The sequence below is a fragment of the Nycticebus coucang genome, chromosome 15 (genome assembly GCF_027406575.1).
Source record: "Nycticebus coucang isolate mNycCou1 chromosome 15, mNycCou1.pri, whole genome shotgun sequence".
Lineage (NCBI taxonomy): Eukaryota > Metazoa > Chordata > Mammalia > Primates > Lorisidae > Nycticebus > Nycticebus coucang.
In genome coordinates, this window is record NC_069794.1 from 30,652,032 (window position 1) to 30,796,210 (window position 144,179).

Below are 144,179 nucleotides of genomic sequence, written 5' to 3' on the forward strand. Positions count from 1 at the left end.
ACTATCTAGAAACTCCCTACATTCTGTCCTTTAGCATTTTTATGAAGGTTTCATTACACAGGCATGATGGAATCACACGCAACCATGTCAAAATGTGATTGGACCAAAAGGATACACGCGAAACCCAGCAAGGCCCGTCTTTCCAGATTCCTCTTGGCTTCCTGAGCAGCATTCCTTCCTGCAGGCTATGGGCTGGGCCCTCTGTAGCAGGCAAAAGGAGGGTAAGAGAAGGTTGGAGAGAGAGAGTTCGTTTACGTAACAAGGGCTATGGGAGCTACGAGCCAGGAACCAGTAGATGAAAACCAGTATATGCTTATCCTGATAGCATAGGACTAAAGAAAATTTTGCCATTATTTTTGATATTTCATTTGAAAATAAGTATGGCTATAAAATTGTAAGACATCTTACTTTAACTTGCCATAAATGAGTGAAATGGTACATTTATTAATGATACATCAGTGAACAGCAAACTTATTCACGAACACTCTGATCTGTCTTTATTTGAAAGTTTTCTTTTGATATATTTTCAGGGTCCTTAGTTAAAGCTAATCACACTAATTGAAATGTTTCTGAAACATGTTTCCAGGGGGACTTTATCCAATGAACACTTCAAAGGCCCAGTTTGATTTGGCCAATGTGCCCTGCCTGTACGGACACAGATCAGAACATCAAGGACACCGTGGACAACTCCCACAACCTCAGCTCTTTTGTTGAAGAAACAGCTACAGTTCCTGCCCATCACAAGGAGCTGAATTTCTGATCTATACTGGATTAGCCCACACAGGTCGCCAGCATCTAGAGTTTCAAAGTGGTTTAATCTAATCTCTCCTCACTAGGTCTTTACCTTTTGGATTATTTTCTCCTATTCTGGCTTCCAGAGCCAGGTGACCCAAGTCCACTCAGCACATTAATCCTTCCTTATAGCAAAATCTGATGGGAAAGAATGGCGTCTGCAGTTTGTCAATTCATCTCTGCTTGCAGCATTGCCAAATTTGGAGGCTGCTTCACTTTTATTTTGTTCTAAACATCAACAAACAGTTGGGCTAGCCCTGGGCCTTGTGTTCTCCTTCATCTTCTCTTTTCACATTCTGTCTGTCAAGGGAGGTTGTTTACTAAGAGACATAACACACGAGACAGTGCTGAAAGATGCCCCAACGTACTATGAAACTCAGTTCTACTAGAAGAGCCCCCAGAGCTCACAAGAGACCCAGGATCAGAATCTTCATTCTTTTAGTTACTATTGAAAACACTAATGTCATAGTCCATCCACCTGATAGGCCATGACTTACCACTGCTGGACGATGACTGTAATCATATTTCATTTTCATATATAAGACCACCATGAACATCTTTATTAGAGCATTTTTTCTTTTTTTGAATTTTTCCATCTGTTAAATTCCCATAAATCAGACTATTAAAACTATTACAAATGACAATTATAACAATTGTATAAAAATAAAATTTAGAATAAAGCATCATTAAGAAAAAATAGAATGCAAGTTTGCCTGAATAATAATAATAATGGTGCGTGTGGTCCAGACCTGGAAGGAATATGCCAAAATGAAAATTGCATCACGATAGTGGGATTACAGATGATTTCTTTTTTCTTTTGAAAGTTTATAAAATATTAAATTTTGCTGGAATTTTTAAAAGAAACACTGAGCTTTTCTAATTACAGGAACACATTAGTGTGCATTGAAATTACTATTCTTCATAGAATATGTGAAAAAAGTAGGACTTTTCTTTAGAGCATTATAGCTTTTTAATAAATTTTACTTGCATAAGTTGGAGGGTTCAGTATTTGAAAAGCATATGAAGGACAAGAACAAGAATAAGAAACTGTACCTGGTTTCTACTGCAAGATCTTTCCTCATTAATATGCATATTTGGTGTTTGTAATAATGGCTGATCTACTAATTAAATTTAGATTAATTGTAATCTTTTCATACTTCAGTCTTCATTCATTCATATTTTAATTTAATCTTGTCTATAAGTTCCAGAGGATGACAAAATAAACAATGAGAAAGAAATAAAATTAAGGTTTAGTGGCTTTACTTTATGTGGACAAGGGAACAAGATATTTTCTCTGCTTTAAGGGTAAAATTACCCTTAATGCAGAGTTTTGCAAATAGGAGTTTTGCAAATAGGTCACTCTTTAAGATGGCTAAGAACCATTAATGCATTCTAATTGCTTAATTTAATCAAAATATTATAGACCTCCACTCTTTCCTTTGTTTCCAAGCATCATTATGTGTCACTTTATTGTTACTTCAATAATTAGGTAGGCTCTAGCATTCAATAAAGAGCTTTTATTTTACATCAAAAAATTCCCACATAGGCAGTTACTATTAATATAAAACAAAATCGGTATGCCTCATTCATGTCACTCTGAAATAGTAGTACAAAAATGCTGTAGACTGCTGCTGTGAGTGCTGTATCTTACTTTTCATTTTACTTTTTTGAAGTTCTTTTGACCAATAAGCTTGTGTGTATATGTGTGTGAATGAGATTCTCTCTTTGGTTAAGATTCAGCAGGAGAAAATCCAAGGAAAGGGAGGTTACGAGAAAAAAGGCATTGACGTTCTCTATCAACTTGTATTTGCCTATCTGGAAGGGAGTTTTGCAAATAAGTCACTCATTAAAAGTTTATACGATGAATTCAGGAAGTCAGGAAGGCTGATCCTGAAGAGAACAACAGTGAAGGTTTTATAGCACATTCTGGGTGGGCATAAGCATCGGGCAAAACCCAACACCTATATAAACCACTTCTCTTTCAGATACTCATCTAGCCACTCCGTAAGCATTCAGTTATTACTTACCCTTAAGTAAACACATCTCATCTCCTTTTCTTCTCAGGAATCAAGAGAAGAAAAACTTGGTGACACAATTAAACAGGTCATTCATCCCCCAAGTCCCTGTTAAACACATGTGATTGCTGATGAATGCCAGATCTAGGGAATGTGGGCGTAAAATAAATTATTTAAGGAATTAGCACCACTATTTTTTTTCTTTCCTTAAGAATGCCATCCTTTTTAATTAATTTTTTTCAAAATCCACCCCCCAAAACCTGTGAAACAATTAGCCACAATATACAGTAGAGACAAAAATGTTTAAGATTTTTTTTTTTTTTTGTAGAGACAGAGTCTCACTTTATGGCCCTCAGTAGAGTGCCGTGGCCTCACACAGCTCACAGCAACCTCCAACTCCTGGGCTTAAGCGATTCTCTTGCCTCAGCCTCCTGAGTAGCTGGGACTACAGGCGCCCGCCACAACGCCCGGCTATTTTTTGGTTGCAGTTTGGCCGGGGCAGGGTTCGAACCCGCCACCCTCGGTATATGGGGCCGGCGCCTTACAGACTGAGCCACAGGCACCACCCAAAATGTTTAAGATTTTTAAAAGCATGTTTAGTTTTTACTAACATAGGCAACAGATAATATCTACTTTGAAAAAACATAAAAAAATCTTTTCCAGTAAAAGCTAAAAAAACACTCCTACCTCCAAGATTCTTGCTAGCTTGGTTTTGTAGCTATTTCTAGAAAACGTTCCAAGTATACAGCTCCCATGTTTGTCTGCAGGCTTCAGTCTCAGGATTCAAGACCACTGCTTCATGGTTCTCGGGGTGACCTTGCTGCCTTCCTTTCATTCTCCTTCCTAGCTCTCATCACAGGGCCCCCCTCGATGTGTTCAGCATAGCATCAAGTTCAGGGTGTAGTGAACATAGGGCCTTACCTGCTTCTGTCTAGTCACACTCTTAAAGACACTGAGATAAATAACTCACAAATGACCAGTAGTATTTTTTCTCTGATCTAAGTCACTTAGAAGATCAGTCTAATCTTGATTTTTCTTGATTTTTTTTCCTGGTTTAGATTTTTAATAACTGCACAAATTGAAATCCTTGCTGTGATGAGTGATTTTTGAATGAAACCTGATCATTCTGTGCTCTGTTGTTGCTATTTAGCCGTTCTGTTTCAGCTGGCTTTCTGCAGCACCAGAAGCAAGTTGCTGCTTCACTTACTACCAAGTGGAAGGAGAAGCGCCAGCTCCCACCCCCGCCTGCATGGAGGCTCCTTCTTCCTTCCTCGGGGAGGAGGGAATGGCATTCCAACTCCCTGCCTGGTTTCCATTGGCACTGAGGAAGGAGTGGTCTTGCTGGCAGGGGTGAAAGTCCTGCCTCCCCACGGGGACTCTGTGATTCCCAAGTGCAGCCTCCCCACTTGGCCTTCTCACCCCAGTGGGGGGAGTGTGGTGCCCGTGACAGCCTGGCAGTTGTAGATGTCAGTGGAGATGGGTGTGGGCCCACAGGTAGGGGTGGGGCCACAGTTTTCCCTGTGCTGTTTGGCTACAGACAAGTGATTGATTATCTTGCTAGTCTGCCCCTCTCCTCAACCTTCTGGTAGAAAGGTCAGAGTTTTGCTGGGGGGGGTTTCTGTCTGTACCCCTTTGGTGTTTCTGGACTGCTGGCTTTGTTGGTTTCGTATCTGGGATATATAAAGGCAAAAAGAAGCTCAGGGAACACATCTCCACATTATTCCTCAGAGCCCAAGATCCCCAGCCAGGACACTGCCTTTTCTCTACTTTTTGGTGTCTTCCTATGTTCACTTTTTACAGAATGTCCTGGGTTTTTAGTTATACATAGTGGGAAGTAGGAAAGGTACATCTACTTCACCTTCCTGTAAGCAGAAATTCTCAGTCAAAATCTTCTAACCTGTCTTTATTTTACCTAGAACAAAATCTGAAGAAACTGCATTATGAGAGGACCATCCTGTACTCCTAAACTCCATTGAACTTTAAGCCCAAATATTTTGCTTTTAAATCAGTTTTAATCAAATATGTGAAAGCCCATCCTAAGAGGGGTGGATCCTCCAGTTTGGCCGAATTTCCAAGGCACACAGTTTAGGAAAGATAGCAATGATTTCCTTCCCATTTCTACACAAGAATCTGCTCCTACCATGGCTCCAAATAAAAGTAGATAAAGGCCAAGCATAGTGTCTCATGCCTGTAATCCTAGCATTCTGGAGGCCAAGGTGGAAGGATTACTTGAGCTCAGAGGTTCAAGACGAGCCTGAGCAACAGCAAGACCCTGTCTCTACTAAAAATAGCTGGGCGTGCGTGGTGATGTACACCTATAGTTCCAGTTACTCAGGAGGCTGAGGCAGGAGGATGACTTGAGCCCAGAAGTGTGAGGTTGCAGCAGTGACCTATGATGACATGGCTGTACTATAGCCCAGGTGACAAAATGCTACTCTGTTTCAAAATAAATAAATACATAAATAAAGTAGCCTTTTGCCCAGCGCCAGCCGGCATTATGGAGGGATATAACTGACACACGGAGTTAGGCAGAGAGTGCCTGGGACAGGGGCACATCAGATTCTGTCTCCTGTGGATTTGAGTTTGGGACTCAGAGACCTTGTGAACTTGCTTCCATCCAGTTCACACGGCTCAAAGAAAGGGTTGAAATGGGCCTTTGTAAACAGTTATGAGCCAGGCACAGGGGGATAAGCTGAAGAAACCAATTTGCAGAAGGAAAAAAGATAAAACTGTCACCAGAGGGCAGCAGAGACAAGACACCCTGGAGCTCCAAAGGGGCGTGTATGTCTGTGACTTGGCCTCTGACCGCTGCTCAGCTGCTAATTCCAGGTCTCTGTACAGACAAGCTACAGGCCCTGCCTTCGGGTTTCACAGGGTATATCCTTCTGAGAACTTGCCTGATCTTTGCAAAGGCCTCCTAATCTCTTCATGGAGGGTCTCTCTGCACGGACCTGGTGTTCCCGCCACTGCACTCCTGAGCGCACATTATGTTTCTCATGGACACTGCCAGAAAGTCCTCCACAGCCTGAATTACTGGCTCAGTACGCCTTCCTTCCACACACGTGCTTTCTTTCCTTTCATTATCCCTCCGAGCTTTCCTTCTATCTTTTTTGCGTACTTCCATTGTTCAACACAGTTACTGAATTTTGATAAATATTACATAGTTTATGGGAATACAAAAAACAAAAGGACACATAACTAGATGAGAATTGCCAAAGGCTACCAAAGAAGATAAACGCAAAGCAGAAATAACCATGACAGATGGTGGAGAGCAAAGTTTCTTATAAAAGAAGATCCAATATGCAGGTATGGAAGTTCAGAGGAAAGAGACACTAGCTCAGACCTCCTCCTACTTCATCAGGCTAGGAGCCATGGTGCTGCCAGCAACAGGGACCCGTTAGTCCTTGTCTGGCATGGATAATGACAAGCCTGTAAACAGACACTGCGGAATATACTCGCTATTGGGCATCCCAAATCCAAACAACTGTGCAGGAATTATACAACCAAAAAACTGTATTGGTTCAACTGGTTTAATTATTGGAGGGGTATTTTTGAGAAAGTAACTTCTTGATATCTTCTGAGCCTTCTCCTTGTAAGCCAAGTGGTGTCTGATGATCTTGCAACAGAAAAAACTGTCCTCTAGGAGGCTAATGGAACATTTCACCAAGAGCGGATCTAATAGGTGTGTGAGTCGCTGAGGACCCCAGTGCAGCACTTTCCCACCTGGGACATGCAGACATTTCAGAAACAGAAAATGAAGCAAAGCAGTGGCACATGGAGAATCGTGATATGAACTCCTTTACTAATTAAACTAGATGAGAAGAATTAGCTCAGCTAAATGAACTCCAGAGCCAGGCACCCTGGTCCCCTGCCCGGGCAGTGTGGAGTGCTGACCAGCTTCCCAGGGAAGGAGTAGAGTGAGCAACTGAAACTCCTGTGACCTGTCAGCTCCCCGGAGGAAAAAGAGACACTGAGCAGAGCACACCCACATATTTACATTTCAGATCTACCCATCAAGTAAATGACTCCCCTGGGGAAGAGCTAAAAAGGAGGTAGAGGAAGGCCAGGAGTTACAGTCACTGCATTCCCTCCACATGGAAGAGACATCGAAAGTGGGGGAGGGACAAGACCCTCCTGGTCATCCAAAAGTACATTCAATCTTAAAACAAACAAACAAACAAAAGTCTCCCATTCACAGACACATACGTTATCAGCATAAGGAGAAACATTTCCTAGAGTTTGAGAACCCAGACATTTGCCAATGCATATGAATGGCTGAAGTTAATGCACTCTTAAGGAATTTCTCTTCCAATTCTCTTCCAGATTTTTTAATATTTAGGCATTACTTCCCGACTTCTGACAATGATAATTAGGTTTACATTAGCAAGAAAATGGTGAGAAGAGGGAGGAGAAGAAAAAGAAGAAAAAACAAGAAGTAAGGGACATAGGAACAAAGAAAAGGAAAGGGAAGAGCTCTAATGACTGTTAACAGCAGGTGTGCAAAGACATCTGTACCAGAATGTTTATTGCAGCCCAATTCATAATTGCCAAGTCATGGCAGAAGCCCAAGTGCCCATCGACCCACGAGTAGATTAATAAATTGTGGTACATGTATACCATGAAATATTATGCAGCCTTAAAGAAAGATAGAGACTTTACCTCTTTCATGTTTACATGGATGGAGCTGGAACATATTCTTCTTAGCAAAGTATCTCAAGAATGGAAGAAAAATCATCCAATGTACTCAGCCCTACGATGAAGCTAATTTATAGCTTTCCTATGAAGGCTATAACCCATCTATAGCACAAGAATATGGGGAAAGGGCCAAGGGAGGGGAGGGGAGGGGGGAGGTTAGGGTAGAGGGAGGGCAATGGGTGGGGCCACAACTATGGTGCATCTTAGAATGGGTACAGGTGAAACTTACTAAATGCAAAATACAAATGTCTTCATACAATAACTAAGAAAATGCCATGAAGGCTATGTTAAACAGTTTGATGAAAATATTTCAGATTGTATATGAAACCAGCAGATTGTACCCCTTGACTGCACCAATGTACACAGCTATGATTTAATAGTAATTAAAAAAAAAAAAAAAAAACAAGCAGGTGTGAACAGTCCCAGACTTTTCTTGTACGAGTCCCCTGCATTCTCCACAGAGTTGAGAGAATGGTTAATTCCAGGATCTGGGCTCTTAACAAGAGAGAGGTATATATCTTTGTAGGACTTTATTACATTTTCTTTCTTTAACTCTTTTGTGCAAATATTATTTTTGGGGAAATGGGGAAATGAAGATTGGGGTAAGAAAATATTTATTTCTAGCTAAGATTAAGAGGGGGGTGAAGCAACACACAAAGCCAAGGCAATCACTGCTAACACATTACAGAGAAGTACCTGAGCAAGGCTTTTCTGGGGTGACAACCTGTGATTGTGAGGCTCATTTATCCTGCATTAGACCAGATGACACAACTCTGGGCAAGTGGGAGTGGTGACTGGGGCTGGAGAAGGCACTCGGTATGTGTGTGGTGGGCTATCTTTGAACCTACATGACCAGCAAAGTCTTTACCCAGAACATCTCCTTGGCAGAAAAGAAGAGTATGACTTAGCTCTATTTCTAAAAATAAAAACCAGGATTACACATTTAGGAGCTGGATTACCATGGTAGGGAGTGCCTATTTCACCCAGCCATTCTCATTTGTTGTCTGCCAAGCAGAGATTTGAAAATGGCACCTGCTTCCCTTGGCAAAATTTTGTTGTAGTCAATGTGGGCAACATTGAATGACCTTTGAGATAGCTGTTGAAATCGTGGCTGCTGACCTAAGCCTGTCTCAAAAGACAAGGGGAAAGCAGTGGTTCTCAGTGAAAACACAACTGGAGAATAGAGAATGAAGGGGTGAGAGTTGAGCAGGTATAAACCCACTATTTACACACTGCCACCGTACAAGTGCGAGCAGTCTGGTGGGAGGAATTTGGATGGTCAGTAATCCCTGTGGGAAAGTAAGACTTGCAAATTTTTTCCCATTGGTGGCTTCTCATAGCCTGAGACGCTCACCTGTCAATTCTAGGGAAAGAGGGTTACAGTAAGCACCATTAAAAAATAAAGTAAAACAAACAAATAAATAAATAATAAAGTCCAAGATTTTGCATGTCACTGAAGCTATGACCCCTTCCAGGCATATTAAACGCAATGCAAACTGTGAATTGGGACATAGTACACAGAACCCAAACTGTGTATCTGGGTCCTACTTCAGCCCCAGATGAAGGATGTGGAGAAAGGAAAGAAGGGTGTAGTGGTTAATTCCACCTGTCAACTTCACTAAAGTAAGAGATGCCCAGATTGCTGGCAAAACATTATTTCTGAAAGTGGCCCTGAGGGTATTTCCAGAAGAGATTAGCATTTGAATCAGTAGAACAGGTAAACATCTGTCCACACCAATGTGGGTGGGCACCCCCCTACCCACTGAGGGCCCCTGGCCCCAATGTAACAAAAATGTGAAAGGCAAATTCTCTCTCTTTCCTTGAGATAAGACATCTATTTTCTCTTGACCCCAGGAATTGGAGCTCCTGGTTCTTGGGCCTTTGGACTCCAGGACTCCCATTTCCCCATCCCAACCGTGAGTCATACCATGGCTTCCCTAGTTTTCAGACCTTTAGACTCACTGAGTTACACCACCAGCCCATCATCCATCCTGGTTCTCCAGCCTTCACACTGAAGGTGGTAGGACTTCTCAGTGCCCATAATCATGTGAGCCAATTCCCATAATGAATCTCCAGATTAGACAGACACATATATACACATAAAAATACATGCATAGAGCCTGTTGGTTCTTTGGAAAACCCCAATACAGAGGGGTTATAAATGTCTGTAGGTTCAGCCAGAGAGTGGTGGGATACAACTTTGTCCTAAAACAAGGAAAATTCATTTTAAGCCCAGAATCATTTTGGTCTTCTCTCAGACTACCCAGCCTGGATTTTCTTGTCAACCCTGACCCTTTTCCTCCTAATGTCCCAGTTCCAGAACTTCTCATCAGATGAAGTTATAAAAAGTTCATAAAGTAGGATATTTATATGCTGCAAATATCAGGTCCTAGAGTATCAGTTCACTCTTCATCTAGCTCAGTGATTTTCAACTGGTATGCCATGAGAGGATCTTAGGTGTGCCTCAGAAATTTTTGAAGATCATTAATTATTTTCAAAAGAAGTTCAAAGCATAGAAAGCATATTCTTTTTTTTTTAATCAACCATAATTTAAGTGTGCTAAAGTTTAACTACAGGTTCAAGTGTTTCATGAGATTTTAAAAAGTTGAAAAGTCCTGATCGAGTGACTAAAGACCTAAGAAAATCAACCTTGGTTTCTTAACAGAAATAAACTATGTTTACTGAAAGAACAGTACCATCCCTTGAGAACTATTTCCTGTAATACATAGAAAATGGTACACTTTTATAGACATTGTACCTGGGATCCCCTCACTTCTATATGAAATCAGAAGTTATGCTGACATCACAGACCACAAGATCATCTTAATGAAAAATATATGTGGAAAAGGCTCTAAGAATGTATAATAAATTGTTAACAGTGGTACTTCTGGAGAGGGAGATGGAGCTGGGAGATAGATGAAAAGGCTGCTCTCAGACTCTCCTATATATACCTCTTGTTCCAGTGGAGAAGAGGAGCCTCTGTCTGAAGTCTGTAGTAATATTTTCAGCGGCAAAGTGAGGGGCCCACAATGACCCGGGGGAAATTTTGAACTTTTAAAAATGTTTACTGTGTGGTAAGTACATCAGAGGCTGTGACATTACACCAGACATGAATCCTGACCTATAGCAGAAATAATGAGACATGAATGCAAATTATGTGATACACAGTAGAAATTGGTTCAATAAGGGCTAATGTTGTGAGTGTTAGAAAGAGAATTAATTCTTTCTGAGAAGAATCAAGGAAGGCAGAGCATCATGGAAGATGATGCACACTTTAATTTATGATCTAGTTCCATTGTCACCTCTGTAGCGAAGGGTGCCCTCTTTTTCACAGAGTTGAACTGCTCAGACCTACGAACTTTGTTTCTGTATCAACAATACCACGTTTTCAGGTTTATAAACCTTCTTCCATTGACTAAGTCAAAGGCCAGAAAACATTTTATGTATTCCAGTACACACACAGCCTTGCACTAGCATCCTTCCCATCCACCCATTCACTGAATTTATTGAGCTTTGCACTAGGTGTAGAGGGGCATGCAAAATTGAGTAAGATGTAATATTGAACACAGTAACACAGAAGTCAACAATGACAGCACAGTGTCGTAAGTTCCTTGACAGGAGTAATGTATAAGGCTCTGGGAACCATGAGGACCAAAATCAGAGTAATAGAATGATGAGGAAGCTCCCCAAAGGAGATGGTCTTTAAGTTGTTTTTGAAGAAGTTGGAAAGAGGAATAGAATACAAGATAGATTTTGTGTGGAGGTTATGACATCATCCATTTAAGAGCTATAAATAGGCACTTGGAAAATATTTAAATAACCCAAATTACAATCGGTACTGTTGAGTACCTAGGTTTCAGTCTAGGGGACTTAATTCCCATATAAGTATTTCCCTTTTGAAGTAACAGACATCTTTTTTTTTTTTTTTTGGTAGAGACAGAGTCTCACTTTACCACCCTTGGTAGAGTGCCATGACGTCACAGGACTCACAGCAACCTCTAGCTCTTGGGCTTACGTGATTCTCTTGCCTCAGCCTCCCAAGCAGCTGGGACTACAGTCACCCGCCACAGTGCCCGGCTATTTTTTGGTTGCAGTTTGGCCGGGGCTGGGTTTGAACCTGCCACCCTTGGTATATGGGGCCGGCACCCTACTCACTGAGCCACAGGCACCACCCGAAGTAACAGACATCTTTGAAGATAAACCAAATGTTGGCTCATGATTATAGGAGAAAGCTGGTGAAGCATTATCTTCTAGAATCAGAAAAAACCTCCCCACCAACTCATTATCTGATCACTCCCCACAAGAATTTCAGTGCACTAGCTCCTTCAGCAAAAGAAATGAGTCACTAGTCATAAAGTAATACCATCAAATCAATTCAGAGTGAAAATTGGAAGGACTGGCCTCTGGACTCCTTCCCAAGCTTCTGGCTAGAGACATCTGCACAAACTTCCTCTCTCCCCACCAGTGAGAATGATTTACGGCCTGGTAAAAACAACTCCCTTCCCCTCATTGCTTAATTTCATCCCTTAAAATAAAATGTCATCTAGGCAACTTTTACTTTAATTCCACTTGCAGCAGAGAAGATTCAAGGAGAAAATACAAGGTTAATAAGATCCTATTCTAATCACCCATTTTTCAAAAGGGCTGGCAGGTTCAATGCCCACATCAGGCAAGGACTTATTTTAAGTCCCGGAGGCATCTGCTAAGACTTAACAGGCAGCCCAGTCAGGAAACACAAGCAAAGATGTAATAACCACAGCTACCTTTTTCTCTCTAATCCTTAGGTACATATTGGGCTTCCCAATAAATAGGTGAGAGAACTGACGGTTCACACAGGCAGACTGCCCAAGCTTGTACGACAGCTGATATTTGAGTCCAGAGTTAATCTGGCTCCCAAACCCATTCTTCTTGTTACACAAAGCTGTCTCTCTCAATAATCCGTAGGCCCCCTCACAGATGGGAGAAAGGAAGTTTCTAGAGGAAAGAAATCCTTTTCCTTGAGGCCAGAAAAAAAATGAATATATTCTATTCTATATGATAGAATAATCTAACTCTGCTTGCTTTACAGTATTATGGAGAAAATAACTGCCGTCTCAGCACAGTCAGCTCCACTGTGACACAAGGCTCGCACACTGCCCGGGTGATAAAGCCCTGCAGTGCCACATTGTGTGTATCCGGGCATTAAAACTAGAAGGGCCTTCATCCAGGGGTCAGGAGGCAGGAAGAGCTCCAGAAATGCTCATTAACCCTGTAAGATCTGATTTTATATGCCTCTTCCTCTCCCTGGAAGAAGCCATCCTGGTAACACTGGTCCTACCCTGTTTCCCCAAAAATAAGACATCCTCCGAAAATAAGACCTACTTACAGGAAAGGTAAGACGTCCCCTGAAAATAAGACCTAGCGCATCTTTGGGAGCACACCTTAAAATAAGACACTGTCTTATTTTCAGGAAAACGGTATTATGTTTAAACATTATACATATCTGCATATCATATATATAAGAATCTGGCTTCTTATATATAACATACATATGGTTATATGTATGAATAACATATATATGTGTATATAACGTGTTATATGTACGTATAACGTATTTATATGTATATGTAACATACATACAGAGAGGGCACAAAGATGAGAAAAGAATCAACAGTACCACTAACCCAAAATCCCAGGACTTCATCATGGGGTAAATTTATTGCATTGGAACTTCTGAAACTTGACAATGAAACATTAGTTCTAAAAACTTCTAGTTGATTACGATGCATCATGCTAACAATCATTGTTCTGAAGAGAGGTCCTATAGGAGGGATTACATCAAAAATTCATGCTTGGAGATTTATGGGATTAGGGATCTATAAGACACAGGTGTCTTTTAAAAACTCAACAATATTAATGAACTAATGCTACATATTCCCTGTGGTCTGTTTATCATTTTAAAAAGTCTAGCTTTGGGAAGTGATGCTTCACACTTTATCACACCTATTATCTTAGTCAGAGTGGTCACCAGGGCTCACCTGAGCAAGTAAGAGTCGTTAGGTCATCTCGCTGAATGAGATGGAAATTAAAATTTCACAGCTCAAGTCACATAGATTGTATAGCCAAATCAAATTACTATCTGAGCAAATGGCTGAAAAACTAAATAAAATGGAAAAGAAATAATTATTTCCACACAAGGAATTTATATACCATTCTTGTCCCTCTGAAGAGTTCCTACTTTCCAGTAAGGTTATGTGCTATGCTCCATACTCTAAAGGCACTGGCTATCTTCCAGATTTCTTCTCAGCTTTGGGCAAACTCTTATTTTACTGTTGATCTTGCTATACTTCTGGTAACACTAAGAGAAGAAACTATACTCAAGGAAAGACAGCCCATGATGGTAAATTGTTGATTTAATTGAAATGAACACACACAAAAGAAGTGGGAGAGTAATAAAGTGGTTCTTTCCAAGTATGAAAAGATAGAAAAACCACCCCTATGATTCTGTGAACTGGAAGTGTGTTTTTGGTTTGGTATAACCTCAGCTCTTAAAAAGGTAAGAGCCCAGCTCTTCTCTAGTTATTTATTTAAAAGAAACAGTTTTCCTTAAAATCAGGTGAGTTTTTTACAAGTGGGTAACTCACCCTCTCAAAACAAAGACAAAAAACAACAAAAAAGAAATCTAAGCTGAAAACATCAAGAAAGTGAAACAAGCAAATATGCGCAGCTCAAAACAAACATTTCTTTTTAATTTTTAAAAAATATGAGATGAGTTTTTTTTGTTTTTCTTAATAATTTGAAGGAAATTTTTGTACCTTAAGTCTTACAAGTAAAAAAACAAAAGCCCATCAGCGGGTCTGGCCTATAGTGACCCTGGTTATTTTACAAAGCAGAAATGAACATAAATTATTTTCAAAAACCTGGGTTTTTTGCAATTATATGAGGGACTCTACCTAACATTGTAACCTATTTCTTCGTACTCTCAAATTACCCTCAAATAAAAGAAAAAAAATCAGACTGCCATCTGTCTTCTAACCTACAATAACCAACAAGATAAATGATACTAGAACGCCAACCTAATTCCATGGCAGAGTTGTTTTCATCTCAAATCTTGTGAAGTCTGCCATATAAACGTTTTAGTGAGGCCAAGGTGGTGATAATATCTTATGAATCTTAAACTGGTTTACAAAAGGATACATCACAAGTTCACATTTCCACATCCATAGGACTTCATTAATGTTAAAATATATGCCAGCATGTTTTATATATGGCAAGGATATTTCTGTGATAATGAATGGTATGTTATTATCTAACATTTGGAACTTTATTCAGAATGAAGTTTTTAAAAATAATAATAATATACTAAGATTTCATATGACTGAATAAAAAATTAAAATAATATTTAACAGCACTTAAAAATTTTAAGTCGTTCATTGTTTACTATTTACTATAAGGTAGAATCATTAAGATATAACTTCTATTTTTGAAAAAAGATACTAATACTATGCCTCTTTTATAGGCCAAACACTTGTAAAGTGGCTGGAAAGGACTGTGACAACAGGAATTAGCTCCTTCCCTTACCCCAGTTCCATCTCTCAAAGGACAGTGGGACTAAAGTAGTGCCTTCTTAGCAAACTGTGCAATTATACACAAGGTGATCATCTAACTTATCCCTCAAATTAGGACACTTTAAAGAAAGGAAGCACTATTTAATTAAGCAAATTCAAGATATATGTCACTTTAGTTAAGTACAGTATGATCAGTACTTTTGAACTTTTTGAAAACAGTACATATAGGTGAAAAAAATTCTGTCAAATTAAGGAATCAGAATTTTTCTATAATTGGATATTCTAGACTCCACTTTTGCTATTATGATAAGTTTTTCTGGAAATATTATTGTTTAACAGGTGAAAATCTATGAACAACTTCAATAGCACGTCTAAAATGGGATATATCTTATACACTCAATAGGTTCAAGATTAGTATTTTTTTTTTAAGCTTTCAATGTCAGCTTTACTTTTTTTTCCCACTTCAGGCAAGATTACAAATAAATTGCATCCTGAGGCCAGTTGCTGTGGCTCATACTTATATCCCAGCACTCTGGGAGACCAAGGCAGGTGTATTGCTTGGGCTCAGGAGTTTGAGACCAGCCTGAGCAAGAGTGAGACCCTGTGTCTACTAAAAATGAAAAAACTGAGGCAAGAGGATCATTTGAGCCCAAGAGTTTGAGGTTGCTGTGAGCTACGATGCAACCGCACTCTACTGAAGGCATCAAAGTGAGACTCTTGTCTCAAAAAAATTTTTAAAAAATTAAAATAAACTGCATCCTGAAAGAATACATGAATGATTACAAAGAAAAGGAAAAGTGGGGGTTGGTTGGTTTGTTTTTGAGACAGAGTCTTACTCTGTTGCTGTGAGTAGAGTGCCATGGTGTCACAGCTCACAGTAATCTCAAACTCCTGGGCTTGAGCCATTTTCTTAACTTAACCTCCCAAGTAGCTGAGACTACAAGCACCCACCACAATATCTGGCTTTTTTTTTTTTAATGTTCAGTAGGGTGCCCAGGATGTCTCACTCTTGTTCAGGCTGGTCTGGAACTCCTGAGCTCAGGTGATCATTTGCTTCAAGATTAGTATTTTGAATTAAGCAGAGATTTTCATTTTAACTGAGTGTAATGGGATTTGTATTATAATTTTAAATTTCTAAAATCTTGAATATGCTATATGGAAAAATGTACTTTTTCCTTAAGATTCAGTTTATTGAATAAATACATAAAAGTGGATTATCCTGGCTATAACTAGCTTATTCAAATATAACAGAAATAACTTAAGAAATTTTTACATTAACTTCCAAGCCCCAGTTTATGTTTATTCAAAAATGTTTAGATACCCTAACAAGCGTTTCAGTTTTCAGTCAAAGGCAAGAGTGCAAAGCTCATCAAGTGTCCTCAAAACACAACAACAGCAGCTGTTCACGCTCACAGAAAATGGACGGAAGTATGCAGAATTTAAAAAATCCAGAAAAGAATGTTTAATTTGTGAAAATTAACATTTTGATTCCCCTACTTAGATAATGATATTTAAGGCTACCATTAAATTATACCAATTATAGAAGATTAAGTAACAGGTATACTTCAACCTTGAAGATTTGGGGGGAAAAAAATAAAAACAAAATGTGAAGTTTTGATGTTGGATGAAAAGTTATATATTCGTATTCAGAAACCACGTATAAAGAGCACAAAAAACAAAAATAAAATTTTAGTAAATTGATGTTTGAAAGCTGTGCTCCCTAGTAACTTAGAATTATCATGCACCCAAGCTTAATTTCATTTAAAAATTATTAAAAGAACAAAGTATGGGTCTATAGAAAATTATCCAGCATAAATTTGGGTTTGCATATGTTATCAGTGCACTCTAACTTTAATTAATTTACAAATCAGGCAACTAAATTAAATACTTTGTTTCTTTACCCCATACTATTGTTTTACTTCAAGGGGTGTAACACAGGTTTTTAATTGACAACAAAAATTCTACATAAAGGAATAAATTAAAAGAGGGAAAACAAAAAATAGGAGGCTTAATTAGCAAAACAAAACTGCATGTTTTATTTATCAAAGACAACAAAGAATTAGAAAATACAGAGAAATACAAAAGAATTTGTAAAGCATAATAAATTTTATTTTTTCAGCAATGGTAAAATGTCCCTGAATAATTAGATGTACCTTTAGTAGTAGTGTCTAATAATAAATAAGCAATCAACTTTATATATTCTATATAGCTGTATTAAATAATTTTTAGGTTTAAAAGTTGATATACCATAATTTTTAATGTTGGCACTCAAAAGCAAAGATGTAACAGAAAAGAAAAACAGATGGGACACAAAATGACTTGCAAGATGCAAAATACAACAGTTTATGAATGTAGATTAGAGTCCAGTTGTAATAATGGTGACACACTCTCACCACACACACACACTCTCCCCTAAATCCCACAGGCCCATTTCCATAACTTGAAAATGGATATTTTGCGTATCTGAACTTAGAATATGTTTTTGACACATTAATCTATAATCATACAACAGGAAGCTATTAATAGCACAAAAGTTTATTTGCTAAGCTTAACAAATTAAACATCTAAACAAAAAATTATTACAATGATATTTATAGATACTTTTATTGGATTTTTTAGAAGACAAATGTAAATGAGAATATTTGGAAAATTAATTTTCAAAATTATCTTCAATGAAATAAATACAATATCTAATACAACCTCTTCCTGCAAGAATCTGTAAGATAGGCAATTCTAAAAACCAGGCTTCTTATTGGAAAATCCCTATGTCCCTTAAAAGATTTTTTTTCTCATAAAGGACATTTGGTACACTCACATTTTCTTAATACTTGTCTTAAAAACAAATTCTATCTTTAACACTCAAATTTTCTCTCTCTATATATATTTAGTTCACTTAATTTAAAATTAATTAAAAGATATGTAGACACAATTTATAAGATAACAATGCAAAAAGTACTTTTATCCATGGTTATTTACAGGAAGAGTTTTCCTAAATAACAATGTTGTATCATGTTAAAAAATCTGACAAATCCTTTCCAATAATCAGCACTGCAGGTTTTAATAAACTTCATATAGAACAAAGGATGTTGCATGTGTAGAATAATGAATTGAAGAGCCAGAAACTAAAGCATTTGACATGGTCAATAATTTCATTTTTATTACACTAAATGTCAAGTCAGAAGTCAATGGCATTTACATGCTGGAAGACTCTTTACCACTCAACTCTTTCAATTATATCAAACACTGATTAACCAAATGTGACTGGACTTTACTACTACAACTTTATGGTTTCTTTCAAGTGTATGCAAATCTTTCAAATGCAGAAATGTGCATATGTGCAAAACAAATGAAACAGAAATGAACTTAAGTATAAACCACCCTGCTATTCAATTTTGAAGCTTATCTTTTCTTCACTAATTTGTCTTCTATTATTAGTAGTCTTCTATCCTATTAAAGTTGTAGGTTTATAGATGATTTGAAAATTTCACATTGGCATAAGAAAGGAATGTCGGGTTGATGCAGTCTAGGGACAAAGAAATAATTAGTCTTAAAATGTATTAAGTTGTATTTATCTAAATTATAATACAATAAAAAAACTATCTTATAATCGTATGGCATAAATTAATAACGTTCTTCTGATAAAGATAACATACAGCAGTATATAAAAGTCTGAGATGCAGGGATATACAACCTTTTTTTTTCCCTCTGCTGAACACTGGAAGAATAAGAATTGTCTTGGGGATGAGTGAGGTGGTTCACACCTATAATCCTAACTCAGGGAGGCTGAGGAGGAGGATCACTTGAGCTCAGTAGTTTAAGAACAACCTGAGCAAGAGCGAGACCCCATCTCTACCAAAAAACAGAAAAATTACGTGGGCATTGTGGCAGGCAGCTGTAGCCCTAGCTACTCAGGAGGCTTCACTGAACTCAGGAGTTAGAGGTTGCTGTGAGCTAGGCTTATAAGGCCATGGCACTCCAGCCTGGGTGACAGAGCAAGACTCTGTTTCCAAAACAAACAAAAAAAGAGTTGTCTTGGGCCACATGTTAACTACACAAACACTAGCAAAAAGTCCATGCATACTTTTCATGATATCTGACACAGATAAGCAAAAAAAGTCTCCACAAAATAAGCATGGGGCCTGAGGGACCCAGATTGGATACTCCTGAAATTTTTCAGAGCATATTTACATTATATTTTAGACTTTTCAAAATGCATACAAGATATTCACACTATTCATAGCATACCATTCTAATTATTTGGTCTTTTTACCTTATTTTTAATGGTGACAAACTCTTAATGCCACTGTTTGCAGACACTTTACTTGTTGAGATGTGACATCCTTAAGGGAGGTATCTTAATGGAACACCTAAAATGGTATTTTAATGTAATCCAAAAATACAACTATATTCATTGTACTCTTCAATGGAAATAAGTAAATAATATAGCTTATGTAAAATGCATATGAATTTATAAATAAAACTTAATCAAATCATAAACCATACAATTTATTTATAAAAAAGGATAGTAACCCTAAACTTCAGCTTTGTCCTGAAGTTCTACATTCAGAAGTGTTTTAGTAGACATTTTGCTTATGGAGTTCAAATACTTTTAAAGTTTAAATTATTTATAGATATGAAGTATATGGAGTTGTTTTAAAAAACAATAGGAAAATAAAAATAAAATACAAGATAGGGTTTAAAGATATCAGGTCTCTTTATGTACAACTACTCCTGGCTGCACGACAGATAAATGTTATTGCTCTATATAATGCCTCCAGAAACTTTCAGCTAGTAAGACAACCCCCGCTCATTTCTTTATATTCCTTTTATTCAAGTTGTAGCTTTCCCTGCTGATGCACACTGACACATTAAGAAAACAGCAACAGAGCTCCTATTTTCTTCACACAATTTTTATTCCTTGATCCAGATTGTTAAAATGACTGCATGGCAAATTGTTTTTCAATCAGAGATTTGCTTTTTGTTTTGTTTTGTTTTTTTTCATCAGATGTCTATGTGAATTTCACATTGTTTTATGCAAAATTCCCATCCCTTCTGTGTAAAGTACTTTGTCATATTTTGTTTGTTTTTCAAGCCTTCAAATTTTGCGCTGGTGGTTACTTCATACATCTCCTGTGGTCAATCTTTAAAAAGAAATGTAAAAAGTCTGATTTAAAGTTACAGTGTATTTATTAAGTATTAAAAAAATTAAAATTTATGAAATTCAATTTGAAAAATCTCAAAGTTTTCTAAAAAGGTCTACAACTTATTACATTTCAATAAGCTGTTAAAAGTATAAAAACATTGGGTGGCGCCTGTAGCTCAAAGGAGTAGGGCGCTAGCCCCATATGCCAGAGGCGGCGGGTTCAAACCTAGCCCCGGCCAGAAACTGCAAAATAAAAAAAATAAATAAAAAAAGTATAAAAACATTAAATATATTGTCTTTGAGTAAAAATCATGAGTAAAGCTTACATATTTAGTATGTTTCTGGTACATTTTAATATATAAGGGGAATAAACAGTTAATATATTAATATTCCTTACCTCTATAATAAGAAGAAATATCTTGTTCTATGAGCAGCCGCCATACTTTCAGACATATTTCTGACTTTTAGATAATTAACAAATCCTCTAAAGAAAAGGAGCAGGCCTGAGAAGGTTGAAATAATATAGGTATATTATGTTCTTATATAGAAATGGGTCATGATAAATTAAAAACAGACAGACAATTGTAAATAAGATCCTCTTGGCTTAAGAAAAGGAATTTAATCTGCAGGATTTCATTCATTTCATAATATATTTTACACTATAATGATAACTCCATCATGAAGAAGTAAAATAAAGTTTTATTGCCATCCACATTCTTTTAATTTGTTAGTCCTAGATGTACCAAAAATTAAAGGAAATCTAGCCACGAATATACAAAATTATATAAAAACCTATCTTTATTAAGTTTGTTTCTTTAAATAGGAAAGTTACTTGGTGCATTGAAACTGATTTAACGCAAAGAAATCATTATAGTGAAATTATTTTAGTGTTGTGACTTTATTGGGAAGTCAGACTCCTTAAGGGGGTTAAAAGCCAATTCTGTATTAAGAATTCTGTTCTGACTGTCTGTATTCTGTGTTCTTTATTGAGTTTCTTATCTAAAACTGAAGAAAAATTTATAAGGTTTATCAAGTATTTAAGCATATCAAATAAGTATGTGTGTGTATACATACACACACACACACATATATATATAATTTAGAATTTGGAGGACTCTGTGGGGCAGAGTAGAATGCAAAGGACAACCCCAGTTCCACATTAAGAGCCATAGGCTCGCATTTTCTCAGGGGAATATGAAAAATTAGTCAGTGATAAAAATGTTGCTCTCACATATACGAAAACTTTCTGATTACTATAGCCACTAAGCAAACTAAGACATATATTTACATAAATTAAATAGATAATATACTCATGTAGTTGCTAAATTATGGGGAAAAAATAAAAAGCTTTATGTAGCAGCATCAAGTACCTGTCATCTACAAAATCTGTATTTGATATGTGCATTATGTACGTATTTTTAATCATGAGTTCTTATTTTCAAATATTAATAAAAGATTACATAAAAATTAAGATAAAAAAAGACAGCAAAGATGACTTGGGAAGGCACGTCATTCTAGCAGTTTCTTGGATTACTTGGAACACATATTATATCTGAGTTTTCCCCTCTGTGACACAGTATTTTGAAATAGTAACAACAGATTTTTTAATAATTAAAAAAGCAATTGCCTGTGAAATGCTTAACAATTCAGATGAAAAATATTAAATAAGTATAAAAGCATTACCATTATTAGCATAAACCTTTGAAATATTTAAGCATATAATTCTTAGGGAAGTATTTATTAGCTCCAGTAAATTTTTAACCAGGAAAAGAGAGGGGTACAAAAACACAAACAGAAAATATGTACTGTATCTGTGTAATTTTGCTCACCAGAAAGAAAATTGTCTGTGAATTTAAAATAAAAAGTCCCAACTAAATTTGTATTCCAACTCCAAGACAGTATTCGAAACACTAAAAAAAGAAGCATGCTCATACTAAATTGAAGAAGAAAGAAGAGATAGACAAATGATGATTTAAACAAGTGGCATAAATTTCAGCTAAATCTAATCTCATCTGCTTCTCACATCCTATGTAATTCCCTCCAACGGGACTCCTCTCTCTGAATTCCACCCTCATGCCCTTACACCAGATGCTGTTCAAGATAATGAATCACTATCTAAATATAAAAAATTACTGAAAAATGCAAACCCAAATTATTTGTGGGATCCCTTCTTTTGTCAAGGAAGCTTATATTTCTAAGATACATTCTGTTCCTACTCAGGCATTTTCTAAAACAAGCCGTTTCATATCTAAAAACTAATCACTCAGTGGCTTTTGTTTCTGAGCATTCTATAAAGTGCTTGATATTCTTTATAGTATATGTGAGAGCAACATTTTGATCACTGATTAATTTTTCACATTCTCCTAAGAAAATACTAGGCCATGGCCTAGTATTGGGAATTGGGATTGTCCTCTGCATTCTACTCTGCCCCATAGTTATCTTCCTAAGAGTTGTCCAAGTTCTAAATATATATAAAAACATACTTATTTGACATGTGTAAATAATTGATAGACTTCATTGTTTTTTTCAGTTTTATGTAAGAAACTCAATAAAGAACACAGAATACAGGTGGTCAGAACAGAATTCACAATGTAGAACTGGCTTAACCTTTTAAGGTCTGACTCCCCAACAAAAGTCATAACACTAAAATAATTCCACTATAATTATTTTAGTAATTATTAAATACTAATTACTTCTAGTAATTCGTACTACTAATTACTAGAAAAAGAATTTAGTGACCTTAACTGACCACTGAGAATTTTTTTCCCAAAAGATCCTAAGGATCTAGTAGCACGACTAGATAAAAACTCAAAGAGAAGACTGCCACCTACTGAAATGCTACGATTTTCTGGTGCAATTCTTACAGAAATGTGGGCATTTAAACCTAAGTCAAAACAAAATGTATTCTTTATGTCAGTAAATTTATTTAAAGTGTGGATGAAAGGTACAACGTGATTTTAAGATTAACGTAATTATCACTGATCTAAAGCGAAACACACAAGGGAACAAAAATTGAAAATTGATAAAATTCTATCAATATTAATAAAAAGACATATCTCATAAGAAGACAACTCAACAAAAGTACTGTGATCATTAGGCATGAAGCCTTTCCTTATGCCTGGCTGATTAATGACTAATGCAGGAGACATTTCAAAAGCATAAAGAATGTTTCCATGATCCAAAAATAAAGGGTAGAACAACCAAATTAAATTACCCTGCCCTCAAACTTCCTAAGATCATTAAAAGAAATTATGCATGTATATTTCTAAAATGAATACTAAAGGTAATTTTTTGTTAATCATGTTGGGATTTTAAAATTTTGTACTATTTAATTATTACTCAGTTCGGCAACTGATTCCTTACATTGATAGCCTTTAAGATTTTAAATCTAAAAAATCTGGAGTGCTATATGGAATATCTGAAAAGCTGAAATGATATAAATGTTATGGATATGAGAATTTTACAGTAAAAAATTTATTTCCATGTAAGTTGTGACATAATTTTACATCATACAATTTTAAGAAATCTCAAAGTTAAGCTTATTAAACTGAAATGCGTTAGGAGAAACTTACCAAGTACAAGAAATATCCACCAAAGCCAATACTGTCCATTGAAATATCCAGTAAAATAATCAGAAAACTATGAAGTGAACATAAATATATTAACTGCATTTATATACCAAAATTTGAAAATCACAGATTATCTTTAGTTTTAAATCTCAAATAATCTTTAACACTTAAAAATAGCACAAAAGGAAAAAAAAAATACTTGGTGACATAACATTAACAACTTACGTATATAGAATTATTTGAGAAAAAATCTCTTATGCAATAAGAGATTGCAATAGCAAACAAAGTTACGCAAAAATATTTTAGCAAGAAAAAAACAATGTAAAACTGCTTGCAAGAAAGAAAAGTAAATGCTATATATCTGAGTTATCAGAATCACACATTTTTTTCATTAAAGAGTTCACATGTCAGCCCTTTCTTCAGACTCTCTTAAAGCCACAACCACCATCCCAAACACACTATGGCAACCCGCTGCTTTAGATATTAACACCAAAAGCCACATTAGTTTAATCTTATCAAATGGGGATGTTATGCTGACCTCTAAAAAGAAGAGCTTTTGACCTTCAGTACATCCCCTACTGTTAATCACTGCCAAAAATACTAGGCGCATAAAGACCCCCAACTCATTAGAATCTTTTTACTTTTAAACTAGATGCCCTAGCATTCAGTTCCCAACGGTGAACTGAGAACAGCTAAATGAACCTTGAAGTGGCATTTCACCAGTTCCTATTAGTGACTGCTGTAGACAATTTTATATTCTCTGTGATGTGAGAATATGAACAGGCAGATCGAAGGCAGGGTTGGAGGATACTGAACATAGGTTATTTTTTCCTCTAGACATGAAACTTCATTAATCTAAAAAGGTTTTAAAAAAATTGACCTAATTCAGTTACTTCAGATAATTCTTCTCTATTATCCTTTAATAATTAAACAATGCCCCAAATAATTTTTTTAAAGTGTTTAATAATATAACCTACTCTAAAAGTATTAAAAATTAGCTTGAGTTTACCTACCCTGTTTCCACTGGTCTGCAAACTAAATCTGATTTAATAAAAAATGATTGTATTAAATGCAGATTTGGTCTCAACTCTAAAATTAATTAAAAGCATCTTTAACATTATTGATAATCATTTCCAACTATTTACTGTAATTTCCACAAAAGCTTAAAAATCCTATAGATAACAAAATTTTTTCCCTATAATTTTTTGATAACAAAAATGCTTACAATTGTAAATAATGTCACCATTTAGTAAGCATATAAACTAAAAAAATCTGTTCTTAAAGCCCTTTGAGTATTTTCTCAGAAAATGTTTTTAATTAATAAAGACAAACATGATCTCAATCAGCCTTAAGAGTTTTAGAAATTTCAAAGATTAAAAATTTCAAAGTAATACAGAAGAAGAAAATCCCACATACTCCTATACTTTTAAAATATGTATAAAAGTAGGATTTGAAGATTGGAAAAATACAGCTTATAAGGTAGGAATGTACTATACTACTTTTAAATCAAGAGATTATTTGAAATAAAAGGGTTTCATATGGGAGGTTTCATATGGGAGACTATCAGGACAAAAACAATAAATTGCCAAAACAATACATTTTTAAGTTTCTGTACCTGATACCCAGTAAGAGGAAACTAGAAAATGAAGAGAAGTCATTCTTCACCAAAAAATATTTGCATAAATCTATTTCTAGCCAAGTGAAGAAAATAATTACCTCACCCTGAAGTCAAACAGAAAGATTTACTATGTAAAATGGATAATGAAATATGCTTTTAGACTCATTACAGTGCTATCAAAACTGTTCTTAGAACACGAAAATCACAAAACTGAGCCACACTGCTTTTTCAAAGAAGTAAACCAATCGTGTTGATTGGCCAATGACAGGCTGCTGAAATCAAATTTTGAAAAATATATTGACTAACATTAAACATTTATCTGATTTGATTTTATTAACATAACACCAATATCATTTACAACCTACTTAAAAAAAAAACTTGTTACTTTTTAATAAAACATGGAATTTTGAACAAACAAAAATACAGAAATCCTTAGAATTAATAACAGAAGTCTAGGCTAAAGATATTCATACAAAAACGGAGGTTCATGGTAGTTCAGAAACAAAAAAGCAGCAGTATGATTTATAAATTACTTATTGTCTAATGAAAGGAAACACCAGGCTTTTAGGAGAAAACCTTTCTCCCAGCACTAACCTGTAAGAGGAATTTACTGCTTGGCGCGTTATAGCACAAGTCAAAGTAGAGTGTAACGGAGGCAGCACAAAATCAGAAGAGGCTGGGACAGAGCCATGCCAGATTCTAATCTACATAAAATCTGTGGAACCTTACTCTATTTATTCTTAGTTTCAACACCAGCAACATGGCTAGATCATCACCAACATCAGAAATACAGATATGGTTTAAAAATGTGTTTGTAACAAATTACGCCTAGAAAACACTGGGTGCTTGATGAAGGGCAGCTATTATTACTTTTTACAAAAGATTTTTAAAAATTCCTTTTCTTACATCAATTCTCAACATATTCACTGAAGGTATAACATTATCCTTAACTCGGTAAAGGTATTTTAAAGGGACACTAAACAGTCCTGGTGGTCAAACTAGATGCTGGTCTATACCTTACAAAACTGTGAGAATCTGCCTTCTTTGAATTTAAGTTCTCCATCTTACCACATTAACTCTTTCTCAACCTAGGGTTCTAGAAAGGAATAGGCTCTAATACCCCCAAAGCATAGGTTTCATATAATGCCTTAGCATCTTTCTTAAGGATCTAGTGATATCAGTAATTTACCAACTTCAGGAGAATTATAAAAAAAAAGTTCTCAAATTATTTTCTGTGTTCTGTGATTTAGATGAGAAATCCCATTTGAATAGTAGTACTTAAGTCTATTACTATCATAACCAAGGTTGGACATATCCAGCACCAAAATTGACATATCCAGTGCCAATTATTTTCTAGTAATAACTTCTGCAAGTGTGGAGATTATGTCTTTGGATTTGTATGTTCCCTAATGGTTAATGCATTTACGCTCATGGTAGAAACCCACTGTATACCTTTTGAAATAAAATTTAAATGGCTTAGATTTTAACCACCTTAAGAGAAACCAGTCCACAGGTCCCAACCAAGAACCAACTAATTAGTAATCAAAACCAAAATCTGGTCTGAACCAAGACAGGGTCTGTCTGTCAAGATTACTGAAACCCTGAGAAGCTATAAAATAAGTACAGTACAAAAATAATGAAGAGGGTCAGGCACAGTGGCTCACACCTGTAATCCTAGCACTTTGGGAGGTTAGGGCAGGAGGATAGCTTGAGGCCAGGAGTTTGAGACAAGCCTGGGCAATAGAGAGTGACCTCATCTCTGCAAAAAGTAAAAAAAAAAAAAGAAGAAAAAAAAAAGGTATTCATCTCCCAAGCCTTATCCTAAAAAGACTAAGAAGGAATATTTGTAAAAAGAAGCCAAAAGGGGCCTTTGAGAGGCAAAGGTAGAGAGCTGGGGCATGACTATGCTAACCATACTAATGCCTATGCAATCTTTACAGAAAATTACTTTGAGTCTAGAAAAGTCATTGAGATGGGGAAAAGAAAAGGGTTTCCCTTTGTCTCCCTACACACCACCTTGTTAATAAGAAGTAGGCAGAGGGTGACTCTAGAGGACAACAGGAAAATGGGAAGGAAGGCTAAAAGAAGCAGAAGTGGAAACAGTTCTGATAGCTACTTTCACAGGTTTCCACTTCACTTGTGAGCTCTCAGCATGACCCCGTCCCCCCCAAAAAAGTGAAAAGATATTTAATTTCATAATTTTGTTAAAAAATAGAAATGTTTATGTACTGACTGATTTTAGGCATACTGCACTGTATCACAATAGTAGTACCATAATTTACTAATAAGCACATATATTTGGGCAGAAATTGGGTAAAATACTTTAATCATATTATTTCCATACCTAATAAAAATCCTGCAAGGCAGCTGTTAATTATTAGGCCATTATGAAGAAACTAATGCTCAGAACCAATAAATTGCTTAAAGTTAGAATACAGACATTAAAAATACGAGATTCAAACTTAGATTTTTCTTCATTTCAAAGTTCTTTCCACTACACTAAAAACCTCTCATATAATAAAATCATAAAATGTTCATACCGTAGAGATTACTACAAAGGAAATTTTATAACTTTTCATTTTAGAAATAAAAGAGCTGAAGGTTTTTAAGACACTCACCCTGACGATTAGGATCCATTTGATCAATGAAAGGCCAAATCCACAGATAGCACCATACCTTCCAGCTATGGTGTTGGTGATACAGAAGGATAAACAAAATCCAAGCCAGTTGAAAATAAAGGCCACTAGAAGAAATAGAAACAGTTCCTTTAAAGACCACAATTTGGAAACAAATTTAATACAGATATAATGTTAACAATATTTCATCACTCAATGGGAATAGCAGCTCCCTTCTTTAAACTCTATGCTTACCTTTTGCAAATGTATGATTTATTTATTATACTGTACATCAACAAATGGGTAAATTTGATTTTTTGTCAGTTTGGTGAACAGAAATCAAATCCCAGTGAAACTCTATTTTTAAACCAGCTAAAAATCAAATCACAATATAGCTCTCATGTGGTCCCACCCAAGAAGGCCAGCCTAAGCCATCAACCAACAAAATCAGCTTTTTAAAAAAGATAAAACAACCGATCTAATATTCACAAATATTGTATGGTTTTCTTAAGGTATACTTACAAATCTTACATATTCCTTTTCTGATTTAACTTATAAAATAAAATACTATCTAAAAGCTATATAAACATAGCTTTCCGTGTACAGAATAAGTCATCAATGTGTTCTTTAATACGTGTAGTATCCACATAACCCCTTTAAGAATCTTAACTTTTTAAACTTGCATATGACAGGTGCTCAAAAGAATTTACTGAATAAAGATGCTCAACATCATTAATTGTTAGAGAGAGGCAAATTAAAATACAATGAGATACCACCAAACATCTGTTAGAACGTCTAAAATTTTACAGAAATCACAACTGTTGATACCAAATGCTGGCAATGAGGCAGAGCAACAGGAACTCTTATTCACTGCCGGGGAGAATACAAATGGTACAGCCACTCTGGAAGACAGTTGGCATTTTCTTACTAATCAAAATTCAAAACACTCTTTGGATTCTTTTTAAAGTTACAAAGAATTTAATTTTATTTTTATGTTCCTTCAAGTCTAAAATGGGAATTAATTTTGATTAATTATTACTATAGCATGTTGATGTTAAGGTTCACAAATGGCTAAACCTTAGAAAAAAAGTTTTCTGAACAACCATATACAACCCATCACATTTTAAAGCACTAGAGGTGCAAGGTCATTTCCACAGACTGTCAGTTATCCAATGATCCCTACCTTAATTTCTAGTGTTTAATTGATAAATGAATTCTATTCCATTTTCTTAAAAGAATTCATAAAAACAAGATCAGAGCGGTTAGGCATATGTATGAGACATTTTGCAGTAATACCTTAAAGGATTGCCAGAAGCAAAAACATTATCAGGGGATAGATACATTTATTCTTTTACATTTTCTGAACAAGAACATGCAATTATCTTATCAAATGTTAAGTGTAAACATTTATGAGGATTGAGTTAGGTAAGGTGTTGAAAGCAACGGTGGAAAGAATTAAACCAAACAAAAAGGTTTTAATTGAAATATTCTTACTGATATCCACTGTAGTTTTATTTGCACAAGTTATATAATTTGAAATGCTTAAGTTATAAACTACATTAAAGAAGATCTACTTTTTTACCATCAGTAGCTACAAGCAGCATGGAAAACACAATAAGTTGCAATTTGAAGAACAGCCACTAGATGGTGGTAGTTACAAATAAATCTATGTTTATCAATACAAATAAGCTCTAGGCCTACTAGAAAAAATGCATCAGGAAATGAAGGTAAAAAATAGAAATTTACTCTTATAATATTGGTATTATATTTATAGAGCAGGAAGAATAAAATATAATGTGTGGAAATTTAATTTAGTAAAATTTTAGTAAAAGATAATTTATATTAAATACTAATATTTATGTTAACTAATACAATCACTGGCTACAGATAAAGTCATCCAGTATGTCTAAATTACCATGAATTTACAACACATTAGTGAAATGTTTTCAAATCTAAAAAATTAAAAATAAAAAGATACTGGGGTTAAGCAAAATATAAAAATGGAAAAATAAGAACTCTGAATGACATTAATGATATCAAGTAATATGTTTTTAATCCTAAGAAACAGGTATTTATACTACAAATAGTACAATAAATTTAGATTATTTCTTTTCTATTTAAAATTTCATTAAAAAAAATAACCAGAAAAAGCTACTCTTTTCATAAACAAAGTATGTGGGAATTGTTAATTAATATAAAGAATTACAAGTTGAACCAAAATTAAGATAAAAACCAAAGTCCACTAGATTAACAGTACCAAATAGTATTACTTTGTAACAAAAGAATTCATTTCCTTTCATCGTACCTAACATATCTAACTAGATATTGTAACTAAAATCAACTTAAAATTTAAATGTTACACATACGTAAACTAACAACCTGAATATGATTTAGTACATGTGAAGAGAAAAATATAGCTGCCTGCCCTCCTGCCACCTCTGTTCTTCAGCAGATGAAATAAAAGAAAGGAAGCAAAATACCATTTCCAAAAGTTAAATGAACTTTCAGATTCAAAAGCAACAACTCATGAAGTACGTATTTTCTGTTTTTTGAAGTTGAACTTTAAATAATTATTTCTTTTATCTCTGAAATTTAAAATTAAAATAGTACTCTATCCAAGAATGAAAAGCATAATCACTGAACCAGGTTGAGGACAAAATTAATCATACAATAGACTAATAAATGACTTACGTGAATATTGGGTTTCTACTACTGGTTTTACCGATTTAAACAGTTAATATTAAGTGTCTTAATATTATTTAATGGAGGTAATGAAATGATGAAGACTATGATAGTCTCCTCTCAAGGAGCTTAAATCTATAAGCCAAATATTAAATTAAGATTTTCTAAGATGTTCAAAAATATTAGGTTTCTGATCTTCTACTACTCAGCATTCCCCCAAATAAAACTCATACCTTTCTGTCTCAAGTAACAAAGTTTTAGTTGAATGTCCCTTCTTTTCTAACCCTTTTTCTGGCCCAAAGATACTCAAATGGAAGTCTTCTGCCCCAAAAGCAGAATTTAGTTTGATTCTATTATGTCCCTACAGCAGTGAACGGACACCAGTACTGCATTACTTCTCTTACAAAATCCTAATTAGCTTAAATATGTTCATATACTTTTATACTATCAATATAGCATAATGGTTACAATGCATAATTATTCAATTACGTATTTAATAAATTTTGGGGTTTGTATTGTAACATGTGATCAGGGTAGTCATTAGTTCAGTATCAGGAACAATCTATACTTTTAAAAAGGTAAATACATTCTAACAAAATTTGCTTTTCTTTTTACTTTAATACACCTACAGCCAATATATAAAGAAAAATAGTTTGGGAAGATCACTTACTGAAAAATGCCAGCATGAAAATGCCATCATTACCCACTCTGAGCTGGTCTGCATCACTGAAGTCATCTCTTGGTGGACATTCTTCCTCCTGAATCTGTAAAACATAAAACATTAAAATAGTTCACTAAAATAATTACAACTTTATTATCTTAAATGTAAGGGGAAAAAAACTTCAACCAAATCCAATGCTCTCAATTTGCTGTGTAGACAAAATGAGATAATGAGTACAATGTCTGGCACAAAGTAATCAATAAACATTAGCAACTATCACTTTTCTACTGGTGCCCTTGAAGAGTTACTTTTAAGGTAAACACAAAACAGACAATGTCGAAGAACATTAAATGCATGAAAACAGTCTCAAGGAGACGGATGTAATGCTGCTGCATTTTTAATATCAAACTTTCATAATCAATGGTGGAGTATAAACTGGTACAACTCTATGGCCGGCTATTTGGTGATTTTATCCAACTATCATAATTAAATGTACAAGGGTATATGTGAAACTTGGTAAACGGTCTGTGAAGCTAGTGAATGATGCCCCATGAATATATCAATGTACACAGCTACGATTTAAAAATAATAATAATAATTAAATGTACATACCTCTGATCAAACAATAGCAGTTTTTACCACATATTGTAGAAATACATACATGTATCCTCGCTTACAGGAAATGATGTATTAAAAATATCTCATCACAGCAATGCTACTAAGAGCAGATCAGACACGATCTAAATGCCCATCAATAGTGGACTACGTTAGGAGATAATTCTCCACAGTTCTATCACGTTTCTACATGTTTTCCAGGGAGAGGCACTGGGGCAGGAGAGTTAGGAGATACAGTGTTATTACACAGTGGAGAGCTTTGAGAGATAGTGTCTTCTCTCAGAGTAGAGGTGTGGGCATTTCTATTGACCATTAGAAAAGAACTGGGTTCCCTATGCGCAGGGTTCCCCTCCCACAACACAACCCACTGAGTGTGGAGGTTATCATTTAGCCCTCTTTGTGTTACCCTATGGGAAATGGAGGTCAGGGAACTGGCACAGAAAATGCTAACACTCGGAGTACACTACTGCTGTGAATAAAGAAGTCTTTTTCTCTGACCCAGCATTCTCCAGTCTTCCGCCAACATCCTAGAAACTGGGACAACCCAGTCTGTTAGCTTGAAAGTCCAGTAAAATCTCACTGTTCACACAGTTCTTGACAGATAGGTAAAACAGTATCTACCCAATAAAATTCAAAAAACTGTCTCAAAATTTAAAAGTAAATTAAAAAAAACAAAAGTTTTTCTTTTCCTTTCTTTTTTTTTTTTTTGAGATAGGGTCTCATTCTAACACCCTGGCTAGAGTTCCGTTGCATCATCATAGATCAATCCAACATCAAACTCCTGGATTTTACTGAGTAAAACAGAATTTGATCAGACAAGTGATGTGATTTGATTTATATATGCACCATCTCCATCTCCAGATTGTATATATATAATCTCAGCTGAGTGTTAATGATTTAATTTTGTGAGGAAATTGAATCATTTCAGGGGGAAAACTTAGAGCCCTGCCCAAGACCACATAATTAGGTGAACACAAATCCAGGACACTGAAGTTCTTTCTACCCAATAACGGTAGTCTAAGTACACTGCTCTCCCAAAAGAAAGAAACTTTCAAAACCATGTTATGTTGTTCGTTATTTGGGCACAAAGATCCTTTAAACTCTGCAATCACATCATAGGCAAACTTTAACAACTAGAGATGACTGAATGCATGTTAGTAATTTTTTATCATTTCAGATTAATTGAAGAAATAAACACCAAAGCATAATATGAACTGCCACCTCCCCAAAAACCTGTCAATATAATGGCAAAAATGTAATTATTTCATAAGTAGTACTATGTATTTTAAAACACTACTCCAGAGATTTTATCAAAGGATATCATCTTTTATTTTATTTTATTTTATTTATTTATTTGAGACAAAGTCTCACTCAAAGTCTCACTCTGTTTCCCTGGGGTAGAGCACTGTGGCATCATCAAAGTTCACAACAACCTCAAGCTCTTGGGTTCAACTGATTCTGCTGCCTCAGCCTCCCAAGTAGCTGACTATAGGCACCCACCACCATGCCTGGCTAGTTTTTCTACTTTTAGTAGAGGTCTCACTCTTGCTGAGACTGGTCTCAAACTCCTGGCTTCAAGCAATCTACCCACCTCGGCCTCTCAGAATGCTAGATTTATGGGTATGAGCCACCACACCTGGCCAGTACATAATTTCTTAAAAGATAGAAGACAAAATGTGCAAATATTTCTTTTATAATACTAAGACCTGAAAAAAAGGCACAAACACAAACATTTGATGAAAATAATCATATCACTAGAGAGGAATGGTCACTAAATTATAATAGTAAATTGAGTCCATGGAATTTCACTCAACTATTAAAAACAGAAAAATACTTATATAGAACATTTAAAAAATAAAAGATCATATCAATGTAATAATTTCAACTATATTAAACATTAATTTATAAATCTTAAAACTGGTAAAAGACATCCAAGTATTTTAAAATGAAGAGATGTAAGAGAACACCTGTGGTGTTTTCTTATTTCTAATTCCCCACATTAGCCAATTTAAAAAAAGAAAAAAGAAAAAAGTGCTCATTAACTTAACAAACTATCATTTACTAAACAAATATGCACCAGATAATAGGTGCTAGAAATGTAAATGCAAGGTCCTTATCCCAGAGTTGCTCACAAATTATCGAGTTCTAGTTCTTACAACAAAAGTCAAGCTACTGAATCAATTTTAAACAAGTTACAAAAAAGTGAGCTCTATCAACTACTGTAAGATCAAAAGATGAGCCTACCTGATGAACAGGAATGCTCTAAAAGTTTTATAAAATTAATGATTTAGAATTCAAGTATTTTTCATAGAAATATTCAAACTGGATAATTCATTTCTATAAAATACAAACAACTCTAAACATTAAAATAAGAACTAGGCTCGGTGCCTGTAGCTCAGTGGCTAGGGCACTGGCCACATACACCAGGGCCAGTGGGTTGGAACCCAGCCGGGGCCTGCCAAACAGCAATGACAACTACAACAACAAAAAATGGCTAGGCGTTGTGGCGGGTGTCTGTGGTCCCAGCTATTCGGGAGGCTGAGGAAAGAGAATCACTTAAGCCTAGGAGTTTGAGGTTGCTGTGAGCTGGGACACCACGGTACTCTACCCAGGGTGACAGCTTGAGACTGTCTTAAAAAAATAAATAAATAAAAAATAAGAACTAGAAAACAGTACTGTTAGAAAGTCTCTTGGCTACCTACATTCTCCCAATGACAGTCCATTTAAGAAATAAACTTTCAGCTCATCGAGGTGAGACTCATTTACAACTGAATGTATTCAAATGCTAATCAGACCAAGAGTTTTTTTCAATTTTTTAATTTTTAATAGCGAAAAACGGCACTATTTATGGTGTACAACATGATGTTTTTAAATACAAATACACTGTAGAATGGCTAAATGGAGCTATTAGCATACGCACTGCTCACACACTTAGCTTTTCTTGTGGAGAAAACAATTTAAAAACTACTCTCAGCAATTTCCAAGAATACACCAGCTAATTTTTTATCTAAATCAGAAGATACAGAGACTTGTACACATACACTCCTACTTTGCAGTAAGAGAATGTTGGAGCACTAGCTTAGGAAACACTGATAAATTTAAAACTTTTTACAAGGACCTCCCTTAGTCTCTTGCATATAATTCTACTTTCTTTTCTGGGAAATTTTCCACATGTCCAAAGCACTGAATATGATAGTGAAAGGAAAGAATAGTAACATTTCAGAGTTTTCTCTCCAAAAAGGGTAAAATAAAAGTCACCTTTATGCTTTTCTCAAAACACAAGCACACACAGTAAGAACTAATGCTTCCTGCTTTGTCTTTAGAATTCTACCCTATTGTATGGAAGTTAGGGCAGTAAAGGATCCATAGTTCCATGATACTGTTTAAAGGCCTCTGGCGCTGTCAAGGTCTCTAGGGAGATGCCTCCTGAAAGAGGAGCTACCATCAATTGACTTCACTGAGAAATGTGCATGTGCCTTTACAAACTACAAGTTCTAAGCAATCTAGGTTCATTTTGAAAGAAACTGCCTCTTTTACACATCTATCCTTCTTCTCTATGATTCTCTCAGAGCATCAAAAATCCTTATTGAGTAATATTTATGTCACCATCCTAAGAGACTTATCTCCACCCCACACCCCTTCCCGCCAAAAGAGGAAAGGCATTAAAAAAGTGTCTTTACCAAACATCCTAATTGTATCCAAAGCTGTTCATATTGATGTTTAACCCTGTGTGTTGGAGAAAGAGAGTGGGAGCAGGTATGGAAAGTGTTGTAGCTAAGGAAAGAAACACACCCAGGACACACACGCTCACCTCTCAGAGGATCTGCTCTTTGGGCTCTGACCTCAGAGTAACAAGAGCATGCCACACAGGGAAGCTCATCTCTCTCCCTTGGCTCCTCACCTACGTCTAGTTTTCCTGGATGAAGTGATTTTTTGTGTGTGTGTTTTTCCTCAACAAAATGAGATGAATACAGGGATCAGAAATGACAACTCAAGTCTGAAGCGAGAAAAAAAGGCAATGAATTCTAGCCCTGCTTGTAGCCACACTAAGAGGTAAATAATTTCTGCCTCTTACTTGGCTGCAGAACAGCACTCATGTATCTGACTGACTTCATCACTGAGACGCCCCTTCTTTTACCAGAACAAAGAATAACACCACCACATGTATCTCCTTGACTCTATTACTAAGATAGGAAGATGAGGGCAAAAGGGGAAGTAGAATTCTTCATTACTCCAAAATTCTAAGATATGTTCAAAGGGATGAGCGGATTAGGTCACAAAAATAATTTGAACCCCGGTAACTTATATCTGTATGCTTGTTTAGCCTCCCTTGAGTTCTTTCACAGAGTCACTGAACTGGCAATGCTAATATATAAAACATGAATAGGAAAAAAGGTTAAGTCATGATTATAATGAAAGACCACAGAATCCAAACTATAAGGAGGGAAATAAGTACGTGAACAATAAAGAGATCAATGGACAGGAGGTCCAAGTGAAAGAGAACTGCTGAGTCATGGTAACCAGAGGGAGCGAGTTAGAATGATGGGAGGTGAAGGTTAGCATGACGTGCATGAAATCAAAATTTCGGAAGTAATAAATGTATTTGTAAAGATAGGATGATCCACAAGCTGAGATGGGGTGGAGAGGAAGAGTAAGAGATAAGAAAGTCAAGTAATGAAGGTGAGTTTAACTAGGAGAGTGCCAATTTCACCAAAAATGACAACACACACAGCAGTAGTAGAGAAAATATAGCTGATCCTTGAACAACTGTAGAGACACAGACCCCCACACAGTCAAAAATCTGTATATAACTTATGATTCCCCAAAAACTTAACTACTAATAGCCGGCTGTTCACTGGGAAGACCTACTGATAACATAAACAGTCAACTAACACAAAAATAAGACTAGTTATCTATATATATTTTATATATTCAAGACATGCCTAACTTTTTATTTATTTTTTATATTTCTAGGTTATGCAATTTGTTCACAGTTTTTTTCAAATTGTTGCAAATCTCTAAAATTTTTTTAATAGAGTCACTGACAACAATCTGCAGATAAGTGGACCCATGCAGTTCAAACCCAGATTGTTCAAGTCAACCGTACTAAAAAAAAAAATCTTGACACATAAACACTCTGATACATAAAAAACTACTTTTGATATTACCAAGTGCACATATTGATTAACAAAAATAATATTACCAAAAGAAAGAATGAAATTTTCTTACTCTCTGAGATGTTTCTGCTGCTGCAGCTGCCATGGCAGCAGCTTTGGCCTTCTCTGCTTCATCGTATGTAGGGAGGGAGGTAGCAACACTGTAAGGAGGTGGCACAGGAAAAAATTCCCCATAAACTTCTGTATCTGAGGAAAGAGGATTTAAAAGGATAACCATTAGAAAAAAACTAATATAAATGTTATGCCACAATTTAATAATTTACAATAGGTCACTGAAGACTACTACTGCTATGGTGGCCCTATGTTATCAGCTCTACAACAGGCATATTACTGTTACTACCATAAATCTTATCCGCATTTATCTTGAAGAGAAAGAACTGATAAATACCATCTAAAAGCTAATAAATAAAACAACCTCAAAATGAGATTTTGAAAAGGAGTACCAGACAAGAGGTAAAACCTCACAATAAATAAGCATCCTCATGTAGCATGCACAAGCACTTAGTCTACTTGCCCATTATCTCACAGCCAAGGCTGTTCAAAAAAATCCAGGAATCACAACATTTATATAGTACTGACCATTTCACACACAACCTCTATATGCATTAATCTTGGCAACTCTGAAGCTCAGAAAAGGTAAATGATGTCCAACACCATCAAGTGGCAGACCCAGGGGGTTCATGACCCCAAATACTTTGATGACATGCACACATGTTGATTTCAGTAACTGTCCTGATCTTTCAGGCAATCTCAAAATTTTTCTTTGCTAAAAGATTACAGAATATTTTACTTTTTTTTTTATTCTTGTCCCTTTCTCCTCTCATTTTTCACTTATCTCCCTAGTTCTTTAGATTTTCCTTTTCTTTCTCTAATTTTAAACTATTTTTAAATGTAATCTTCAGAAACATATTACAATATGTAGTAAGTACAGACCGCTAATTTTAAAAATGAAACTGCACCACTTATTTCCAACATATGTAGTGTAAGTAAAATGATACAGGCCAATCAAACGATTAGCTTCATGTTAGAACCATGGACATGGCAACAAAGGCAAACCCTAAAAGGAATATATACCACTGTGTTTGGCAACACTTTTGTAATTTCCTCCATTATAACTACAGTGTCTTTATGTAGGCATCCTGGTCTCATGATGCTTTGCTTCATGGATACTGCATTTCTTACTAACTGAAGGTCTATGGCAATTCTGCATTGACCAGTCTATCAGCACCATTTCTCCAACAGTACGTGCTCACTTTTGTCTCTGTGTAACATTTGGTAATTCTCAAATTTTTTTCAGTATTACTATTGTTATGTCATTTATGGAGATCTGTGATCAGTGGTCTTTGATGTAATTATTTGGGCACAGAAGGCATATTTAGATAGTAAACTTAATTGACAAATGTTGCATTTGTTCCAACTGTTCCGCCAACAGCTGTTCCCCAACTCTCTCCCACTCCTGGGGTCTTCTTTTTTTTTGCAGCTTTGGCCGGGGCCACGCTCAAACCCACCACCCCTGATATATGGGGCTGGCACCCTACTCCTTGAGCCACAAGTGCCGCCTCTGACTCCTGGGGTCTTCTTTACTCCCTGAGATACTGCAATATGGAACTTAGGCCACTTAATAACCTTGTATTAACCCCTTACTGTTCAAGTGAAAGGAAGAGTCACATGTCTCTGTTTAATTCAAAAGCTAGAAGTGATTAAGATTAGTGAGGAAAGCTCCTCAAAACCCAAGACAGATCAAGATAAACTAAAAATTAAATAAATAAACAAAATAAAAAATTAAATAAAAGCTAGGCTTCTTGCAAGCAATTTGTGAATTGAAAGGAAAAGTTGTTGAAGGAAATTAAAAGTGCTACTCCAGGCTGGGCCCAGCGGCTCACACCTGTTATCCCAGCACTTTGGGAGGTCAGGGCAGGAAGACTGCCTGAGGTCAGGAGTTCAAGACCAGCTGGGCAACATAATGAGATTGCTAGCTCTAAAAAAACAACAAACAAACAAACAAACAAAAACTGGCCATACCTGTAGTCCTGAAAGGCTGGGCCAGCAAGATCATCTGAGCCCGAGTGTTGAAGATGGCAGTGAGCAGTAAATTTGTCACTACTCTCTGGTCTTGGTGACAGAGCAAGACTGTGTCTCAATAAAAGGGGTGTGGGAGAGCTGGTAGCCACTCAACTGAACACACAAATGACAGGAAGGTAAAATAGCTTTATTGATGATATGGAGAAAGTTTTAGGGTCTGGATATCAAAAAAAAAAAAAAAAAAAAATCAAAACAGCTACAATATTCCCCTAAGCCAAAATCTAATCTACAGCAAAGCTATAACTCTTCGATTCTATGAAGGTTGACAGAAAGGAGGAAACTGCAGAAGTCTGAAGCTAGCAGAGGTTGGTTCATGAGGTTTAAGGCAAGAGGCCATCTCCGTAACATAGAAGTGAATGGTGAAGTAGCAAGAGCTGATAGAGAAAATGCAACAGGTTATCCAAAAGATACAGCAAAGATAATTGATGAAGGTGGCTACACCAAACAACAGATTTTCAGTACAGACAATATAGCCTTTTAGCAGAAGATCCCGCCTAGGACTTTCACAGCTAGAGGAGAAGTCAATGCCTGGCTCAAAGTTTCAAAGGACAGGCTGGCTCTCCTGTTAGCACAGTGGTGCTCAACCTGCCTAATGCCGCAACACTTTAATACAGTTCCTCATGTTGTTGTGACCCTCAACCATAAAATTATTTTCATTGCTACTTCATAACTGTAATTTTGCTACATGGAATGTATTTTCATTGTTACAAAGGGGTCGTGACCCACAGGTTAAGAACTGCTGTGTTAGTGGCTCATGTAGCTAGCAACTTTAAGTTGAAACCAACACTCTACCATTCCAAAATTCTTAGGGCCTTTAAGAAAGGTGGCGCCTGTGGCTCAGTGAATAGGGCACCGGCCCCATATACCGAGGGTGGAGGGTTCAAACCCAGCCCCAGCTGAACTGCAACCAAAAAATAGCCAGGCGTTGTGGCGGGCGCCTGTAGTCCCAGCTGCTCGGGAGGCTGAGGCAGGAGAATCGCGGAAGCCCAAGAGCTAGAGGTTGCTGTGAGTCCTGTGACATCATGGCACTCTACCAAAGGCGGTAAAGTGAGACTATGTCTCTACAAAAAAAAACAAAAAAAAAGTATGCTAAGTTTCTCTGCCTATGCTCTATAAATAAACAACAAAGTATGGATGACAGCACATCTGTTTATAATACAGTTTCCTGAATACTTTAAACCTATTGTTGAGACCTACTGCTAAGGAAAAAAAAAAGTTTTTCAAAATATTACTGTTCACTGACAATGTACCTGCATTGCGCCCAAGCACTGTGCTGGAGATGTATAAGGACATGGATACTGTTTTCATGCTTGCTAACACAACATCCATTTTGTAGCCCATGGATGAAGGAGTCATTTTGATTCTCAGCCTTATTATTTAAGAAATACACTTCACTCTAGCCAGGGTGACACAGTGAGAATCCATTTCAAAAAAAAAAAAAAAAGATTGATGGGAGGAGGTCAAAATATTAATTCTAACAGGAATTTAGAAGAAGTTAATTCCAACTGTCATGAATGACTTAGAGAAGCTAAAGTCTTCAGTCGGGAAAGTAATTATAGATGTAGAAGAAACACAGAAGAACTAGAAGTAGAACCTAGATGTGACTGAATTGCTGCAAGTTCATGATAAACTTGAATGAAAGAGGAGCTGCTGCTTCTGGATGAGCAAAGGAAGTGGTTTCCTGAGATGGAATCTATTCCTGATGAACATGCTGTGAGCACTGTTGAAATGAAGACAAAGAATTTAGAAAATTAAATTTAGGAATTTAGCTGATAAAGCAGCAGCAGGGTTTTCAGGAGATCAACTCCAATTTCAAAAGAAATTCTACTGGGTGGGTAGTGCCTGTGGCTCAAAGGAGTAAGGCACGCTGGCCCCATATGCTGGAGGTGGCCGGTTCAAGCCCAGCCCCGGCCAAAAACTGCAAAAAAAAAAAAAAAAAGTTCTACTAGGGGTAAAGTGCCATGAAATAACATCATATGGCACGGAGAAGTATTTTGGGAAAGGAAAAGTCAAACGATATGGCAAAAGTTCCCTGTTTGTTACCTTATTTTAAGAAACTGCCATCTCAACCCTGAGCAATCACCACTCTGATCAGTCAGCAACCATTAAAATGGAGGCAAGAGCCTCTCTTCTGCCAGCAAAAAGACAGCAAGTTGCGGAAGCCTCAGGTGATCGTTAGCACTGTTCAGCCTGAAGGTATTTATATAAAGTATGTATTTTTAAAAACATAAAGCTATTACAAACTTAATAGACTACAGTATAGGGTGAAGATAACTTTTGTGTGCATAAACAAAAAGACTTCTATGACTTACTTCATCATAATATTCGCTTCACTGTGTTGGTCTGAAACTGATGCAGAAGTATCCCTGAGGTATGCCTGTATTTTTACATTTGTTTGTAATTGTCTCTATCTTTATCAGAATTTCTTGGACTTCCAACATGAAAACACATTTTATTTTACCAGTACTTATCCCTTGTATTTTCAAGTATATAGACTTTAGCACAACAATTTTTTAATGCTATCAATAACAGCTTAGTATTTCAATGTTAGGTCATGTCTAATCTAGTGACAGGAAGTGGTACTAGCAATATAATACTGAATGTTACTCATCAGAGGAGAAAGAGCAATAAATTCCTAGGGAACATTTCTTTTCAGGGTGTAAAAACATCAGATGCAGTCAAGTAAATAGATTTCTTTAGTTCTGAGATCAGAGTAGAAGTAAAATCTATTTGTAAACAGTGATTAAAAATTTAGGACAATGACATTCAAACTGTACATTTTAAGAAACTGGAACAATGACACACATTATCCAAGGAGAAGATGTAATCTTTTATATTAACACGTTTGTAAATTTTTGAAAAGTTTTAACACTCAAGACAGGAAAAAAAATACCCACCACTAATAGATGACAGTTGGGTAGAAGCACTAAACTGCTGTTGCTTTACTTTTTACTTTTTCTTCTACCCTTTACAGTAGTGGTCTTCAACCACAGGACTGGGGAGAGTCTGGGGAGAGCCAGTTCTAAACCCTCTTCTTAGAAGTTCTGTGACCTCAAGGAAAACATTTAGCTACTATGAAGCTCACTTTTTCTTCCATAAAACTGACACAGAGGGACTGTTACTTGCTACTATAGGAAAATAGAGAAGAGCATTCAAGAAGACTCTGTAAAGTGTGAAGCATTGACACAAAAGCCACGTATTGTTATTAATGTTGCTCAGATCTATAAAAACTAGCCCAAAAATGACCTCATGAGAAATACATCTCCACAGAAAACTAGCATGGACTGTGTTTAAAATACAATCACATGTCACTTGACAACAGGGGAATGTACTGAGGAAAGTGTTAGGATGAGTTAGCCATTGTGGAACATCACAGGATGGACTTACACAAACCGAGATGGGATAGCCTACTCACACCTAGGGTAGATGGTATATAGACCATTTCTCCTAGGCTCCATTGTGACTGTACTGAACGGAAACTGTAATACAGTGGTATGTATTTGTGTTATTGGAATGTATCTAACCATAGAAAAGGTAGGGTAAAAATACGGTATAAAATATAAAAACTGGTACACCTGTCTGGCGTACTTACTATGAATGGAGCTTGTAGGACTGGAAGGTGCTATGGGTGAGAGAGTGGTGAGTGAATGTGAAGGCCATGACATTACCACACATGACTGCAGACTCGTAAACACTGTACACTGGGCTACAATAGACCTATTAAAAAGTATTCTTCTTTCTTCAACAGTAAACTAACCTTACTTTACTGTAATTTTTTATTTCACATTATTTAACTTTTTGACTCCTTTGTAATAACACTTAATTTAAAATACAAATACACTGTACTGCTGTACAAAAATATTTTTTCTTTAAATCCTTATTTTATAAGCATTTTTCTATTTTTTTTTTTTTTTTTAACCTGCTAAGTGTTGACTTCACCCGTGCCTGCGCTACTGAGTTCCCTGATGCCAGATTCCCCTTCTATTCCAGGCCAATCAGAATTGCCCTCCCTGTGTTGCTGGGTCGGATTCCCCAGCATGGATGGATGCTGGATGCTCAGATTCCCCTTCTTTTTTTTTTTTTTTTTTTTTTATTGTTGGGGATTCATTGAGGGTACAATAAGCCAGTTACACTGATTGCAATTGTTAGGTAAAATCCCTCTTGCAATCATGTGCATTTTTCTATTTTTAAATTTGTATTTTTTTTCCTATTTAAAGATTTTTGTTAAAAAATAATACAGAAACACACGTTAGTCTAGGTCTACACAAAGTCAGGATCATCAATGTCACTGCCTTCCACTTCCACATCTTGTCCTGCTGGAAGGTCTTTAAGGGCAGTAACACCACACGTGGAGCTGTCACCTCCTACAATAACAGGGCCTTCTTTTGGAATACCTCCTGAAGGACCTGTCTGAGGCTGTTTTACAGTTAACTTTTTAAAAACTGAGTTAAAGGAATGCATTCTAAAATAACAATAAAGTACAACATTGTAAACACATAAACCAGTAGCACAGTCCTTTATTATCATTACCAAGGATTACGTACCGTACATAATGTACACACGACATAGTGTTACAGGACTAGCAGCACAGTGTAGGTTTATGTACACCAGCATCACCACAAACACACTGTGACACAACAGCACAATGGCACGACAGCTACCACATCACAAAAAGATAACAATTTTTCAGCTTTACTATAACTTATGGGACCATCATCACTTAAGTGGTCTGTCATTGACTGAGATGTTATGTAGCATGTAATTGTCCATGTTTTAAAAAATTAAAACAACCCTACATTATACCATCCAGAGTAAGTTATTAGTTTTATTAGAAATGTCCTTCACATGGAAACGTTCATGCATTTTTTTAGAAACCGGATCACATACGTTACTTCATATTCTACTTCTTCAATTTGATACTTTCAAAGTATGTGATATCAGTAAACATTCTTCAAAAATCCTAATTTTAATGGCTGCGCATTATTAAAGCATACTGTCATTTCAAAATGTACTGAATGACTCCCTTATTTTGAGCATTTGTGGTTTCCATTGATTAGTTATTGAAATCAGTTGCCGTCTTCACTGTCTCCCTGTTTGTGCTTTTCTTAGCCCATTATGCTGGCCTTCTGTTTGTAACACTCTGAAGAAAATATTATAGCAAAAGTCACCAATGATCTAATAGCCAAATCACAGGATTGCAACTATAAACAGTGACTGCAAACTTTAAAATTAGATTCATCTGGATTCAAATTCTGTCTTTACCACTTAGAAGCTATGCGATCATGAGCAGGTTATTTAATTTTCCACCATTTTTCTTCTTTATCTGTAAAATGGAGCTCATTTTTACATTACCTTTCCTTAATAACGGCCCCTAAATGCAAAAGGAGTGATGCTGACAATTCAGATATGCCAAAGAGAAGTCATAAAGTTCTCCCTTTACGTGAAAAAGTGAACATTCTCAACTTAATAATGGGGGAAAAACTGTGAGCTGAGGTAAAGATTTATAGTAAGAACAAACCTGTGGAATTGCCAAGAAGGAAAGAGAAGTTTTTGCTAGTTTTGCTCTTGCACTTCAAATTACAGAAGCCCTGGGCATAGTGCATGATAAGTACCTAGTTAACATAAAAAAGGCATTAAATTTGTGGGCGGAAGACATGAACAGAAATTTGTTCCAACTGATAGCAACATGTTATACCAGAAAGCACTGAGTCTACATTAAGACTTTGGCGAGGGAGCCCCTGAAACGACTGACACCAAGATATTGACTGCAAGTAAAAGATGATTATACAGATTCAGGATTAGATTTGGAATGAAAAATGTAAAAATTACTGGAGAGGTTGCATCTGCCAATGAAGAAGTAGTTGCTTAAAGAGAAAGGATATTATCCAAACCAGGCTTCAACTGTGATGAAAGCAGTTTCTTCTAGATCTTGAAGATGCCCAACAGAACCTGAATTCATTAATGTGCAAAGGAGGCATCAAGGCGTAAGACATGGAAGGGCAGATTGACTTTGGTACTATGTAGAAACACGGTAGGGCATAGTGAAGACCCTACGCATTTCAAAAACGAAATCAAAAATTATTTCCCCATGTTCTGGCAACATAATCAGAAAGCGTGGGTGACAGCCATCTTGTTTATGGAATGGTTCCACCAATGATTCATCCCAGAATGAAAAATACTTGGAAGAAGAAAGGCTGAAATTTAAAGTCATATTAAGAATAGACATTGCACCTGGCTATCCTGAATCTGTCTGCTATGAAAGTAAAAATGTCAAGGTTGTATTTTTAACTCCATACCGCTTTTAACCATACCACTTCAGCCACTTGCCCAGGGCATCATTCAAGTTATCAAGACAACCAATACCCCGCTGGTATTTGATTACATTCAAACAGCAATTGAGGCAGACCTTAATTTGGACATGATCATTCACTACTGCTAATGCAATAAAATTAAGCAAAACTGCAATGAATGAATTAAAACCAGAAACTGCAAATGCCTGCTTGAGGAACTTATGGAATGAAGTAGCAAATGATTTTAAAGGCTTCCTGAAGATCAATATAGAATTTAATAAAATCATTCATGCAGCAAGACAAGTTGGTGGAGAAGCATTTTCCAACATGCTTGATGAAGAAGTTAAAGAACATATTGAAGAACACTGAGAAGTGTTAATAAATGAGGAACTGGAAGAACTTGCTGAGCCGTCTGCAGAGGAGGAGGAAGATGAAGTAGAATCAGCAATGTGGCCAATACTAAAATTTGCCAAAGTGTTGTGAACTGCACAGACATTAAAGGACAACACTAAGAAATGTGATCTGTGGATGGAACACAGTATTCAAGTCACCCACCTGATCACTAAAGGTTACAACCTCAATAACAGTATTTTGATAAATTAAAAAGAAAGAGACAACTTCATATTACAATGTTCTTCCAAACAATTTCAACCCAAAACTCCTTTCAACTATGAAGGATCCATAACCATTGACATCATCATCTGCTCCTCTCATGGAACCATCAACATCTTCATGGCCGGGATCACCTGAAGTAGATGCTGCTCTTTCTGATGTACGTGTCAGAAAGTCAACAGCAGCCCAACCCTATGGCACAATGCCTACCTTATTCACCTCACTTCATCTTATCGTGTAGGTTTATCATCTCACATCAGCACAAAAAGTACGGTGAGCACGATACAAGAAGATATTTGCTGGGGGAGGGGACCACATTCACATTACTTCTATTATATGTAATATTACAATTGTTCCATTTTATTATTATTGTTTATCTCTCACTATGACTAGTTCATAAATTAAACTTTATCATAGATATTGATGTACAGGAAAAGACCTACAATATGAAAGATTCAGTACTACCCATGTTTTCAGACACTCACTGTGTATCTGGGAACATCTCAGATGTGGGGATTACTGTAATTTTGTAACTAGGTAACAAAAAGATGACCTTAAGGTTTCTACCTGTGGAAGCTACTTACTGAAATAGGGAACACTGTAGAAGTGAAAGGTTTGGTGGAAGGAAAGAGAAAGTAAGCAGTTATAGTAGTTTTAAAAGTCAATTTACAAGTTCTCTGAAAGTCTTCTCACAAAGAAGTAGAAACTAATTCCTTACCTCTTGAACAAGGACTAAACTTAATAACCCACTTCCAACAAACCAAAGACAGCAGAAGCATGACCATATTGACTTCAGGGGCAGTATTAAGACAAGTAATATAATGTCTACCTGGCTTTTTCTCACAATGCTTGTTCTTGAAAGCCAGTCACCATTCAGTGAAAATGCCTAGGCCACAATAAGAAGCCACATATAGGTGTCCTGGCCAACAGCCCAAGCTGAGGGCTAGCTATGTGGCCAACTAACTAGTTCCTAGCAAAGCCAGCATCAAACATAAAACATGTCACAAACAGGAAGCCTTTGAGATGATTCCAGCCCCAGGCATCATCAGACAATAATTACATGGAAACTCAGGGAGAGAACAGCATAGCTCAGCCCAGTCCACTCCCAGAACCCTAAGAATTAACAGTACTAAATTGACTGCTATTCTACCCTATTGAATTTAAAGGTATTTGTCACACAGCAATAGCAATGGCAGCCACAACAAAGCCTCACAATTTCACTCTTAAAATTACCACTTCCATTACTCAGACATACACCTCATCAGACATACACCTCATCAGACATACAACTCATTTTCTCTTTTCAAAGTTACCATCAAATTGATTTTTAAAAAAGAAAATAGGGTAGCAAGTGTGGAGGAAAATTTAGCCAATGTTTTCATAAGCAGCAAACCAACTATTAAATCTTACAGCCAAAGACAAAAAAAATTGAGAAATATCAATATATAAACTGTGTATAAAACTGAGCACTGAACAAGTAAATCAATCAAAGAAACATTAGATACAAATAAAAAGAGTAAGCACTTATTAACTGAAGTAGTGGGAATATTTTCATGAAAATGATTTTCATTAAATGAAAAAAGTAAATGAATTTGGTGGAAAAAATACTGGCTCTATTTACACATTCCAAACGCAAAATAATAACCAGCGAAAGGTGGCAGGAGTGTGAGAAAAACAGATATTTATTTCAGAATAAGACATAAGAAACACAAAATATTCTAGTGAAAGGTTTTTTTTCCTGTTAAAATGTTTTTCAATAACTGATTTTCAAAACAAATATTTCATAATGAATTTATAAAATATTTAGAGAAGTTGTTTACAACTTATCTTCAAGTTCTTAAAATACCTAGAGAATTTATAATAGTATATAAAATCAAACAATCACACAAATCAAATAACATATAAAAATCATAATATTATAAAAAAGTCATCAAAATGACTAACTTAGCATTGCTGGGGAAATAAAAATTGTGCCAGAGAAAGAGATCAATTCTTTAGAATGCCTTGAATCAGATGAACAGTAGCAAACAGTATCACTGCTTTGTAGTCAAGAATCATTACCATGTGTCTGGGGGAACACTACATACCCACTTCGCCTCCAGTCGCACATACTCACCACGTTCCCATCACTCATCAGTAACATCTTATTTTATGACTATGTAAGTAGGCACATAGATACACATTTCTACAGATCTGTATACTCTGGTATGTATATGTGCATGTATGTTTAGAAGCCCATCGTAACTGCACAAAGCACACTGTCAAGACAAAAATGAACAATGAGAACATCACTCGCTGTTTCGCACCTGAAGTTGTAGGTACTTCCACAGTGATACTACTGTATGGTGGGGGAGAAGAGTCAGTTGCAAGTGCTGGTGCTGAGGGAGCAGTCTGCATGGTCTGTGGTGACGGGTGTGAAGTAGATGGCTGCTCTACAGAAGGTGATTCTGAATTGTCCTCTTCATTGTGAAGCTAAGAGAATAAAAGAAAAAGAAAAACTTAATGTAAAAGTACTCATAATTTTTTAATTTAATATTAAATGATCATTCAGGCAAAGAATCAGTTTTTAGACAAACACAAAGTAAAATCAGCATTTTAAAAAAATGAAAAAAAAAATTTTAAAGGCCTCATCATCATTAAGATGCTTAAAATTTTAATATTTAGTTTCTATATAATAAAAATGAAGTTCAAATTAAGAATTTACAAAGAAAAAAATTATAGCTCAAAATCAATTCTAATTCATTACTACTGCAGAAATCAAGGGTATGCCATGTACCAGTTACTACATACAGTAGTAAAAGCAAAAATCCTAATAATACAACATATCATCTCTACTACAACTTAATCTAGAATAACTAGAAACGAAAACAGAATGGAATAACAATGAATGGAAATAGAAATGGAATAACAATGTATATACATTCTAAACTGTGAAGTATTCTTAAGTAGGTTTTCCCAAATACAAAAAATAATTACCTATAATGCAATATAAGCCAGCATGTATATAAAATTGTAGAAAATGTTCTTCATCAAAGCAAATTCACTGAGAGCTCAGTAACTGCCTATACGTTGAGATCTTAACTCATTTAATCCTCACCACAATTCTACAGGGGAGTGACTGTTATTATCCCCCTAATTAAAAGAATAAAAAAAAAAGACATCCTGGGAAATACAGAGATTTTAACTTGCCTAACATCCCAGTAGTTAGGGGAGGTGAAGTCAGGAATTAAACACAAGTGTGTGGCTGTAGACCTTTTACTTCACATACACAATCTTTAAAATTGTCATTCTTTAGGAATTGATAATAACTACATGCAGGCAAATTAATGTTATGAGCCACAGGCACTGACACTATAAAAAGTGATTCATCAGCTGGTGTGGTGCCCTCCACCTGTAATCCCAGCAATCTGGGAGGCTGAGGCAGGAAGATTGCTGGAGACCAGGTGTTTGAGAACAGCCTGAGCAAGAGTTCCACAAAAAAAAATAGAAAAATTAACCAGGTATGTTGGTATGCAACTGTAGTCCTAGCTATTCAGGAACAAAAACAGAAAATAGAAAACTCAGCAAGATCCATGGTGGCTCATGCCTGTAGTCCCAGCTATACAGAAGGCTAAGGCAGGAGGATTGCTTGAGCCTAGGACTTTAAAGTTACAGTGAGCTATGATGACACCACTGCTGCACTCTAACCTAAACAGGGGGAGACTCTGTCTCTAAAAAAAAAAAAAAATTCATCAAGAAGGTACTATAATTGATCCTGAAATGTATTTGGAAAAAGCCTTATTAAAATATTTTTAATAGGCTTGGCGCCCATGCACAGGTGCTGGCCACAAGCAACAGGGCTGGCAGGTTTGAACCGGCCAGGGCCTGCTAAAAAACAACGATAACAATAACAACAACAACAACAAAAATAGCCAGGCATTGTGGTGGGCACCTATAATCCCAGCTACATGGGAGGCTGAGGGCAAGAGAATCACTTAAACCTAAGAGTTTGAGGTTGCTGTCTGTCTCAAAAAAAAAGAAAAGAAAAAAAACCAAAGAAAATATTTTTAATATACTCTTTAAATTAGAATATCAGTTTGAAAAGAAATTACCAGTTTTTAATTAAATGTTATTTAGTTTCCATATCTTAATTTATTCCTATTACTTTATGAAATTTAATGTCAACAATACCCATTCAAAGAAATTTTGCTATGGAGCTACTACACATACAAATTTGAATATTGTGATGCAGCAAAATGAAGATGAAATCTGGAGTTTAAAAAAAACAGTATGTAGATTCTTGCTTTATCTTTTAGGAGCTTTGATAAATTTGCCTTTACTGTGCTTCAGTGTAACCGTAAGTTCTGAATGCAGTCAAAAACCTAGTAGGGTTGTACGATAATATATGAAAAACATCTAGCATAACACCACACAGGAGGCATTTAGAAAATACTGGTCCCCTCCTTTTATTTATTATACTTTATTTCATGAACTCAAAACAGAAATTATGTGGTACTATTAGTCCAATAAGTAATCATACACTTATTTCCAAAACTAAAAATAAATATATGCAAAGCAAAACAGGAGGTCAATTTACAACTTTGCTGTTTGCGTGTCTTCGTAAGTGATCATACTAGCAAAACATTTTGTGAGTTAATAAATGTATAACTTAACAAAACTGTAATAAAGACACCTAAAATAATTTCTCAAATTACTAAGACAACTCTTTCCACAAAACAACTTACAGAAACCGAATTTAAAGACCAAATAGTCATAAAGTGAACTTTATGATTATAAACTTTATAAGCTTTGTTTGCATTGCATCATGTTTCCAAGTAGGCCCTGAATGACTCCTGACCAGCAACTCTCTGCACCTGGTGTTACCCAGCCAGCCTCTCCCACACTTTTCCATTACACATACTCATACTCGGGAGAATGCCTCAGTTAGTCATCTTTAACTATACCTTCAAGGGCAAGAATGTTAGATAAGCAAGGTAAGGCAAAAGAAGGAAAGCACAGATATTTACTTGGTAATGTCTATATAATAGTGAGGGTGTCAAAAAGAGAAAACCACTCTCCACATCTCCTATTGAGCTGCAAATGTAGATACAATTAACTAAAGAAAAAAATCTTTACACGGCAAAACACTCCTCAGCACATCAAATACATAAATGTGCTCCCCAGAATGAACAATAAATTTTTAAAACATGTCAAAATTTACTCAAAAAATACAGTGAAAAGAACCACAATAAAAGAAATAACTATAGACACTCTTACACGTGAACTTTAAAGTATAGCTTTGGAATTTGTGAAACATACCCTGATTTATTTCAACTGCCCCACCTAACACCTACAGTTTTACTTTTACAAGATTATGATACACATAATCTTGTAATCTTGTGACCACTGCTATGCATCAACAGTAAAACCCAGGAACTCAGTAAACAACCTCTGCCTACTGCAGCATGTAACTTCCAATTTACTTCAAATACAACATTTTAATTTTGACATTCTGTAAGCAGTAAAATTGCCTCTATAAATAAACCAACTTTTATTGCCTTTTAAATAAGTCCATTACAAGAGTTCAAATCAAATCACATGTATATTAAATTAGACAATGCAATTTGGGAATAATTTCCCTTAATCATGTTGTCCAATGGTTCTATTTTACAGTCTTTAACCTTTACCTAAATAGCAAAAAGAAGGGGGGGAGGGGCTAGTGGAGGGGATCGCCTTGTATATAGTAATAAACTAGGCTCTGTGTCCTATTCACACCTCACCCCGAAAGCTGTCATTCCAGTTCTTCCTACTTATGAGCCTCCTGAAAAAAATGTGGGCAATACAGCAGATGAAAACTAAAATGTCTTTAATACAGTAACTAGGGTGCGGAAAAGTCACATGATGAATGAATCACCATTTTTTTTTTTTTTTTTTTTTGCCTGAAGGAAAAAAGGAAGCCAAGAAAGCTTTCTTTTTTTTTTTTGTAGAGACAGAGTCTCACTGTACTGCCCTCAGTAGAGTGCCGTGGCGTCACACGGCTCACAGCAACCTTTAACTCTTGGGCTTACGTGATTCTCTTGTCTCAGCCTCCCGAGTAGCTGGGACTACAGGCGCCCGCCACAGCGCCCGGCTATTTTTTTGTTGCAGTTTGGCCAGGGCTCGGTTTGAACCCGCCACCCTTGGCATATGGGGCCGGCGCCCTACTCACTGAGCCACAGGCGCCGCCCAAGAAAGCTTTCTTAAAATTATCTGTAGGTAGGGTGGTGCCTGTGGCACCATATGGGTGCCAGCCCCATATGCCAGAGGTGGCGGGTACAAACCCAACTCTGGCCAAAAACTGCAAAAAAAAAAAAAATTATCTGTAGCTAGTCTTTATAAATATATATTATGTGTTTTAGAATTATAAGAAAACTGTAAGCATTATGATTAATTCTAGCTGGGAATATAGGCTTCCTGCCTATCAAATGTTCTTTCCTTTTCATTGGTGGGTCTCCAATAGTACAGACCTTTATTCTATCTAAAAATTATAAAATACTCATGTCATAACTGGAATATTTGCTTCTGTGAAGGTAGATACCTCACTGAATGTTTTCGAAAAGCACCAAGGTGAGATGTATGGATGTGCTATCAAGTGTTATGTGACAAACAGGGCCCTCCATCAGGCCTGGTGGATTGGCCAGCGGTATGGGGTTTTTTTTCATGCGGCTTTCCATTTCTTTTCCTTCTTGCTTGAATTTGAGGAACTAAAGGAGAGAAACAGGTTGGAACTACAAGGAGAGAAATGTAAGATTTTGCTTTAAAAATTTTTTTAAGTTATAGGAAAAAAGCTATCTAAAGAACTGATTTTTTGTGTATTGTCATATTATGACTATATCTAGTATCAAGGGACAGAACTGGGAAGGAGTTAGTTGCAATAAGATAAATTTTAACTTAATAAAAAAAATCATCATTAAAAAAAAAATCCTTATTATTAGAGCTACCTATGGAACTAGCCCTTTTTGTGAGACAACGAAAATTTTTAAGCAGTGTTTGGATGATAAACTGGCAACAGGTATGGTTCAACTGGGTGACCATACCTGTTTTTCTCAGGACACATTCACTTTATACCTGTTGTTCCAGAGTCTCCACCCAATTAAGCATTTTTCCCATCCTCAAATGTTTCAGCGTGGTAAATTAAATAGTTCAATCTACATACAATGGAATCTTGTCCTAGTGGGATATTAAAATAGATGACACAAAAGTTCCTTCTAATTCTAAGACCCACTGAGAATTTTTTTGAATGCCTAGTCTCTATCATTCTATGTCACCTTATTAAATATTTGATTTAGAAGAACAAGATTAGAGTCACAATAAAATCAAATGGCACAGTCAAGCTACTCATCTAAGTTATTCAGGAAGAAAGTAAGCCACCTCATCAGTGCTTCCTATCAGTGCTGTTCAGTAAATGAAGCTGTATTTTCTACCAATAAAACTAAATCACAGCTGTCTTTCTCATACATACAGCCATTTAAGAAAATAAAAAATTAGTAGAATTTTCTTAAATTTAGCATTCTTATCCAAATATTTTCCTACTAAAACTCTGATCTTTCCAGACCAGCGGTGTCCAACTTTGGTTAAAATTAAAAGAAAATATAATATAAGCCACCAGTCACAACAATATAAAGTGGAAAGGCTTGAGAGAGAATAACATAGCTAGCCCAAGTAGTCTGAAGTCTCTAACAGCTAGTTATTACTTTCCTTAGTAAGTTAAAGGAGAGGGGTTTGGAGAACATCTACATCACAAAGACCTCCAAAGGAACAAGGAAGCCAAACAGGCAAGTAAAGATCTTACATAAACTTCTATTTTCAAAAGAATTACAACTCTGGTTTTAAATTCCTTTTCATATGCTAAAACAGCAACAGAAATACAGAAATCCTAAGACTTTTTCCTTGCGTATGACATGCTTTATATAGCACAACTCATTAACTGTGCTCACAGTCCTTTAATTAAATGACGTATACTTCTTGAAATGTTATAAAACATCAACAAAAAGATACTCTCTTCAAATTCTATATAGCTTACTCAGAGCTAACCTACAAAAATATTTACTGACAAATTACTGCCCTATAATTATGCCTCTTTATCAATAGGTATGATCATAACAGTTTATTAACAGCTTGCTGATTTCCAAGTCTTTCCAGGAGAGGAGAAAAGAGGAAAAAAAATGAATTAAAAGAGAGAAAAATACTTGAGTGTGCTGAGCTGGCACCTTCTCATACTTCCTTTCCTTGAAGATTGTCCATCTTCTAGGACACTGCTCCCTGTTGGCCTCCACTTACCTTCTCAAAGTCTCCAGATAATCTAACAATCAAGTTCACATCAGTTTAGCATGAAAAGACCACAATGTACATCATAAAGGTCTATAGATTATATTTCGTCATATATATATTTCAGCCTCACATTTTGTGGGGTTTTTCATGCAACATATTTTAAGTTTACTTTTTAAAAATAGCATTTTTTGAAGTCTGGTCACTAACTTAGGCTTGGGTCTCTTTTTAGAATGTCCAAATTTCATCAATGCAAGCAGCTTTTTGAGATATAGTTATTAGTAACTATGCTGTAGTGTTACACAATTAGGGTAGACGTGGTTGTGCCCACGGACTCCTTCCCATCCTTTTTTCATTATAAATCCACAGTAATTTGGGTGGAAATTAACCCACTCCACTCAAAGACTAGACCATGAATATCTACAACAGTCAGTATACCACTCCTTTGGCAAAGGAAGTGGTTTCCAAGTAGCTCTGTAGGTCTTGAACAGAGATCTGGGTCAAAAGCAGGTGATGGGTGAGAAAGAACTGATGACTAGAAAAGGAGGAAAGCTTGGAGAGTGATGAGTCCTGACCACTCTGCCCCCTTCCTCAACACAGCTAAGGAAACATCCTTTAATCTTTGTGCGAATTAACAGAGCTGACTAATTTCCAAAACAAACCTGCCTTCTACTAATTACATTCCATAAGAAAAGATAACACAAGGTGATTCTTGTTTTTAAGATTTTCCTCCTTCAGTGGCTTGAGGACAACAGTTTAAAAACCCAGACAGCGAAGCTATTCTAAAGCATTCTTAAAAAGCAAAAAAAAAAAAAATTTGACTTAGAAAGCTTTATAAAACTATTTAAATATTTAAGTTTTCAAAATATTCCAATGCTCTGATTTTTACAACTAACATATTATTCTATCCCACATAGGCATTGATAATAACAATTTATAATAAAAAGTTTCATTTCTTCTGTTTCTTTAAAAAAATTAAGTAACATTTTGACAGATGCTCCAAAAAGTTTCTGCTTTGCATGTACCAAAAATTAGCAAATGTGGTAGCTGGTGAAGTTTAAAAAATAAAATTATATAAAGAGTACATAATAATAAAGGACTGAGGCATTAAAGCATAGTAAAAATACCAAAATTCAGCAATCAGAATCTGAACATTCAAGAGATTTCAAAAGCAAATCCATTTAGATACAAGAACAGGAAACAAGAGTTAGTAAATTCTAATTGCAACCCATTTCCTTCTACTAGTTAACCATGGGCTCCAAGTGTGTGCTGCTTTATGAGGCCCTAGGTGGTTAGGGACCCTGGCAATCTCTAATTAGATTTGGGAATGTTTCTGTCTTCCCCATAAGAGCATAAGCTTCTGAAATTTAGGAAGTATGCTCTGTTCTTCTTGGTATCCCCTAAAACACGCAGCAGAGTATAGGGCACAGAGTTGGCATCACATTAAATGCACGGTGCTCTAAGCCCCCCAAGACTTTTTCTCTCACCTACCTTGGAGCGTAAACAAGTAATGGATGCAATATTTGCTAACCACCTCAAACAATCAAGTAATGGATGCAATATTTGCTGACCACCTCAAAATCAAATACCATATACCTCACAGATTTCTATGATTCCCTTAGTGCTTCATATGTAGTTGAAACTTGAAATAATTAATTTCTCAACTGTTGTGAGGCAGTCACCATAATTTAACTAACAAATATCTCCCCTAAAGTTTACTAAATTGAACTGTTTTTCAAAAACCATAGGTAATTGAACTTATATCCTAAACAAAAATATAAATTCCAACCCTACATCACCCGATCAAATTAAATAAGTCTTTACTACTTTAGAGATGGCCATGCTCATCATGCTCATCGCAGCTAAACAAGATACCTGAAGGAAATAAAAGTCTTTCATCCTAAAATATGCTTTGACATATTTTGAGATGTCTATCTATACATAAACATGAACAAGATGTGCTCATCAAGTGCTAACATATATTATTTTTAGTTGGTAAGATCTGAGTGCCTACATTGCTTGTTTTTTTTTTTTTTTGTACATAACACCACTTACATTTTTAAAAAATAAGTATACATCACTTTCATAAAAATATAAAGGTCCTTACAAAAACACACACTGCAGCCTAATAATTCCCATTTCATGACTATAGCTTATGGAGCTAATCAAAAACTTAAGACTTCTTTATAAAGCTGCACATCATGATGTTATAGTTAAAAAAATGGGGGGAAAACCCACTTATTCCGATATAATGGAATATTATATAGCCACTTAAAATGATGCTTTGGAAGAATATTTAACAACATAAGGACATGATCATGATAAGATGTTAAAGAAGTAACAAAGTTGTATGTGTGAACTATATGTTTCAATTTTAAATAAGGCAAAATGTTAACAGTTTCAAAATAACTGTTAGTTGACAAAATAGGTAGCATAGTTGCGTAAAGGCTGTATTTTCTTTCTTTTTATTTTTTTCTGTATTTTTTCCCAAGTGCCCTAGAATAGGGATGAAAGTAAGGAACATACTTTTTTTTATTTTTAATGTAGGACAGAATGTGACATGTTAAAGAGATTTCCATCTGTGCATAAAGAAATACATTTCTACAAGCTAGAAAACCCACATTGGTAAGATTTCTCAACTATAATAAACATGATCATCACAGAGTCTACAACCATTCAATAACCTTTTATAATCATTATCATCTTCACAAGAAAAAGTCAGGTATACAATCATGTTTGTTACTCCCATCAATCATTTAACAGTACTAAATATACATAGTAATATTACTATGTATTTATTTTAATGTGAAAATTTTCTAACAAAACCCAGCAAGAAATCAAAATGATTCATCGGGGCCTTTCTTTTCTTTCCTACCTCTACCCAGATATTTTCTTGTGGTGCCCTTTGCCATACCTAGTTATTAAACTGCATTATACATTCATCTACATAAGCTAAAAAGGCAGTCTGTTTTCACAGTAATGCTATGTATTCTTCAGAACTCCAACCGGAAGGATGGTGCACAAACATCATGAGAAACGTGCCACCAACCTTCCAACTCCTTTATTCAACAACTGAACTGATAAGGCCTCCAAAAACTTTTCACCAACAACTTTAAGAGGAAATGTTCGTTAAGCTCCCAGCATGTTGTGACAGTGACTGTTGCCATCAGTTTTCTTCTACCACTGCCCCATGTATAAGTGTAAACAGTGCCTCTTCAATTCCAAGTAAACTCTGTAAGTCACACACTTTCACATTCTCTAAATGCTCCATGACAAGAATGTACAAAAATGACAGTGACATGGTACAAGGATACAGTAGCAGATGGACAAAGCTCCCACTAGCCAAATCTGGGATGATCCAAGCCTCAAAATAAATGATGACAGTATCAGATTATAACTCACAGAATAAAATACAATCCATGAATTTATATTGATAAAAATAAATTGAAAGCAAGGAGAAACACTTCCCTATAGAATTATGACTAATATATGTAGGAAAAAATGATAGAATTGAGAAATCACCATTTGACAACCACCATAGTTTATAACTCTTTCAGGAAAGAATAACCAATCAATTCTAAAACCAGAGGATGAATGTAAAATAAAAACAGGATACTTGTAGGGTACACCACAAAATAACTTACCTGAACCTTTCCAAAACAATGCCGTGAAGACAAAAAAAGTTACAGGACTGCTTCAAACAAAGGGGAACTAAGAGCCTTGAAAACTAAGCATAACAAACCTCTAATCACAGATCATAATCCTGATTCCAAAAAAAGTTTTTACTTTTGCTATATATGACATTTGTAGGAAAACTGGTAAAATATATTTAGTTTTGCATAAATGTTATGCATTTTGATAACTGCATTCTACGTATGTAAAAGAATGTTTCTGTTTTTAGGTAATAAACACTGAAATATTTAGATGTAAAGGAACATGATGTCTGCCATTTAAATGTTCCAGAAAATATATGTGTATGTAGACATACATGCATACTAAGAAATGGAATATCACAAAGTAAATGTGGTAAAATGTTATCATTTGGGGAAACTGGGTAAAGAGTACACAGGAATTCTTTTTAGTATTTTTACCACTTTCTGTGAGTCTAAAATTATTTTAAAACAAAATTTAAAATACAAAATGCTATATAGAAGAAAATAAGATATATTATGTAAAAACAAATACAGTAACAAAACTTTACAATTCAGGTTCTAACAATTGTTACTCCATCTCAGAAACCCTCTCTGATCATTAACTCTTCTATCCCTTCAGTCATTTTACAAAAACCTCTCCACATTGAAATACAACTTACCCTGGATGGCACTACATCCCTGAAAGCCCTCTCAGGTAAGAATGTTAATCCTCCCATTCCCTCCCCTTCATCTGGGAACAAGACAACAAGGAAAATTTTCTTGAATATCATCAATTCCAGATTAAGAGCTTTGTGAAATTTGCACTGCCTATATCACGAAGGCTATCAGACCTTCTTACCCTGTTCTTACCAGTAGTATTTTCAAGGGTCCCAAGCATTCCCCATAAGGAAGATTTACAAGCCAGTTTCCTCCCATCCTCAAAATCACCCTCCCTTAAATGCTACTGTTAATATGAGACACGTCAGTTACAAAACAGGAAGTAATGATACCTGCAGTTGAGTCACACGGGTAACTACCTCAGTTCTCTACTACCTTGACAGACTCCCTGACCTGGTCATCTTCTAGAACAGCATACATCTTGGTCCCTTACTTCCACTAAGTCTATTCTTTGGGCACTGCATTAGCTGCCTCTGGGTTTACCACCTTCTGCCCCATGTAGCCTGGACAGTAAAATGAAAAACTTGCGTGACACCAACACTCTCAACTACCAAGTTCTCTTATCCTAGGCCGCATCTACCTCATCAAAATCCAATTTGGGATGAATCTGTCTACGACCTTCTGGTAGAGGGAAGAAAACAAATCACATGACTATGTAGATGGACTTTCACAAACAGTCATCACCAGGGCCCGTGTTTCAGCTCCCCCACTCGTCTTCCCTCTCTTCCAATCGTGGAACCTCCAGTCAAGCAAGAGTCCCTCAACTTCTCTACCTGCATTCCAAACTCAGCATCATGGCACCCATGCTAACTTGTGTTCTCACTCCCAAGTGCCAGACAACTGTACAGATAAGATCCTGCCTCCCAAGGAGTTGTTTTTTCTTTAAATTATTTCTCCTTCCTTCTCAACACCACTTCTCTCTACCCACATGTATATTTTATTCACACCATATTGTAAAAAGAAAAAACCTACCCAAGCTAAAAATACTTTTTCTCTTGTTTTTTAAACTAGTTCCATCTCTCCCTTCTTTCCTTCAGTGACAAAAATCCCGAAAAGAAACAGGGCAGTCTCTGCACTTCTAATTCTTCATACTCCCAATTCTTATTTCTTCACCAAACCATTACCATCTGACTTCACTCAAACCTCTCTTACTAAAAACAATGACCTCCTAATAGTTAAACCTAAAAGCCTATTTTCAGTCCCCACGTGATTTAAATCTTCAATACACTCAACACAGTGGACTGCACATCTAATTAGTTTTTCTCTAGCTTCTTGAGCTTCCCTTCTGGTTTTCCTTCTACCTCTGACCATTCAATCTGCTTCTTTTATAGCAATCCTTACTTTCCTCTGCCAACTTTAAAGAGCCTTAGCTAAAACAGAATCCAGAGCTCTGAATACAGTCTCTGCCACAAGGACTGAAGCTGGACAGTGTATAATTGGTTTGGTTTAGTTTCACTTGCAAGATATTAAAGCAACTAACCCCACGTAATATTGTTAAAGTTACTGGTACAAACATTCTTTTGTTGTTATAAAAATTAGCATGATGTACTGACTTATCTGATTTTACATTTTGTTTGTTTGTTTGTTTTTTAGACAGAGTCTTGCTATGTCACCCTCGGTAGAGTGTCGTGGTGTCACAGCTCACAGCAACCTCTAACTCTTGGGCTTAAGTGATTCTCTTGCCTCAGCCTCCCAAGTAGCTGGGACTGCGGTGCCGGCCACAATGCCCAGCCATTTTTTGGTTGTAATTGTCATTGTTGTTTGGCAGGCCTGGGCTGGGTTCAAACCCACCAGCTCCGGTGTATGTGGCTGGCACCCTAGCCGTGAGCTACAGGCGCTGAGCCTGATTTTACACCTTTTTAGAAGGTCAACTAGCCTGATTTTACATCTTTTTAGAAGGTCAACTAGTTACTAAATGAATAAACTAAAAAAGGATATGATTTAATGCCAGGAGATCTGAATTTAATTTATCTACCAAGTCCTAGCTGGATAACTGTATTATTAATCTCTCTGAGCCTCATTTTCTTTCTGCAATTCACACGTTTTTATTCATTCAATCATTCCATCATCTCTCATTTATCCAACATTTATCAAATGCCTAGGATGTTTCAGGTGTATAAATCCCATCTTGTCAACCCCTAGGCTTCTAGCAACTAGAAAGAAGCTCTGAGTCAAGGCCATATTATGACATGATTATAGGAAGGGGAATAAAGGAAAATAAAAATCAGCATATTCTATCATAGGTAAACCAGGGTGCTAAAACCAGGAAAAATCAGGCCTCAAACACCAACTTCCTTCACAGAAAGTTTCATTCTTTGCTCAACAAACATAGCAAGCTAAGAACAGAATCCTCCGGCAAATCTAAATGCAGTAGCATCAATTACTTAGACATGCTGTTGTTGATGATTCATCCAGGAAGCATACCAAATGCTAAGATACCACTACAGAAGATAGTTAAAGGGCTCATCCATCAAAGTGTTATGTGCCAAAGCAAAAACTCTCAAAAGCTGGCTGCTAAATCTAAACACATAATCGGAATAACTTGAGACTATCAGAAGACAAACACAAATGCATATCCATACTGTCACTCAGTTTCTCTCTCTCAATGTTAAGAATCTTGTACCCCTATATTGATTCATCATATCATATTTTTAAGATTTTTTTTTTTTTTTAATGATTTAGATTCACAGTAATAGCCAGCACAAGGTACACAGATTTCCCACACATCCCCTCCCAGACACATTCAAAGCATCCCTTCTGATCATGCTGTACCAGAGTGGTACATTTATTCCAATTCATAAACCTACCTTGACATATCATTATCACCCAAAGTTCACGGTTTACAGTAGAGTTCACCCTTGGTATTGTTTCAATAAATTTTGAGAAATGTATAATATGATGATGTGTATGCACCATTATATTATCACATCGAGTAGTTTCACTACCCTAAAAGACCTCTGTGCTCCACGTATTCATATCTCCCTTCCTGATAACCCCGGGCAACCACTTATCTTTTGACTATTTCCATAGTTTTGCTCTTCCAGAATGTCACATAATTGGAATCACACAAGATAAAGCCCTTTAGATGGTTTCTTCTACTTATATTTACATTTTCTCCATGTCTGTTCATGGCTTGATACCTCATTTTTTTCTAGTTCTGAATAATATTCCATTGTCTGGATGTACCACAGTTTATCCATTCACTGACTGAAGGTCATCTTGGTTGCTTCACGGTTTGGGGAATTACAAATAAAGGTGCTATAAATGTATGTGTACATGTTTCTCTGTGGACCATAAGCTTGCAATTTTGGGGGGTAAATAACAAGGAAAACGACTGCTAGATCACAAGAGTATATTGAGTTCTATAAGAAACTACCAAACTATCTTCCAAAGTAAGTATACCCTTTTCCATTCCCACCAGTAACAAATGATAGTTCCTGTTGCTCTACATCCTCAACAGCATTTGTTATTAGCATTCCAGATTTGAGCCATTCTACATGTAATAGGTGTGTAGCAGTAACTCATTTTAACTTACATTTCAAAACAATGTGGAGCATATTTTCACGTGCTTACTTGCCATCTGTAAATCTTTTCTGGTGAGGTTGTCTATTAAAGTCTATGGCCCAGTTTTTAACAGGGTTGTGCTTTCTTATGATTAAGTTTCAAGGGCTCTCTGTATGTTTTCTATAGCAGTCCTTTATCTGATATGTCTTTTGCAAATATTCTCTCCCAGATTGTGATTTGTCTTTTTATTTTCTTGGCAGTATCTTTTGTGAAGCAGACATTTTAAATTTTAATGAAATTCAGCTTATCAATTCCTTCTTTCTAAAAAGTCATCACTGCATCTAATGTCATCTAGATTTCCTCCTATTACCTTATAGGGGATTTATAGTTTTGCCTTTTATATTTAGGTCTGTGGTCAAGTTTGAGTTAGTTTCTCTGTAGGGCATAAAAGTCTGTGTCTAAGTTCAATTTACTGCATGTAAAGGTCCAGTGGTCCTAGTGTTATTTGTTGAAAAGACTAACTTTGCTCCACGTGTTTTGCCTTTGTTCTTTTGTCAAGACCAGCTAGGCCATGCACAGTGGCTCACGCCTGTAATCCTACCACTCTGGGAGGCCAAAGCAGGAGGACTGCTTGATGGCAGGAGTTCGAGACCAGACAGAGCAAAAGCAAGACCCTGTTTCTACTAAGAATAGAAAAATTAGCTGGCCATGCCTGGGCATGGTGGTAGACACCTATAGTTCCAGCTAGTCAGGAGGCTGAGGCAGGAGGATTGCACTAAGATGATACCACTGTACTCTACCCATGGCAACAGAGTGAAACTCTGTCTCCAAAAAAAAAGAAAAAAGAAAGAAAGAAAAGAAAGACCAGCTGACCATAATTATGTGCGTCTATATCTGGTTCTCCATTCTGTCCTATTGATCTATTTGTCTATGCTTTTGCCAATACTACATTGTCTTGATTATCATAGTTTTATACTAACTCTTCAAGTCAGGCAACGTCAGTCCTCCAACTCTGTTCTCCTCTAATAATGAATTGGCTTTTTCTGAATTTTTTTGCTTCTCAACATAAATTTTACAATCTGTGTGTCAATATTCACAAAGTAACTTGCTAGGATTTTATTTGGGATTTCATTGAATTTATAGATCATGTTGGCCAGGCACAATGGCTCATACATGTAATCGTAGCACTTTGAGTGGTTGAGATGGGAGGATCACTTGAAGTCAGGAGTTGGAGGCCAGCCCGAGCAACAGTGAAACCCTGTATCTACAAAAATATAAAAATTAGCCAGGTAAGTTAGCACATGCTTGTAGTTCTAGCTATTCAGGAAGTTGAGGCAGGAGTTTGAGGTTGTAGTACCACTGCACTCAGGTCTGGGCAACAAAGTAAGACCCTATCTCTAACTAACTAACTAACTAACTAACTAACTAACTAACTAACTAACTAACTAAACAAATACCACATTGTGAAGAATTGCATCTTGACAATATTCAGTCTACCTATCCATGAAAACAGATCATCTTTCTATTTCCATTTATTTAGTTACTTGATTTCTTTCATCAAAGTTTTAAAGTTTCCCTCATATAGATCTTGTACATGTTTTGTTAGATTTATACCTAAGTATTTCTTTTTTTGGGGGGGTGCGCGCTAATCTAAGTGGTATTATGTTTTTAGCTTCTTTTTTTTTTTTTTTTTGAGACAGCGTTTCACTATGTCACCATCAGTATAGTGCCGTGGCATCACAGCTCACAGCAACCTCAAACTCTTGGGCTTAAGTTGATTCTCTTGCCTCAGCCTCCCAAGTAGCTGGGACTACAGGCGCCTGCCACAACGCCTGGCTATTTTTTTGTTGCGGTTCTCATTGTTGTTTAGTTGGCCCGGGCCAGGCTCGAACCTGCCAGCCTGGGTGTATGTGGCTGGCGCTTTACCCACTGAGCTATGGGCGCCACCATACATTTTTAAGTTTCAAATTCCACTTGTTCACTGCTAGTATACAGAAAAAACAATACTTTGTCCTTGTATCCTATAACCTTGCTATAATTGTTTATTTAGTTCCAGGAAGGTTTGGAACTTTTTTTTTCTCAATTCTTTCATATGTTCATGTCCTCTGCAAACAAAGATAATTTTGTCTCTTCTTTATCAATCTATAGAAGTTTTATTTCCTTTCTTGTGTTACTGCTCAGATAGAACTTCTGGTAGGATGTTGAAAAGCGGCAAGAGGGGACATCCTTGCCTTGTTCTTAAAGAGAGAACTTTGAATTCTCACTATTAAGTATGAAGCATGGTGGTTAATGTAGATTTTTAGATGTTCTCTGCTATTCTTAGATTACTAAGAAAGAGTTTTACCATAAATGCGTTTTGGATTTTATCAAAGGCATTTTCTGCATCTATTATTTTTCTGCGTCTGTGATTATTTTCTTTAGCCTATTGATGGGATGAATTACATTATTTTTGAATGTTGAACCTGACTTGCATATCTGGGAAATATCGCACAAAGTCATGGTGTACACAGTATAATTCTTTTTATACATTGGTGAATTTTATTTGTTAATATTTCATTGAGGATTTTTACATGTATGTTCATGAGAGATGTCATGTCTTGCCTGGTTTTGGTATTAGGATAATGCTGCCCTCATAGAATAAGTTAGGAAGTATTCCCTCTCCTTCGATAATTTCCTAAGTTATCTCCTTCTCCTAAAATAATTTTTTCCTTAAATTATTAGTAGATGTCATGGTTTGAATGTGTTCCCCAAAATTTATGTGTTGTAAACTTAATCCTCATTGTAACAATGTTGAAAGGTGGGACTTGTAAAAGGCGATCAGGGCATAAATGGATTCATCTTATTATTGCAGGATTGAAGGATGAATTCAGTCCCTTTCCACTTGCTCTGTCATACACTCCTACCCTCTGTCTTCTATCATGGATGACGCAGCATGAAGGCCCTCCCCAAAGACTGGCATACTGACAATGAACTTACTCGCCTCCAGAACTGTAAGAAATAAATTTCTTTTCTCATGTATTACCCAGTCTGTGGTATTCTGTCATAACAACACAAAACAACTAAGACTGTAGGACTTACCAGTGAACCCATCTGAGCCTGACGTAGATTGGGCAAGTTCATATTTCTTTATTCTTGTATAAATACTTATTTTCAAGTTAAAATGATCACTATAGTGCCGCATTTCTAAAGGCACTATTCAATAAAAGAAAAAAATGTTACCGGTTTTTAAAAAACTTGACATGACTGGCATTTTCTAGATAAATTTTATACACTTAAATTTCATTATTGCACTCATCTGCAATAAGAACAAAGATACACAAGAAAAAAATACATAAAAACTGTGCCTTTGAAGAAACAAGAGCAAAAATACCACCCAGAGAAAAGCTGAGTAGCTTGTTCTTTATGGTACTCAAATTCAAAATATCAATAAACCTGTCTCAACACACAAAATAAACATAGTTAGCAAATAGATTTGGAAAGGAAAAAACCTGGTAATCTAAATTTTGAACTTTACCCTTTGAAAGGCTGAATTTGCTTTAAAAAGAAATCCTTAGTTAACATGACTAAAACAATGATGAAGAAAGATTTTAAAATACTTCCTAACACAGTCATTTTGTTTTTAACGGTGTGGGAATATATAACATACAAATAAGTCAAATAATAAAAAACCTGCACAAATATTTCTCAGCCTATTCTTGAACACACACTGGGCTAAGAACAAGAAGCACACTGGTTAAATACAAAGACACTTGACACTTGAATCACATTTTTCAAATTTTCCATATTCAAATTCAAGCCTCAGCACAATAACTTTGCAACCTGTCTGGCCTCACTTATATCAGCTATAAGAATGGCTTATGTATAGGGTTTTTACTTACAAAAATTAATAGCTGTAAATATTCAAAATAATGTCTTGACTTAGTAAAGCCCCAATATATGTTAGTTTTAAAAAATAAAACAAAATGACACATTATATAAACCATCTACTTTAATACCTATTATCTTCCCCTTTACAGGTAATAAAAAACAGAATTGACACACATACTTAGGGGCCAAGTCAAGATTCAAACCCGTTTACTGTCTCCATTTCAGGGTATTTCTATTTCAAGATGCCGCCAATAAAAATGCATTGGTATTAATCCACCCTGTCCTTCTCTCTCTCCACAAATAGATTTTATGAGTATATGTAATGCTGACTGAATACATACAAACAGGAGTGCACACACACCTTTGAATCCATCTATCCACTTTTCTCTGATGCCACTGCCCTCATTCGAAGCCACTATTATCACTTACCTACCCACTACAGCAGCTTCATAACTAAACTGCAGGCACTGACATTTGAGAAGCCCCCAGTGAAAAATCTGGCTCACCAAGAAATAACAAAACACCTATCCCACAGGCCAATAAGTCAAGAACACACGAACAAGCTGTAGGACATAAACAGGCACAGAACAAACATCCAAATTTAAAGAAAACTTCCAACATTAAAGAAAAACAAAATGCTAGGAGGAAAGCTATCAGGGAATAGAAAGAAGCATCACAAAAATCTAAAGTTGGCTATAGTTCCAGAATGGTAGTAGCCACCTACAGACTAATACTTACAACTGAGAACAAATCAGGACAAAATTTAAAAAAATAATAATTTAAAAAGAACCCACAACTACCTGGACATTCTGAACATTAAAGAAAATAAGCACGATGTAGAGGGTAGCTAAAACCTGGAGAAGTAACCTGCACCAGAGAAGTTTTCCTTTCTTCTTGCAGCTTTGCTCTGAGGTAAAATCACAGAGTAGACAGCAACTGGGGCAGGCAAGAAAGTGAGGGGGAAATCTTAACCCTCAAGCCATGCATGTGTAGGACCGATCCAAAACATTAGGTAAGTCTTCAGGAATTGAGCTAAGATTTGAACCACTCTACACAGAGTCTAAGACAGCACTTACAATGAGTTTAAGGGAGTTGATTACCTGCTAAAACAAAAATATCAACATTCTCCAGAGGATCAAAAAAAACTTCCGAAGAGCCAGGATATAATCCAAAATTACTCAAAGCACTCAAATATATATATATAAATCATTCTTATTAAAAAATGGCAATCTGTAGATCCCAATCCCAAGATGACTCAGGTTATCAAATGAAAAGTTAAAATATTTCTTATATCTATTTTCAAGAAAGTAGAGTAAAATCACTTTGAAATTAATTAAAAGACATGGAATCTCAGCAGATAAATAGAAAAAAAGACAAACATTTTAGAATGGAAAAATTAAGTATGTGAAATAAAAAATTCCCAGCTAGGATCAATGGCACACTGAAAATAAAAGAGGGAACTGAAATTGAACGACAGAATTTATCCATTATAAAGAGAAAAAAGATTGAAAAAAATAAAAGTAATAGAACCACAATCACCTTAAACTTTTAAAAGATCTAACAAAAAAATTGTGAAAAATTTAAAAAAACATAAAAAATAAAATCGGAGAAAATGAGAAACTGAGGCAAGAAAAAATCTGAAGAAATGCTATAATTTCTCCAATTAGTAAAAGAAATGTACAAATTCAACTTCAACTGAGGCCAAAACAGAATGAATTCAAAGAAAACTAACCTAGATATTCCATAAAACTTCTAAAAATCAAGGATAAAGAGAAGTTACTAGAAGCAACCTGAGAAAAATCTTATGTTTCATACAGAAAAAGTGATTCAAATAATTATAGATTTCTCATCAGAAACCATGGTGATCAGAAGAATATCCTTAAGGAGCTGAAAGAACAAAAAACTCAGCCAAGAATTCTATACCCCAAAATACACTGTCTATATACTTCAGGAGTAAATGCAAAATAAAGATGTTTTCAGATAAAGAAAAACATCGAGAATTGATTAGCAGCTGACTTGCACTTTAAAAAATGCTAAAGGAAATTCTTCAGACTAGAAAAAAAATGTGGTAAGAAAAAGAAACATGTTTCTTCAGGAATGAATAGAGAGCACAGGAAATAGTCAATATATAAGGAAATACAAACGATTATTTTTTTCCTCTTATGTGTTTAAAAACATGTTATGATTTAAAACAAAAATTACAACATTGTTTGGCGAGATTTCCAGTGTGATACCTATAAACATTGAAGTTAGCAGTAGTTATGGAGAAAATGGACCTACCTAGTTATAAAGTACTATATTTTATATAAAGTGAAACAATATTAATGTTAAATATACATACATACATGATCATACTATATTAATGTTAAATATACATACATGATCTTCACTATGCAATGTAATCTTTTTTTTTTTTTTTTTGGTAGAGACAGAGTCTCACTTTACTGCCCTCGGTAGAGTGCCATGACGTCACACGGCTCACAGCAACCTCTTAACTCTTGGGCTTTCGCCATTCTCTTGCCTCAGCCTCCAGAGCAGCTGGGACTACAGGTACCAGCCACAACGTCCAGCTATTTTTTGTTGCAGTTTGGCCGGGGCTGAGTTTGAACCCGCCACCCTTGATATATGGGGCCAGGGGCCTACTCATTGAGCCACAGGTGCTGCCCTAGGCACTGTAATCTTAAAATGACCACAGAAGGGTAAAAGGTAACAGAAATAGCAAAAATGACACAAATTCTTTCCAAAATTCAAGTGATCCCAAAGAAGACAGAAGAAGGTGAAAAGAAGAACAAGAAAACAGAAAAGACAAATAGAAAACAATTTAATGGCAGACTTAAATCAACCACATAATAAATACATTAAATACAGACACTCCATGAAAAAATAGAGGCTGTTAAAAGCAAGACTCAACTATACACCTCAGATAATTTTAAGTAAATAGAAAAAGATATGCCGTGCAAAAATACAAAATAGGAGGGCTCAGATAGCTATACTAATATCATATAAAATAGGTGTGAAGACAAAGATAATTGCCCGAAATAAGGTGGGACTTTTCATAATAATAGAGCTCAAAATATGGAAAGCAAGAAACTGAAATAATTAAAGGGGGATAATTACATAATCACAGAAAATTTTAAAACTTCTTACTCAGAAATTAGTAGAACAAAAAAGCAAAACTCAATAAAGATATGGAAGATCAGAACAACACCATGAACCAATCTGATCTGATGGTTATAGAATACTAAATCCAACAACTGCAAAATATGGTCTTTTTGAGTATATACAATATGTCACCAAGATAGTCACAACATAAAATAAATCTCAGTAAATTTAAAAGGAAAAAAGTCATACTGAATGTGTTCCCTTCCACAGAAAAATTAAATTAGAAAATAAGGTATCTAAGAAAATATCAAAGTGGAAATTAGATACAAAAAGCAAAGTAAACAATAAAATTAGAAAAATAGTAACTAAGAATAGAAATCAGTGATATACAATACAGAAATTTAACAAAGCCACAGCTGATTCTTTAAGGAAAAAAAAAATCAATAAAATGGACAAAAAGACATAGGTAATCTATTTAAGGAAAAAAGCATAAAGTGAATCCCCGATATTAGGAATGAAAAAGGGGCTACCACCACATACATACAGGCATAATGAGCTTTATGGCAACAAATTCAATGTCTTAAAAATTTTTTTTAACCTCCCAGGTATCCTTTCTTAGGAACCCAGTGGAAAACTTGTTCCACCAAAATAAAGGAATAAATCAAAAACAGGGAAAGACTTGCAATGCAATGAATAGGAGATACAACACAGTTAAAGGAAAAAGTCTCAGTAAGACGGCAGAGCCTCAGGCCTAGGGAACAAACAGTGAAGATAGAGGGCTCCAGGAAGAATGTCTTTAAAGAAAACAGGAACTAATCTGATTCACTTGGACCTATGAAAAAATATATTTGAGAAGCAAACGTTGGATCATAAAAATTTAATAATAGATATGCAGGCAAGTGAAGAAAAAAATTAGGTAACTTCAGAAAATATTTTAAGTTAAGTAACTTAATATTTTCATAGTCATAAAATGTTCATGTTAACCAAAAATTAGTTGGTTTTCATAGACTTAATCCTCTCCACAATTCTGAGACAGGGACCTGTATTACCCTTACTTACAGATGAAGAAGCTACATTATAGAATAGTTGGTCCAAGGGCATTATGCTTGTGAGGAATCAAGATGTGAACCTAAGATAAGGGACTACAAAGATCACCACCTGGGTGAGGAAAGCACGGACATGTAAAAAAGCAAAGTAAGATTAATAAATCAGTAAGTAGCTAGATTTGCATATGCCAAAATATGGAAGTAAACAAATACATCAGCTGAAATAAAGGTTGGTTTTAGTGTTTGTTTTTGTTTTTAGAACAGAAAGACTTGGAGAACAAAGGGTGGAAAAGGAAGCTGCTGTTTCTCATTATTTACCTTTCTGGTACTCAGACTTTTTAAACTGTACATATGTACTATTTGATTTTTAAGAATGTAATGATTAAAGAAAACTTGACTACAAGCTGAATACAATGAAAGTTAACTGAGCTGTGGATTCTGCATAATCAGCTGGGTTCACTCAGCGACTAAGAGACTACCAAATTCTTACACTATACCATCCATGTTCCCTGGATCTCATCATGAATAAAAGAAACTAAGCTATAATGAAAATTCTACTTCCCAGGATCTTTGAAGTATTTTAACCTAGTTGATATGTTTATAGAAACAAAATAAAATTTTTCTTCCAAGCTTTGTTGCATGCCCTTGAACAGAACCACCCTTAGACAGTCATTCTATGAAATTAGAGCCTTGAAGAAAATGATCACTAAGGACTCCACTACTTCCAAAGCATTTGGAAATAGTTTAGTTTTCTTCTTTCCATGGGTAGACCAAAATTAGTAACATTATCATATTAAAAGATACTTTTACATAATAAACTCATTATCATATTAAAGCTCCAGTTTATTTCCTTATTGTCCTGGTCTCTGCCCCAAACAGTATAATTTCTTTACATTATGAGTAATTCTGGAGAAACATCACACAAAAAGTGAACCACAGTGCATTCCTGAACTTTTAAAATACTATATTGTTCATGTTCAAACAAATCTTAAAAGCATGCAAGTCAAAACCTTGAAATAATCTGATAGTCAACCTTAAACTACTGCAGCATTTCCCAACTTGCATTTGGCATGTCTTTAGCAAGAATTTTACCCACACCTTAATTCCAGCTAAGTGATCAAACTTCTGAAATCATAACAACATGGCCTGAAAACAGACATAATGATGATTTACAATCACATGACAGAGGTAGGCTACCCTTAATTATGATAATCTTGTTAGTGAATTTACATTCAATAAACATCAGAAAAATTATTCCACACTATTTCATAGCTACTTAAGCTCAAGTCAGGCCTACATATATTATTAATATACATGCAATTAGACAATGTTTTAGAATGTAGAGCAGATATTAAGGAAAGACTAAAAAGAACATAGTTGCTAAATAATCAATATAAAACAGATAAGGAAAATGAAAGCAATACCCACAAATGCACAGTTAATGAAGGTAGTAAGACCACCACATTATGGTTTCATGGATTACTTAATGAACAATTCTACGAGACAATATTCAGAGAGAGAATGAAAGAGAGATTGAGCAGTACATGCTAAGCTAGAAGGGAATGCAAAAAACCACTACTACCTTAAAAAGCCCAAGTCTAACAGCAATGACAAAACAGATATAAAAATAAGAATAAAATGACATAGGCAAGGTTTTGAGTCTACAGCACCAGTCTTGACAATCTTGATGGTCAAACACCATCATTCATTCATTCATTCTTATCAAATACTGACTGAGAGCCTACCATATCCCAGGTACAAAAAGATAAGAGCAATGAACAAAACTCTCTACCCTCGCTAGCCTTACATTCAGAGAGAAGGGAGGTAGGAAAAAAATAACCAAAATATTTGGAATAAAAGGTGATAATAAGAACTAGGAATAGGGGCGGCACCTGTGGCTCAGCGGGTAGGGCGCCGGCCCCATATGCCGAGGGTGGCAGGTTCAAACCCGGCTCCGGCCAAAACTGCAACAACGACAACAAAAAAAAATAGCTGGGCGTTGTGGCGGACGCCTGTAGTCCCAGCTGCTTGGGAGGCTGAGTCAAGAGAATCGCCTAAGCCCAAGGATTTGGAGGTTGCTGTGAGCTGTGTGACGCCATGGCACTCTACCGAAGGCGATAAGGTGAGACTCTGTCTCTACAAAAAAAAAAAAAAAAAAAGAACTAGGAATATATGCCCAGAAGACCAAAAATCACATCATAACAAAGATATTTGTACCAGAATGTTTATTGCAGCCCAATTCAAATTTGCTCAGTCATGGAAAAAACCCAAGTGCCCATCAATCCACGAATGAATTAATAAATTGTGGTATGTGTATACCATGGAATATTATGCAGCCTAAAAGAAAGATGGAGACTTCTTTCATGTTTACATGGATGAAGCTGGAACATATTCTTCTTAGTAAAGTACCTCAAGAATGGAAGAAAAAGTATCCAATGTACTCGGCCCTACTATGAAACTAATTTATGGCTTTCATATGAAAACAATAACCCAGTTATAATCTAAAAATATGGTGAAGGGAGAGAGGGAGGGGAGGGAGGGGGAGGATAGGCAGAGGGAGGGAGATTGGTGGGATTACACCTACGGTGCATCTTGCAAGGGTACATGTGAAACTTAGTAAATGTAGAATATAAATGTCTTAACACAATAACTAAGAAAATGCCAGAAAGGCTATGTTAACCAGTGTGATGAAAATATGTCAAATGGTCTATAAAACCAGTGTATGGTGCCCCATGATCGCATTAATGTACACAGCTATGATTTAATTAAAAAAAAAAAAGAACTAGGAATAAAAACTGAAATAGGGAATGAAGATAGGGAACACTGTGAAGGAGGTATAATGATTTTAAACAGGATAGTCAAGAATGGCATCGATGAGGTGATACTCAAACAGAATGAAGACTTCTCTGCCAGTCTCAAAGGGAGTTTCTATACTCTGTTCTACTTACCCACTCCTCTGCACCCCAATTCTAGTAACGGATTGTGCCTGCCTGATAATCAGGTACATGTAAGGAATGCAAAACAACCTAACCACATTGCTAAGGATTTATATAAAGACCAGGTAAAATAAAGAATTAATTTTCCAGAGGCATCATCAACAGGCATCATCATCATCAACATAGCCAAATTCATTTGTTTTCTCATTTGGTATGGATACTACTATGCTACAGTGGCAGGTTTAAGTGTTGACATAGAGACCACATTGGCTACAAAGCCTAAAATATTTACAGAATATTTACAGAATATTTACAGAAGTCTTTACAGAAAAAGTTGACTAACCTCTGTTCTAGATCATCACCACACCCACAGGGACACTGCTTTCAAGGCCATCTTTATGAGCATTTGATCACTGAAGTCACAGAAGAACCCCACTCAGGAGGGTACTCTCATTGGGTTTTAGCACTGTGTGGTAACTGCCTCAACATTCTTTATCTTTGAAAATGCGTTTCATAAGTGAACTCCAACTGGACTCCAAGGAAGCATGTGTGAGGGACTTGGAAGCAATCTGCCTCACATGAAGAGTTTTCAGTCAGTTGAACCCTCTGGCTCAGCTCAACCTCCTCATTGTTCCTGTGACTGGGGACAAAGCAAAGCAAGGACTATGCCCACCCCAGGCAAGGATGATCAACATTCAGTGGGCAAACCAGAAGGGCTACTTGCCTATTGCTGATTCAGGTAAAAAGCATGTCCTGGCATGAGGACTGCAATTCCCTTGGGTCTGTAGACCTGTAGAAAGGGGAGGCCTATAGAAAAGGGAGATCATCTCCCCACCCTAGGCCAGAGTGCCACATTTTCATTTGGCATTGGGCCTTGCTAATTATGTAGCAAAACCTAACTACTTTCTTGAAACAAAAATTATAAACTGGAGTTATAAATGAGAGTTCCAGTCTTCCATGGAATCCAGCATGCAATTTATTTTCATGTTTTGTTCCATTCTGCTCTAAGCCCTCCCTTTTACCTTTCTGGAGTCACACAGCTTTCATCCTATTTCTTAAATGAAAAAACTCATTTCTACTACAGGCCTGTATGGCACTTGCAGTACTTATCAACTAGAACTAGATCTTCATTTTGCAAGAAAGTCTCAGCCTCACTGTCATACTCTGAGTAGATGGAATTCCCTGACTAACCTGACCCTTAGTAGTGGTCAGATTGATTGCTGTGAGATCTCTCTAAAACTGGCCACCATCAATTTCTTCCCTCCAGAGTATGTGGATGCCTCTCCCCCACAGAGTTTTTTTCCTCCTCCTTTAAATCTGGGCTGGCCTTATGACTGTTCTGACCAGTAGGATGGAGCAGAAATCACATTCTGAACTTCAAAGCCCGGGTCTTAAGAAGAATGGCAGCTTCCTCTTCTGTCCATGCTGTGAGAAGCCAAGGTCATCTTGACAGGGAACACAGAAGAGATCTGAAATGCTCTAGTCAACAGTCCCTGCTGAGCTCCCAGAAAAAGTCAACATGAACTGCCAGCGAAGTGCAGGAGCCATCTTAGAAGTCCCAACCCATCTGAGTCCCCCACAATGATTGCAGCCCCAGCTAACATCACATGGAGTAGAAGAACCACTCTGCTGATCACAGCCAACCTAAGGAAACCTCAAAGATAATAAAAGGCAGTGTTGATAGAGTAATTTATTACATTGCAATACAAAACCATACCAACCAGCTCCCCACTGCTGAGCCTATTGTTTAACTTGTTTCTGTTTTATGTCTCTCATCTGCAAAATGAGGATAATGGCATTATCTACTTCAAAGAGGCATTCTAAGATTAAATGAGCTAATATGTATACAGCACTTAACAGAGTTCTCAGCATACTGACAGAATGTAAGTAACTGCTATTTTATTATAGCTAATTCATAAATGATAAAATTTATTATTTGTTCCATCAAGCTCCTTTTTCTCCTTCAAAGCACTTACTATTACCCGAAATGATTCTTATTTTTCTGCCTCTCCTCTGCCCAACTATAAGCCATGAGACAAGAACTTAACTGTTTTTTTTACTTCCACCGAAGTATGAGCTGTGAGACAAGAACTTAACTGTCTTGTTCATTAACACCTAAAACAGAATTTTAGCACCCATCACAGAATAAAACAGAAGCAGACAAAGATACTTCATAAATTATTATATATTGAGTTATAAGACCTTTGTTTTATACTTAATAATGATACCTAAAAGCTGCTCCCATATCTTCTCTTAAACATAAACATCTTAAGCATAAACCTGACCAAAAGCACTCAAAACATAAAAGAAGCTGTAAACTATCTACAATATGCTATTTTCATGATATAATTCTAATGCATATACTAATTACTACACACTTATTACTCTTTACTAGATCATATTCTGCTCAAATATGGCCAACCAAAGGCTAGCCAGCATTTGATTCAGCACCATTCAGTGTAAGGGACACACAGTAGTAGACATATTTGGATAATCTTTTTTTTAATGAGCTAAACTCAACTAAATCAGTGACACATTTACAATTAGTCATGCACAGAAATAGCAAGAAAGTATAATTTGAGGTCTGTTTAAAAACAAATTACCCTTGCAACACAATTTAACATAATACTGGTCTCTTCAAGGCATGTACAACTTGGTATATAACATATCTGAGTGTTAGCATACAACTTGGTATATACTACTTGGTATATGATATATTTGAATATGAATTTCCTTAATTGCGGTTTTTAAAAATATTATTCACAAGATGAAACAAAGACATTCGCAGAACCCTGAAGCACATTTGAGGAAAACTTCTCAAAGGGAGAAAGATAATTAAGTATAACAAGTTATTTAATACTGTGATTCTTAACTTCTTCTTTGCCTTAACGCAGATGACAGAGACACGAAACTCTCCTTGACTCCCTCTTACAACTACAGAACCAAAGGAATTTTTACGTCTAAGAAGATTGTATGAGGCAAACAGACCAGAAAGCAGTAGTACAGAACTTTTAATAAGAAATAAACACACATAAAGTCAGAGAAAAAAGAGAGAATATATTGCAGTTGAGGAACTAATGAGTAGGTCTCATTAAAAATTAAGAGGATAAGATTGATGAGATACAACACTGTATAGCTATGGAAGGTGTTTCAAGGAATTTGTATGCTAAGAACAGGAATTTTAAACTCAAAACTTCAAAAGACTCATTAGAATGATTAAAATTAAAAAGACTGACAGCATATTTTTAGCAAGGTTATAAAACAAAACTTTCATACATTGATGGTAGGAGTGTATAAAGGTAGAACTACTTTGGGAAAAAGTCTAGTAGTTTCTTATAAAATTAAACACATACCTACCCTTTTACGCAGTTAATTCCACTCAAGAAAAATAAAAACATATGTCCACAAAAAAAATCTGTACAAGAATATTTATAACAGCTTTATTCATAATAGCTAAAAACTGGAAAATACCCAAATATCCAGCAACAGAGCAAGGGATAAACACTGCAATATATTCGTATAATTTATATGATGAAAAATTATTCCACAAAAATGGATGAGCTACGAATAGAAACAACAACATAGATCAATCTAAACAACTTCATACTGAATAAAGGAAGCTTTACAGACTGTACATTATATGGTTCTAGAAAAGGCAAAATTAGGTAATTAGAAGTGAAAAAGTCTCAACAGTCACCTGTGGGGTAAAAACTGATAACGATAATAAAGGAACTTTCTAGGGGGATGGTAACCTGTATCAGGTCAGTAAACTTGATCTGTCAAGGACAACAATACAGGCTGAATGTCTTTGTCTCCCCAAAATTCATATATTGAAACCCTAATCTCCAAATAGATGATATTTGAAGGTGGGGGCTACTGGAAATATTAGGTTTAGATTAGGTCTTGATGGTGGAGTCCCAGTGACGGAAGGAGTGTCTTTATAAGTGGAAGAGAGATCAGAAATTTCTCTCCACCTCTGAGGGCACAAAGTCGCCATCTACAAGCCAGGAAAAAACGCTCACTGGGAAACCCTGATATTGAATTATCCAGCCTCAAATACTGTGAAAAACAAATTCCAGTTAAGCTACCCAACTACTTTGTTAAGCAGTCCAAGCTTACCAAGACAGACAGAATAGTAAATAGCAGGTTCTGTCTCATTTTCGTTATATTAGATTTAATAATGGGGATACACTGGATACATTCTGAGAAACGCTTTGTTAGGTGATTTCATCATGGTGCAAACCTCATAGAGTGTACTTAACACAAAACTAGAAGGCATATATATCTAAGCTATATGGTATAGCTTATTACTCCTAGAAGAAAAACTTGTACAGCATGTACTCAATACTGTAGGCAACTGTAACACAATGGTATTTGTGTATCTAAGCACAGATAATCTTAAGGGACCACGGTCATACATGCACTCCCTCCTTGATATGACATCTCTCATTAAATAAAATGTTGCATCATTATGCGGGGCATGGGTGTACTCAAAGCTAACTTTGCAAATAAAGGACCAGTGTGATGAAAATGTGTCAAACGGTCTATGAAACTAGTGTATGGTGCCCCAAGATCACATTAATGTACACAGCTATGATTTAATTAAAAAAAATAAATAAAGGGGCATGACTGTGTTACAATAAAACTTTATATACACAAATAAAAAAATAACATGGATTGACAGACACTAATATAAAAATAACAAACTGCAGACCCTACAACTTACAGGGATTAAACTGTTCAATTTTTTCAACTTTTCTATATTATTTGGAAGTTTTAATATTAAATCTCACTAAATGTTGGAGGCAAATATATTAAGAGTCCACTGAAGGTTTTTGAGCAAAAAAATACAAACAAATTTATGTAATTGAGTATCCCTTATCCAAAATGCTTAAGATCAAAAGTATTTTAGACTTGTTTCAATTTTTTTTCATAGTCTGGAATATCTGCATATACATAATGAAATATTTTGGGAATAGGACCCAAGTCTAAATACAAAATCCATTTATGCTTTATAAATACTTTATATACACAGCCTGAAGGTAATTTTATGTAATATTTTTAATAATATCGTGCATGAAGCAAAGTTTGTGTTGAGTACTTAGCATGCTAAGTATTTACTTGTGGCATCATGTGACACTCAAGAAATTTCAGATTTGGGGGCACTCTGAATTTCAGACTACGGATACTCAATATGTATTCCACAAAAATGATGCATGTCAGCTAAAGGATGGTCAGGTGAAGGAAGAAAGTAGTAAGTAGACTAGTATAATATTCCATGCCATGGAAAACATCAATATTCAGATTAGGTACCAAAAGAGTCACTAAGAGAAGAAAAGTCAGAGAAATTCAAGAGAAGTAGAAGAGAATTAGAAAGCTTCTTGGTATCAGGAATAAGGAAGGAAATTTCAAGGAGGAAGTCAGTATTTACAAAACAGAAATCAAGCAACACGGGAACTGAAAAATATTTATTAGATTATACAATTGTGTAACCTTGATTATGTAAAAGAAGTGTGCTAAGAATATAAACCAGATACAGTATGCTGATAAATTCAGATGAAACAAGATCAGAGGAGCCAGAGTGGCCAAGAGAAGATGATAACTAGAGCAACATAAGGTAAACACCTGCAGTGCTTCTTTAAAAATGGAAAATGAAATGACTGTACCTAAAAATCACCATATCTTATCTCCTTCAAAACATATACTATTGGGTGAGGCAGTCGACCAGAGGCCTGAAAGTTCCTGTTCATTCTTGCTGAATGTGCCAGTCTGCAAAGCTTTCCATTTCCTGATACTAAGCTGTTTCTTGTAATAAGTTACATAGGCAACAAAGAAGATCAAGACAACAGCAGGCACATAACTGCCATCCCATGGAGAAGTGATCTAGCTTATTTGCTGCTTACTTTTAAAAAATTTTAAAAAAGAACAACAACAAAAAAAAAAAACACACAAACCTACTGCATGTATCCATGTAGACAACCAACATACAGGACTTAGTAGCAAGGAAAATCATACTCTGATATTTGTGATGTTTGCTGTGTCATGAGTAATAATCTTACTTGTCCCTGACCTGGGTGTCTCCTGCTTTCTGTCAGTAACCATGAAACATTAACAAACATACTAGGTTATAAAAAGAGTACTTATCATGTGCCAGTCTCTGTAGGTTTTACTTAAATAACATTAATTAACTCTCATAATCTTTATGAGGTAAGTACTAGTATGAGGAAACTGAGGCTTTAAAATGCAAAGTAACTAAACCAAGAGCAAACCATACAACCAAGATAAAAGTTTAGATGATTTTCAAAGTGTTTTTTTTACCCATTAAGAGTTCAAGCCTCCTTCCCTGCTGATTTATCGTGGGCACCTCTAATTCTCTGGATACAAAAGCAAAGGACCCAGATCTTCACAGAATGACTACCTCATCATTCTGGAATATAGTTTTTGAAGCTACTGCTACAATCAATACTGCCATTTTGACCTCTACACAGAATAGCTTAGTAGTTTAGTAGGGCTTAGTAGTCAGCTCAGTACAGGTATATAATCCTTTAAAATAGAGAAAGTCAGAATGTGCTCTAAAAGCTACAAGCCAAGTCCTCCACATCAGTTTGGCAACATCGCTCATTTCCTACCAAACAAAAAATTGAATTTCCCATAACACAATGAAATTATGTGCCATATCTGGCTTTTTCTGAAATTAGAAGAGTAACAGCCAAGACTTTTGGTAACTATACTTTGTTATCCACTGGTTTGCTTTCACACTTTGGGCCCTTTTAACAAGAGAAGGGAAGAAGAGACCACAGAAAGAACAGTCTCCAGATAAACCTTGTCTTGGTTAGTGGTAGTTAAGTCATTCTGATGGTCCTGGGCATCACTGCTAACTTTCCAGTATTCCAGACCTGTATTTTAATTGTTTAAATAAGCAATAAATTCACATCACATGCTATGTCACTCCTGAGTATATCTACCTATCCCCTTACTCAGTCATCCCTTAACATTAAACAACTGAAATTGTTTATTGCTTTACTGTATTAATCATTTCACGGTGTACCTAAAAACTGACCTAAGGGAAGCCACAAAATACTAATAATTTGTATTCAACATATGAGCCAGACCTACAGATTGATCCCTAGCTAAAAAAAGTCTACTAGAAATGTCAATTCTGATGCTTCTCTGGCATATACTCAGATACAGGGTTATTAACCAGGCCATTCTCAACAAAACCAAGCGTTGTACTGGATAGATGAAATCACTGTGTAATTACATATTTAAACTGTACTAAGATTCTCTAACACTTTGCTTTATGAGGAAAACAAACTGATGTCCTACCTACTTGAAGTGAGTAGTATCTTTAAAAGGACTAGCAGGTAGTATCTTTAGTACTAACTTTTGCCCTCTACTCTCAAGGAATATCTTGACCCATTCAACATCTATGTAGGACAGATCTTCAGTTTGAAAAAAGAATAAAATATGTCCACTTATTTTGAAAGGAGTTGTAGAGAAAGAAAATATCTTGAAAGTGAGAGAGAAAATTTCAGTACTTTGGTACCAGAATTTTAAAAAATAAGTCTTAACTAGTCATAACTATTGAAAGCAAACAATATAAAAAATATTTTAATGCATTAGCTACATCAGTTAAAAATACTTTGAATAATGACGTGTATGAGAGCACAGTAGATTCAGATAAGCAAAAATAGCCAAAGAAAAAGAATTCAAATCACCTTATCCATTAAGGGGAACAAAAATAGGAAAGATCAGAAAAATGAAACAAATTCCAGTGCTAATATTATTCGATATTTATAAACACTTACAAAAATAAAAATGCTTTAAAAAAAAATCAAACCACCAAAAGAGTGATAAATTGAAAAAACACTTTCCATACTGACAACAATAATATTTTCTAAGAATTCTGGGGGGAAAAAGATACAATTTCAGAGGGTTCAGAATATGGATCATGTAGAGGTTTCACAAGACGTAAATCAGTTGAAAATGGAAGCATCACAAGCTTTTATATTAGAAAAATGCAAAAATTCCCATACATTGAAATCTCATCTTACAGTGTTCTTCATATTTGTCAGAATGTACTTATTAATAAAAATTCTTAGTTCACAACTAAGTATTACATCTCCAAATAGATTTGAAAGGTGAAATCTAGGACTAACATTATCTAAATGTGTAAAATTTTACAAACTATAAACTGTACCACCAGCACTACATCTTAATACTTTTCTCTTCTCTATTGGTAAACAGAATTAACTAAATAATCATAGGGAAGTTTACAGAATAACACGCTGCAAAGGAACAGTCAACTACTGCTGAGTCCATTTTTAACTAGGGTTTACAATAAGAATCTCCAATGACACCACCAGAGTACACAAAGGAAAAAATATATATTAGAAAAGGTGGCACTGAAAATGCAGTGCCTCCCTCATTTCTACACACAGTTACCAAGGTGTATAGGGTTAAGCTGGAACCTTACATTTAATGAAAAATAATTTTTCAAACAAGATTTAGAGTTTTTTTCCTAATAAAACTTCCTGTTTCTCTTCCCTCCCCCCCAAAAAAATACGTGGGGAAAAAAGAATACAGTCATTTTTAATAATAACATAAAGGAAAAGGACAAAATGACAAGGTTAACTAGAGCAAACAAGATCAGCATTACAGATACTCATTCTCTATAGTTCCACAATTCCTAATTCACATTTTTCCCAAATCCACATCCCGCCCCCACGTAGTCCTTACGCCTCCTCCTCCCACCCACCTGCCCACCCAACCCATTTATGACGGCGGTCACCTTCCAGGCAGGTACGTGAACTCAGCCCCATTTCCAGGAGACAATCGGCCAGAATGTCTCAGGAGTGACTTAGTCAGGAAATAAGAAAATGACACAGTGAGAAATAAAAGCAGATGTAAGTTTTAAGGTGTGCTGGGGAAGGGTGTCTTATTAAAGGGGGTTATAGAACCTAGGCGACCCGGGGCGGGAGAGAAGGGTCTCAAGTCATAAACAGAGGTCCACAAGAGAGGCGTGGGTCCCAAGACCACGTCCCCTCCGGGAATAACCCGAGGGAAGGGACTCTCGGGGCCACGGCAGGAGGCAGACCGGGTCCCAGGAGGCACAGGAGGCCGGGAACTCACCACCTGGTAGCGGCCAGTCCCGGGCTGGTGATGATCCATCCTGCCCGGCTGGAGATCCGGCTTCCGAGCGAGCGAGTCCCCTCGGCACTCAGCTCCCTGGGCCACCCCCGTCGACAACGACGTCGTTGCCGCAGCGCCCCTTCCGCCCCGGGTTCTGCCGCCGCAGTCGCCCGGCGGGGCCGCTTCACTTCCTGTCGCTCCCGCAGCAGCCGCGAAGAGCTCGGCGTCGGCCGCAGCTCGGCGGAGCAGCTCCGGGGCGCCGCGCGCGCTACTGAGCATGCTCGGAGCGGCCGCGCAGACTCGCTGGGCGCCGGGGTCCGTCCGCGCCGCGGTCGGGAGGTCGTGTCTGGGTGGAAGGAAAGGGGAAAAGTAAGGCAAATCCGGAGGAGTTCTGATGTCAGCCTGTCCAGAGAGGGGCGGTGGCAAAAGGAGCGTCGGTGGGGGAGTGAAAATGACCGTCCTGGATTGGTCTTTTCTTTGTGCACGGGTTTGGGGCAGACACAAGCCAGTGCATAATCACATCACTTGGGGACAGATGCCGAGGAGGGAGAGACGCATTCCTAGGGCACCTGAGGACAGGTCGCCCATTCACCTGACACTTCCTCTTATTACTCATCCAGCCTGGAACATCTCAAGGAGATTCGAGGACATTCCTAGAACACTCATTCAAAAATCATTCATGGGGTAAGGGTTTTTTTTTTTAAGACTTATTTTTAGAGCAGTTTTAAGTTCACTGCAAAAATGAGAGGAAGTTGTATATACCCTCCTCCCCTAGGCATGTATAGCCTTCCCGGTTAGCAACAACCCCCATTAGTGTGGTACGTTTGTTAACTCTGAACCCACAGTGATACATCATTACCGTCCAAAGTCCATAGTTCGCATGGAAATAGTTCACACTTTTCTTGGCGTTGTACTTTTTATGGGTTTGGACAAATGTGTAATGACATGTATCCACCTGTGTAGTATTATACAGAGTATTTTTTACTATTCTAAACTTCCTCTGGGATAATTTTTTATTTTAGAGCTCGGGGTCTCAGTATGTTGCCTAGGCTGCAGCGCAGTTTTTCTTCACAGGCCCATTCGTAGTGCAGTACATCCTTGAACTTCTCAGCTCAAACAATCCACCTGCCTCCACCCTGCAAGTAGCTGGAACAACAGGTGCCAGCCCTGCAGGTGATTTTTTTAATCTTGTTTTTCCCTTTTTGGCAGTGAGGAATTTAAGAATTCAATGGACTCTTTAGACATACGTCTCTCAACCATACGTTCCAGGTTACTGGAAGAATAGAAGAAAATAATCAAATGAGATAAGACTATTTTTACGGTAATACTCAAATCAGTAATTCCAATGGGTTTAACAGTAAGGAATCACTTTGGAGCATTTTAATGCTCAATGTCTGGTTAATCACACATAACCTACTGTGTGTGTTTCTTGGACAGGGCACAAAATGTGTCTCTCTAGCACAGAGACAGGAGTATGATAGAGTTGTGCAAGTAACTTCTAAACCGAAGAGCTGCTTTCTACCCTGAAAACTATAATCCCACATGATCAGGTCCAGATATCTGATTTAAGATAACTGACACCTTTTCCCTAAGTGATTGTACAGTGGAGTCCCTCAAGGGAAGGAAAAGAAACTAGAGCTCTATTCACTTTACTTCCCTCATGAATGTTCAGAGTAGAGTCTTGGAATGAAAAAGCCACTGGATGAACCTGATCTGCTGGTTAAAATAGCAAGATGCAATCAAGAGGGAAACTCATTCAAAGATCATCACCCAAACAATTTAAGCCTTCCTAATAGTTCTTCTCAAAACATTCATCAGCTCTTCCTGTTTTTTGCTGTCTTGACATTTCTAGTGACAGCACTAATTGCCTAACAATAAGAGGTGATGATATCTCATACCTGTTTACTTTTTTTTTACTTAAGTCTTTAAAAAATTGCCTTGTTATGATCTTACTTAATGTTTTTTTTATTCTAAGGCAATAAGCATAACTCATTCTATTGGCTTTATTTGTACAATCTCTCACTGTCAATTTCACCCAAATGATACAGACTCTCAATGATGGAAACAATAGCCAGTGTCAGCAAAAGGAAATAAATTCCTGTATCTCTGATGATCTAATATTCATTTAGAACTTAACTTTACATGCACATACATTTTCATTAATCATTTACATATTCATTTGTTTCTCAAAAAGACTACCTGCTTAGAGCAGGGACAATCTTTTTACACACAGAACAACATTAAGAGCATAATGCTAAAAACCAAAAGACGGGACCAAAAGCAGACATCCTGAATCCTGCTAGACTAACTGATTCTTTCAATTTTACCCTCCTCCCAAATTCTATAAATATTTTGCTAATCTTCCAGAGCAAGTAAGTGACAAAATTCAACAGGAAAGCATATTTTTAATGAAGAAGAGGAAGAAAAAGAGGGAAAAGAGAAGTAGAAGACCTTACAAGTGTTAAGCCCTTCCTAAGCCAGGGATCGTGCATGTGTTGTTTCATCCTCACCACAACTCCATAATGTGGGCACAGTTGTAATCCCAGGCTAACAGATGAGAAAACTAAGGCACAGAGAGGCTCAGCAAATCACTAGTAGTTGGTCACAAACATCAGAACCTCCCCCACGTTAAGTACTATCCAATAATACGCCTTTACAAAGAAAAGGGCCCTGTCTCTTTACCCTCTGTAGCTACCACTGCTGTGAAATTTGTGCAGGAGACATAAAAAGATAGTGATGCATCACAAAAACAACAATCTGACTTGCCCAAATCTCGCCTTCTTAATCTATATAAAATAGTGATTCTTTCTTATTATCCCCCAAAGAGCCACTCAGCTCTTTTTGCCCATTTTAAAACTAAGCCCAAGTGACCTACAGTGGGCCAACATAATCAGAGGCACCAAGTTGTTCCATTAGGAGCAACTTATTTGGGATGCAATGGAAATAACAATATTCTTTACCCTTTTAGAAGCCTTAAGAAACAACCAATATTTTCAATCCCTGATATTTTGGTCACAACTCTAGTTATCTAAGGAATTGATGGTGATGTGACACTATAAACACTATAACCTACCTCAAGTAGAATTGTGGAGTTTTAGTGCACTTCACTATCACCTCTTATTCTGGTCAATTTTCGTTCCCAAATACACAGCCCAACAAATTTACAAGTGTAACTCTGCAGTATGGGAAAGACATGAAGATTAGCTGTCTAGATGGCCCTTCAAGAAAGTACTCTGCCCAGCTGCAAAGTGTGTGGCTAGCAAAAAACTTCCAGCTATTACCTTTCTGAAGATCCCCCAGAGCTTTCAACCTGAGCTGGTGATATTTTCAGGGTGGCATCCAGCCATTGACTGAGCAAGGGAGTGATATGAAGCTCTAGCTATTTTTGTGAGACACTGGAGCCCTATAAGGAGTAATGTTGCTTCGGAACTCCCTGCTTTGACTCAGAGACTTTGTCAGGTCTACGTCATGTTGTGACTGCTCCCCCTGCCCAATCCTTCCCTGTTGCTCCCTAATGAATCTCTTGTACTTATAACTTCATATCAGGAATCATCTGCTTCCTGATGAACCTGATCTAGGCAAGTACCAAGATGTAAAGTGGTAGAACCCTGTTAATATTATCAAAATTGTGTAAAATGATTACAACTGTCATTTTATGTGGTTCATGTTTCATATTCAAAATAATTCTCAGTACTCTGTGAGGTTAGCTTTTTCTCATATAGATATAATGTATCTGTAGCCTTTCTGCTAAGAATAACTTTGATGTTGTTCTGTAGAGTGATGCTATCACAGCATTGAAACCTTCTTGCCTGGAACATACTTCCTATTGCAACCTCCCCCTCCCCCCACTTTCCCAGAAGCAGAGCAATTTTCTTCATAGGTAAACTGCTTAACATGCACCATCCTCTCTTGTTACTTCCAGTCAGGTACAATGAGTTGCATAAACATATGCAAGATTCGTTATTGACATTCTCTCCAGTTAAAAAGCAGACATGCTGTTGCCACCTACACAGGCCTAAATCACAGGTTGGCAAATGTTCCAAGTTTCCCTTACTTCTTCAGTAATTTTTAGTTTTGTATCACTTGCTCTGCAACATAGAACATATAACATAAAACTGCTCCTCACGGGAGCTACTGATGGTTAGTGTGATCGCAATAAATAATTGCATTCGCAAGATTATGTGTGATTTTTGTATATTTACCTGGAGAATGACTGAAAAGAATTAAGATTACATTCTCTATCAGAAAATGTCTATCTCTACCTAGTAAAAATTTGCTAGCCATCATTTTCTGAACACTAAATTCTAAAGCATATTTTACAGAATACAAGAAACAATCAGTTTTCACTTTAATAAATGAAAATAAGCATAATAATTAGTTTTATCTTTGTTACCATGTAGGGATATTTTCATCAGTTTGTAGCTTACACTTCAGTTTAGCTTCAAATGGTGTTCCTTATTTAACTGGTTCTGAGATTCTTGGCTTCTGTTCAGCAATATAATTTTAGAGAGGAAGTCTAAAGTGAGCAATTTGACAATTATCTATTTCCTTTCCCCCTTTTATTCTTGTCCAGTATGTTGGAAAAATCGAAAATAGAGGAAGTGTTTTTATTAGGTTTCAAGTAGGGACAGAATCAAGAGAAGATACATGACATGCTAAGAGGTTTATTGCAAGGAATCGGCTTACACAGTTGTGGGAGCTAGCTAGGCAAGTCAGGCATTCAAAGCCCCAGCCCCTGGAACTCCAGGGCAGGAGCTGAGGCTGCTATCTAGAGGCAGAATTTCTTCCTCAGGGAAGCCTCAATTCTGCTCTTAATTACTTTTAACTGATTGAATCAGCCCCACCCAGATTATATGGAGGGTAATCTTCTTTACTTAAAAGTCAACTCACTTAGGACTGTAATTACATCTATAAAATACCATCATAGCAATGCCTTTGATTAGTGTTTGATTTAATAATTGAGGCTATAGCCTGACGGAGTTAATACAGAGAACTGACATCATCTTTTTATTTAGATGCTGAAAGCTAAAATGGTCTCTACATTATAAAAATAAATAGAAAGAAGAAGAGGAGTGAGAAAGGAGAGAGTACCAGAGAGTTAGCTTAGAAGGTAAAGTAAATTTCCTAAATTAAACTTTTCCTATCAGTTTTATTTTACATATTTATATTAGTTATATACAGAGACACCACCAGGCAAAATTTGGGAAAGATTGTGAATTCTACTAAGCTGCATCCCAACCCCAATAATATTTATATTTAGCATTTTCATCCTTCTTTGACAACAGGCAACAAACGCAAGCAAATCAATAGCCATTTTGCCTTGGGGATTTCATATTGGAAACTGAGCTAACTTTTAACCTATTAAAATTATCTTTGCTTTATCTTGTGTATGGAAGGCTGTTCTTTGACTATCTTAAAGTAGGAGTTTATAAGTTATTTCCTTTTTACTCTGAAAGCCAATCACTTTCATCATAGAAGGGTAGGGCTGGCACTGAGCATATTGCTATTACAACAGCTTTCCCTTGAGCCAAGCTCCTTTACTGACTAATGCGCGATGGTTGTATAAGAAGACACAAGTGTGTGTGTGTGTGTGTGTGTATGAAATACAAGGAGAAAAATTAAAGAAAAATGACTTCTCCATGTCAAGATTCTTAACATGTTAATGAGCATTTTCTCTCTTTCTTCCGTAACAGAAACCAGGCCTTAAACACAGCCTGCTGTCAGTGTACTGTTTCACCATTAACAACATAGTTAATTAACTATGTATCAACCATTATATATGTATGTATGTATGTATATATGTGTGTGAATATATAGAAAGAGGGTAATAGTTAATTAACTATAGAGTCAACCATTATATATGTATTTTTATGTGTGTATATAGAAAGAGTGATAACAATATGGTTAACCATTATATATCTGTGTGTATGTATATATAGAGTTAACAATATATTGTAGTTAACCATTATACGTGTATATACGTGTTATATATACATATATATAATATTATATATGTGTGTTTATAAGCATACATATATGAGAGAGAGAGGGAATGTGTAAAAATATAGTTAACCATTTAGCAACATCAACATATAATAAGGTAACCTGATTTCAGTCCTGAGAATAAAAGACATTCGATTCTGAAGGAGAAAAGTAGAAGAAATTCATACCATTTCCTTGCCTTAACATTCAAATAGGGAAACTAGTGGCCTGACAGAGCTAAAATAAGCCAAGATAATGAAAGGGGAAAAAAAAGAAGTTTCTTTTGCATCTGGCAGGTATATCCAAGAATAAATGAAATATTTATATTGCATCTCACTTCACCTGCCCATAATATGTGAAGTTCTCGTGAAGTATTTATAAATTCTGCCAATGAAGAATGATTATTAAGAAATCTGGCATGGCTTCAGCACCTGTAGCTTAGCAGCTAGGATGCCAGCCACATATACCAGAGCTGGCGGGTTGGAACCCAGCCCAGGCCTGCTAAACAACAATGACAACTACAACAAAAAAATAGTCGGGCATTGTGGCAGGCGCCTGTATTCCCAGCTACTTTGGAAGCTGAGGCAAGAGAATCACTTGAGCCCAAGAGTTTGAGATTGCTGTGAGCTGTGACGCCACAGCACTCTACCGAGGGCATAGTGAGACTCTGTCTAAGAAAGAAAGGAAAGGAAAGGAAAGGGGAAGGGGAAGGAAGGAAAGGAAAAGAAAGGAGAGAGGGGAGGAAAGGAAGAAAGAAGGGAGGGGAAAGGGAAGGGAAGAAGAAAGGAAGAAAAGAAATCTGGCATGATTTAGGTTATGACATCAAGCTCAAACCTTAAAGAAAGAAATCTGGCATGATTACCCTGATAAAGGTTAAGACATCAAGCTCAAACCTTCTTTCTCCAGTTACTTACTCTTTTTCTATAACAAGGCATAAAGCACATACAAAGCACATACTCTCACACACACACATAAATACAGCACATACAGTACAAAGTCAAACTTAATTTTTTCTGTTTGAATGGGACAGATGATTTGCCTCATAATAGGCCCTAAACTTTCCTTAGAAGTCAGTTGTCTAGAAAAGAGAGAAACGCATATTTTCATAGGGCCATAAAACTTTATCATTTATTTGTCATAAAACTTTGAGATCATACATCCCAACACCTTCGTTTTCAAGATATGAAAACTAACAGAGAGGTACATGCAGCCTTAAGGTGGTATCTGTCAAATGACTACCACTTTACTTTCAGCTTGGTTCAAATGTAGCAACTTGTAAAACAATCCAAAATACTCACATCCACTTTTTCCACCTCCAGTCTTCCCAAAAAAGTACTAATAAAAATCAAAAAGGTAGAACTCCAATACATCATGAGCTCAATATGTCAAAAAATGTTCTTGGAAGAAATGTCACAGGCAAATCTATTGTCCCTAAAGAGGATAAATTCTAAGATAATCATGGATCCTCTCCAGAGTTGCTGCTTTGGAACAAGTAAAACATTACCTTTTTTTGTTGTAGTTGTTAAAATAGGGTTTTGCAAATATTGCTTAGGTTGGCCTTAAAATCCTGGGCTCAGGTGATCTTCCTACCATAGCCTTCCGAGTAAGAGATTATCAGGCACGTGCCACCATGCCCAACAGAAACATCAACTTTTTAAAGCATAATAAAATGTTCTCCATAAATAGTCTTTGAAAATACAGTACCCAACATTAATTGCAGGTCTTTGAGCTTAGAAACAAAAAAAAATCTCAACCTCATACGTACATTTTCACTTATACAAGGTTGGGGTATAAGAAAATGTAAACATAAGGTACAGGATTCTACCTCTTAACCTAACTTGCAGCCCTTGACCATGGGACTTTATCCTGACTCCTGAAACAATACAGCTGTACCTGTTCAAGCCTTGCACCACACATGATCATTTCAATATAAATTAAATAACATTAAAAATTCAGCTCCTCAATCACACTAGCCACATTTCAACTGCTCACTCACCACAAGTGTCTACCCTGTTTCCCCGAAAATAAAACATCCTCCGAAAATAAGACCTACTCACAGGAAAGATAAGACGTCCCCCGAAAATAAGACCTAGCACATCTTTGGGAGCACACCTTTTTCGGAGAAACAGGGTAGTAGCTACCATGTTGGACATTGCAGACACAGGACATTTGCATAATAACAGAAAGTTCCACTGGTTAACATTGCTCAAGCAAATATTTTTGCATTATTCACCTTAAAGTATTGTCCTTCCTTCACTTCCTGAATTAACCAAATAATTTTGTAATAGCCTTGGTCCCAGCTCTGCCTTGTATTAGCAATGTGGCCCCCAGGTAAGTCCCTTAACCTGCTGAACTAGATTGCTCATCTTTAATATTAGAATAATAACTCCCGTGCTCGCTTTGGCAGCACATATACTAAAATTGGAACGATACAGAGAAGATTAGCATGGCCCCTGTGCAAGGATGACACGTAAATTCATGAAGCGTTCCGTATTTAAAAAAAAAAAAAAGAATAATTACTCCCTATCTCACAGGCTGTTCAGAAGCTCAAATGAAAATGTAACATACAAATAAAAGATTATTATTCTTGGAGGGTCTTTTCTTTCTTCAATTTTCTAGTGGGTGCCTGGAATAAAAAACACTTTAAAACCTTCTGCACTTAAGATGTGAAATAAAATTGTAATTTAGGGCAGATGAAGACTGTCTAATAAGAACACAGAGTCTAGTAAGGTCTTCCAACTTGGCTACATCATTATTTTTTCTAGGCTAAGTGACTGGGCTGTTATTCTACGTAATGACTCATCACAAAGTAAGTGATTGATTCCAGTATGTGTAACCATAGAAAAATATGTCAGTAGTCGTTTATCCAGGAGTAAAACTATTATATCGTATATTTGACAATCATACTTATGGCAATAGAAACTAATAGTTATTGAATGCTGCTAGCAATTCTCCTAAATGCTTTGTGTGGATTATCTCACTATATTTTCACAACAAACATATGGAATAAGTGCTCTGTTATTACCATTTCGCATATAAGAAAACTTGACAGTTTAAGAAATTTATCAAAGCAAGTGAGAGAGGCTAGATGTGCTGCATGTTTCTTTTCTTTCTTATTTTTTTTAAATAGAGACAGAGACTCACTTTATCACCCTCGGTAGAGTGCCGTGATGTCACAGCTCCCAGCAACCTCCAACTCCTGGGTTTAAGCAATTCTCTTGCCTCAGCCTCCCAAGTAGCTGGGGTCTACAGGTGCCTGCCACAGTGCCTGGCTATTTTGTTGTTGTTGTTGTTGTTGTTGTTGCAGTTTGGCCAGGGCCGGGTTCGAACCCGCCACCCTCCGTATATGGGGCCGGCACCCTACCCACTGAGCCATGGTTTTTTTTAACTTTAACATTTTATTGCAATATACATACATCTAGAAAAGCATAAGCTTCATGTATACTGGTACATAAGTATACACCTCAATAATTTTTCATAAACTGAATCCACACAACCAGCACCCACGTTAGGAAACAGAAAATTTCCAGAATCTCGAAAGACCCTCTGTCCCGCTTCCTATCTCTACACTTGTACAAAAGATTACGATTATCCTGACTTACACCATAAATTAGTTTTGACTGTTTTTCGACCTTACATGCTCTATGTCTGATTCTTTTGTTTAACTTTACATTTATAAAATTTATTCATATTGTTGTGTGTACTCATAGTTTGTTAATTTTTGTTGTTGCATAATATTTCCATGTGTGACTACACCATTTATTTATTTTCCTGTTTTATTGAATACATATGGCTGGTGGGCATTTGGGTTGTTTATAGTTTGGGCCTTATTATTAGCTTCCTAGTGTTGCTGCTACAGCATACCACAAATTGAGTGGGTTAAGCAACAAAAATTTATTATCTCAGTTCTGGGGGCTAGAAGTTCAAGATCAGGGTATTGACAGGGTTGGTTCCTTCATAGAACTATAAAGAAAATTTGTTCTATGTCTTTCCCATAGTTCCTTTGTGATTTGCTGGTAATCTCTGATGTTCTTTGGCTTGTAGAAGTATGTATCACCCTGATGTCTGTCTTCATCTTTACATGGCTTTCTTCTGCATGTCTGTATCCAAATTCACCAGTTAGAACTGGGGTGCACACTATTCCTGGATGATTTCGTGTTAGCTAATATTATCTTCAACAGCCCTATTTTCAGAGAAAGTCACATTCTCAAGCTAGAACTTCAACATATGAATTTTAGGGAGACAAAATTCAACCCATATTACTGCTAAAAATATTTTTGCACATGTTGGTGAATGTCTGTTCTCATCTATGATGAGTATATTTCTACAAGTGGATATGCTGGATTATAAAGCATATATATGACATATTCAGCTTTTGAAGATTCTGCCAGACAGCTTTCCAAAATGATTACACCTATGTTCAACATCACTAATGTATGAGAATTTTAGATGAACCACAGTGTCATGAATACTTAGTATTGTATTTCTTTTTTTTTATTTTAGCCATTCTGATGTGACTATAGTTTACCAGGTGATTTTAATTTGGATTTCCCTCATGACTAATAAAGTTGAACTCCTTTTCATAAACCCTTGACAATCTGGGGATAGTTTTAGCTAATCTGTTCATTTACCTATTTTTCTATTGAGTTGCCTGCTTTTTTTTTTCTTGGATTTGCAATAACTTGTTATTTTTCTAGAAATAAGTAACTTGTTAGATGTAGAAATGGAGATAGAGATTAGAGTTAGAAAGAGATAGAGATTAGAGAGAGATAGAGATGGAGATAGAGAACTATTGGCATCCATTTTCATTCTTCTTCGCTTTAGGAACCAGGCTTCAGGAAGGTGGAACAGATGTGGTTGACTGCTCTCACTTTCTGCCTCTTTCTCTATGTATATGTTGAAAATGCCCAACATATAGGGGAAAGAATCATAGTATAAAATATGGAGAAAAGGAATAAATTGCCACAGAACTATCAATCGACAGATCTATTTGAAGCTTTTTTGCTGTTGCATTTTTGTTTTTTTATCTGCCCTTTAGTTTCAGTGAGTGCAAACATCTATGCTTATCTATGTGAGCATCATACTATCCCTTTGTCCTGTCCTTTGATGTTCCCTCAGAGGGCTCTGGCTATTTCGCCTGCTCGCCTCTCTCTTTACAGATTTTTGTCTGGACTTACTTCCTCTGGCTGCAGAGGATTGGATGTGTCCACTTGAGTACCACCAGGACACCTGCAGACCCTCATTATTGATTTGTTGACCATAATTGATTGAAGTTCCCATTCCTTTGCTATATATAGATAAGCATAAGATGCTGTCTTATTTCATAAGAATTTTTAATATCAATAAAAAAATTCCAGGTTAAAAAAAGTTTCATACTTTGTAAATAGTACTCTACAAAATTTTGTCTCATTTTCTCTAAATAGGTCTGACCACTTAAATGGCATCTCATCAATGATCTCCATCTTATCTTTGTTTACTATAACAGATAGAATCTCTTATGATTCTCAACCATATGTTCATTCTACATTGTGCTAGAACTAAAGAGTTTTTATGGGTGACTTTTTGTTGTGATAAAATATGCTAACATAAAGTATATCATTTTTAAGTGTGAAATTCCAGGACATTAAGTGCATTCCCATTGTTGGACCACGACCACCATCCATCTATCCATCCATCTCCAGAACACTGTCATCAAACTGAAACTCTCCAGCCATTAAACACTAACTCACCATTTCCTTCTCCTCCCAGCTTTTGGTAACCACCTTTCTACTTTGTTTCTTTATAAGTTTTACTACTCTAGGTATACCTCATGTAAGTGAAATCGTACAATATTTGTCCTTTTTTGTCTGGATTATTTCACTTAGCATAATGTCCTGTAGGTTCACCAGAGTTGTAGTCAAAATTGCATTCCTTTTTGTTAGTGGTGTGTGTAAGAATTTCATTCCATGTTGTAGTATGTGTCAGAATATTATTTAGCTAAATACTATTCCATTATATTATATGCCACACTTTTTTTAATCCATTCATCCCTGGATGGAGTTTTTTCCACTTGAGTTATTTTATTTAATCTTCACAACTACTGCTCTTGGCAGACCTGAATTTTAAAAGTTGGCTCTGTCACTTTCATAGCAGCTGACTTTGGCCACTTTGAATTTTCTCTTTGTATCTTAATTTCCTCATCTGTAAAATGGAAATGGAAATGAAAATATCTACCTTAATCGACTGGAGTGAACATTTAATAAGATAATAAGACATCCAGTATAGAACCTGCTGTATAGGAAATATCATACAAACGTAGTGATTCATATTGCTACCAGACAATTCGAGTGAATCCCACACATCTGAGGAGATGTCCAGACTAATGTATGCAATGTGTCTCTTTATTGAAAACAATCTTAGGTCATATATATCTGGGACATCCAAGAGGTATTTTTGGATATGAAATACTAAAATCAATGAAGGAAAAAGAAGTTATTTGTGAAACATGTATTTTTTTCTTCTGTCTATAATCTATTTGCTAACTTCAGAGAGATTAACTGTCAATTTTAAAAGTTCAGTTTTAAGTAGTAGCAATGATTTGTCTTTTGAGAGAAAAATGTTAACTTTGTTTGACAAGAAAATCGTAATTATAAGGAATATGGATTTAGTAATTTGTTATAAATAGAAGAATATTCAGATTCAATAAAACAAATCCAATTCACAGAGGGCATATCTGCGAAAACAAGTGGCCAGACTTCTCAGGAGTATTTTTGTGAACTTTTATAACAAACTAGATTTGGATTGCCTTTAGTGTAAAATATTAATATAAGCCATAAATAACTTCTAAGTGGTCTATATAATTTTTAATTAATTAATTAATTTTTTTTTTTTGTCGCAGTTTTGGCCAGGGTCGGGTTCGAACCTGCCACCCTTGGTATGTGGGACTGGTGCCCTACTCCCTGAGCCACAGGCACCACCCGGTCTATATAATTTTAATAGTAGAAATTCTATAGCAAACATTTTTCTGATAAATATTTTGAACATATAAAAGGTACACAAAAAATTTATTTCTGGTCTTTTTTTCTAAGCACAGTTTTTTGGGGGGTGGACAAGAGGTTAAACATAGTGAATATTTCTCTATATTTAATTATATATATTTTTATCACTTTATAATGCAGTATCTTACATAGGATTTTTTTCAAAGTGGTGAGAAACTTTATTAGCACATTTTTAAAAAGGTACTTAATCATTTTCTTTTAATCCTTCTCTAAGCAAATTATTTTAGGAGACATAGTATAACAAAGAAATTAAACATGATTTGAGCCAAATTTCTGAGTTAAAATCCCAGCCTCCATCAGTGGTTGGCATACACATGAGTAAGTAACTATCTCTCTGCCTCAGTTTCTTCATTGAAAAACAGGAATCTTGGGTGGTGCCTGTGGCTAGGTGAATGGGGCACCAGCCCCATATACTGAGGGTGGTGGGTTCAAGCCCAGCTCCAGCCAAACTGCAGCAACAACAACAAAATGGCCGGGCGTTGTGGCAGGCAACCGTAGTCCCAGATGCTCCGGAGGCTGGGGCAGGAGAACCGCCTAAGTCCATGGATTTGGAGGTTGGTGTAAGATGTAACACCATGCCACTCTACTGAGGGTTAGTAAGTGAGACGTTGTCTCAAAAAAAAAAAAAAAAACAAAGAAAAACAGGAATCTTAATAGCATACCTGTCTGATAGAGTTGGTAGAAGGGTTATAAAATTCTTAGAATAGTGCCTTGGTAAGGCCTATGGTAAGCATTCTATAACTGTAACCTGTTGTTATATAATATTAACTACTTAAAATCCTTGGTATGGTACTTTAAATAATGAAATTTTTTTCATCTCAGTCTTTTTGTTAAATTTCAGATTAATATGAGAGTACAATTAGGTTACATAGTTTGCATTTATTATGTAAAGTCCAAGTTGTAGTTGAACACTTCACCCAGGAAGTGTGTCATATACCCCTACATTGTGCCCATTAGGTGAGAGCTTACCAATCCTCTCCCTCATCACCTCTCTTCTCTCCTCCCCACTCCCCTCCTCTTGAGTTTAATTCAGTTCAGTTTTTTTCTCAACGTAGGCATGTTGTTGTTCATCTTCTAGTTTCATATTAGTTTTGAGTACATTGGATACTTGCTTTCCCTTTCTTGAGTTGGGAATGTTCTTCAGCTCCATCAAGGTTAATAAAAAAGTTGTAAAATCTCCATCCATTTTACAGCTGAATAGTATTCCATGATATACATATACTACAGTTGATGAATCCATTTGTGAGTTGATGGGCACTTGAGTTGGTTCCACATCCTGGCGACTGTGAATTGAGCTGCAATAAACAACCTAGTGTAAATTTCCTTAAGATAAAATGATTATTTTTTTACTTCTGGATAGATACTGAGTAATGGGATTGTGGAGTCAAATGGAAGGTCTACTTTTAGGTCTTTGAGGATCGTGCATACTTCCTTCCATAAAACTGTATTAGTTTGCAATCCTATCAACTGTGTAAGGGTGTTCCCTTCTCTCCACATCCACACCAGTACCTGCAGCTTTGGGACACTGTGATGTGGGCTATTATCACTGGAGTTAGGTGGTATCTCAATGTGAGTTTGATTTTCATTTCTCTGATGATTAGGTATGATGAGCACTTTTTCATGTGTTTCTTGACCATCTGTCCATGTTCTTTTTTTTTTTTTGCAGTTTTTGGCTGGGGCTGGGTTTGAACTCACCACCTCCAGCATATGGGGCTGGCGCGCTACTTCTTTGAGCCACAGGCGCCGCCCCATCTGTCCATCTTCTTCAGAGAAGAATCTGTTTATGTCTCTTGCCACGGGCAAATGGGAATGTTTGCTCTTTTTTTGTGATTAATTTGAGTTCTCTGTAGATTCTAGTTATCAGTTCTTTGTCAGATTCATAGCCTGCATATATATTCTTCTCCTTAAGGTTGTTTGTTTGCTATAGTTTTTGTGTCCTTAGCTGTGCAGAAACTTTTTAACTTATGTTCCATTTATTTATTTTTGGTGTTGCTGGAATTGCTAATGGGGTCTTCTTCATAAAATCTTTTCCCAAGCTGATATTATCAGGAGTTTTTTTCACACTTTTTTCTAGAGTTTTTAATGTTTCATGTCTGAAATTTAAATCTTTTATCCAGTGTGAGTCAACTTTTGTAAATTGTGAGAGGTGCAGATCCAATTTCAATCTTCTACATATGGCTAACCAGTTCTCCCAGCAGCATTTTATTGAATATGGATTATTTTCCCCAGTGTATGCGTTTGCTTATTTTATCAAAGGTCAGATAGCAATATGCAACTGGTTTCATCTCTAGGTTCTCTATTCTATTTCATAGAGCTATGCCTCTATTTTTGTGCCAGTACCATACTGCTTTGATCATTACAGCCTTGTAGTATAACATGAGTCTGGTAACATGATGCCTCCAGATTTGTTTTTATTTTTTATAATTGCTTTGGCTATTCAGTGTTTTTTATGGTTCCATATGAAACAAAGTACTATATTTTCAAGTTCTTCGATTTATGATGCTGGTGCTTTAATGAGGATTGCATTAAATCTGTAGATTGCTTTGGGTAGCATGGACATTTTAACAACGTAGATTCTTCTAGCAAGGAGTATGGTATGTTCTTCCATTTGTTAATGTGTTCTGCTATTTCTTTTCTCAGGGATTCATAGTTTTCTCTGTAGAAGACCTTCACATCATTTGTTTGGTATATTCCCAGGTATTTCATTTTCTTTAAAGCTACTGTGAAGGATATTGCTTCTTTGACTTCATTCTCAGCTTGACTGCTATTGGCATATATGAAGGGTACTGATTTGTGGTTATTAATTTTGTATACTGAGATATTAGTGTATTTCTTGATCACTTCCAGGAGCCTTGTGGTTGAGTCCTCAGGGTTTTTAAGCATAAGATTATATCATCATCAAAGAGTGAGAGTTTGACCTCTGCTATCCCCATTTGAATACCTTTGACATCCTTCTCTTGCCAGATTGCATTGGTTAGAACTTCCAGCACTATGTTGAATAGTAGAGGTGATAGTGGATTATCTGGTTTCAGTTGTAAGAGGAAAATCTTCAGTTTTATTACTTTGAGTATGATATTGGCTGTGGGTTTGTTGTACATAAGTTTCTACAGTTTAAAAGATGTCTCATCTAGCCTATTAAGTATTCTTATCAGAAAAAGATACTGGGCGGCGCCTGTGGCTCAGTGAGCAGGGCGCCCGCCCCATATACCGAGGGTGGCGGGTTCAAACCCAGCCCCAGCCAAACTGCAACAACAACAAAAAATAGCTGGGCGTTGTGGCGGGCACCCCGTAGTCCCATTTACTCTGGAGGCTGAGGCAGGAGAATCGCCTAAGCCCAGGAGTTGGAGGTTGCTGTGAGCTGTGTGACGCCACGGCACTCTACTGAGGGCAATAAAGTGAAACTCTGTCTCTACAAAAAAAAAAAAAAAAGAAAAAGATACTGAATTTTGTTGAATGTTTTTTCTCTGTCTAGCAAGAGAGTCATATGATCTTTGTTTTTGCTTCCATTGATATGGTAAATTACAATTATGGATTTATATATGTTGAACAGCCTTACATCCCTGGGATTAAGTCCACCTGATTGTGATGTATAATATTTTTAATGTGTAGCTGTATTCTGTTTGTTAGGATTTTATTGAATATTTTTGCATCAATGTTCATTAATGTATTGGTCTGTAGCTTTCTGTTTTTGTTGGATCCTTTCCTAGTTTTGGGATCAGGGCAATATTTGCTTCTTAGAAGGAGTTGGGAAAGGTTACTTCCTTCTCAATGTTTTGGAATAGGTTCTGCAATATAGGTACAAATTCTTTGAATGTTTGGTAGAATTTGATAGAATTCTGGTGTAGAACTTTCTGGATGAGGACTTTTCTTTCTTGGAGCATTTTTAATGTTGCAATTTCAGTGCTTGATTTTGGTCTGTTCTAGAACTCTAATTCTTTCTGGTTGAGTTTAGGAAGGTGGTATGATTCCAGTTATTTGGTCTATTTCCTCCATATTTCAAATTTCTGGGTATAGAGTTTTTTGTAATAATCAGTGATGACCTTTTGTATCTCTGAGGTATTATTATTTCCCCATTTTCATTACTGATTGAGGTTATTAGAGATTTTTTCCACTTGTAGTTAATTTGGCCAAGGATTTCTTGATTTTTGTTTATCTTTTCTAAGAACGAACTTTTTGTTTCACTGATCTTCCAAATGGTTCTTATGTTCTCAATTTCATTTTATTATGATATAATTTTGGTAATTACTTTTTTTCTGCTACGTTCAGGATTGGATTGCTCCTCCTTTTCCATTTCCTTGAGATGGCCCATTAGGTTGTTGACTTTCACTCTTTCTGTTTTTGGATATGGGTATTTAATGCAATAAATTTCCCTCCTAGGACTGCCTTTGAAATATTACATAGGTTTTGATAGCTTGTGGCTTTACTGTCATTTTTTTCAAGAAATCTAATGATTTCCTTCTTTATTTCCTCCTTGAACCAGCTGTCTTCCAGCATAAGGTTGTTTAATATCCATGACTTTGTATGGGGATAAAGATTTTTGTTGGATTTGAGTTCTACTTTTATTCCATGATAGTCCAAAATGATACAAGGTATAATTTCTTTTCTTCAAAATTTGTTGATATTTGATTTGTGCCTTAACATGATTCATTTTGGAGCATGATCCATGGGCTGATGAGAAGATTGTGTACTCAATTTTATTGAGATGGAATGTTCTATATATGTCTGTTAAACCCATTTGTTCTAAAGTAGTGTTTAAGTCCATTGCTGTTTGTTTAGTTTCTACTTGGAGGATGTGTCCAGTTCTTTAAGAGTGGCATTGACGTCCCAAGTTACTATAGCATTGCAGGATATCATGTTGTTCAGATTGGTTAGGGTTCATTTTATGTATCAGGGAGAATTTAAATTGGGTGCATAGATATTTAGGACTGAAATATCATCTTCTTGTAATGTTCCCTTCACCAGTATATAGTATTCATCTTTGTCTTTGTTTTCTTTTTTTGGTTTGAAGTACAAGGAATCTGTGAATAAGATGGTGATTCTTACTTTTTTGTGATTTCTATTTGCCTGAAATATGGTTTTCTAATCCTTTCCCCTGAGTCTTGTTTTGTCCTTGGAGATTAGATATATTTCCTAAGGACAGCATATACTTGGTTTGTTCCTTTTTATCTAGTCAGCCAGCCTGTTACTCTTTAGTGGGAAATCAATCCATTCACTTTTATTGAGAAAATTAATTGTTAGGTGGGTGGAGTTGTGTTCTTCTTGTTTTGCAGAAATCTGTTGTTTAGAGTTATCACTTGCACCATTGTAGAAGCTAGGCCTTTTCCCTTAGTTTCTGGGTATCTTTACTTTGGTGGTGGTTCATTGTGATGGTGTGTAGAATGGGTCTGAGTACTTCCTGTAGAGCTATTCTCATTGTGGTGAATTTTCTCAATGTTTGTTTGTAGGTAAAAGATTTGATGTCTCCATTGAAACTGAGACTTAATTTAGCAGGATACAGAATCTTGAGCTGGAAGTTGTTTTATTTAAGTAGTTTGAAGATAGATGACAACTCTCTTCTGGTTTAAAAAGTCTGCTGATGTTTTTCCCCTTATAGGTAAGAAGTTGCTTATGCCTGATTGCTTACAGAATTTTCTCTTTCATTTTGACTTTGGCCAAGTTAATTTCAACGTGTCTAGAAGATGCTTTGTTTGAATTGAGTCATCATAGGATTCTTAAACTATCTAGTATCTATGTTTCTGTGTCTCTCACAATGCTTGGGAAATTCTCCACTGTAATGTCTTGAAGTAGAGCTTCCATACTTTTAGGACTCTCTTCTTCTCTTTTGGGGATCCCTATGATTTATATGTGTGTGCATTCCATTTAATTCCATATCTCTTGAAGAGACTGTTCTGCTTTTGGTCCCTTCTGTCTCTTTGAATGCTTTAGTTAGTTCCAAAGTCTTGTCTTCAAATTCTGACATTCTTTTCCGTGTTCTACTCTATTGCTGAGACTCTTTACTGTTTTTTAAAACATGCCTCTTTCAATTCCTTAAGCTGTAGTATGTCTTTTCTAATTATGTCCAGATCTTTGGTAACTTTGTCTTTAATTTCACTGATTTCTTAAGATAGTGGGCTTCATTTTTGGATTTCTTTTTCCATCTTCTCTTCAATTCCATTCCTTTCATTTGTCATTCACATTCTGAATTCTATTTCTGTCATTTCAACAATTTCCCTGTGGAGGGTATTTTAGCTGTATCTCCCTGTAATCGTTTTGGGGAATGGATCTACTCTGATTTTTCATGTTGCCAGGGCTCTTCTGCTGTTTCCTCCCCATGTGTGTCTTTAATTTATTGATATATTTGTTATACTTTTAAAGATAGAATGTTAGGTTTTTCCTCAATTGTTACTGGCATTGTTAGGCAGCTCCTGTGAGGTGGCTGGAGCCTAGAATGCGGAGTGTGGCCTACCAAGTATAGCACCTATCTGCTGGCAATAGTGCTGTTCAACTGGCTCTGGGAAATTTTGGATGTCAAGTAAGGTGGACTGAATTGTGTCCCCTTCCAAAATAGATATGTTGAAGCCTTAACTCCACAGGGACTATATTTGAAGATAGACTCTAAGAGGATAATTAAGGTTATATAAGTCATGAAGTTGTGGCTCTAATCTAATAAGATTGGTGTCCTCATAAGAAGAGAAAGAGAAACTTGTCCTGGTTCCTCACACCTGTAATCCTAGCACTCTGGGAGGCCATCGCAGGAGGATTACCTGAGCTCAGGAGTTTAAGACCAACCTGAGCAACAATGAGACCCTGTCTCTACTAAAATTGGAAAAAATCAGCTGGACATGATGGTATACTACTGTAATCCCAGCTATTAAGGAGGCTGAGGCAGGAGGATAGTTTGAGCTCAGGAGTTTGAGGTTGCAGTGAGTTATGATGATGCCACTGTACTCTAGCAGAGGTGATAGACCTAGACTCTGTCTCAAACATAAGAAGAGCAAGAGACACCAGATATCTCTTTCCCACCACCCTCCTCAATTAGGACATAGTGAGAAGACTGCCATCTCCCTGCCAGGAATTTAGATGTCATCAGACACCAACCTTGACAGTGCCTTGCTATTGAATTTTTGGCCTCCTAAACTGTAAAAAACACCACAGCCTGGGCGATTGCTCAAAACACCCAATATGTGGTATTTTGTTATGGCAACCCGAGAAGACTAATGAAATTATTATTTAGAATTTATAATTCATTGCTTTCTCAGTTTAAATTATAATATTAGTAAAGTATTTCAGGTCAAGTGGTATAACTACTAATCCCCAATTATTCCCATATGGAATAACGTTGTGGTTTTAATTTTCACTTGATAAAGACATATATACCTTGAGCTGGGTGCAAATGGCTCATGTCTGTAATCCTAGCACTCTGGGAGGCCAAGGTGAGTTAATTGCTTGAGTTCAGGAGTTCAAGAGTGAGACCCTATCTCTACTAAAACAGAAAAAACAGGTGGGCATTGTGGTGGGTGCTTGTAGTCTCAGCTAGCTACTCTAGAGGCTGAGGTGAGAGGAACACTTGAGCCCAAGCATTTGAGGTTACTGTGAGCCATGATGATGCCATAGCTAGCACGCTATCTAGTATGACAGAGTGAGACTCTGTCTCAAAAAGAAGAAGAGGAGGAGGAGGAGAAGGAAGAAATATGTATTTCAACAGAAAAACATAATTTGTCAGATCTTCTAAAGAAAAATGCTTAAACAAATAAATGATAATCAATAAAATTTAAATTTCCACTTCCCAGTAGCATTAGCAACTCAACTGTTGCACTAGCCACTTGGTCACACCAGTCACCTCAATAGTTACATGTAGTTAGTGGCTGCATTGGACAGAGCATATGTAGTACCTTTCCATCATTGCAGAAATTTCTATTGGATGGAACTGTACTATGTCTCAGGCAGAGAGTGGCATGCTTGGATTATATATCAATTCAAGAGCAGTATGTTTGTGCCCCAATTTTATTCAACTCATTATGCAATATTTTGTTGTTAAAATTTGTTTCTAGTATAATCCAAGCATCGTATCATTTCAGGATTAATCATTTATGGTAAGGATCAAATGCAAGAAAAGCAATATGGGAGTGTGATATATAGGTCTTATTTTACGTTTTTCTTTCCTGCAGTAAGTAAAAAACTACTCTGACCATAATTACCAACATAATCTTTTCAAATACTTAAAAAATAGTTTAAACGCAGCTTTAAAAACATTTTTAAAACATAAAATTATGAGTTGCTCAGAAGTAGAGACTAGTATAAACCTCCACTGTTTTATCACTCCATTTCAATGATCATTTAATGACCAATCTTGTTACATTCATCACCTACCTACTCTTTCCTCCCCACTTCACTGGATTATTTTTAAGGAAATATCAAACATGACATTATTTGGTTTGTAAATCTTTTAGCATGTGCTATGGACTGACTATTTGTGTTCACCCCAAATTCATATATTGAAATTCTAATCTTCAAAATGATGGTATTAAGAGGTATAGGGCCTTTAGGAGGTGATTAGATTGTGGGGGCAGACCCTCATGAATGGGATTAGTCCCCTCACAAAAGCACCTCAGAGAGCAATCTTGCTTTCTTTCTACCATGTGATGACACAACAAAAAGTTTATAGATAGGAAGCATTCCCTCACTGGAAACTAACCATGCGGGCACCAGAATTTTGTATGTCCAGCCTTCGGAAGTGTGAGAAACAAATTTCTCTTATTTAAACTATCAAGTTTATGGTTCTTTGTTATAATAGCACAAACTATGTGACATAATATGTATCACTAAAACATATGAACTCTTTTTCAAGCATAATTAATACTTATTATCAGAGCTTAGAAAAAAGATTCCTCACAGTAATTCTTCATATTATCAGGTATCCAGTCATTAATCATGACTTTATAAAGCAAAACAAAAGTCACTTAGTTTTTCTGACTTTAACATCAAATTTCAAGGTTGAGAAGTACCTGTGATGATGTCATCAATTTGAGATCATCTGATTTTAGAAACACCATAAGTCAATATTCAGGAAATGAAAGCAGTGTAAACAAACTAAAACATTATCAATAGAAACAAAAGTACTTTAAGCAATCCAATTAATCAATAATACAGACAAAATAATACTAATAACAAATACAAGTTACCAGCTCACACCCATTTGGTTGGATACCATTAAAACAAAACAAAATAGAAAATAAGCATTTGGAAGGACATGGAGAAATTGGAGCACTTATACCTATATGTTATTGGTGTACATGTAAAATGGTTCAGCCATTGTGGAAAACAGTTCAGCACATGTTTGAAAACTTAAAAATAGAATTACCATATGATCCAGCAATTCCACTTATGGTTGTATAACAGCCCCAAAATTGAAAGCAGGGTCTAAAAGAGATATTTTTATACATTCGTGTTCATAGCAGCCTTATTCAAAATACTAAAATGTAGAAGTAAACCAAATCATTTCTCATGGATGAATGGATAAGCAAAATGTGGTATGTACATAACAATGGGGTATAACACAGAAGGAAATCCTGTCGCTTGCTGCAACATGGATGCATGTTGAGGACATGATGCTAAGTGAAATACGTTATATACTTATTTAAGTATAAGCTAAATATTATATGATTCTACTTACATGAGGTACTTAAAGTAGTCAAAATTATAGAGACAAAAAGTAGAATAAAGGTTGCCAGGGCATGCAGGGTAGAGAAAATGGGAATTGTTATTTAATGGGTATAGAGTTTCAATTTTGTAAGATGAAAAGAGTTCTGGAGATAGATGGGGATGATGGTTGCACAATAAGATGAATGTGCTTAATACTACATAAAAATAGTTAAGATGATTTTATTTTATGTATATTTTACAATAATGAAAAAAGTTGGTGAGAAAAAAATTAACACTATTACTAGTTAACAGTAGACAAATATTGTGTGTATAGGGTGAGACAAGATACTATTTTGCATGTTTGCAAATCCAGCATATATCCACAAGTGATCCCTGTATACCTTGAAGAAGAACAATACTATTTACCACATTTTTGCTTGGAGATTTTATAATCTCTAGTTAATATGTAGAAAATAATAGTAAAAGTGATTGTGAAAACATGAAAGGTTGATGATAGGGCGGTGCCTGTGGCTCAGTGAGTAGAGCGCCGGTCCCATATGCTGGAGGTGGCGGGTTCAAACCCAGCCCCGGCCAAAAACCACAAAAAAAAAAAAAAAAAAAAGAAAGGTTGATGATAATGTCTATACAAGTGACAGGTAATAAACTCATTTATTCAGTTAAAATATCCTGCTCACAAGGCTAGACGTAAGAGCTGGACAATGGATTGTGAAACATTTGACCTTCTTAGCACAGAGGTGAATAAACAAGAAATACTGTCATTTGAATTGAGGTTACTAGTTGGATTTACTAAGTGCAATGTAGGATTTTAAGGGAAAGAGAAAGATAAACAAGGAAAAGGCCAGAGAGCTAAGGGTATGAAACAAAACAAAACAAGAACAAATAAAGGTATTCCAAGCAGAAGGTGCTTCGAATAGACGCAGTTGATATGATGAGGTAGATGTGTAAATCTGGGTTACATTTTATATTTTAATTTTTTTAATCCACAGGCATTTGTAAAATGGATTATCTAGACACTAAAATACTGTCCACATCTAAGTCTAAAATTCTAAGTTTAAGTTGTCTTTTGAAATTTTAATTCATGTTCTGGAACTTCTTCCCTGGGAAATAACATGTTTTGGCTTTTAAATATTTTTTAATTTAATTATTTAGTGGTTCATTTAGGCCTTCTTTCTATTAGCAAGTAACTACAACAATGATCTGTGATCTGTGGTATATAAAAAGGTCATAAAAATAAATTAGATATTCTGTCCTTACAGAGCTCACTATTGATAGCAAGGGCAGACCAGGCATATGGGTAATGCCTGTATCTTATAGGATGAGGAGTGGGGTTAAGAGTTAGCTAAAGGTATTCCAAGCAGAAAGGTGCTTTGAAATCATACAAGTAAAACCTGGAAAATGAGGATGCACAGTGCCTGGGGTAATTACAGATGGTTAAGTATTCCTGTGTGGGGAGGGCAATGAGTAATTAATTGGATTGTATGGTTAGGAGTGGCCACATAATGAGGAACATGTTAAGGAATTTGGATTTTATTCTAAAGGCAAAGAGAAGTTGTTGAAGGACTCAAATAAGGAACATGATAAGATAAAATATGAATTTATGACAATCAGTTTGAGTATCAGGTAGAAGTTCGTTGCAGGAGTTTGGGCACCTGAAAGAGAGCTGTAGTGTCACTAGCAGGACTTATGCTTTGCCTGGACCAAAGCAGGGCCAGTGGAAACTCAAAGGCACAAAACAAAACCCAGAGAGATTGAGGAGGTAGAACTGGCTAGACAGAGCAAGGGTTCTATCCACGGATTTTGTAGTTCACTGTTAGTTTACTGGTAGTGGTAGTGTCTCCAGTAGCTTTGAAGAAGGATCTTGAAACCAATAGCCTACATAAAATTTCTCAGGTAAGGTTGATAATTAGTCAGGTTTGGGACTCACAGTACAGATTGCTTTTCAAAAAGCTTTAGTGTCAAAGAAAAGGGCACCAAAAGGATGGCAGTTAGAAAGCCAAGGAGGGTCTTTGGTCAAACATCAAAGAGCCTTAATTGTTCACATGCCAAAGTTAGAGATCCAGCAGGGAGTGAGAAGTTGGGGACAGGATACGGGAATGTGAAAGAACGGAGCTAGACTCCCCAGGAGCTGAGTTCCTAGAATCCATGCAGGAGAAAGACTTTAAACAGGAGGAGGATCTCAGTTCTGAGAGGACAGCAATGAATGGATAAAGAACTCAGACACAGACACAGTTGGAGGCAGGGGATAGGCATCGTAAATTGAAGGAATTCTAAGTTCCCCAAGTAGGATAAGATCAACTAAATGACTCCTTTTCACAGCCTCCATAGCAGCTGGACATGGAACTTTCGGAAAGGCTTCCTGAGAGAAGATAGCCAGATTTTTTTTTTTTTCCAACTTTTCTTCTTTTTTCTTGCTTTTTGTCTGGAATTCAAATGTGGCACTCCAGCAGCCATCTTGGACAATGAGAAAATCTTGAAGATAGAGGCCGTGGCTAAAAGTTGCACAGTAAAAATATAAGAGGCTGGGTCTCTGAAGATTGTGGCACTACTCTGTGAGATCTAGACCACCATCCTCAAATATTTCTCTTACTTGAGAGAGAAACAGTAAAAGATTCTTTCACTTTTGTTATTTGTTACTAGTTGCCAGATGTAAACCCTAAAAGATACAATTGTTAATTGTGAATATAAATAAACATTGCTTGGTTTAGTGACAACAATAAAACTTATTGATTATTGTATGTCAATCTCTGAAATATTTTCTAAGCATTATCTCATTTAATACTCAAAGTAAGTTTATGAAGTAGGCAACGTAGGCATTATTTATAGTTCATCTTTCATATGAGGAAACTGAACTCAGGAAGGCTAATAGCTCTAGGTTACATAGTAGGAAGTGGTGGTGTGGGGACTCACACCCAGAGAGGCTATTGTGGAAGCCCTGGCTCATCAATTGTCAGAGGTGAAAGGAATAACATTTCTAGTGACAGAAAGCCAAGGGAATTTTTAAATGTTTAAATTAAAACGTCAGCAATTCATTTGTGAAATTGTCATGGAGCATTTATTATAAGCCTTGCTCATTAATATATGCTGAATGTAGAAAATAAGAAGTATATCTTATCTTTGTAGCTCCTGTTTTAGGGGAGAATAGCTTGGAAATATTTCTTATAGCAATAACATCTACCAGATATTCCTAAGAAAAATATGAGATGGAAAGTTTCTTTCAGAACCCTCACGATCCTCATCAGTACCTCATCACCTATAGTTATAGGCTGGGCTGTTTCATGCAGTTTTGCAAGATTTGGCCATACAGAATTCTGAGCACCTCTGTTCACATTCATATCCATTGATTTTTTTTGGTATTTATCATCAGAATGTTCTGACTAATGGCAGTAAATTGTCTTGGAAAAGGGTGGTTTTTTCCTAATTTTCACAAGGATACTCCTTGGACTAGTGGCATGTACATTGTGTGTGCTCCCTACATCAGACGCCTTAGCTTGTGATCTGCCACTGAAAGCATCCCCACAGAGCTAATCCTAACTCCCCTCCTATTTGTACATTCACCTTAAGCAAACAAGCTGTCTTCCAGAGAGTTTCCAATGATTGTAATTAATCCTCTCATCTGTCAAGTCAATGGATTCCATAAGCTAAATTATAATAAAAGTAAAAATTAGGGTGTATTCTTGGTTTACTTTCTTATCAAGACATGTTTGGATACTCAAAGCCTTAATTCTGATGTGTGTGCATGTGTGAGAAAGAGGGGGAGAGAGAGAGAGAGAGAGTTTACATATTAATATATTAATATCCTGTTATGGTCGATAAGAATGTATATCTCTTACCCACCAATCCTACTTTCTTTACATCTCCACTGTCCCAAGTTACATATATGTATACCACAGTTTTTGGTTATATCAATATTCCTTGTTGACATTTTCATGGTTGGTAGATACCCTTCAGAGCCAAGTTCTTTCCTGTAAGTCATTGCTTTTTCTAATATTAAAAATTGCCACATTTTGTCATTTATCAATGCCTCATTTATCAATTTCTTGTGAGAAATTTTTATACTACATGCTCACATCTTATAAGATTTTTCAAGTGCTCAAATACATCAGATAACCTATCATTTATATTTTTTCCTGGAGGCTTTCCCCCATTCTCCTGCTCTAATCCATCATCATTGTTATTGTTGTTAAAAATAGAAAAGAATGCTTATAATAATATTGGTTATAATGTCAAAAATGGAAACAGCTCAAATGCTCATCAACAGGTGGTTGGACAAGGAATTGTGGTGTAGCCATGTGGCAGAATACACATATTATGTAATAGTAAAATGGATAAACAATGGCTTCGTATATGGCATGGATGGATGTAAAATATAACTGAAGGAGAGAAGTAAGTAGAAGAAGGATCCTGCACTAATGTTGATTGATTATTGGGTTGTTACGTGGCTGTCCTTTAATGTCAGCCTGGGACTGGGACTTTCCTTGGCTTCCTGCCTGCATTGGATCCCTTCCTTCTTGTGGTCCCTGAAGTCCTCCATCATGGACATTCCTTCATCTGTTGCAGTATATTCTCCTACAAAAGCTATATATTTGAATTCTTACATGTCTTCCGATGTCTTTATTTACTCTCATGCTTGACCATTAATTGTCTAGGAGAAAATTATTTTCACAAACTTTCAAAGTCTGACTTCATTTTCTTCTAGGGTGGTATATTGCGGTTAACAAGTTTGATGCCATGTTGACTCCTATTCCTTGGCCTGTAAACTTAATTTAAAGTAATTTTTAAAATTCTTTCATCCCTGAGGATGAAATTTCATGATGATATGGTTTGGTATGGGTCTTTTTAAAATGTATTCTGCTGATACTCAATCTGAAGTCTCATGGCCTCAATTCCAAGAAATTGTCTTTTCTCTTTTTCTAGAACTCTTTTCTTCAGATGTTCTCTCAGATTGATCCTTAGGATTTATTATGTTTTCTGTACTAATGCTTTTTTTTTGTCCTTTTCTCCCATTTTTTTTTTTTTCTGGTATACTTTCTTAACTTTGTCTTTCATCTCTTCTATCAAAAATTTTCTTCTATCATGCTATTAATTTTTAAGTCATTTTTCATTTCATCCTGTTTTTTATGGATGCACTATCTTGGGGAAGATTAGGTATGCAACAGGATTTGAGGATCAGGTCAGGAAAAGAGGGTTGGCAGCCTTTTTTTTGAGAAATATGAGGAATCAATACACTAAAAGACTTTCCAAGAAGATTACCAGAAATAACATAGGATCAAACTGCTTCTCAAAGTGGCTTCAGAGCTGTTCTTGTTTAAACCTATGGAACAATGATAATTTTTTAATTTAGACAAATAAAATATGTGAATTAGGTTACATTAGGCAATACACAGTCTAATAGAGAATGTTTCTTAAAAAATTAGACTACTTTCTGATATCTGTGTCTGTACATTTAGAGAATATTTCTAAAAAAAATTAGACTATTTTCTTCTTATTGAGCCCTCACTAAAGCCAAAAGATCCTGTCAGTTTTCATTTTGTCTTCTAATTTCCTGGTTACTGCATTCCCTAGGTTCAGAAATAATACATACTGCTTTGTAGAGGAAGGAAAAATGGCTTCCCTCCACTCTTCTAGGTTCTTTGGCTGGGCTACAAATAAAATTTACATAAGACAGATCAACAAGGAATAAACCATTTTGGTTATGTACATATGCACAGGAGTACCACAAAAAATGAGACTTAAAGAAGAGTCAAGTGACTGAAGCTCATAATCGCATCCTGAGCTACAGAAGAAAATAGTGGCTTGGGGATTCTGTGGGGAAATAACAAGTTAGGGGAGGATGAGGCGAGGAAATGCATGCCGAATAAATGTCTTTTTATGCAGATAGGAACTCTCAGGTAATAAAAGTTATCTGGAGCATTTCCCTTTCTGATACTGAAACTTTTACTAATTTACATTTCCTTTACAGAAACAAATTTCTTTTACAAAACGGCAGATTTTCAGAGATACTCCTGTGTCTAAAGTTTCTCAGAATAACTAGCTCAATATATACCAAAGAAATAAAATTTAGGATGGCATAGTCTGGTCTTCTACAGTCATATTTTGGGGTGATACATTCTGAGTCCCTGGTCTTCCGCAGTCATATTTTGGGGTGATATGTTCTAAGTCCCAACAGCTTCCTAGTAATGAGAGGTTATTTGTGCAGTTTTGACACCTAACTATGTAAATAATAATCGTATTCACAAATTGTATCATGTGAAAGATCTCTCTTAGTTTCTTTCATATTTATTACTCTTTCTTGGGATCAGATAAACTTTACACTCTGTAGTTTTCCCAGGGTTTCTTTGTTTTTTGTTTCTAGATCTTTCCTGAAGGAACAGCCAAGTAGCCAAAAATCTTGTACCTTATCTGGTTCTCAAATTAGTGTCAGATTAAAGTATCTTTCTTTCTTCCCTCCACCCCAAATAATCTAGCTATATTAACTTCCCCAGTGATGTGGGATAAACATCACAGCCTCACCCTTCTCTCCAGCTGATTCACCAAATTTTTTTTTATAGAGGAGGAATTGCATTACTGTATAGATCAGGGGTAACTGGAGTGTTGTTTAAGAAGACTAATTGAGAGATAGTCCAACCCTTGCCTTTGAAGACAGTGGAGTCCTTCGTGTGCTGAAGACACAGATATCAGGCCTGTCTTTCCTTGTAGCTGAACCACTTCCTCTGAAGAGTCACTGCCCTGAGTCACTGCCCTGTTGTTGCTAGGTGCTTGCTGGCAGGTAGTAACACTTTCCACCCCCACTTCCCTACACACAGAGTTCTGGGGAATTGCCCAGATTTTCAGTTCTACTGAGATGATTTGTGACTAATCCTCTTTTCTTTTCAGTGACCTTTTAATGGGACAGGGATAACCCCTGTTTTTATTATTTATCTTTTTCTGGTTGTTTTTCTCACCAGCCTCCTTTAATTAGACAGCTATACTGTCTAAAAAATCAATAAATTTGTTTTGCATGCTACTTAATAAAATAGGGTTTCTATTCTGCTTTCTAGATAAAATATTATCTTTCCATTTGGAATAAACAGTGCAGGAGTATCTTATTGCCCATGTGACAGTCAAGATTATACTTCCCAATAATGTTACTGTCCTAAAAGGTATAGAGCTGCAATCCTAGGGGTTTTTTTAGGATCTGTTTAGTCATACCTTTATGTGTAACACCATTCCTGGAATGAGACAGACTGGGCAACAAAAGCTGAAGTATCCAGTCCTTGCACTATTCATCATTGGTAATTGCTTTTTATTTAAAAAATATATTAATATAAATATGTTTCTTTCTTAGTTTTATTTTTCTGTTGTAGTTTAAAATTGTTATCATAATTAAATATCTCCCACTATACAATTGAAAAACCTTTACCAATATTTCACAAGTCAGAATTCTTGGCACACTTATTAGCAGTTTGGTCCCCCCATAATATGAAGAACCCATAGGGATGGGTTATGGGAGATAATGTCTTTGTGTACACACTTAAGTCCTATTATTACTCCTGAAGCCAACTGTGCTAGAAAGTTATAAGCATTCTAATTTTGCTGGACTATAAGGTGTGGAGGTTGGAATGACAGGAGAGATATAGGAGAGACAGTGTTAAAAAAATTTATATCCTTAAATTTAGAAAATTTTTAAAAGTTCAGAGGGAAGATGCATAAGAATCTTCTATTATTTAAGAGGGTTTAAAACTTCAGAAAAGCACTTCTAATTATGTAATGCCAGTGGCACTAGTAAGCACAGAAATACTGAGTAGATGTTCTATACTTGAGTATTACAGGTTTAGCATACGTGTGACCATGAGAGTGAATGGGAGCTGTCAAAAGAAATAGGTTCGCAGTAAACTTTTTAGTAGTCTCACATTTAAAACTGCATCATTTTATTTATTTTATTATCATTATTTTACTTAAAAGATGTGTTAATAAAAAAACTTTATAGTTTCATTACCCACATTTACACACACGTACAACCCCCCCCCCACCATACACACATGTGTATATATCATGGGAATACAAAGCACATAAGTAAGGAGCTGTAATTCCAGGAGCCCTAGGGCACCAAAATGCCTAATGAACTGAGATTATTTTTAAAATATGGTACATACAGGGTACATAAGTTGTGTCTTCATTTTCTTCTTTCTTGCCTCCCTTCCTGCCTGCTTCCCTCCCTTCTTTTGTCCTTTTCTGTTACATTTGACAAAGGAAAAGGAGGGGAGAGGAGGGGAGGGAAAAGGAGAGGAGAGAAAGGAAAAAAAAAGAAGGAGGAGGAAAATAAAAATAAAATCCTTAGCCTACCAAGTTACTGCACAGACTTTCTCTTGGCTAAGTAGACCCCAGAGAAACCTTAACAACTGAATTCCTGGCCATGATGGGGCAGGATGCCAGGCATAATCCTTCAACTCCCTTCCCTTGCTAACTGCTGTTAGACTTTCTTTCCTAAGAGTTAAACAGGTATTAGCCCTTTCGGAAGACTTGCTCCACCTCTGATTTCAACCAACCACCTGAACTGCCCCTCTTTTTGTAGTTTCAACACAAAAAGGGGAGCAGCATTCTAGTCTGCTGGCACTTGATTCTTGAACTTCACAGCTTCCAGAACTGTGAGAAATACTTTTCTGCTCTTTATAAGCCAGTTGACCATGGAGTGGTTCTGGTCAGTCCACAGAGGCTGTGTGCTGACTATCTGTGTGTCCTTTGCTTCACCTTTTAACATAGAGGGCCTGACTGTAATACGTTTAAACGTTAAGTCTCCACCCCAAAATAAAAAAAAAAAATAAAGAAAATTTAAAAAGTCTCCACCCCAAAGTGATCATGGGACACATAGGACATAAACATTTGCTTACTACAGATGGTTGCCTCCCCTTCATGAACATTCGTATTTCCTCCTATAACCTGTTGAATATGTATACTTAGCCAATCTGTTCAGTACAACTTATCTCATCCTTCATTTCATCCAAGTGCTTGCTCTTGGCTTCTGCCAGAGGCAATACTTGCCAGTCTGCCAGGATGGCCAGCCTGCAGCCTGCAGCCCCTCATGAGAAATGAAGCTCTCAAGATTTATAAACCTTGTGATTATACAGTTGAGAAAAAAGGAAGGAAGGAATGGAAGAAGGAAGGAGGAGAAGAAAGGAAGGAGAGAGGGAGATCAAGCTCAGGAAAGAAGACCAAGTTCTAGTTTGTATGTGGTTGGTCCTGCAGGCCTGCCCTGCCTCGTGCATGTTGCATAAGGCCAATAAGACATGAGTACAGAGCCAGGTGCATAGATAAAACAGTCCTTTTTTTTTTTTTTTTTTGGCCGGGGCTGAGTTTGAACCCGCCATCTCCAGCATATGGGACCGGCGCCCTACCCGCTGAGCCACAGGCGCCGCCCAAAACAGTCCTTTTTATGACCCATGAGCAAGATAGTGTCTATGACACTGGAAAGCTGTACATACAACCTGGACGATGATCCAAATAATCTACTTTTCTTAAGGCAGTTTTAGTTGCCACACCAAGTAATTATCTTAGAGTTTCAGGTGGACATGGCTTAAGTAAATAGAATAGAGCAGATTAAGGTTTTAGGGGGTCTGAAACATATTCAGTTTGTGGGTGGGCCTACTTAACAAGAAATAAAAATTGACAAGTGCAAAATTTCTGTGGTCTCTCCCAAGGCCTTGGGAAAGGCTTGCGTAGGCAAGGGATCCTAACACTGAAGTTTAAACATGCCTTGGCTCTGATGGAGCACTCCTTTTGATATGACAAGACCTTACCTTGGATGATTACCAAACTATTGCCACTACTCGTCTTAGTCCTATGGGGCTGCTGTAATGAAGTACCCTAGACTAGCTGGCTTATAAAGAGCATAAATCTATTTCTCACAGTTCTGGAAGCTGGAAGTTCAAGAATCAAGAGCCAGCAGACTCAGTGCTTAGTAAGGACTCACTTTTGGGGTCATAGATGGTGCTTTCTCACTGTGTCCTCACTTAGGGAAAGGAGCAAGGCCATCCCCTGGGTCCTCTTTTATAAAGGCACTAATCACTTCCCAAAGGCCCTGCTTTCTCATATCATGTTAGTGATTAGGGTTCAACATATTGATTTGGTGATTAGGGTTCAACATACTGATTTGATTCAGACCAGAGCATCACATAAACATGTGTATGGGGTGGGGTGCTCAAGAAATCACATTCTCTGCTCATCTGAGTCACAGAACATGGAAAAATGACTTGAGTGACAATGTTCTCAATTATCCCAAGATGATTGTGTAACTAGTACCAATCCAGACGTATAGGAGAGAAGTTAGTCATTTTTGTTTAATGGACACTTTAGTGCAATAGGACTTAATTGTCTCATGGAACTACTGGAGAGAGACTGCTTTAGTCTCATATCTTGTTATTCGTTACTGAAAACATATTACTGAAAGTTACCCAATAAAATGTATAAAATATATATGTCAAAGTACTCACTTTTGCTACTCCTCAAAGTCAATTTGTGTGAGACAAATTCATCACTGTAGGCTGTGGTCCCTCCTGGAATGCTCAGAGTGGACACATATAAGCATATGCTCTTCTGGTTAGTACCAGAGAAACAGTATCAATTATTATGCCCAAGAGGCAAAGATAAGGCCATAAATAGGAAGTGAGGAAAAACATGGGGGAACTATCACGGTCAGTAAAAGAGTGTCAAGTCTAAACAAGGAGGAAATGTTGCAAACCTGTTCTTAAAAGGTGCTAGTCATACTACAGAAACATGACCTTGACAGGATGAGTCCAAAATCAGAGCCAGTGGCAGGCTAATGACACAGAGAAAGAAGATTCTTAATTTACTGTGCTATTCTTGTGTTTTCTGTCAAAGAGAACAAAGTTTTATTTTTTTTGTCCTGGATAAATGCCCCGATGTCACAGCTCACAGCAACCTCAAACTCTTGGGCTTAAGAGAGCCTCTTGCCTCAGCCTCCCAAGTACTGAGACTACAGTCACCTGTCACAATGCCTGGCTAGTTTTTTTTCTATTTTTAGTAGAGAAATAAACTCAGACTGATCTCAAACTCCTGACCTCAGGCAAATCCACCTGCTTCAGCCTCCCAGAGTGGTACGATTATAGGCGTGCAAATCCCATTCCCCCATTCACTAATGGCAGTAGAGGAGTGTGTTGATGTGCGTGTAGAGGCAGTGATGGGGAGTGGAGAGCAGGGGCACTGGCTAAGGGGCTAGAACACAAGTTAATGTAATATCACAATGGGGATTGGAGCAGACAAAGGAAAGGCTATGGCAATGAGAAGTGTAAAGACCAGATGGTCAAGGAAAGAAAGAATAAAATATGTGAAGTTTCAAAAATATCAGAAAAAGAGTTATAAAAATTGAAGGAGGAATATGGTACCAAAAATATGGATGCTAGGAAAATAACATCACATGCAAACAGTTTGGAATCAAATAAGGAGAAAGGGAGAAAAATGAGAGAAGATAGAGGAATCTTTGTCCTAAAACATTAGTTCTTAAAGTGTGATCCCTAGACAAGCATCACATGAAAATTGTTGGGAAGCAAATTATCTGTCTCTGCCTACTGAATTAGAAACTTATGGTGGGATCCAGAAATCTGTGTTTTCAGAATCCCACTAGGTGATTCTGGTGTGCACTCAAGTTTAAGAACTGCTTCCACAAATATCAGCTAGAGTGTGCAGCTTGCATTACTGAAAGTAGAGAGCACAGTCTAACTCCAAGGGCCAGTTCTGGTTTGCTGTATGTTAATTTTTTTTTTTTAAACCATCCGGAAACTTTGCATTGTGTTCAATTTCAGATATTAATCACAAATCCTTTTGTTAAGACTATCTGCTGCAGAAAAAGAATGCCATTTTTTCCTAACCACTAAGAGTTACAGAGCTTTTTATAGTTCTGAAAGAGAAAACTTAAGTGAACTTGCTGATGACTCATTCGTACCAACCAATAAAATTTATGAACCACCATCAATTTTTCACTCTATCTATTGTATTATGACTTTAGGCAATTATTGGACCACAATATTTCACAAAACCTCAACACTGATTTAAGTATAAAGTTTCCTGTTGTATATTTCGTAATAGATAAAATCAGCTTCCATAGCACGTCCTCTTCTTCTTGGGAACAGAAGCTGAGAGAGAAGAAAGCACACCATAAAACAAAATGCAATCTGATTTAGGATTTTATCTCTATCCTAATAAACCCAATGTGCAAAAGGCAATTTGCTTGATTAAAAAAGGTACATGATTTCCTTTTCACAGGGTTTATGAGGCAGAATCCAGGCAGCAGACAGAACCACACTAGCAATTAATATTTAACAGAGAAAAGTTCAATATTAAGAATTCTTAGATAGTAGAAGGTAGTCATATACCACACAGGTAAAAGGAATCCAGGAGTATCAGGTGTAAAACAGCAGCTCCTACTTCCAGGCTGTGAAAATACAGACAGTAAAGGGATTAGGTACTAGGAGAAGGCTGACTCCCACCCACAGGCTGAGATTCAGACCTCTTCAGAGAGGCAACAGCTAGCTTAGGAACACACAGCCTGCTGGTGGTAGTGAAAGAGGATGCAGGAGTATAGATTAGCACTAGTCTGAAGAAGAGGCTCGCAATTGCCAGAAAGTGTGGGAGGCTGGAGCTGGTCAGAGGTGGCTTTTGGTAGGGAGAGCATGGCCTCTGAGCATGGCTAGAGGTCACCTGCACAGCTGGCCACTGATCTGCTCTGAATAATAGTACCTAAGGACTGGAATCCAGAAGGGAAGCATCTTCCGGCTGCTATTGCCTGGTATTCCTGGCAGGGCCCACGAGTGCACCATATTGGCAAGGTCTTGCATTCCCAAGGAGGCAAGTTAACTATTTAAGGCAGTCAGCTACCCAGCCGCAGTGTCACAAAGCAAGGTGAAGCCTGATGCATTTGGTGCTAAAAGGCAATAAACCGATGACCCAGTGGCTTCTAAGCTTCCACATGCACTTTTCTACACACATTTAGACTTCCCCTCAACAACAAAAGCATTCAAGTTTTCCACCCCAAAAGATGCAACTATCTCTTATACTTGTGAAGAAGTTTTCATTGTCTTCTCAAAATGAGGAGGTACACTGTTGTAGGAGTTATTGCAATCGCTGTATTGCAGTTAATCATCCTGCTTGTAAATATTCTGTTATCTAAAGGCCAAATTGTAAATTTAACCTTTAAAACTATATATTAAATAATAAATGAAAGGAAGAAAAACCCACTAATATATACAAATAAATGCATACATATAGCAAGTAAACAGAAAACATGCCAAGCTACTACTGTAGTTCTTGTTTCTATAATTGACCACAAGGCTGCAATAATATCAACTTCTTTCTTCAGCCCACCTCTCCATATTTCCCTTGATCTCAGGAAAAATAATAGCTGGCAACGCCTCTTTACCCGGCAGAATCATCCAAAACTTAATTCGTAGAGGGTCGGCATTCTCAGTAAACATGTCTTTCTTTTTTGTTTCTCTTTTTTCTTGGTTGCTAAGTTTTCTATTAAATACAGAATATGAAAGTACTTAAAGGTATCAGAGAGGATTCTTTGGATTCCAGACATAATATTTCTTGCCTTTATGTGTAGTAGCAACCCAATTTCTGCTTTGTTATTGGGATTAGTTATACCAGCTAGTTAAATTATTTTTTGTTTTGTTTTTTAATTTCCCATTGATTTAGTAACGTAAGAGCTTCAAATGACCAGGTGCAATTCTTACCTTCAAATTCAATAGAACCATCATCTTGTCTTCTGCTAGAAATATTCCTTTCTGGGAAATAAGAAGTAAAAATTCTGTAGGTGGGTTTTATGCATAGTAGTAAAAGAAGCCACTCCTACTTCTACCTCTGGTCTCACCATCAGATGTTATGGGGGAGAGAGTACATATAATACTTATTCAAAATGTATACTGAATTCTGTAAAATAGAACCCCATGTTCAGGTGGTACCCCCTTAAACTGGCACCATGATTGAGTTTTCCATATGTTATTTACCATTCAAGTAGGCCAGATGCTTCTAGGACTTTGATTTCATATATTTTCCTAACAGAGAGGATCTATTTGTTTTTGGAACAAATGATTAAAATGGGTTAGATTCAATGTGGCTTGAACCACAATAGAACATTTGACAAGATGAATCATGACACTCTTATAGTACATTCGGAAACATGGGTTGAACAGATGGCTTGGATTAGCAAGTGATTGAACACCCATTACCAAAGGATTCACAGGTCAATTCCCTGGGAGAAGTGTCCTTGGGCCACTAATGTATCCTGATATGATGCTGAGGGCATACTCTTCATATCTGTGGATTACACAAAATGGGAGGGGATATAAAACACATTGAATAAGAGTCAGGATATTAAAATATTTAGTTATCTTAAATTTAAGACTTAATAATATTAAATTTAAGAGTGAATATTAATGAGGTATTATGGAGTTAGACAAGGTGATAATAATGTTCATGTAGAAAAACAAAAAGGCACAAATAGCCAGAAAAAATACTAGAAATTGAAAGACTTCCAAGACAAATTAGCCCTATAAAACATTAAAACATGATATATATAAATCCTCAATTAAAAATGTGTGGTACTGAATAGACAAACAGACCAGTGGGATAGAATATAACATCCAGAATTCAATCCAAATACTTAGAGAAATTTAGTATATGATAAGAATAACGTCTCAAAACATTGGATCAAAGATGGACTTTTTAATGAATGATGCTGGGACAACTGGGTAGCCATTTGAAACAAGACAAAATTAGATTTATATCTCACATTATACATAAAAATAAACTCCAAAAGGATTAGGAATAAGTATAAATTGAAAAAAAATACAAATATTAGAAGAAAACATAGAAGAATTTTTCTTTAACCCTGGCATAATGAAAGACTTCTTTCTAATTATGACTCAAAGTCCAGAGGCAATTAAGAAAATGACAAATTTGACCACATGATGATGACATTTTGCAAAAATACGCCATAAGTAAAGTCAAGGTATACAGACAAACTAACAGAAAGAACTGATGACATATAAAAGAGACAAAGGGCCAAGAAACTCAATACACAACAAATCTTAAATTGAGGGACAGTAATTAAAGCGGTGCTTACTGTAATATTCCTAGTATTAAACATTTATATTAGAAGGGAAGAAAAGTCTCAAATCAATAATGTAAGTTTCCAATTTAGAAACTAGCAAAAGCAGAAAAAATAAACCCAAAGCAAAAAGACTGAAGGCAATTATAAACATCAAAGCAGAAATAAATGAAATTGAAAACAAATAATAGAGAAAGTCAATGAAAGACAAAGTCAGTTCTCTGAAGGAAAACAAAATATAATTGATAAACCTCCAGCAAGACTGACAAAAAAGAGAGATGTGCCCAAGGTACTCACATAAGGGGTGAAAGAGGGGCTTCTATCACATAAATTTAATAATGCATAAGAAGAACATAAACAGTTCTTTGAAAACCACAAATTACAAAAACTCATTTAAGCTGAAATAAATAAGCCAAATAATCCTGTGACTATCCAAGAAATTGAATTTATAGTTTAAAACCTTCAGAAAAAGAAATATCTAGGCCAGATTGTTTCCCTGCAGTATTCTACCAAATATTTAAAGAAGAAATAACAGAAATATTATACAATCTCTTTGAGACACAAAAATCTTCAAAATATTAAATGAAATCCAACAATATATAAAAAGGATATATGACAACCAAGTGGAATTGATCCCAGGAATGTAGGGTTGATACAGTATTCAAAACCGAATCATTGTAATTCCTCATATGAACAGTTTAAAGAAGAAACACCACCTGGTCAGTATTAATTGACGCAGAAAGTTTGACAAAATTCAACATCTATTCATGAAAAAAATCTCAAAAAACTAGACAGGGACTTCCTCAACCTAATGAAGGGCTTCTACAGAAAGCCTATAGCTAACCTCCAAGTTGAAAAGCTCCACCAATCACAGATATCTATATATGTGTATATATGTCTAACCACCAATACCTTTGTGTATATATACATATCTACATATATATACAATATAAATATATATATATATTTATCATGAGAAAGATATTCATATTTAAAAAGTTGACATAAAGCCATTCTCTAATAGATGAATAAATGATATGGATCACATATTTGCATATATACATAGAGAAGATAATCTTTCCCTTCTTTCCAGTTTTCCAGAATGTTATGACATCATCTGCCAATGACCCTAATCTTTTTTTGGTTATAAACCAGTCACAATCCCTACATAGTTGGTTCTGACTTTTAATCTTTTCACTAGTCACAGGGCAGAAGTGTCTCATGGAAATTAAATGTTTAGTTATCATTATAACAAAGAAAAGTAGTCTTAGAGAAACATCCTCAGTTTTTCCTCACTTGTGTCACACTCAAAGTCATTTTAATTTAATATTTATTCTAAAAATGTATTATAATTACTTTACTTATTTATGAAACATAACACATGATGTATTACAATCCCAAATATGTGTTTCAAACATTGTTAAATGTTCTCTTTATAAAAAGTAAAAAGTCCAGGTTTATTTTAGAGAGTTCTATATTCTCTTTATATGAAGACTTTGGAAATGTAATCTCAATTAATCTTATCAGTCTCCTTAGTATTTGCTTCTTCCCAGATGGAATGTTAGTATGACTTATAAACACTACTGAATTGTAATCAGTATACACAATTTTCCAAACAAATGGTTAGGAAAGTATGATTTTTACCATTTCTATCTCTTATTTTAAAATAATTTAAGTATTTATATTTTCTTTTATACGTAAACTTGATAAGAGTCAAAACTTTAAGACCAATATAAAAAAGTGTCATGGGCTAAATTGTGTCCCCAAAATTCATATGTTGAAGTCTAACTCTCAATGCCTTAGAAAGTGACAGTCAAAATAGGGTCTTTAAAGAGGTAACAAAGTGAAATAAGGTCCGTAAGTGAGTCTTAATTGAAAGTGAATGATGTCCTTATAAAAAGAGTTTAGAGGACTGTGATGTGTGTATGTACATAAAAATGTTCATGTTAAGATGCCTCAAGAAGGTGGCAATCTGGAAGTTAAGGAGAGAGGCTGCAGAAGAAACCAGTCAACCCCATAGACACCTTGATCTTGGACTTCCAGCTTTCAGAACTGTGAGAAATGAGCTTCTGTTGTTTAGGTCACCCAGTCCTTCTACATTACTTTGTAAAGGCAGCCATAGCTAACTAACAAGGAATTCTCAACATTTTTCCAACCTGTGCTGAAAAATGTCTCCTGTATCCTAGGCACTGTGGGAAACACAAATGTTCTAAGAAACAGTTGTTTTACTCAAACTTAGAATATTCAGACTTAATAGGGTCATGACTACTTCTGTAGCTTTTATATTCTCCAATAAGCAAAAGTATACACACACACACACACACACACACACACACTCATAACTTAAATAAACAGAAGAGGAATTTAAGTTTTCTCTTCATGATAGCTAAAATAGATCTTATGGTGTGTATTTGAACCTCTCAATAACATGTAAATATAGTTTTTCTTTTCTTTCTTTCTTTTTTCTTTTTAGAGATAATTTCTCACTGTCACCCAGGCTACAGTGCAGCCTTGAAGTCCTGGGCTCAATCCTCCTGCCTCAGTCTTCCAACTAGCTAAGACTACCTGGTGTATGCCACTGTGCCTGGCTGATTTAAAGGTTTGTTTTTTTTTTCTTTCTTTTTTGTAGAGATGGCATCTTTCTATGTTGCTGAGGCTGGTTTCAAATTCCTAGGCTCCAGCAAAATCCTCCCGCCTTGACTTCCCAAAATGCTAGGATTACAGGTATGAGCCACTAAATATAGTGTAATTCCAGAAAAAATATTAATGGAAAACTTTTTTCAGCTCAACTGCACTATCACAAGAAATACAAAAGCAACATTAGTGAAACTTACACTATATTTAATTGAAAATATCCTAGTCATAGCTAAAGAGATGTTCATCATTCAGATCTCAATTTGGGATCTGAAAACTCATAATTTGGGACCAGAGGACAGCTAACTAGAATGAGATCTGACACCCAGGGAACTGTCTTCCAAACTGTGATATCTAAACTGTGACCGTTCTTCCAAAACAGGGGTGGTTCTGGTATTTGTGATTGTTCTAAGGAGTAATTACAGAGAATTAATCTTTAGTAAGAAGTTTTAAGACATACACAAGTGCTTTTTTTGCTTAAAAAAAAACTTGTGCTATTCGTTAAAAGGGGATATATTAATAAATAAGAGTTTTGTCGTTTTCTGTGCCTTCGTACAAGCGGAATAATCGGTTCCAACCCACTCATTTACATTACTCATCTCTATTACTAAATAATTGAAAGTCAGCCTCACATTTGGGCACTTACTGCATTGTCTTCTCATACATTCTTAATATTGTGTTGCTAATAAGTTGATAATGTGCCCTCTTGTATTAGAAATAAATAATTAATCAAAGGTGCAAAACTCTGGAAAATGAGCTGTCAGCCTTGCATTCCTTTCTAAATATTCAGTTCATCACTTGGGTCAGTGGTTAGGGTTAGCCCATCTTCTGTTGAATATTAAATAAGCATTTAGGGGAAGCTCCTGGAAATGAACATATTAATTTTATCAGAAAGGGACAGAGGCGGATTTATAAACATGTTTAGGGTACTTACTAAGAAACAGTCCCAATCCATATTTATTGCTTAAAACTATGTGAGATGTTCTTAGGCTTATGATTTACATTAAACAAGGTTTCCTTCGGTCAGTCAATTAGCAAAGATTTGCTCAATGCTTGCAAGATACTATCTCCATCGAATTCTCTAGAACAAGAGCCTGAGTTGGGGGTTCTGATTTAAGTGATTTATTGAGGGAATGCTCTCAGAAGTGCAGAAAGAGGCAGAAGGATGTGGTCTCACCAGGATACCACCTTCAGTCTAGTCCCTTGGGAAACCCTGGTGCCGCTTTGTGGCCCATGTCAGTCAGTGACTGGATGGGGGTGATAGTCCACAAGGGTGTGGCTGCTCCAGTGTCCTGTTCTACTGAGAGGAAGAGATCAAGTCTGCCAAGATGGGGATAGCTGTAAGGTGTAAACAGCAAATGCTCATCACAGATATTAATAAGCAAACCATCCAGGTCAAGGGTAGGGAACACCAAGAGGACCCCTTAGATCTGTGGTTCTCAACCTTCCTAATGCCACAGTGTATTTTGATTGTTAAAAAGGGGTCGCGACCCACAGGTTGAGAACCACTGCCCTAGATGACTTTGCTAGATACAATTAGAACTGATTACATTGTTAGAAATAGGAAGTGCCACAGAGATCGTATAAAATTGCCACTCATTTTTCACATAATGAAAACTGAGGATCAGAAACACAGTCCCAGAAGTGCCCAATCTGGCATGATTCGGATTAAAATGTAAATCTGGCTTTCAGCAAATTTATCTTTTATTATAACTAACTTCTACTTACTTCTAGAAACTTTTCTTTTGATTAGTATATAGGTAGCAGAATCTTACATCTAATGTCTGCCTTTTCAGAGATATAAAGGACTCATAACAATATTTTGGAACCAGCTGAGTGTTGTGATAGGAAAGAATTAACTTCTCAAGAAGAGGTAACTGCATAACTTCTTCTTGCAATGAGTTTAAGAATTCAACATCAAAATTTAGGTATGAATAAAAGGAAGGAAGGGAGGGAGAGAGGGAGAGAAAATGGGGAGAGATATAGAGAGATAGTGGTGGGGGAGGAAAGGAAGGAGAGGGAAGAGGGAGAGAGAGAGAGAAAAGGAAAAATCCCAAACTGGATATAAGAGTAAGAAACAAGAGATCAGTTTTTTCCTGTCTTAAATGATGAGACCAACCCGTCCCCAACAACAAGGAAAAAATCCCAAACAAACAAAACCCAAGAATAAAGCCTAGAAATGAGAGAGCTGAACTAGAAGCGCTATCACAATTTTTTTCTTTTTTAACAGCACAAAGTACTTGGACCACATTTTATGAGGCAGCATCTTGAAAGAAACTGAGAGTCAGGATACTATTTTCAAGTCTTTAGAATTGACATATATAGGCAAAAAGCCTATAAGTAAACCTTTAAATGGTTCCATTTTCTGAAGGCAAGTTTAAAGTCTTTTGCGAGTTAGAAAGGAAAAAATCCTGGATAGAACTCCATATGTGGCTTAAAACCTAATCATGTAAAAGTGATTTAGGGGCGGAGCTTCGTGGAGGCAGGTCTGCAGGCAGTCACCTATCTCAGGATTTTCCAGACTCCCTAAAGATGAATAACAGCCTCCAGATGGTCAAGCATTCAAACAGCTTAATTCCCCAGAACCTTGTTTTGTGGTTTTGTTTTTGATTACTTAAAATAAGAATAACTTTAGTGAAATAGTTATCAGTTAAACCAGTTAAACTTTAGTCCATAAGGATAGCTTTAGATAATGTTGGTAAAATGGTTATCAGTTAATCTGATTTGTTTGTAGGCCCATAAGTACCAGGCAGTAAAAGGCCTGGGACAAAGGTTTAAGTCATGTGTTTATTGATTAAGTTATGTAATCAATATATAAGCTTTGGTGGAAGAAATAAAGATTGCCACTTGCTCTGAGAGTGTAGGTGGACCTCCTTATTACTCAGACTATTTCATTGCAGGACTTATTTCTCTGCGCCATCGTCAATGGGGAGACATTCACACAACAGAATGCGTGAAAATGCGGTAAAACCAGAAATTTTCCTTTTCTCTTAAAATGTCCTGACTTTATAGGTGATTTTATGTTGTCTTTCAGTATTCTATAATTGTACCAAATAGCCAAAATGTGGGAGGTGTCTTGAATTCTGTTTTTTGCTTGTATCAGGGGATCTTAACAAAGATAGAGTTCACAGGGACTTTGAACTCGAATGGGTAAAAAAAATGACATCTTTATTATTCGTAACATTTAACTAAATTAAAAAATAAATCCTTCAGGTACGATTGTTAGCAAGAATATTATTAGTCCCTATGGCCTTGCCACAAATAGAAATATAGATACTTCAGTGTCATAGTGAAGTTGTTGCAGATATCTCAGAATACCATGTATCCTCATCACCCCCCATCAATACTATAGTAGGCACATTAGACCTCAGCCTCCCTGTCTACAGATACTCATGTGCTGGGGCTGAACAAGTGGAGTATGGCTCTGGGCCTTCAAACGGTAAAGCTGTACAACTTCCCAATAGAAATTTAACTCAGATTTGGAGAATTTTAATTATTTGCAAGGGACTCAAATGTTTGTGTCCTCCTAAAATTCATATGTGGAAATTCAAATACCCTTTGCTATGGTATTAGGTGATGGGGACTTTGGGAGGTAGGTTGTGAAGATGGAGCCCTTATAAAAATACATGAAAGAGCTTTCTTCCTTTTTCTCTGCTTTCCACCGTGTGAAGATACATGAAGGCATCAATGGTCTGGAACCCAGATGGAGGACCCTCACCAGAACTTGACCATGTTCTGTTCATGACACCCTGAATCTGCATTCCCAGCCCCCAGAACTGCAAGAAATACTTTTCTGTTGTTAAAGTCACTCAGTCTGTGGTAATCTGTTATACTGACTTAGAACTATTTAATTAAAATGTTATTTTGTGAGAAAACCTGTCCATTTCTTGTTAATCAAGCTATGGAAACTTTATTACATTTATACTAATATATTTTTGAGAATCTGGATCACCAAAATTTGTTACAAAAAACTCCCAATCTAGATGTCAAGTAAATGTCTTACATAACATGTGCATTACCTTGCCAGAAAAAGCTTATTGTTCTTATTCATGCTAAGCCTCAATAGCCTGCATACCGATAAATGTTATAACAATAAAATTTAAATTTGACTTGCCAATATCTATTATTTAACATATTTTAATAGCTCATATATCTTACAAAAATATTTTCTAACTTTTTAAATATAATTGATTTTCTTTGTAATCCTATATATTTTATATTTTTCAAACCTTACTTTTAATAGGACTTCATAGGCTTTATCAGACAGCCAAAGGAGTCTGTTCTATAAAAAAGTCTAAGAAACACTGGTTAGATGTAAATTACCTTTTTTTAATGTGTTTTACATAAATCATTGGCTTTTACATTTGTGTTCTCACTGAAATGATTCTATTATTACCTTAACTCAATTTTTTAAATACCTTTAACAGAATATATTGTATACATTATAAAATTTACCCACTTCACATGTCAATTCAATAATTTTTATAACCTTTCTTTTTTTTCTTTTTTTTTTGTAGAGACAGAGTCTCACTTTACTGCCCTGGGTAGAGTGCCGTGGCATCACACAGCTCACAGCAACCTCTAACTCCTGGGCTTAGGTGATTCTCTTACCTCAGCCTCCTGAGTAGCTGGGACTACAGGTGCCCACCAGAATGCCCGGCTATTTTTTGTCGTCGTTGTTGCAGTTTGGCCAGGGCCAGGTTTGAACCCACCACCCTCGGTATATGGGGCCGGCGCCCTACCCACTGAGCCACAGGCACCACCCAATTTTTATAACCACCTTATCAAGTGGTGTAATCATCACCCTAAGTCATTTTTGGAACACATCTTCCAGGTAAGATCTGTACGGTCTTTTGCTCATTATTAACTGTATTGAAATTGTATTCCACCTCCCATCCAACGAACTATACTGTTTTTAATGCCATAAAAATGAATCCATAATAAAAATCCTATAACTCTGCTAACACTTAAACATCATTGCATGACGTTTCAGAAAAAATTTAATTAAAAAAATACTCATTCTAGGTTAATGGGTGCAAAAATATATAGTTAGAAGAATAAATTCTAATGTTTAATAGCATAGTAGAGGGACTACAGTGAACAACAATATATTATATATATCAAAATAGCTAAAAAAGGAATATTTGAATATTCCCACCATAAAAGAAATAAAAAATGTTTAAGGTGATAAACATCCTAAATACCTTGATTTGATCATTACAAATTCTATCCATGTATTAAAATGTCACATGTATCCATAAATATGTATAATATTATGTATCAATAAAAAATTAAAAATACTCATTCTAATTGATCCAGGCAAGCGTCATCAATAGATACTAAAACTAGGACATAAGTAAATGTTTCAGGAGTAACAGGATAGTTACACAATCTCAAAATATCTGCCTGCAAGGAATTTATTAATTATAATGGGTGGAACATGATAGGTATCAACTTAGCCAAATGATCAATGTTAGCATCATCAATAATGTGGCAAATCAACAGCAAATGCCTCCTAACATAGTGCACTATATAGAATTAAAAAAACGTAGTGCATTATATATGGAATAAAAAAAAAGATCTCAAAGCATCACTTCTGTGGTCTTCCTTCCAGAAGCACATGACTTGAATCTACTCAGAAGAAAACATCAGACACACCCCAATTTGAGGAATACTCCACAAAATAATCATCCTATACTCTTAAAAAATGTCAGCTTCACAAAATACAAACAAAACCTCAGGACTTCCATAATACAGGAAAGTAAAAAGATTTGACAACTTATACAATGCAAGATTCAAAATTTCTTTTACTGTGTTTGCCATTGTTGGGACAATTAGTGATATCTGAATAAGAGCTTTGTACTAAGTAATAGCATTGAATCAGTGTTAATTTCCTAATTTTTATAATTATTTGGTGGTTGTATTAGAAAATGTCCTTGGTTTTAGGAAGTACACACTAAATGTACAGCAGGAAAAGGCATGGTATTTCCAGCTTACTCGTTTTTAAAAAAATATATCTTTTAATGTATATTTGAGATTTATGACGTGATATTATGGGATACATACGACAGTAAAATGGTTACTGTGGTGAAGCTGATTAATATATCTATCATCTCATACAGTTACTTTGCTGTGATAAGAGAAGCTGAAATTTACTTATGTAACAAAAATTTGTAACACAACACAATTCTATTAACTTTGGTCCTCATGTTGTACGTTAGCTCTCTAGACTGACTCATCCTAAATATCTACTATTTTGTATATTTTGATCTACATATTTCCATTTTCTCACCCTTCTTACTCATGCTAACCTCTGTTTCATTCTGTATCTCTGTGTCTTTGAGATTTTTTTTTTTTTTTTGGAAACAGAGTCTCACTATGTCGCCCTCCATAGAATGCCAGCAACCTCAAACTCTTGGACTCGAGCGATTCTCTTGCTTCAGCCTCCCAAGTGACTGAGACTACAGGCGCCCACCACAACGTCCAGCTATTTTTTTGTTGTAGTTGTCGTTGTTGTTTGGCAGGCCCAACTGGGTTCAAACTTGCCCCGGTGTATGTGGCCAGCACCCTAACCGCTGAGCTATGGGCACTGAGTCATGAGATCTTTTTTTTATTCCATATATAAGTGAGATCATGAAATATTTTTCTTTCTGTGTTTGGCTTATTTCACTTACCATAAGGTCCTCCAGGTTCTTCCATATGGTGGCAGATGGCAGGATCTGCTTTTTTAAAAAACCTAAATGATATTTCATTGTATATATATGCCACATTTTCTTTATCCACTTGTCTGTTGATAGACATTTAAATTGCTTTCACATCTTGGCTATTGTGAATAATGCTGCAGTGAACATGAGGGTAGATATCTGTACAAGGTTGTGATTTCATATCCTTTGGGTCTATACCAAGAAGAAAAATTGCTGAGTCATATGTAATATGGTAGTTCTGTTTTTAAATTTAGTTTGTAATATTCATACTATTTTTTTTTTTATGATGGCTATCCCAATATGCCTTCTAACCAACAGTTTACTAGGTATCCCTTTTCTCCATACCCTCACTAACATTTTTTATTTCCTGTCTTTTTGGTAATAATCATCCTTAGAGATCCCAGGTAGTAATTCATTGTGGTTTTATTTATTTATTTTTTTTTATTGTTGGGGATTCATTGAGGGTACAATAAGCCAGGTTACACTGATTGCAATTGTTAGGTAAAGTCCCTCTTGCAATCATGTCTTGCCCCCATAAAGTGTGACACACACCAAGGCCCCACCCCCCTCCCTCCGTCCCTCTTTCTGCATTTATTTTATTATTTATGATGTTGAAAACCTTTTCTTTTTTTTTTTTTTTTGTAGAGACAGAGTCTCACTTTATTGCCCTCGGTAGAGTGCTGTGGCCTCACACAGCTCACAGCAACCTCCAACTCCTGGGTTTAAGCGATTCTCTTGCCTCAGCCTCCCGAGTAGCTGGGACTACAGGCGCCCGCCACAACACCCAGCTATTTTTGGTTGCAATTTGGCCGGGGCCGGGCTTGAACCCGCCACCCTTGGTATATGGGGCCGGCGCCTTACCGACTGAGCCACAGGCGCCGCCCTGATGTTGAACACCTTTTCATGTACCTGTTGGCCATTTTTATTTCTTCTTTGGAGAAATATCTGTCGAAAACTTACTTTTAAAGGTTCCAAAAAAGGGTGTTTGTCTGTGTGTGTGTCTGTATGTGTGGTGTGTGGGGGAGACACAGCAAGAGAGAGAAAATAATGAAGAATGTGAAATGCAAGTTAACTTTTGGGGGATCTTGGTAGAGGTTATTCTGGAATTCTTTGAACAGTTCTTGAAACTTCTATAAGTACAAAATTATGTTAAAAGGAAAACAAAAGGCACTTAGTCATAAGTGAACTAACTCACTGTCACAGTGAACATTGAAAGATCTGAAGTTCTGATACCTTACTTTATATTCTGCTATTCAGCTACTGGTAAATTTTCTCCACAGATTTTTTTTTTTTTTTTTGCTATACCATTTTTGCTTCTGCATTTGAATATTTATGCTGTCCCTTTTTATTATTTCCTTAGGGCAGATGATGCTGAGTTGCAAACATATGGCCATTTTCATTTTCTGCTAATCACATAAAAAATGCTAAAAAAGACCAACCATTGTGATAAACTAAAATAAAATATAGAAGTGTGGAAGAGAATGAGTCATATATTTTGGAAGTCAGCAGCTTTGGTTGGCTGCTGATTCAATTCATGACCTTGGAAAAAAACACGTCATTGCTTTGTGCCCTATTCTCTTCATAATCTTTTCCCCAGAGCTTACATTACAAAGTGTTGAAAAGATTAATTTATGATTATCCATCTCTTTGAGTCTCCATGATTTAGGTATTAAAAAGTTGCCACAAATAAATATTCCTATAAATAGTATGTTTATGCAAATCCTTTTCCTCATATTTTGGTCGTTGTTTTAGAACTGTGAGTGCTTTTCATAAAGCTCAAAGTATTACCAGCATTGGCTGGTGGTGTGCTTTCTCCCTGTAGAAGTTGCTTTATTGAATATTATTAAAGACAACAGAAAACCATGCAAGGGTTTACTAAATCTCCAATACTTTTCCAATTTTGCCTTTTCATTTCTAGACTGGAAGTGCCTAAATTATTATAATTTTTTTCCAAGTTTTTATCCTCCTCACTATTTTTGTCTGCCTGGTATCTATTCACCCCTTTTCTATCATCAGCATGCTGAGTTTCCTTTAGGAAATGTGACTCCCCTGACTCAGCTCATGTGATTTAGTTGGCACTGACCCAAGGGGATTGGGTCCATGAAGCAAATCTGACCAATCAGAGCAGCACATGTCCTATGTACAGTATTTGGCTCAGGAATAACATGCGATACCAAGGACCATAAATCCCTCTCATGACTCATACCAAAATTATTAAGAAATAGGTAATCTCTTTCTACTGGGATTTGTAAACTATGGAAATGGAAGCCTGGGTCTTTCTAGTAGCTATCTTACTACCATAAGAGAGAGTATGTCTAAGCCTATTTCCAACCCAGAATAAAGCAGAGTTGAGAGATAAAGGGAAGCAATTTCCTAATGAGTATTTAAGTGCCTAGGCTGGGTATGCCTTATGAAGATACCTGAAGTTTGTTAATTCAAGTCAGTGTATTTCCCTTCCTTTTTTCTTTTTTTTTTCCTTCTTCTTTCTATTCCTCTTCCTCCTTTCGTTCTCCTCTTCTTCTTCACTTGTTTGTTGAAAGAGCTCTGACTCAATGATTTGGTGCATGTGGCAGAGACTGCTAGTTGTTTAGTCAATATCCATTCCCCCTTTATCCTCAGTGATACGATCTCAATTTTATTCAATTGTGTGTCAATTGTCCTAGCTTTAAAAATACACTTCCTAGCCTCTTTCATAGATAGGTATTACCTGTAAGTAAGCATAGGCCAAAGAGATATAAGCAAAAATTATAGGATAGTATTTTTTAGAAACCTCTTACTAGCAGAAGAGGTCAGTTGAATCAGTCAGTTGCTCCCCTTCTGCTTGTTCATGTCTGGAACAGACACATGATGGTTGCAATTCCAGCGGCCACCTTATGACTTTGAAAATGAAAACTGTGCACCAAGAAAGACATGGCAGGCAGATACAAAGGCCTGGATTCCTATTGTCTTTGTGGAACTCCATACTAGTGTGGATCACCCACTTATGAACATCTTTTATATAAAGTGATAATTACCTGCTTAAGCCATTGTAGTTAAGTCTCTATTTCTGGTAGTTGGCAAAACTTTTATTTATTTATTTTTTAAGACAGAGTTTCACTTTGTTGCCCTTGATAGAGTGCCATGGCATCACAGCTCACGGCAACCTCCAGCTTTTGGGCTTAGGTGATTCTCTTGCCTTAGCCTCCCACGTAGCTGGGACTACAGGTGCCTGCCACAGTGCCCGGCTATTTTTTTGTTGCAGTTTGGCCGGGGCCGGGTTGGAACTCACCACCCTCAGTATGTATGGCCAGCACCCTACTCACTGAGCCACAGGCGCCACCCAAAAAACTTTTAGTGAATACATCTCTGCAATCAAACATTAATGGTACTTCATAAAATGCTTGAATTTATTTTGTGTGGGTATATGAGAAGAAATGGGACAAGACTACTTTTGCTTAAAGCTATAGGCAGTTTTCTTCATTTTTGCTTCATTTACGAATCTTATTTGAAAAGCAGTCAATGATGCTGGATATTACTATCTCAACTTATTTTCTCATCCTCCCTAATAACGATGACAATTTAGGGTGTGTCAAATGTGGCAGTTCAGAGACACAAAGCTTTGTCAATATGAGCTTTTTTTAAATTTTTGTTATTATTGTCCCATTTCAAGCCATCGTCATTCAGTCTGTTACTTGATAATTCGTTATTCAATCTTTGCTCACTAAACCCACTTCTCCACATTGGCATCAGAATAATCATTCAACGTATACCCATAATAATAAAAAAAAAAAGGCTTAGAAAACAACTTCCTAATGAACCAAAATCAGGCAGAAGCTTGAGAGAAGTCAACACTTGAGAGAAGTCAACACTTGAAGGAAAGAAGTGGCAACAGATGAGGAACAGCACTAGACAGAAATGAATTATCAGGTCATGAAAAGACATGGAGAAAACTTTTTTTTTTTTTTGCAGTTTTGGCCAAGGCCAGGCTTGAACCCACCACCCCGGTATATGGGACCATTGCCCTACTCTTTGAGCCACAGGCGCTGCCCAACATGGAGAAAACTTAAATGCACATTACTGAAAAGGCAACATACCGTATAATTCCAACTATATGGCATTATGAAGAAGGCAAAATTATGGAGACAGTAAAAAGATTAGTGGTTGCCAAAAGTTGGGAGGAGGGAGAGATGAATAAGTACCAAGGATTTTTTTGAGCAATGAAACTATTTTGTACAATACTACTTAGTGAATTAATAGTTATACTCAGATATTAGTTAAAACCCATAGTATGCACAAAACTAAGAGGGAGCCCTGATATAAATTAGAGATTTTGGGTGATAATGATGTGTCAATATAGGTTCACTAATTTAACAATTGTACCACTCTTGTGGGAGATGTTGATAGTGGGGGAGGTTGTGCATGTGTGGGGATGGGGATTTGTGGGAATTCTCAATATATTCTACTCAGTTTTGCTGTGAATCTAAAACCACTCTGAAAAATAACGCTTAGTGGCCAGATATTGTGGCTTATATTTATAATCCCAGCACTTTGGGAAGCTGAGGTAGGAGGACTCCTTGAGGTCAGGAGTTTAAGACCAGCCTGAGCAACATAGTGAGACACCCATCTCTTTAAAGAAAGAAAGAAAAAAAAGTATCTGGGCATGGTATACACCTGTAATCCTAGCTACTCAGGAGGCTGAGCCAGGAGTAACACTTGAGCCAGGAGCAGGAGGTTGCAATGAACTGTGATCATATCACTGTGCTCCAATCTGGGTGACAGCATGAAAACCTGTCTCAAGAAAAAAAAAAAAAAAGCATATTAATTAAAAATTTTTTTTAAATTTTAAAAAATCTGTAATTTTTGAAGAAATAGTATAGAATCCAAAGTCTCTACAATGTGATATTACAGTATCTAACGTATATAGAAAATTACTACATATGACCCATACCTGAAGGAAAAGACAATCAATGAAGACCCAACTTGTCATGAGTCAGACAATGGGATTATCAAAGGATTTTAAAGCAGCTGTTATTTTGTGATAGAGAACATAAAATAAAATATGCTTATATTGATTGAAACAGCAGGAATATTAGCAAGGAAACAGAAACTATAAAAAATATGGAAATTCTAGAAGTAAAAAATATCTGAAATTTAAAAAATGACTGTGTGATCTTAATGGCAGTTTAGAGATAATGAAAGTCTCAGTGACCATGAAGATGACGTCAAAGTCATCTTCTCTATGAAACAGAAAAAAGGTTGAAATAATAGTGAACAAAACCTCAGGGTCTTGTGAGACTACTGCAAAAAAATCTAATTCTCTAGAAAGAAAAGAGTGTGGGAATGAGACTGAAAAAGAATTTGACTTAATAATTTGTAAAAAAAAAAAAAAGCATAAATTTACAGGATCAAGAACCTCAGACAACCGCAAATAAAAAAAAATGTAAAGGAAATCGTATCATAATCAAATTGGTGCAACTTAAAGAGAAAATCTTGTAAGTAGCAAAACTAAAATGACATATCAAAACTGGACCCACACCTTTCACCATTAACTAAGATAGACTCTCACTGGATAAAAGATTTAAACTTAAGACATGAAAATATAAGAATACTTGAAGAAAGTGCAGGGAAAACTCTTGAAGGAATCAGCCTGGGTGAATATTTTATGAGGAGGACTCCCCAGGCAACTGAAGCAGTATCAAAAATACATTACTGGGACCTGATCAAAATAAAAAGCTTCTGCACAGCCAAGAACATAGTAAGTAAAGCAAGCAGACAGCCCCCAGAATGGGAGAACATATTTGCAGGTTATACCTCCGATAAAGGTTTAATAACCAGAATCCACAGAGAACTCAAACGTATTAGCAAGAAGAAAACAAGTGATCCCATCTCAGGGTGGGCAGAGGACTTGAAGAGAGACTTCTCTAAAGAAGACAGATGCACGATCTACAAACACATGAAAAAAAGCTCATCATCCTTAATCATCAGAGAAATGCAAATCAAAACTACTTTGAGGTATCACCTAACCCCAGTAAGAGTAGACCACATAACAAAATCCCCAAACCAGAGATGTTGGTGTGGATGTGGAGAAAAGGGCACACTTCTGCACTGCTGATGGGAATGTACACTAATATGTTCCTTTTGGAAGGATGTTTGGATGTTTAGAGATCTAAAAATAGGCCTGCCATTCAATCCTATAATTCTTCTACTAGGTATATACCCAGAAGACCAAAAATCACAATATAACAAAGACATCTGTACCAGAATTTTTATTGCAGCCCAATTCATAATCGCTAAGTCATGGAAAAAGCCCAAGTGCCCATCAACCCATGAATGAATTAATAATTGTGGTACATGTATACCATGGAATATTATGCAGTCTTAAAGAAAGATGGAGACTTTACCTCTTTCGTGTTTACATGGATGGAGCTGGAACATATTCTTCTTAGCAAAGTATCTCAGGAATGGAAGAAAAAGTATCCAATGTACTCAGCCCTGCTATGAAGCTAAACTATAGCTTTCACATGAAGGCTATAACCCAACTATAGCACAAGAATATGGGGAAACGGCCAAGGGAGGGGAAGGGAGTGGGGAGGTTAGGGTAGAGGGAAGGTAATAGGTGGGGCCACACCTATGGTGCATCTTAGAATGGGTACAGGCGAAACTTACTAAATGCAGAATACAAATGTCTACATACAATAACTAAGAAAATGCCATGAAGGCTACGTTGAACAGTTTGATCAGATTATTTCAGATTGTATATGAAACCAGCACATTGTACCCCTTGATTGCACTAATGTACATAGCTATGATTTAACAAAATAAATTTAAAAAAAATAAAATAAAATGACATATCACACAGAGGACAACAATGATATGCATGAATGACTTCCAACTATTCTTCAAAAACAGTGGAGGACAAAAAGGCAGTGTCAGAACATATTTAAAAGGGCTAGAAGAAAAGTACTGTGCAACTACAAAATTGTATCCCAATGAAAATATCCTTCAAAAATGAGAATTATACAAAGATAATTTCAAATGAATAAAAACTATAAAAAATGTATGTCTATAAACAGATCTATAAAAGTATGTTTATAGCAGTTTTATTCTTAAAATAGCCTAGTATCAACAGAAACATGGATAAAGTTGGTATATTCATACAATGGAATACTATTTAGAAATAAAAATCAATGCAATAGTTATATATACAACAATATCTATAAGTCTCTGAAACAATACTGAGTGAAAAAAAGCCTTTGCAAAAGAGTATATACTGTGTGATTCTATTCATGCAAAGTTCTAAGACAGTGGTTTTCACTAGGGGAGGGCTGTAAATTGATAGTATAAGGGCCCATAAGACAACTCCTATAGTGATAGTATTTTTTTATATTTTCTTTGGTGTTTGGATTATCCAGGTTAATTATTTGCCCAACCTCATAGACTAGTACACCAAAGTTTGTGTATGACATTTTATATAAATAGTATGAAGACATACTCTAGGCCAGGCACAGTGGCACATGCCTGTAATCCCAACACTCTGGGAGGCTAAGGCAGTCAGACTACTTGAAGTCAGGAGTTCAAGACCAGAAACAAATATTGAACTCATTAACAACAACAAAAAAAAACATAATGATAACACTTCTACATATCACATAGGCTTATTAATTCTTTTGTCACACTTTTTACACTTTTTTACGTTTTTAAGGATCTCACTCTGTTGCTCAGATTGTTGTGCATTCACATGACTACAGCTCACTGCAGCCTCAAATTCCTCAGGTAGAGGGATCTACATGCCTCAGCCTCCCCTAGTAGCTGTAACTACAGCATGTGCCACCACACCCAGCTAATATTTTTTACTTTGTGTGGAGATGGAGTCTCACTAGCTTGCTCAGGCTGTTGTATATTCTTGGCCTCAAGTAATACTCCTGCCTCAGTCTGCCAAAGTTGCTGGGATTACAGGCATAAGCCACTATACCTGGCCTCTTGTAACATTTATTAAGTGTATTGTGCCTACCTAAACATTTCATTACCATAGAAGAAAGGTATTTTATCCACAGTAAAATGGATATTGGATATGATAAATTACATTTGTGTCACAGTGACTATATAGATTTTTAGTTACTGATGCAATCTTTTAACTGGTTCTAATTCTATTTAGAATTCCTTTTTTTTCCTTGCTCATTATTTTTTCTAGAAAATTGTTCTTTTAATTAAAAATTTTAAATATCTTGGCATGAGGTTGCCAAGACATTTGAAAAATTTAACATAAAATTCTTTTTATGCTGTTTTCAATATATATTGCAGTTGTAGCAAGATAATTTTAAAACTAGGAGTTGATCATGTTTGGTTGGCTTATGTTCCTTCTGTTGGAATTCCATTGTGTCCTAATTCTAAAGTGTTGGAAGTATCCAGGCCAGAGATATCACCAATTTAGTTTAATTTTAGTTTATTTTTCAGACTGGACTTAACCATATGTGTATTTAGACATGTTAATAAAGACTAAAGACCTACATAAAGGCATGAGGTTTCTGTTTATGAGACACTTCTTCCTTCCTACCATGGCTGCCAGAGCCTCAGCTCATGCCTTTATGACTCTGATTTGAATTATCTTTCTTATTTCTGTAAGTAATAGGGTAATCTTTTCTTTATTGTCATTTTAAGTATAATTTTAAAACAATTTTCTCAAGCAATTTTGAGATAAAAAATTCCTAGCATAATAGTTATATGAATAAAAATGAAATGAAATATATCAAGCATCTTTCTCAAAAGATTGAGAAGGAATTATAAAATAAGCAGAAGAAAGGTATTACCTTTTTATTAACCAGATAAAAGTAAAAATTATTGAGTTAAAAAGCTAAAAAGAATATAGCTCAGAAATATAATTATAGAGCTAGTAATTAGAAAAATCAGTCAAGTAAGCTGGAAAATAATCAAGAAAAAAGCATAGGCTCAGCGACTATACTCAGTGGCTAGAGCGCCAGCCATATACACCGGAGCTCTCAGGTTCAAACCCAGTCCCAGCCTGCCAAACAACAATGAGAACAAGTACAAACAAAAAATACCCAGGTATTGTGGCAGACACCTGTAGTCCTAACTACTTTGGAGGCTGAGGCAAGAGAATTGCTTAAGTCCAAGAGTTTGAGAATGCTGTGAGCTGTGATGCTACAGCACTCTACTGGAGCAAAATAATGAGACTCTGTCTCAAAAAAAAAAAAAAAAGCGTAATGCAAAATAAAATAAAAATAAGAGGAAATAGAATAATACAAAATAAAGAAAATGAAGAGTGAAAAAAGAAACAGAAGAACTTAAAATCATGAGAATGGTTTGCTCAAAACAGTACCCTTGCCCTCCAAAATTAGAAAATCTGAATGAAAAGCAGATTTTCTAAGAAAATAATTCATGAAAGCCAACCTCTGAGAACAGAAGATTTAAAGAGGCCAATTACCATAGAAGAAATAGAGAAAGGAGTTAAAGACCCAAGTCTTCAAAAGCCCTAGACCCAAACAGCTCCAGAGGAATTTAACTAAATCTTTCAAGATCACATATTTTTTGTGCTATTTAAAATATTCTAGAGCAAGGAGAAAAAAGAAAAACTCGTAAGTTGGTTTTATAAAGTGAGTAAATACTGATACCACTACCTGAAAAAAGATGTGCAGAAAACTATATACCAATCTACTTATGAATATCGGTGAACTATATGCCAATCTACTTATGAATATCAGTGCAAATCTTAGACAAATGATAACTGAATCTAGCATCACAATAAAAAAAGACTATTTGATACTTTTCCTAATAATGCAAGAAAGCTTCAATATTAGAGTTGTTAACCTAAGTAACAGAGAGGCTTTCTTATAAAAAAAGAAGTTAAAAAAAAGACATTTATTTGAGAATGAAGTATTGCAGTGGGAATATGCATGCTATAGTAAACTACGTGTATTTAGAGTAGTAAAGAAACGCAAAGGTTTTTAAAGAAAAAAATGAGGGGGATTAAATAATTGTCTTGAGATAATTATCCTTGGCTGCCAGGGTCAATAACAAGGATGGCACCAACACAAGGCTGGAGAGGCAATTGTAGATATTCTCACAGAGGTATTTTTTTGTGCAAGGTTGCAAAACTCTTTGTGCAAGATTGTGGTTTTTGCAGTATTTTGGGCTAGTTCTTGTTATTAGGCATTCATGCATGACAACCCTCCTTTCATGGCCTTCCCTGGCTCCATTTGTTAGGGGTTTTAACACAAGTGACTCCATTTTGAATCTGACAACCTTCACAAATCTCTGTTAGTACAAATAATGATGGTAATACATACTAAATATATAATGAAAAATCATACAGTCCTAAACCTTACACAGTGAACAGGATTTTGACAAAATTCAACTTCTACTTTTACTAAAAAATATTCAATGAAATAGAAATGGGCATTGATACTTTCTTACAATGAAAATCACATTGATCTCTGTCCAAAAGTTAATATCATATTTATGATCAAATTTATGATAAGCATTTTTCTTAAAATCAGTCTGCCAATTCTTTTTTTTTTTTTTTGTGATTTTTGGCCGGGGCTAGGTTTGAACCCGCCACCTCCCGCATGTGGGACCGGCACCCTACTCCTTGAGCCACAGGCACCGCCCCAGTCTGCCAATTCTTACTCTATAGTTTGTTACTGCAGTATGGCTACTGACAAAAGAAATAATAAAAGATAAACTGGACATATAAAATTTGAAAGAATTTAAAACTATTGTTATTGGTATTATTATCATTAGCACCCAGAAAATCCAAGGTAAGAATAGAAAAATGAAGAAGAGCAGTGAGGTAGAAATTTGTTAACCAAAATAAATAGCTTTCCTATATACATACAACATAAAATATAATCTTTAAAGTCCAACGTACAATAGCAGTACAAAGATAAAACTAAAGAAAAATGCAATGTATGTATAGGAACTGCTTCTGAAAGATATAAAAGAAAAAATAGATAAGCAAGAGTCAGCATTATAAATACATTCATTTTTACAACGTTTAAAATATTAATGCAAAACAAATAACAAGGGCAGTGCCTGTGGCTCAAGGAGTAGGGCGCCGGTCCCATATGCCGGAGGTGGCGGGTTCAAACCTAGCCCTGGCCAAAAAAAAAAAAAAAAAAAAAACCAAGAAAACGAATAACAAATATCAACTTTAGGCCAGGCTCATTCCTATAATCCTAGCACTCTGGGAGGCTGAGGTGGGTGGATTTCTTGATCTCAGGAGTTTAAGACCAGCCTGAGCAAAATTGTGACTCCCATCTCTACTAAAAACAGAAAAACTAGCTGGGAGTGTTGGTGGGTGCCTGTAGTCCCAGCTACTTGGGAAGCTGAGGCAGGAGGATTGGTTGAGCCCAACAGTTTGAGGTTGCTGTGAGCTATGATGTCATATTACTCTACCAAGGCTGGTAGAGGAAGACTCTATCTCAAAAAACAAACAAACAAAACCAAAGAAAACAAATATCAACTTTAGTTGTTTTTCGTACACATTTTGATCCTAAATCCTACTGGGAAAAATAAATAATCAAAAATAGCCAGGAAAATTCTGAAAAAGAGGAGTAGTGATGAGAGTCCAAAATTATAGAGTAATAAAATATATAAGCACCAATAATTAGAGAAGAATAAAAATTATTCTAATCATAATTAGAATTATTTCTAAGAATCAGAAGCTTAAGAAAATTTAGTATTTGACATAGGTGATAACAGAATATTTGGTAACCATTTGGAAAAATGGAGGTGAATCCCTAACTTGCATTGTCTTCAGAATCAAGTCCAAATCTAAAGATTTCAATGATTAAAAAAAAAAAAATCTATGAAATTACTAGAAAAAAAAATGGGAGAATTTTCTATAATCTAGGGATGGGTATGCTCTGCTATGACCAAATCTAAAAGATGATAAATTTGACTACATTCACATATATGAAAACTCCTGAATCTAAATAAATACCTGAAGACAAAATACTTACCAAAGTGGCACTATATATCACAAAAGCCTAATCTCCCTAATAAGTAAAGTCTTCCCACAAATTAATAAGAAAAGAACCAAAAAAATTAGCAAGGGATATGAGCATAAAGTTAATGGAAAGGAAACACAAATGATGCTGATGCAAAAAGATGTTCAACTTACTCAAAGAGAACTGTACATTACATTTACAATGAGATACATTTTTCATCGATCAGACTAGCAAACTTCAAAGTTTTATAATACTAAGTAGGCAATATTGTGAGGAAATAGGTGTGTTGCTTCTGAGGGCGTGTAAGTCGGTATAGCCTTAAAGAGGTAATTTGGTAATATTAACCATTATTACAAACACATATGTCCTTTTATATGGCAATCCTACTTTTTGGACTTTATCCTTCAGATAAATAATGTTCACATGCACAAAATAGTATATGAATATACAAACTCATTACCGGAAGAAGTGTTTGTCTGAAAAAATATTGGAAACAATCCAAAAATTTCATTAAGTGGGGACAGGTCAATAAATATATATATGATTACTATGTGTTTGCCAAACACTATGTAAATGTTTAAAAAGTAAGTATAAATAATCTATTGTAGACTTATGCAAAAATTTCCATGATATATTAGTTACAAGAACACTTAAGAAAACAGGCAGAGATGGCACAGTTCTTAAACTGATCGAAGCCATCTATAAAAAAACCCACAGCTAATATCATACTGAATGGAGTGAAACTGAAAGCTTTTCCACTTAGAATGGGAACTGGACAAAGATGTCCTTTTTTGAAACAACTGTGCAATGCAGAGCTGGAAGTTCTAGCAAATCCAGTCAGGCAAGAGAAAAGTATAAAGGGCATCCAAATGGGGGCAGAGGAAGTCAAATTCTCCCTCTTTGCTGATGATAGGATCTTATACTTACAGAACCCCAGAGACTCAACTACAAGACTCTTGGAAGTGATCAAGAAATACAGTAACATCTCAGGGTATGAAATCAATGTCCACAAATCAGTAGCCTTTGTATATGCAGCCACATTGAGAAACTAAACAGAGACATAATTCCCTTTACAATAGCTTCAAAGAAAATGAAATACCTAGGAATATACCTAACAAAAGGGGTGAAGGATCTCTACACAGGGAATTGTGAAACCCTAAGAAAAGAAATAGCAGAAGACATCAACAAATGGAAGAATATACCATGCTCTTGGCAGAGAAGAATCAGCATTGTTAAAATGTCTATACTACCCAAGGCAATCTACAGATTCAATGCAATCGCTGCTAAAATATCAACATTATATTTTCAAGAACTGGAAAAATAGTTCTTTGTTTTGTATGGAACCATGTAACATGGAATTTAGGTAATAAAAACAAATCTGGGGTCATCACCCTAGCAGACTTCAGGCTATATTACAAGTCCACAGTAATCAAAACGGCAGGGCATTAGAACAAAAATAGAGACATAGAGCTATGGAACTGAATAGAAAACCAAGAGATAAAACCAGTCTCTTATTGCCATCTGATCTTTGATAAACAAAACAAAAGCATATACTGGGGAAAAGAACCCCTAGTCAATAAATGCTGCTGGGAGAACTGGATAACCACATGTAAAACACTGAAATTGGACCTGCACTTTTCACCACTTACAATAATTGACTTAAAAAGGATAAAAGATTTAAATCTAAGATGCAAAATGATAAAAATCCTAGAAGAAAGTGTGGGAACAACTTTTGATGATGTCAGTCTGGGAAAAGATTTTATGAAGAAGACTGTAGGGCAATCGCAGCAACAAAAATTAACAAATGGGACTTAATTAAACTGAAAAGCTTCTGCACAGCTAAGGATATGACAACCAAAGCAAAAGCCAGCCTTCAGAATGGAAAAAGATATAGCCGGGTATGAATCTGACAAAGGGTTTATAACTAGAATCTACAGAGAACTCAAATTAATCAACAAGAAAAGAGCAAACAATTCCATCTATCACTGGGAAAAAGACATGAACAGAACCTTCTCTGAGGAAGACAGACAAATAGCTAACAAACATATGAAAAAATGCTCATCACCCCTAATCATCAGAGAAATGCAAATCATACCACCCTGAGTTATCACTTAACCCCACTGAGAATAGACCACATTGCAAAGTCCCAAAGCTGCACCTGCTGCATGGATGTGGAGAGAAAGGAACACTTTTATACTGTTTGTGGGACTGCAAACTAATACAGCTTCTTTGCAAAGAAGTATGGAGAATCCTCAAAGAACTCAAATTACACTTCCCATTTGATCCTGCAATTTCATTACTAGGCAGCTACTCAGAAGGAAAAAGAAAAAATCCTCTTCTCATAAGAACGTTTGCACTAGATTGTTTATTGCAGCTCAATTTACAATCTCCAAGATGGGGAAACAACTTAAATGCTGACCAACCCAGGAACGGATTAACAAGCTGTGGTATATGTATACCATGGAATACTATTCAGCCATTAAAAAAAATGGAGACAAAATCTTTTGTATTAACCTGGATGGAGGTGAAACACATTCTTTTTAGTAAAGTATCACAAGAATGGAAAAGCAAGTATCCAGTATACTCAATACTAGTATGAAGCCAGTAGATGATCTAATACACTCCCACATAAGAGAAAAACTCAATTCAATTCAAGTTGGTGGGGGGATTGATGTAGTCTGAATTAATAGGCACAACCTAAGAGTATAGGGCACTCCTCTTGGGTGAGCAACACAACTACAAGAGGGACTCTACCCAACAAATGCAAATGTAACCTAGATGTTTGCACCCTCACATTAACCTGAAATAATAATAAAAAAAAAATACAGAATAGTGTGTA

The 144,179-nt window shown here is 36.1% G+C and overlaps 1 protein-coding gene and 1 non-coding gene across 2 annotated transcripts; one reads left to right on the plus strand and one right to left on the minus strand.

The window, feature by feature from the left end:
* Positions 1-17,568: 17,568 nt before the first annotated feature.
* NDFIP2 (Nedd4 family interacting protein 2) lies at positions 17,569-82,697 on the minus strand. Its single transcript, XM_053563670.1, has 8 exons — positions 82,297-82,697; positions 48,420-48,585; positions 37,182-37,315; positions 31,347-31,440; positions 27,998-28,122; positions 23,765-23,831; positions 20,590-20,695; positions 17,569-20,190 (listed from the first exon to the last, which is right to left on the minus strand). Exons 1-7 carry the CDS (start codon positions 82,573-82,575, stop codon positions 20,592-20,594), a joined length of 969 nt encoding a protein of 322 aa, XP_053419645.1. The 5' UTR covers positions 82,576-82,697; the 3' UTR covers positions 17,569-20,190; positions 20,590-20,591.
* A 7,972-nt stretch (positions 82,698-90,669) lies between these two features.
* LOC128567034 (U6 spliceosomal RNA) lies at positions 90,670-90,776 on the plus strand. The gene has a single exon (XR_008374709.1). It is a non-coding gene; the product is annotated as a U6 spliceosomal RNA (small nuclear RNA).
* Positions 90,777-144,179: the final 53,403 nt, after the last annotated feature.

Bases quoted from the DNA above. Each gene is read 5' to 3' on its own strand.
- NDFIP2 (XM_053563670.1), bottom strand. From the start codon at position 82,575: ATGCTCAGTAGCGCGCGCGGCGCCCCGGAGCTGCTCCGCCGAGCTGCG. The intron at 37,316-48,419 runs GTGCGAAACAGC...CTCTTTCCTCAG, and splicing joins GGAAGTACCTACAACTTCAG to ATACAGAAGTTTATGGGGAA. The intron at 28,123-31,346 runs GTAAGTGATCTT...TATTTCTTCTAG, and splicing joins TTTCATGCTGGCATTTTTCA to TGGCCTTTATTTTCAACTGG.